The sequence below is a fragment of the Hyperolius riggenbachi genome, chromosome 12 (genome assembly GCF_040937935.1).
Source record: "Hyperolius riggenbachi isolate aHypRig1 chromosome 12, aHypRig1.pri, whole genome shotgun sequence".
In the NCBI taxonomy this organism is placed as follows: domain Eukaryota; kingdom Metazoa; phylum Chordata; class Amphibia; order Anura; family Hyperoliidae; genus Hyperolius; species Hyperolius riggenbachi.
Window position 1 is genome coordinate 181,536,465 of NC_090657.1, and position 144,179 is coordinate 181,680,643.

Below are 144,179 nucleotides of genomic sequence, written 5' to 3' on the forward strand. Positions count from 1 at the left end.
ATGCCTAACCCTAAGACCTCCCTCTACTGATGCCTAACCCAAAGACCTCCCTTTACCAATGCCTAACCCTAAGACCTCCCTCTACTGATGCCTAACTCAAAGACCTCCCTTTACCAATGCCTAACCCTAAGACCTCCCTCTACTGATGCCTAACCCTAAGACCTGCCTTTACCAATGCCTAACCCTAAGACCTCCCTCTACTGATGACTAACCCTAAGACCTCCCTCTGCCGATGCCTAACCCTAAGTCCTCCCTCTACTGATGCCTAACCCTAAGACCTCCCTCTGCCGATGCCTAACCCTAAGACCTCCCTCTGCTGATGCCTAACCCTAACTCCTCCCTCTACCGATGCCTAACCCTAAGATTTCCTTCTACCGATGCCTAACCCTAAGACCTCCCTCTGCCGATGCCTAACCCTAAGTGCTCCCTCTGCCGATGCCTAACCCTAAGACCTCCCTCTGCCGATGCCTAACCCTAAGACCGCCCTCTGCTGATGCCTAACCCTAATTCCTCTCTCTACCAATGCCTAATCCTAAGACCTCCCTCTACCGATGCCTAATCCTAAGACCTCCTTACCAATGCCTAACCCGAAGATCTCTCCCTACTGATGCCGAACCCTTAACCCCCCCCCCCCGAGGGGGTGCTTAACACTTAACACCCCCTCTCCGGCGTCAAACTCTTAACCTACCCCCCTGTCGCTAAGCTGCAGCGGTAAAGAAAGTAAGCCGTGTTTTGCAGCAAAGAAGGTCAATTTGGGCACCTGGAGGCGTCTGATAAAATCGCAGGCACCGAGGCATGAGCGCCTGCTATGTAATGCCACAATTAGCATATCGGCACAACAAATTTCCCTTCTTTGCCACAAATTTTATAATGGGCGCATGTGGCGGTGGCCTTTTTTCTGTTTGAACTCCTGCGCCCCCTTTTTTCCTGTTTCGGTCCAGGCAACCTAATTGTTGCTAATTGTCTTCCAGGTCTTCCTCATCACGCTCCTCTTATCCCAAGCTTTCTGGATGTTTCACTGAGCATCGAAGAGCGATTCTGAACTGAGCATGTGCAATTTCCTGACCACACATGCGCAGTGAAAGAAACAAGTGCTTCCTTTTGCTGTGCACACGGGGTTCGGAACTCACACATGTACAGATCATCTGGATTACTCTTCACTGCTAGGAGGGAACTTGTAGGAGGATATTCAACAGAGGGATCCAGTCTAACAAGAGCATAGCAATCACCCCTGTGATTGCAGGGGGACCCAGTGGCTTTGGGGGCCCCTCCTCCTCCCTCTAGTGCTGCCAATTAGCAAAAAACCCTCCATATTCGCTCACAAAAACTGTGCGCAGGAGTGTGTGTAATTTTTTCCTGCTTACAGACGCTGCTTAATAGCAAAACACTCTCTGCTGCCATTCGCCGCCTCCCGATCACGTGACCCGCAGGAGGTTCAAAGACCAATGGGGCCCCATGCTATCATTTTTGCAGGGGGACCCTATTAAGTCTAGTAACGCTCTTGCAGTCTAACACGTTTCTTACTGTGTACAGCACCGCTGAATATATTGGTGCTTTATAAATTAATAATAATATAAATACGAAGAGGACCAGGAACGGGGAATGGGGAGGACCCCGAAGACAACAAGCCGCATCAGGAGGCTAAGGATTAGGTAATCTAGCCCACCATAGGCTCCATTCAATTTGTTAAAATTGTGAATAATCTTTGCTGGCTGCCAATTGATATAATCGAATTATTAATGTCATGGGATTACGATAAGACCTTTGCAGCACAGCTTCATGTTTATGGCATTTTTTTTTACTGGGTTTCTCTTTAAACCTGACCCACGGCTCAGTTCCGCTAAAACTGCTCTCTTTGCCAAAACTGCTTCCTTTTTTCTCAACATCCTCAGTGCACTCCAGACGCACACTGACACAAATCATCCTCTTTATAGTGCTGTTGTCTTCCTGTAGTTAGTAGATCCTGTTCACACTTACATTTCACCATATAGTTTCCCCCTGCATCAGATCCCGTTCACCCTTCCCCAGGCAGCTTTCCTGTCATTCAGAAAGCACTAAGGCACTGGTGTCAAACACAAGACCCATGGGACAAAGGACAAATGCGGCCCTCCTGGCCATTTCATGTGGTCCATGAGAACATCTAATGTCTATCATTGTAAGCAGCAAAACAAAGACAATACACTTCCAGTCCAAAGCACTCGGGTGACTTTGTTTCTGACCGAAAAATTGTCAGTTTTAAACATGGTGCAGGTCGCAGGAATTATACATGAGACACCCTCAGCAAATTTAGCATGGTTCCGCCTACTTGGATCTAAGCCAGTCAATCTACGCCGATCTACTGCGCACAGCTCTCCCTCCCCCAGGTAGCAAAATCCGCGACCTTGCAAAGTCATGGAATTTGCAGGTCTATTTCTGGGCCATAATAACTCGTTCTGCCGCGGGGATTCGGCAAATCAGCTTAGAATTTAATGCTAAAGAGGACTGGATAAGAAAATAACGTAAAAAAAAGAGACTTCAGTGTCTCTTTAAATTATGTTTTCGATTTTGGCCCCTTCCATGATTGAGTTTGACACTCCCGCACTAAGGTGAACCTAAATGTATGCAATGTAACTGCTCTGATAGAAATGAGTGCAGACCTGTAACCCAACGTACATTTGAGCAATTCCCCTCTGTGATTGGATATAGTAATGTACACACCGCAGACAGTATATTACAACACAAAAAGCGGGAGAAGGCAGAGATAGATATTTGCTCCTACCGATAGGTGTCCTGATTTACCAAGGAAGGGTTCACACTAGTCTGTTCAGATAAAGTGCACGGTTTTTAGCATGCGTCTTCTTGGACACTATGCGCTATTGCGCTTTCATCTGCTTTATAACGTGCGTTTCACCAAAGTAGCTGCAAGAATTAATGACAAAATGAACACGGTGTTGCGAAATGATGCTGCAGTGTTGTGTGTTTTGTCCGCTTATGAAAAATGCATTAAATGTGACTGAGCCCATTGGCCACATCCGTGATTACCTACACATAGGCGGCTACTGCAGAGGCCAGATGGCAGCCCGCCTAGTAGTGTCGGGTAGTGCCATATCTGGCAGTCAGTTTTGGCAGCACTGAACCTGTGAGTGTGTGCAGTGTGCCAAAAGTGGGACTTAGGTCTCTTTTCCTTGGGCGGCTGAAGGTGGTAAATTCACCACCTGTTAGCTGCTCCCGTGACCATTCACTGGTCATAAATCATGACATGGGGCTCTATTCATAAAACTTCTGAGTTGGAGAAAATCCTGGAGGTAAAATACCGCAGCGGTATTTTACACTCCTGGGAGGTCATTCATAGAAATCTTGCCAGCTGCGATAGCAGAGCGGAGATCTCCCGCTAAAAGCTGGCGGTAAGCTGTCGGAAGACATGCGGAAACACTTCAGCCGGCAGAGTCCCTCCGTGCACTGCTCTCTCTGGGAGGTCTGTCCCATTCACTTGTATGTAATCCGCAAAATCAGAGGAAGCGGTATTTCCCGTCCACATACCGCTTCCTCTAAACTTTATGAATGGCCATTTTGTTACTTTTTTCTAGATAAATCTAGAAAAACACTGGAGAAGGCGGAAATTTCTCGCTCTGCTGGGGGATCGTAGATTTTCATGCGGGAACAGCTTTTATGAATGCCCACTTTGCTAAATGGACGGGAAAATCCGCTGTTTTGAGCGGAAAACTTGCGGTAAGGTTTTATGAATAGAGCCCAAGGACTGTTTAGTGTACTCCTTGTAAAGCACTGCAGAAAATGAGTGCTTTTTGATATAAATACTTAAATATATGAAATATATAGATATTAATTTAGTTCAATCACATATTGGTCCAGAATGAGCAAAACTTCACAGCCATATACTTTCACACTGGCAAGCAAGGATTATTAGAAATTGGAACCGGTTTCATAGCAGAGCTCCGGTCTCTGACAATGAGAGAGGGTGTCTCCGATAAAATGGCTGCTGCTGTGGAGACAGGTGATGTGGGAGTGCTGTGCGCTCTAGCGGAGGCGGCCATGTCACGTGATCGGTCAGCTGATGAGGCGGCTGTCACCATGGCCGTGCGCTGCACACTGGCTCCTATGCCGGATTCCGTGACTGCGGACCTGCAGAACATGAGGCAGCTGTCCGGGGAGGTGAGGAGGGAGGGATAGGTATATAATGAGTGGGGTGGGAGAGTTGCGGTCAGTCAGTGGCAGCAGGAGAGGAATTATAGTGATGATTACCGTTTACCAATGAATGTAGAATGTGCATGAGATGGATGGGAGGCACTGACAATGGCTTGAGGACTACTTATGGGAATATTGGAGCTGTAAAGTGAGTCTGAAATATACCTGAACAAAATGCACTAAAGCTGGCACTAGTCTGCTTTAGGGGACCTAACGCTGAGCATTCCCATAGACAAATGGCCGCTACCATTAGTAATTAATAGAGGAGCCAGCAGGAGTCAATACCCACAGCATCAACCAAATAAGTTTAGTAAAGCTGTGCAGGCAGTAGCCAAAGAGAGCACCGTGCCCGAAGGGCGAGGGTCCTGGTGTGGGGTGCACACTTCCCTACTTAAATAAATGGTCGCGACCAAATGTAAGTTTGCTGCTAATAGGAAGTAGTTGTATGTCTATAGAGATTCCTGTTGGCTCCCCTTAAGACCGCGGGCTTTACCCAGGCACTTGGCACTTTTTTTCCATTCAGACCACTGCAGCTTTCACGGTTTATTGCTCGCTCATACAGCCTACCACCTAAATGAATTTTGGTTCCTTTTCTTGTCACTAATAAAGCTTTCTTTTGGTGCTATTTGATTGCTGCTGCGATTTTTACTTTTTATTATATTCATCAAAAAAGACATGAATTTTGGCAAAAAAATGATTTTTTTAACTTTCTGTGCTGACATTTTTCAAATAAAGTAAAATTTCTGTATACATGCAGCGCGAAAAATGGGGACAAACATGTTTTTGATAAAAAAAAAAAAAAACCATTCCGTGTATATTTATTGGTTTGGGTAAAAGTTATAGCGTTTACAAACTATGGTGCAAAAAGTGAGTTTTCCCATTTTCAAGCATCTATGACTTTTCTGACCCCCTGTCATGTTTCATGAGGGGCTAGAGTTCCAGGATAGTATAAATACCCCCCAAATGACCCCATTTTGGAAAGAAGACATCCCAAAGTATTCACTGAGAGGCATAGTGAGTTCATAGAAGAAATTATTTTTTTGTCACAAGTAAGCGGAAAATGACACTTTGTGACAAAAAAAAAAAAAAAAAAGTTTCCATTTCTTCTAACTTGCGAGAAAAAAAAAAAATGAAATCTGCCACGGACTCACCATGCCCCTCTCTGAATACCTTGAAGTGTCTTCTTTCCAAAATGGGGTCATTTGTGGGGTGTGTTTACTGTCCTCGCATTTTGGGGGGTGCTAATTTGTAAGCACCCCTGTAAAGCCTAAAGGTGCTCATTGGACTTTGGGCCCCTTAGCGCAGTTAGGCTGCAAAAAAGTGCCACACATGTGGTATTGCCGTACTCAGTAGAAGTAGTATAATGTGTTTTGGGGTGTATTTTTACACATACCGATGCTGGGTGGGAGAAATATCTCTGTAAATGACAATTATTTGATTTTTTTTTTACACACAATTGTCCATTTACAGAGGTCTTTCTCCCACTCAGCATGGGTATGTGTAAAAATACACCCCAAAACACATTATACTACTTCTCCTGAGTACGGCGATACCACATGTGTGCCACTTTTTGGCACCCTAACTGCGCTAAGGGGCCCAAAGTCCAATGAGTACCTTTAGGATTTCACAGGTCATTTTGAGAAATTTCGTTTCAAGACTACTCCTCACGGTTTAGGGCCCCTAAAATGCTAGGACAGTATAGGAACCCTACAAATGACCCCATTTTAGAAAGAAGACACCCCAAGGTATTCTGTTAGTAGTACGGTGAGTTCATAGAAGATTTTATTTTTTGTCACAAGTTAGCAGAAAATGACACTTTGTGAAAAAAACAATAAAAATCAATTTCCGCTAACTTGTGACAAAAAATAAAATCTTCTATGAACTCACCGTACTACTAACAGAATACCTTGGGGTGTCTTCTTTCTAAAATGGGGTCATTTGTGGGGTTCCTATACTGTCCTGGCATTTTAGGGGCCCTAAACCGTGAGGAGTAGTCTTGAAACAAAATTTCTCAAAATGACCTGTGAAATCCTAAAGGTACTCATTGGACTTTGGGCCCCTTAGCGCAGTTAGGGTGCAAAAAAGTGCCACACGTGTGGTATCGCCGTACTCGGGAGAAGTAGTACAATGTGTTTTAGGGTGTATTTTTACACATACCCATGCTGGGTGGGAGAAATAACTCTGTAAATGGACAATTGTGTGTAAAAAAAAAAATCAAAAGATTGTCATTTACAGAGGTACTTCTCCCACCCAGCATGGGTATGTTTAAAAATACACCCCAAAACACATTATACTACTTCTCCCGAGTATGGCGATACCACATGTGTGGCACTTTTTTGCACCCTAACTGCGCTAAGAGGCCCAAAGTCCAATGAGTACCTTTAGGATTTCACAGGTCATTTTTGTTTCAAGACTACTCCTCACGGTTTAGGGCCCTTAAAATGCCAGGGCAGTATAGGAACCCCACAAGTGACCCCATTTTAGAAAGAAGACACCCCAAGGTATTCCGTTAGGTGTATGGCAAGTTCATAGAAGATTTTATTTTTTGTCACAAGTTAGTGAAAAATGACACTTTGTGAAAAAAAAACAATAAAAATCAATTTCCGCTAACTTTTGACAAAAAATAAAATCTTCTATGAACTCGTTATACACCTAACAGAATACATTGGGGTGTCTTTTTTCTAAAATGGGGTCACTTGTGGGGTTCCTATACCGCCCTGGCATTTTACGGGCCCAAAACAGTGAGTAGTATGGAAACCAAATGTCTCAAAATGACTGTTCAGGAGTATAAGCATCTGCAAATTTTGATGACAGGTGGTGTATGAGGGGGCGAATTTTGTGGAACCGGTCATAAGCAGGGTGGCCTTTTAGATGACAGGTTGTATTGGGCCTGATCTGATGGATAGGAGTGCTAGGGGGGTGACAGGAGGTGATTGATGGGTGTCTCAGGGGGTGGTTAGAGGGGAAAATAGATGCAATCAATGCACTGGGGAGGTGATCGGAAGGGGGTCTGAGGGGGATCTGAGGGTTTGGCCGAGTGATCAGGAGCCCACACGGGGCAAATTAGGGCCTGATCTGATGGGTAGGTGTGCTAGGGGGTGACAGGAGGTGATTGATGGGTGTCTCAAGGTGTGATTAGAGGGGGGAATAGATGCAAGCAATGCACTGGCGAGGTGATCAGGGCTGGGGCCTGAGGGCGTTCTGAGGGTGTGGGCGGGTGATTTAGTGCCCTAGGGACAGATAGGGGTCTAATCTGATGGATAGCAGTGACAGGGGGTGATTGATGGGTAATTAGTGGGTGTTTGGAGGAGAGAACAGATGTAAACAATGCACTTGGGAGGTGATCTGACGTCGGATCTGCGGGCGATCTATTGGTGTGGGTGGGTGATCAGATTGCCCGCAAGGGGCAGGTTAGGGGGTGATTGATGGGTGGCAGTGACAGGGGGTGATTGATGGGTGGCAGTGCCAGGGGGTGATTGATGGGTGGCAGTGACAGGGGGTGATTGATGGGTGATTGACAGGTGATCAGTGGGTTATTACAGGGAAGAACAGATGTAACTAATGCACTGGCGAATTGATAAGGGGGGGGGGGGGGGGGTCTGAGGGCAATCTGATCGTGTAGGCGGGTGATTGGGTGCCCGCAAGGGGCAGATTAGGGTCTGATCTGATGGGTAACAGTGACAGGTGGTGATAGGGGGTGATTGATGGGTAATTAGTGGGTGTTTAGGGTAGAGAACAGATGTAAACACTGCACTTGGGAGGTGATCTGACGTCGGATCTGCGGGCGATCTATTGGTGTGGGTGGGTGATCAGATTGCCCGCAAGGGGCAGGTTAGGGGCTAATTGATGGGTGGCAGTGACAGGGGGTGATTGATGGGTGATTGACAGGTGATCAGGGGGATAGATGCATACAGTACACAGGGGGGGGGGTGTCTGGGGAGAATCTGAGGGGTGGGGGGGTGATCAGGGGGGGGATTAAAAAAAATAGTGTTGACAGATAGTGACAGGGAGTGATTGATGGGTGATTAGGGGGGTGATTGGGTGCAAACAGGGGTCTGGGGGGTGGGCAGGGGGGGGGGATCTGAGGGGTGCTGTGGGCGATCTGGGGCGGGGGGGAGTAAAAATCAGTGTGCTTGGGTGCGACATAGGGTGGCTGCAGCCTGCCCTGGTGGTCCCTCGGACATTGGGACCACCAGGGCAGGAGGCAGCCTGTATAATACACTTTGTAAACATTACAAAGTGTATTATACACTTTGTATGCGGCGATCCGGTGTTTAGTAACCCGCCGACGCTTCCGAACGGCCGGCGGGTTACAGCGCGAGGTGGGCGGAGCCAGTCCTCGGCGGCCGATCGCGTCACGAATGACGCGATCGCGCCGCCCATGCCCCTACAAGGACCGCCGCCATTTGTCAATACGGCGGTCCTTGCGGGGTCCACTTCCCGGCCGCCAATTGTCTATACGATGGTCGGGAAGTGGTTAAAGGGACACTGTAGGGAGGTTGGGGGAAAATTAGTTGAACTTACCCGGGGCTTCTAATGGTCCCCCGCGACATCCTGTGTCCGCGCAGCCACTCACCGATGCTCCGGCCCCGCCTCCGGTTCACTTCTGAAATTTCAGACTTTAAAGTCTGAAAACCACTGAGCCTGCATTGCCGTGTCCTCAATCCCGCTGATGTCACCAGGAGTGTACTGCGCAGGCACAGTATGGTCTGTGCCTGCGCAGTACGCTCCTGGTGGCATCAGCGGGATTGAGGACATGGCAACGCAGGGACAGTGGTTTTCAGACTTTAAAGTCTGAAATTTCAGAAGTGAACCGGAGGCGGGGCCGGAGCATTAGTGAGTGGCTGCGCGGACACAGGATGTCTGCGGGGGACCATTAGAAGCCCCGGGTAAGTTTCCCCCGATTTCCCCCCCCCCCCCCCTACAGTGTCCCTTTAAGTACACTAGTGCCCAACTTACCCTGCCCGTTTGTGATGCAAGAGTGACATCACAAACGGGCAGGGTAAGTTGGGCACTAGTGTACTTGAGGGGACCCAACCCTCCCCCCAGAGTACCAGCAGGGATGCTGTGTGTGTCTCATCCCAAAAGCTGGTGATCTCTGCATGGTGTCATCTGTGAGGGAGGGATCAAACTTGCAGCTGTGGGAATCACAGATAATTCCCCCGCAAGCTTTTTGTTGCACATTTGTTACAGTAGCCATTGATTTAAATGGGGAAAAAAAAATGCATGCGCTCTGCAGGAAATTAGTGCAGGTTTTATAAATTTTTGAACGCTGTGTGGAATTGCATATGCCTGCAGAAAATGCAGCAGCACCAGAGACTAGCATTACATGCGTTTCCGCATGCATTTTTGGTGTCCTGCAAAATGCTGCGAATTTTCTCAAGTGTACCCCTTGCCTGCTACTTTTGGATGCTCATGTGTCTGGGAAGGAAGGAAGGGAGTGGATGAGTAAAGAATGGCTTTAGACTAAAACTTCAACCAAAGCTGTTTTGAGCTGAGTAGAGGTGTATTTACTGTTGTCAGTGTTTCTACTGGGAAGATATTCCCATAGTCCCTGTTATTAGTGATCCAATCCCTGATTCAGGAAGCGAGGGAAAATGCCCCAGAGAGAGGCTTACTGATAACGGGAGAAATTAAAGTGACACTTTAGCAGGAATAAAAACGTAATGAATTGTATGTGTTGTACGGATAATGAATAGAACATTAGTAGTAAAGAAAAGTCTCTTTTTCTCCTATCTATCTATCTATCTATCTATCTATCTATCTATCTATCTATCTATCTATCTATCTATCTATCTATCTATCTATATATATATATATATATATATATATATATATATATTTATTTTTTTTTTTTTTTTTTTCTCTATAACATTGCATCATTCTCTAATATTTGCAGTTTACAAATTACACTCTGTATTTTTTTTAAATGATGAAACAGAGCAGAGCTAAAGACCCTTTGAACTTCCAGGCAGAAAAACCTTAATCAGAGACAGGTTGACATAAGTGCCTCTGAAAATAGCATTGCTCTCTGAGTAAATTAGTCATATAGCTCAGAAAAGCTCTTTTGCATAGATAACAAGTGAAGTTTCTTAACCAATTAAGCCTTTTGGACGTAGCTACGTCCAAAAGGCTGCTGCTGCGCACTCCCGTGGCTGATCGCGCACATGCCGGCATGCTCCTGTGCCACCGCCCGTTAGCCCGGAGATCAATGAATGGGAACACAGTTCCCATGAACGGGGACTTAGATCAATGAACTGTGTTCCCATTCATTGATCTAAGTCCCCGTTAGAAAGACAGATTATTATTATTATTATTATTATTATTTATTGTATTTATAAAGCGCCAACATATTACGCAGCGCTGGACATTAATTTAGGTTACATACAATATTTAGGGGTGAAAAACAGCAATATGACAATACAGGAATACAAGAAAACCAGATCACACAGCACAGTTTGGCCTAGTGCACACCAGAGCGGTTGGGCTGCGTTTTGCGATCCGCTTGCGGCTGCGGATACGCTTGGGTAATGTATTTCAATGGGCTGGTGCACACCAGAGCGGGAGGCGTTTTGCAGAAACGCATACTCCCGGGGTGAGGCATTTTTTGGATTGTGGATGCGTTTCTGCCTCAATGTTAAGTATAGGAAAAACGCAAACCTCTCTGAAAAACGCCTGTTCAGAGCGGTTTTGCCGGCGTTTTTGTTACAGAAGCTGTTCAGTAACAGCTTTACTGTAACAATATATTAAATCTACTACACCAAAACCGCTACACAAAACCGCAAAACGCTAGCTGAAACGCTACAGAAAAAGAAGAAAAAGCGTTTCAAAATCTGCCAGCATTTTGCGGATCTGCTAGCAGTTTTTGGTGTACACCAGGCCTATGAGTACATGGTAATGCTTAGTCAGTCACTGGATGGGAGCATGGAGATTAGGCAAGTTAGGTTCACTCAAATGCATAGCATGGGTGCACAGTAATGGAGGTGCATGATCAGGTAGGACACAAAAGGAGGAAGACCCTGCCCAAAGGCTTACAATCTAGAGGGAGAGGTAGGGACACGAGAGGTAGGGTACCAGAGTTCAGCTGTGGGTTTAGAGCAATTGTGAGGGGTGGTAGGCCAGAGTGAAAAGGTGAATTTTGAGGGCCTTCTTGAAGGTGTTGGAGGGGGGCTGCCCTAATGGGTGGAGGTAGGGAGTTCCATAGTGTTGGAGCGGCTCTTGAGAAGTCTTGGAGGCGTGCATGGGACTGGGTGATGCGGGGAACGGTCAGGCGAAGTTCATTGGAGGAGCGGAGTGAGCGGCTTGGTGTGTATCTCTGAGTAAGATCAGAAATGTAGGTTGGACAGGTTTTGTGGACGGATTTGTAGGTCAGACACAATATCTTGAATCTGATTCTGGACTGGATAGGAAGCCAGTGGAGGGATTCACGGAGGGGAGCCGCCCTGGTGGAGCAAAGGGAGGAGTGGATAATTCTGGCTGCCGCATTCATGATGGACTGCAGTGGGGCTATTCGGGTCATAGGGAGACCAGACAGAAGGGCATTGCAGTAGTCGAGGCGGGAAATTATGAGGGCATAGATGAGGAGTTTGGTGGTGGCAGAGGTCAGGAAAGGGCGAATCTTACAGATGTTACAAAGGTGGAAGTTGCAGGACTTTGTGAGGTTTTGGATGTGGGGAGTGAAGGAGAGTGCGGAGTCCAGGGTGACACCCAGACAGCGGGCTTGAGAGGTAGGGCGAATGGTAGTGTGGTTAACAGTGACCTGCACATCTGGGAGGTCCAGGGATGACCGGGGTGGGAAGATCATAAATTCCGTTTTGTCTAGATTTAGTTTCAGGAACCTAGCGGACATCCAGGAGGAGATGGCAGATAGGCAGGAGGAGACCTTGTCCATGGTAGTGGTGGATATGTCAGGGGTGTGGAGGTAGATTTGGGTGTCATCTGCATAAAGATGATAGTTAAAACCCATGGAGGAGATAACCTTGCCAATAGAGGATGTGTATAGGGTGAACAATAGGGGGCCAAGGACCGAGCCTTGGGGGACTCCTACTGAGAGGTGGTTGGGGGTGGACGAGGACTCATTGAAGGAGGTCGTTAAGGAGCGGTTGGAGAGGTAGGATGAAAGCCAGGTCACGGCGAGATCGTGAATGCCCATGGATTGGAGGGACTGGAGGAGTAGAGGATGATCTACTGTATAAAAAGCTGCTGAAAGGTCAAGGAGGAGGAGAATGGAGTATTTACCTTCAGCTTTAGCTAAGGCAAGGTCATTGACCACTTTGGTGTGAGCCGTTTCGGTTGAGTGGGCAGGACGAAATCCAGATTGCAGTGGGTCTAGTAGTGAGTTGGCATTGAGGTACTGGGTCAGGCGTTTGTGAACCAGACTCTCAAGGAGTTTTGAGGCGAAGGGGAGGAGGGAGATTGGGCGGTAGTTGGAGGGTAGCGAGGGGTCGAGGGAAGGTTTCTTGAGCAGGGGCAGTACTGTGGCCTGCTTGAAGTCTGGCTTTTATGAGAAGCCGCAATCTTTCTGAGGAAAAAAAAATAAAAAAATGTTATGTCCTCCCTTCACTTCCTGTAACCGTGATCGCACACTTACGGGATGAAAAAAATGATCTTGTGGCCAAATAGTAAAACTACTTCTACATTCAATTTTTTTAATAAACACATACAATTACATTTATAAATTAACTGTTCACCTCCCACACTCTCCAAAAAATACCCAAATCAAATTTTTAATAAAAAAAAATAGTACAAAAAAAACAAACAAAAACAAAACCATAAATAGTTACCTGAGGGTCTGAACTTTTTTTTAATATGCATGTCAAGAGGGTATATTACTAATTTTTTGTTTAATTTTTTTTCTTTTTTTTATTATAAGCTTGTAAATAGTGATGGACGCAAAACTGAAAAAATGCACCCTTTATTTCCAAATAAAATATTGGCGCCATCCATTGTGATAGGGACATAATTTAAATGGTGTGATAACTGGAACAAATATGTGAGTTTTAATTATGGTAGCATGTATTATTTTAAAGCTATAATGGCCAAAAACTGAGAAATAAAGAATTTTTTTTCTTAATATTCCTGTTTAAAATGCATTTAGAAAAAATTATTCTTACCAAAATGTACCACCTAAATTAAGCCTAATTGGTGGCAGAAAAAACAAGATATAGATCATTTAATTGTGATAAGTAGTGATAAAGTTATTGGTGAATGAATAGGAGGTGAAAATTGCTCAGATGCATAAGGTGAAAAAAACACTGAAGGCTCAACTGTACTGGAAACAATATGAGAATCATATCTTTGCTACTAATGGTCTATTTCTTAGCTGTACTACACATAATTATATCATAACTTTATTTTCACTTCATATTCCCTTTTAATAGATAGGTCTCCAACCAAGAACTCCCTGCCAACAGAATATGACAGAAGTTTCAAGCCTTCCTGCTGCTTCCAAACCATAATAACAATGTTTTGTCTGGAAAACCATTTTAACCTCCTTGTCAGTATGAATTTTTTTTCTGGATTTTAGTGATTAAAAGCGATTCAATTGTTTTCTGCTTTTAGACCCTAAAATTCAGAAAAAAAATCTGCTAGAAGGATCCCCCAGATTGGACAGCCTTACAGAACTAGCCTCTCTGGGATCCAGACCAGCACAGAATTTCTTACTCCTGTCCTCCAGGGGGCGCTCTATCTCTATGGTGATATTGCATTCTGCTGTCACGTGACATTTGTTTACGTTTACCTAATGCACATTGTCTGGCTGTCCTGCTGATCCTCTACCTCTAAAGGTGCGTACACACCTTTGACTGATGTCCATGACCTGATCCCCTTGGGCGACATCCCTGATTCGGGCTGCATACACGTCAGATGTGTAGTTGACTATGTGCTGTGTTGCTATGCGGGGGAGACAACAGAGAGGTGACGAGCATTGTGTGTGTGATGTCACACGGGGAAGCGGCATGAACAATGGAATAGGCGAGCGTCCAGCGTCGTTGGAGGTGAGTAGATCCGCCCGGCAAATTGCTTTTGGGTTGGGGGTTGCCATACACATGTCTGATTTTCAGCTGAGGCAGTTATTATTGGCTGCCTCTGCTAACTTAAAGTGGACCTGAACTCTTGCACAGGACAGAAGGAAACAGAGAGAAATGCACTCTGTATGTATTTAGAGAGTTTAGCCTGTTTAATTACCCCTCGTTTGTGTATAATCACAAGTTGTAATTTGATCTCCTCCCTGTGTCACATGACTGCCATGGCAGATAAGCACTGGTTGGTAACCGTATGTCTGCTTCTATGAAAGCAGGAAGTAGAAATAGTGCAGATATATGTTAGGCTTTGTATCAGCTGTAACAAATATGGTACATGTTTTTCTTTTAAAGGTTATTATGCTGTTGTGTATCTTTCAGAGCAGAGAAGTTCTGAGTTCAGGTACACTTTAAGTCAGACATGTGTACAAGGCTTAATACTTTTAGCCGTAAACCCTGAAAAGGCATGCCAATGCTTCTGACAGAAGTTTGAAGCAGTTTCGGGTGTGTGATTCAGACACTGCTGCAGCCAAAGGGATCATAAACAAAAGAGAGGGAGCACCGTTTCCAAAAAAAGAGTATGCAGCGTGCCCAAGGTCTCTCCCCAGTGCCTCCTGGGAAGTGCAGTCCAGATAAAACAGAAAGGACCGGCACCGCTGTCTTGTATCAAAGCTCTTTTAATAGCACCAAAGTGGCAGCAGTGACAGACTGCTGTTTCGGTTTACACCTTTATCAAACTGCTCAAAGCCATAAAAATTGTGACAAGACAAACACCTTTAAATACCCCCTTCCTATATGGAAGGGGCCCCAGAGCGGACCTGAGAGGGAACTTCAATGGTAATATGCAAATATGCTCATGTTTCATGCACACTGAAAAAAAGTGTAATACCTGAATTAGCTTGTACACCACACCCCCAAGCTGGGATGGATGAATGATCACTTCCAAAAAAGGGAAACCCTTTCTCCTCCTGTCCCTCCTCCAGCCAGCCACTCACAGCTGTGCAGTGCACAGCTGTGAGTGGCTGGCTGGAGGAGGGACAGGAGGAGAAAGTGTTTCCATTTTTTGGAAGTGATCATTCATCCATCCCAGCTTGGGGGTGTGGTGTACAAGCTAATTCAGGTATTACACTTTTTTTCAGTGTGCATGAAACATGAGCATATTTGCATATTACCATTGAAGTTCCCTCTCAGGTCTGCTCTGGGGCCCCTCCCATACAGGAAGGGGGTATTTAAAGGTGTTTGTCTTGTCACAATTTTTATGGCTTTGAGCAGTTTGATAAAGGTGTAAACCGAAACAGCAGTCTGTCACTGCTGCCACTTTGGTGCTATTAAAAGAGCTTTGATACAAGACAGCGGTGCCGGTCCTTTCTGTTTTATCCAGCAGCCAAAGGGATCAGCAGGCTTGCCAGGCAACTGGTATTGTTTAAAAAGAAATAAATATGGCGGCCACCATATCCCTCTCACTTCAGGTGTACTTGAAGCAGCCGGCAGCACCACCTCTGCTTTTCTGAAAGTCACATGCTAAAAGTACAGTGATATGTGAATAACCTGATTACCTGCACAGCTCCTGGCAAGCGCTCATGTAAAAATCGGAGAAAGGTGGGAGCTGGGCACCCGGCAAAAAATGAGGGTGAGCGACGCCCGCTCTAATATAACATACACAGGTCCTCACTGTCTGGCCGCACCATGTTATGCACAGTGACGTGCTCACAGTTGAAAAAGCAGAAGAAAGTTCCCAGTATTGCAAAAAACATAAAGATGAAGAAACCGGGCACTGTCCTGTTATTGCATTTATTTACCACTTGCAGCCAGATGACATATGGTATAGAGTGTTCAAAACATCAAACCTGTCAGAAGTCTTGCATCATATTCCTAGATACATCCAGTGAGGCTTGCGAGGGGGTGTGGTGACCAGGGGGTGATGGATGTGCACAACAGCCGTTTCGCGCTCTGTAGCGCTTGCTCACGTGCGTATCCGGGCCCGGATACGCACGTGAGCAAGCGTTCATGTAATGAAGGCATTGGGAAATTTGGGCACAGAGTAAAGCCAAAAAATGTCTCCCCCTGCTCCTGCAAGAGTCCTGACGGTGTTAATTACTGTTCCCCCTCCAGGCTGCCATTGACTCCAGGGTAAGAGGTCATTCAGCTGCCAGCTATTGCTGCCTTGTGACAGCGCACAAATTACTGAGTGACGCTATAGCTGTTATTGAAATTAAGGCATATGGTGGCGCCTGGTGCGCCCAAATTTCCAGCACTGTTTTTGACTGACTCACCTGGCAACGCTTCCTCCTGTCTATTCCATTCACAGAAAATGAGGGATATCATGTATATAAGGTACACGTGACATCAGTGCCCTAATCTGCTCTTCTCTTTTTTTACAGCAGGTCTCCCGTCTCTGCAAAGTCATCTTCTCCTTCCTGAAGGAGCAAAAGGAGGTAAATCAAAGGGAACGCTACATCTTTAGCCTTTACATCAGGGACGTAGAAACATACTACTATGGGCATGGCTGGATTTGAGGCAAGGCCTAAGGCATCGGGAAGCAAGGGGCGGGCAGCCGCTGGCACACTCAGTTAAATTGCCAAACATGTAAATGGCAGTGGTCCCAAACCCGGTGCATGGCAGTGAAGTATATTGCAGGACGGGGAGAACAGGAGTGGGTCGGGTGGGTGGTGGGGTTAGTGACAGTGGGCCTTGGGCAGTAAAATGTACATGGACTGTATACTATTAACTTTTCTCTTGAGTTTTCCCCAAGCAGTTATTTTCAAACTTTACCACTGAAATACCTTTATGTTTCAAAATCTCTTTATTTAGCAGATATAAATCCTTATACAAACATTAACTGGTAGCAAAAAAGAATAACAGAGAAAAACAATGAACATATAGAGTAAAATTCACAAATATGAATAATAACAATAGAGGTATTATCCCCGAGGGGATTGAAGATGTACATTGAGTCAGAATCAATGTAAGCGTTATTGGGGTAAAATATTCGGAGTGGATTTCAGGGTAAAATACTCTTAGATGAGTGAAGGCATTACAGCAAGATAGTAGCAATTTTGGTCTAAGGGCCCGTTTCCACTATCACGAATCCGCATGCGTTGCCTGCATGCGGATTCGCACAGTCAGTACAAGTGGATGGGACTGTTTCCACTTGTGCGTTTCCCCGCACGTTTTTCTGTGCAGAAAAAATCTGCAGGGTAGGGGCCTCAGAATTCGCCTGCGTGTGGAATGCAGGCGAATCGCATGCAATGTATTTAATAGGGAAATCGCATGCGTTTCGCATGCGTTTCGCATAGGTACCCATGTTAATTCACACAGGCAGTGACATGGTTAAAATCGCATACAGCCTTACCTATGCGAAATCGCATGCGAAATCGAGGCAAAAACCGCATGCGGAATCGCACCCGCATGCGATTTGCCTGCGGTGATTCGCTGGCGATTTCGTAACGCTATAGTGGAAACGGGCCCTAAGGTGTTAGAGCAGCTGGATTCCGAAAAACTATCCAGGGGTCTCAGATTTTAAGGAAATTGTCTAGTTTATCTGCGATTCTAGCATTGATTTGTTCAGAGAACATTATAGAGTCGATTTGCTTGAGGACCAACGAGAATGAAAGATAGCTAGATCGCCAAGAGGCAGCAATATGTGATTTGGGGACATTAGCAATGTGCTGAGTTAGTTTGTGTTCAGGGTGCTTAACACCTGTTGGCTTGTACCCAAAAAGAACTTTAGGGTCTTTTATGATGGACTTTTGGAATACACGAGTGAGGAGGGTGTTTACTTTTGACCAAAGTCGGGATACCTTGGGGCATGCCCAGAATATGTAAAGTAGGGAGCCCTCGGATTGGCAGCCTATGAAACATAGTTCAGAGGCATTTGGATCTATGAGGTGGTCTCTCGTCGGGGCTAAATAGGTCCTGTGGAATAAGCAGAGCGACACCTCTAAGTCAGCGCTGTAAAGACTGCCTTTGGCAAGATTCTCAAAGGAGTCGCTCCAAGTCTCCAGCTCCCATTCAAATTCCAAATAATTTTCCCACTTCAGGGCAAAAGGATGTTTTACATCTTGATGAGGTTGATTTTGCACAGAATACAAAAGTGAAATCAGTCCTTTCTGTAAGGGGTCATGTAAGCAGGTAATGTCGAAATGTGTTCTCAGGTCATCTATTGCACCTTTGGGGATAGAGTTTATATAGTGTAAGATTTGGAAAAGTCGGAGCTTTCAGCTTGGGGAAAGTTATATCTGGAGACCATCTGATTTTAGAGTTGGAATTTTGTCATCAATTAGGAATTTATTAGTATGTGTAAGTCCTATAGAGGACCACCATCTAAAAGCTGTTGGATTCAGCCCACTTGGAAAATCTGGGTTATGGGTAATCTGTTGCAAGGCAGGCGAAACAGATTGCAAGCGATAGCGGTATCGGGTTTTACTCCAGGGTTGAAGGGTATGATGGGTTACCCGAGATAAATCGCCTATTTTTTTGTGGCCTTCTTTAGAAGCCCAAAGGGAGCATGCGCGCAGTTGGCCACAGACTAAAGGACTTTCCTGGGAGGAAAAAAAATGGATAAGGGCCTATATGTGTTACCTGTATGGATAAGGGCCTATATGTGTTACCTGTGACACTGTTGACAGGAAGTCAGTTGTGCGCAGAACATTCTCTTCCCTCTGTAGTAAAATCCTCAGGGATCACTGGAGAGTAGGCATGGTCAGACAGATGCTAAGAATTCTGAGCTGATGCAGAATTTATGCTAATGTTATGCAAATGTTTGGAGCTTTTAAATGTATACATTTGATGGGTCCATTTTCAAGCCGAATAAATGTGCATAATGTTAGTAGAACATTTTGTATCCGGGTCTCATCGACCACTCCCAGTTGGGGTCATTGTTTTCTGATCCAGGCTGTGTTGATTTCAGCCAATTTTTTTTTTTTTTTTGTACTCTGCAGGCTGAGCAGTTCACGTCTCAGCTAGAAGACTTTGCTAAAGATAATGGCATCAGCCTGGGCCCCCTGAAGAACATCGTGAGGAGTGTACTGCTGGTGCTGAATGGTGAGTAAGGGAAATGCTGGGAGTCAAACTTAAAATTCATGAAAACGCATTAATAAAAAGTACATTTCCCAGACACTCATGTTGCAGACACTTGCAGTAGGTAGTAGAAATCTGACAGAACTGACAGGCTTTGGACTAGCCCATCTCCTCATGAGGGATTCTCTGGGGTTTCTCTATTTACAAAAGCACTTAGTGAATGGCAGTTGTTCAGTCCACCTGCCAGAATAGTGTGTGTGTGTATCTTTGTATCGGTCCTTGCCATGGAGTGTTTTTGTAAAGAATACATTAAATACTGAGAATGCCCCATGAAGAATGGACTAGTCAAAAACCTGTCAGTTCCATCAGATTTCGACCACTGTAAGTGGCAGCAACATAGGAGAAAAGTAATTTATAGCACATTTTACTCTGGAAGAAATGTACTTCCTATTTGTTTGTGTTTACACATATTTAAAATGTTACAATTTCTGGCGATAGTGGTTCTAGCATAGACCTTATTTGAGGAAGTTCTGCACATTTGAAGCTCACGAGAGCCATGAAATGGAGAGGTAGGCTAGATTCAGCCTGTGGGCCTTGAGTTTGACACCTGTGTTCTAAGCAAAGATTTTGATAAGCAAAGTAAGTAAAAGGGGAACTGTAGTGAAAATTACATAATTAGTAACATGGCTTAATTTTTTTTTTTTTTTACAATATTCAACTATTTAGTCAGTGTTTGTCTATTGTATAATCTTTCCTTACCCTGATTTACATTCTGAAATATATTACAGGTGGCATCATCTTTAGTCCTGTCAGGGGATCTCTGCAGAATGTTAGTTTACTGAAAATACCTAAGCCAGTGAAAATAATGCCGGGTATCCCAGAATACTCTGGGAGGAGAATTCTGCATAGCTAATCAGCCTAGGCTAAGCATCACTGGGAGGGTGGGGCAACATACCTATATATAGATATCGGAAGTGGTCCTGATGCTGAAACCAGGAAAATGACTATAAAATTGGGTATCCTGAATAATTTACTGCATTCTAATATGTCACTACAGGGCCTGTTTTAGCTACATATTTCTGTTGCCCAAAACAAAAATCTACTGTTAGAACTGGTGTTGGGCCAAATAGAATAGGCAGAAAGTGTATTTAACCCACTGATATGTACGGTCACTGGGTAAGCTTTGCTAGGATCTTGTTTGTAATAGCTTAAACTGATGCAAGATAGTTTGTATAAAGATTGATTGGGTTGAAAAAAATTCACCACAGTGATTGGCTGTTGTTTAACTCTTCCAGCTGCGCTAAAAAGAAATATGAAGTCTGAAGAGCTGAAGGAGAACTTGCTTGTCTTGGGTGAGAATATCCTCTCCTGAAAATATTTCGGGGCAAATTCATGCGCATGTTAAAGAGAGCCCGAGGTGGGCTCAAAAAATGAAGAAAAAAAAAAAAAGTAGGCTACCTGATCCGGGGAGCTGAGCGGATCAGGTAGCCACAAAAACCGCCACTCCTGTGGGCCACACTGGTCCACTTTCAGTTTCGTGACTTATAAGTCAGGACGCTGCACTGAGAGAGTGTCTCACAGCGTGCATGGAGGCGGGGGAGCGGTAGGGAGCGTGGCCAGGGACAGAGCTGCCCAATGGCAGATCAGGAAACCCTGCAGGAATGCCCCAGGCGGGGGGCTATAGCGCGGCATATGGGGGGGGTGGGCAGAGAGTGGCGGTTGGGGGACACAGAGCCATGCAGACAACATGCCTCTGTGTCCCATCTGACCCCCGGGTTCTCTTTAACACTTTTTGTGGCAATTCAATGTAGTAAGCTCATCCCCCTCACGTACATAATACTTACAGACAATTAGAATAGAGGTTTACCTGGAGCAAAAAAAGTCCTATTTAGTTAATTTCTATTAGATTTCTTCCGGCTTCATACAACAATGACTTGTAGCTCCAAGTGCAGAGTTTACTGACGGCTCAACATTTGTTTCACAGCCAAAAGCTGCTTCTTCAGAGGCATGTGAAAATTATACATATGTATGTGTATTTTGACACATTGGGGATCATTCATAAAGAGGCTGTCGGTAAGGGGAATCGATGCGGAAAAACACCGCTGGCGGTGTTTTAGACTTCTGGGTGGGCATTCATAAAGAAGTATCCATGTGCGGAAGCAGTGCGGAGATTCCCCGAACTAGGCTGGCGGTAGGCAGGCGGTAGGCTTGCGGAGACACGGAAGCTGCCGAGTTGATACATTTCTCCGTGTTCTGCTCTGCTGCAGCTGCCTGGGAGGTCTGTGTGTCTCCATTCACTTGCATTGGTATCGCCACATCAGAGGGAGCGGGACTTTCCGACGTTGCACCGCTGGCGGTATACTTTATGAATTAACATTTTGCTACATTTGTTCCGATAATCACCGCACAAGGTGGTAATTTATCACTCTGCTCGGTAGTGTCATTTTTTCATGCGGAAAGAGCCTTTATGAATGCTGACTTTGCCGAGTGGTCGGTAAAGTCAGCTGTTTTTAGCATTTCCGCATGCGGAAAGGCTTTATGAATGATAGCCATTGTGTATGATTTGGCTGCACCTCTGAAGAACTCTAGAGTGCTAGGCTAGCTACATGATTAAAAAAAAAAAATTAAGTTTAAAAAACCATGCGCAGCCGTGCGGCTGCGCATTATCAGAACGCCAGGGAGGTTAAGATGCCTGAGACAGTTCTGCATGGATTTCTAAAAACCTACCAATATTTTCTCAGACACTCTTGATAAATGTCCCCTATTGTTGTTTGAGGCTGGAAGAAATATGTGAATTTAAAAGTGATGCAATTGTTTGACTAAATAGGACCTTGTTTTGCTCCATGTAAACCCCTATTCAAATTGTATGTGTTATGTACATGAGGGGGAGAATCTTACTATAAAAGTGCCTTTTCGCTGCCAAATGCTTTGGAAACACCAGCAGTTAGCAGCAGTTTGTAACATCTGTGAAAAAAAATTATTATTTTTTATAAAGCGCCAACATATTCCCTGGTGTAAAAAACAAACAAGGTACTTATCCGTTAGCCGGGCGCATCCGGCAGGTGGCGCTGTTGTAGCGAATTTCATTCATGCTTAGTTAACGTAGTGCTGTGTGAATGGAAGCGCCGCAGGTGGCGCTAATTACATTGATACGGCACATAACAATAACAGTGTTAATGGGAACTAATATGTATTTCAAGTGGCCGGAACTGTTACTTAATGCAATTAAAATGAAGGCGGCGGCAATTTAACAGATGAAGCCGCCGCCTTCGTCTGTTCTTCGTCTTCTTCTCCCACTTTGCCCTCCTCTGGCTTCTATACAATGCTGGCAGCCTGCGGGGACATGCGTCTCCCCCCAGAGTCGTTCGTCGCGGAAGGGAATCCTGTTTGTTTTCTTGCGACGAACGACTCTGGGGGGAGACGCATGTCCCCCCCAGCTGCCAGCATTGTATAAAAGCCAGAGGAGGGCAAAGGGGGAGAAGAAGACGAAGAACAGACGAAGGCGGCGGCTTCATCTGTTACATTGCCGCCGCCTTCATTTTAATTGCATTAAGTAACAGTTCCGGCCACTTGAAATACATATTAGTTCCCATTAACACTGTTATTGTTATGTGCCGTATCAATGTAATTAGCGCCACCTGCGGCGCTTCCATTCACACAGCACTACGTTAACTAAGCATGAATGAAATTCGCTACAACAGCGCCACCTGCCGGATGCGCCCGGCTAACGGATAAGTACCACAAACAAACATGGGGCACCAAATATAGACAATGATACATAAATACAGACTTGGTAGACAGTAATTACAGTGATAAATGTAACATTGTGAATAAAATGTACTGGTATAGCAAATTCCAAGACACACAAAAGGGTGAGAGAGTCCTGCCTTTGCGAGCTTACAATCTAAGCAGGGCTTTTCAACCCTGTCTTCAAGTACCACCAACACTACATGTTTTGCAGAAAACCACAAACATGCACAGGTGAGGTAATTAGTGTCTCAGCAGAGCTGACTAACTACCTCTGAGGATTTCCACAAAACATGCACTGTTGTTGGGCCCTGAGGACAGGGTTGAAAAGCCCTGATCTAAAGGACAAAACATTATACTCACCTCCCCTGCAAGTGTCCATGTGATTCAGTGTGTCAGAGCTGCATTGTGATATCTGTCCTGTCCTGTGTAGGGCTTGATGAAGAAAAGGCTGGATATTTTGCGGATGAGGTGAGTAGACATTTCTGCTTTCATTAGCTGATGTACTCCATCTGAAATGTATTTAATGTTGTTAAATGACCTTTCCATCTCAGTAGCTAACTAGGGTTTTACTAAAAGTTCCAAAAGAAATTATAATTGTAACTTGCGACCATGACAACAGTCCATTGTTTAGAGGAGGAAGTCGAGTCAGGTGAAAAGCACGGCACGCGGCTGCTGAGGTTTAGCCGCCACCATAGGCTGTAATGTAACTTACCGCTATAGCGGCGTTCAGCGACGAATTTGGGCGCTGGCAAAAGACAGAGCCTAAATTACAAAAAAAAACAACACAGCAATTCTTCCACCAGCAATAGCTGGAAGCTGAAATGCGTCTTACCCCCGCTGTACTCTGCTTTGGAGGGGGAATAGTAATTAACGCCACTGGGAAATTTGCCACAGCTGGGTAAGACCTTTTTCAGCTTCACCCTGCGCCCACATTTTCTGGTGCCCTTTTTACTTGTATGCGAGAAAGCGTCCCCTGGTTGTTTCCCTGCTTGTGTGAATGGCTGAAAATGCAGGCAGAAATTGTTTATGGTCAAACTTTTTTTTTTTTCTTTCCTCCTGCAATAAATGCTTAAAGTGACACTGAAGCGAAAAAAACAGGATATAATGAATTGTATGTGTAGTACAGATAATTGATAGAACATTAGTAGCAAAGAAAAGATATTCTCATATTTTTATTTTCAGTTTTATATAGCTGTTTTTCTATAACATTGCATCATTCTCTAATATTTGCAGTTTACAAACTACACTCTGTATTTGAAACTATGACACAGAGCAGAGCTAATGACCCTTTGAACTTCCCTGCAGTATATCCTTACCTGAAGTCTTCACCCAAGTTGGTTTGGCGAGCTCAGAGAAGCTCAATTGCTTAAATAACTGAAATGTCTTAATTCTTCCTGTACTGGAAGCAATATGAGACTCATATCTTTGCTACTCTTGTGCAGATGCTCCCAGCAGCCACTTTCTCTCACTTGTTTACAATTATAGCTCCCTCTTCCTCTAACCTGTGCAGACTCTCCCAGCTGCCGCTTCCTCTCACCTGTTTACACTCATAGCTCCCTCTTCCTCTAACCTGTGCAGATGCTCCTAGTAGCCACTTCCTCTCACCTGTTTACAATTATAGCTTCCTCTAACCTGTGCAGCCTCTCCCAGCTGCCACTTCCTCTCACCTGTTCACACTCATAGCTCCCTCTTCCTCTAACCTGTGCAGCCTCTCCCAGCTGCCACTTCCTCTCACCTGTTTACACTCATAGCTCCCTCTTCCTCTAACCTGTGCAGACTCTCCCAGCTGCCACTTCCCCTCACCTGTTTACACCCATAGCTCCCTCTTCCTCTAACCTGTGCAGCCTCTGCCAGCTGCCACTTCCTCTCACCTGTTTACACTCATAGCTCCCTCTTCCTCTAACCTGTGCAGCCTCTCCCAGCTGCCACTTCCTCTCACCTGTTTACACTCATAGCTCCCTCTTCCTCTAACCTGTGCAGCCTCTCCCAGCTGCCACTTCCTCTCACCTGTTTACACTCATAGCTCCCTCTTCCTCTAACCTGTGCAGCCTCTCCCAGCTGCCACTTCCTCTCACCTGTTTACACTCATAGCTCCCTCTTCCTCTAACCTGTGCAGCCTCTCCCAGCTGCCACTTCCCCTCACCTGTTTACACCCATAGCTCCCTCTTCCTCTAACCTGTGCAGCCTCTGCCAGCTGCCACTTCCTCTCACCTGTTTACACTCATAGCTCCCTCTTCCTCTAACCTGTGCAGCCTCTCCCAGCTGACACTTCCTCTTACCTGATTAGACATTCGGATACCTCTTCCTGTAACCTGTGCAGCCTCTCCCAGCTGCCACTTCCTCTCACCTGTTTAGGAACCAACAGCTGGGATAGAGGGCTGTGGAGTCAGTTGAGGAGTCAGAGCAATTTTTGGGTACCTGAAGTTGGTGGCTTCATAAACTGAGGAGCCGGATTATTTCTGTACCGACTCCACAGCCCTGCTGGGATACCTTAGTACACTTTGACCCATATCCTATTAACATTTTCTTTTGCGTTTTCTCCTAGGGGATATTTTTAAACCTCATCAATAAAATATCTTTAAATCTCCCACCATGCCAGAAAATATTCAAGATACAGTATGTATGATATTCCTTTTTTTTTTTTTTACCTACTTTTCTGCACTTTTTCAATTGTAAAGTGCTGAAAAGTATTATTTATTTTATTTATTTTTCTTTTTAAGACCAGATTATAAATTATCTACTGGCAGGAACAGTTAATTGGATAAGGACTGTCTTTTGTATACTTCACTTTTAACTCATTGTCATTTGTTATGCACCATGGCATTTTTTGTGCAATTATAACACACCATGGGCCTCAGTTTTGCGTTTCTACGGTTGCAGTGGAGTCGTGATGCTGCGGCACTGACGCGATGGGCGGTTGGACGGACTCTCAGTATTAACCAGCTAGTAGACATGGAGTGGAAGTTTGGAGGTGAGTACTACAAGCCCTCGGACTTTTATGTGTTTAGTAAGTCGCACTCATGAGATCTGATTTCCTCTTGCAGTAACTGCAGCCAGCAGTGAGCTGGAGAAAGCTGGGAGTATCTTCCTGCAGGTATGTGTCACACTCCCTGCTGCCTGGAAATTGTGCTTCTGATCGACTGTGTTTTTATCTGTCTGTTCATCTGCATATAGTGAGGTCTGATTCGCAGCCCATACGGATCTGTAGCTTTTCTAACTTATTGATGTCTCGGGATCACTGGAGAGGTTTAACTGCAGAGCTGACATTTCTGTAGTTTGACATTCGCCCGTAATGTAAAAAAAAAACCTCTGAGGAGTACTTACCTTGGAGGGGGAAGCCTCTGGATCCTAACGAGGCTTCCCCCGTCCTCCAGTGTCCCGGCAATCCAGCGCGGCAACAACTCGAACATCAGCAAAGTAAATATTTTACCTACCGCAATCCTGTGCAGGAAATGGCTGAACCCGATCAGATCTGCTCTACTGCGCTGGTGCGAGTCCTTTGCGCCTGCGCAGTTGAGTGGATACGATCGAGTTCTGCTATTTATGCCTTACCCGAATGAAGAGCAGCTAGTGCGCCCGCGCAGGATCTCAGAGAGGTAAATATATCACCGCTTGTTGGGGGAGGATTTACAGAAGTCAGCTTTGGATTCCCCGCAGCTACGGGGGACGGGGAAGCCTCATCGGGACCCTGAGGCTTCCCCCTACCAAGGTAAGTATCCCCCAGAGGTTTTTTTCTTAGTACAGGTTCTCTTTAATGACTAAAGGGTTATCGCTGACTCAAGGTGGCCACACACTATCCAATAAAATGATTCGATTTTACAGCAATTCAATGAACGATCAGATTTCCCGAAAGATCAAAAGCTTTTTTTTTTTATTTGAGCAAGAAATCCGATAGCATTTTTATTCGATAAAAGTTGAACGGGAAGGGTGGATTTTTCTGATTTATTTTTATGAAAATTATATGGTATTTTATGAAAATTATTTATCTATCTATCTATCCCCCAGAAGGTTTTTTACATTGGTCTCTTTTAAATTGAGCAGCGTGCGTTAAAATTCTGTACGCACCCTACCGTGCTGTAGTGTGCGCTGCTCACGTGACAGGCATCCTATTGGGCCAATAAAATTGCAGGGATCGCATCCTACAAAGACACTGGACCCGACAGGACTCAGGATGGGATTAAAGGAATGGCCAGTACTTATAAAGGAGCGGACGTAAGTTAGCAGCACATGCTGCGTAGCACTACAGTGCGTAGCGTGCGCACAGTAATTTTAACTCGAGCTGTTGAGTTTAAGTTGTGCGGCTGTAGCAGCACAGCTTGTTAAATCAGGGCCTATGGCCTCAATTCACTAAGCTTTTCTCCTGTCTTTAATAACTCTTCTAGAGTTGTTACCATGGTGATAAGGCATGTAGTATTCAGGAAACATTTTACCTCAGGCAAACCTAAAGTTAACTCTTCTGTCTTTAAGTTAACTCTTCAATCCTTAAAAAAACTCCAGAGTTAGACAGGCTGTTTATTAACTGCATGTGAAAATAACTACAGAGGAGGTAAAATAACTACAGAGGAGGTAACTTAAGGAGCGAAGAGATAAGATAACTCTCTCTTATGTGGAGGTAAGTTTTCTCTTGCCTTATTATCTCCAGCATGATCTTAGTGAATTGAGGCCATTGTCTCTTCAGAATTTACAATGATTTGGTAATATTCATGGGAGTTTAGTATGTGCTGTGGTTGTATTGCTTGTTTGTATACATACATACTATTTGTGTGTGTGTGTGTGTGTGTGTGTGTGTGTGTGTGTGCGCTGGAGGGGATCCGGAATTATTTTGTGTGTGCTGGAGGGGATCCAGAATTATTTTGTGTGTGCTGGAGGGGATCCAGAATTATTTTGTGTGCTGGAGGCCCAGCATTCTTTCCTGATTATGCCAATTCTGTGTTTCCCGTTAGCTGAAGATGATTGTGAAGAGAGGCAACCAGCTGGAGCCGGTATATGTAGGTGAGTGTATAAGCTGACTGCTGTTGGGGCGACACTGCATGGGAAGTATGTTTAGGGCAAGCTGTGGTCTTTTGCTGGTCACACACTTTTCATTGTTGTTTTATATCTAAACACAACCTGACAAGCTGAGTATAATTTACAACATGTACCGTATTTTTCACCGTATAAGACGCACCCAGGTTCAGAGGGCAAAAAACAGGAGAAAAAAATTATACTAAATCTGAAGCGTCCATTTTCCAGGAGCGTCTTGTAGATGTTCTCCCCCAATTGGTATCCTTCTGTCCCCTTCCGTCCTCCCAAGTGTCCCCCCTTCTTTTAGGGTTGCAAACAATACATAGATGCACCCATGTGGTGGACTGCTAGATGTCACATTGATAAGATTTTATGGTATAGCGGTCTGTTGGCTGTCACACACGAGTGCCCATGTGTGGGTTTGCAAAGCTGTGTTCCTGAGCCTATGTCAGATACTGTTAAGAGAAATCAGCAAGTCTGAGCAGTCCATACTCCTTGCTCCATCCAACCATTAGCCACTTCAGGTAATGATAATAAATAATAATTCTCAGGCTAGATTCACAGTGGGACGTTGCGTTTTGATGCCACGTTTAAAGTCGCACCGCAAGCTTACAATGCAACGCGCCCAAAAATTGGCAACACAGCGTTACCGTCGCATACAGCAGATACAGTAAAAAAAAATACAGGCAATGAAAAGTATGCTTCCAAGTCATTACTGAGCATGTGCAAACAGTCCAACGCGGTAACGTGTATAACGCACTGCATGCAGTACTTTTACTTATCGTGCAGCGTTAGACACCAACGCAAAGTGTGCGCTGTGAACAGGGCATTGATTTTTCATTGCAGTGAGTTATTCTGCGTTAAATGCTGTTTTAACACGCAACTTTAACGTCCCACTGTGAACTTAGCCTAACAGTTGTATAGCGCTCTTCTCTTGATGGACTCAAAGCGCTTGAGAGCTTCAGCTACTAAAGGCATGCTCAACAGCCCACCCTGCAGTTTGAGATTCTTGCCCAAGGACTCCTTACTGAATAGGAACAGCCAAGATTCATGAGAACTCTTACTGAGAAACTTGTCATTTATAGTCCTGGATTATTAAGTTCTTGTGGAGAAAAAAGAATCACAGGCTAGTATTGAGACTGTACATGCAGTGTTGCCCATAATTATTCATACCCCTGGCAAAATTTGACTTGGGCCCCATTCACACTTACAAAACGCTAGCGATTTTGCTAGCATTTTGCTCTGCCGATTTTTGGCAATTAATGTCAAAAATCGCCATTCACACTTGGGGCGATTTTTTGCGATTAGCGGTTCTGTAGCAATAAACGCGATCGCTGGAAAATCGCTGGAAAATGTTGCAGGATACAATTTGTTTTGAGAGATTAGCGTCGATCGCAGGCGATTGAGAACGGGCCCATAGGTTTCTATTGCACTAGCACTTTCAAAAGCGCTAGCACTTGAGCGTTTTGCCGAAAAGCTGGCAAAACGCTCAGGTGTGAATGGGGCCTAAGGCTCCCTGCACACTGCATGCGATTCCGATTCCGCTTTTTAATCGGTTTTTACACCCGATTCCAATTTTTAATCTTTACTGCATGCTGCATTTTTTGATCCGTTTTTCTGTTTAATGTATTCAGGGAAAATCGGAAACGGAATCGGAAAACGGATTTGCAGTGTGCAGGGAGTCTCAGTTAGGCCCAGTGCACACCGAGCAGTTTTTGGAGCGATCCGCCGGCCGCATCCGCCTGGAAAAATGCTTGGCTAATGTATTACAATGGGATGGTGCACACTGGCGGTTTGAGGTTTTTGCCAAGCCGCAAACGCGCCTCCTGCTGCGCATTTGTGGTTTGCTAAAAAACCTCAAACCGCCGGTGTGCACCACACATTGAAATACAATAGCCAAGCGTTTTCACTGGCTGATGCGGCTAGTGGATCGCATACAAAATCCGCTTGGTGTGCACCCGGCCAAATATCTGCTCTCTGCTCCCAAAACCGCTAGCGTTTTGACGATCTGCTAGCGGTTTTGGTGTGCACTGGGCCTTATTTTTATTCAACCAGCAAGTCATTTTTTGACAGGAAATGACATGGGTGTCTGACAAAAGATAAGACGATATACAAGAGGCATTATTGTGTGGGGGGAGGGAACATCTCTCAGCTTTTATTTACATTTGAGCAAAAAGTGTCCAGTCCAAAATTATTCATACCCTTCACAAACTGTCACAGTCTGTGAGAAAATCCAAAGTTCTATACCATTCCAAATAGTCCAAGCTGTTTCTAAAGCATCCTAATTACCCTGATTAATTGGGAACAGCTGTTTTAATCACTTCAACAGGTGAAAAACAGCAGCTCTCTGCAGTTTGGTTTGTGGACAGTCATGGCTAAGACAAAGGAGCTCAGTGAGGACCTGTGGCTGCTCACAAGTCAGGAAAGGGCTACAAGGCCATTTCTCAATGTTTTCAAGTTTCATTAGATACAGTGCAAAGTATTAAAAAATACAAGATGTTCCGCACTGTGGAAAATCTCAGAGGACGTAATCGGAAGCCAAAAGTGACACCTGTTCTGGCCAGGAGGATAGTGAGAGTGGTGAAAAAGAATCCAAGGATCACCACCAAGGCCATCCTGATGAATCTGGGCTCTGCTGGTGGCAATTTCTCAAGGCAGACAATCCAACGGACACTGCACACTGCTGGGTTCCATGGATGCAGACGAAGAAGGACACAGTTTCTCCAGATAAGGCACACAAAAGCTCGCTTGGCCTTTGCAAAAACTCATCTGGACAAAGAAGAAGACTTCTGGTCTTCTATGTTATGGTCAGATCAGATGAAACAAAAATTGAATTGTTTGGTCACAATGATGCTTCCTTCTTTTGGCGTAAAAAAAGAGAATCCTTCAACCCAAAGAACACCATCCCCACTGTCAAACATGGTGCTGGGAACCTAATGCTTTGGGGGTGTTTTTCAGCCTATGAACCAGGGAACCTAATCGCAGTAAACGGCACCATGAAAAAGGAGCATTACATGAGGTTTCTCAACAAAAACATCAGGCAGTCTGCAGAGAAACTTGGCCTTGGGCAACAGTGGAAATTTCAGCATGACCATGACCCAAAACACACGGCAAAAGTGGTGAAGAAATGGTTAGCAGACATCAACATTAACGTTTTTGGAGTGGCCCTGCCAGAGTCCTGACTTGAATCCAATTGAGAATCTGTGGAGAGAGCTAAAGATCAGGGTGATGGCAAGAAGACCCTCCAACCTGAAAGATCTGGAGCTCATTGCTAAAGATGAATGGACAAAAATACCTGTGGAGACATGCAAAAAGCTGGTCTGCAATTGTAGGAAGCGTTTGATTGCTGTAATAGCCAATAAAGCCTTTTCTGTTGATTATTGAGAAGGGTATGAATAATTTTGGACTGGACACTTTTTGCTCAAATGTAAATAAAAGCTGAGAAAAGGTTGTTTTGGTTTTTTTTTTCTCCACAATAATGCCTCTTGTAAATAATCTTATTATCTTTTGGGAGACACCTACGGTATATAATTTCCCGTCAAAAAATTACTTGCTGGTTGAATAAAAGTAACTTTAAAGTGGACCCAAATTAAAAATACAAGATTTCAGAAATAAAATCTATTTTCTAAATTATAATAATAGCAGCCTTTTTTCAGCTGCATGATGACAAATATAAAATATTTTACATTTATTGGAGGAACCCATCCCTTCCTTTTAAATTGCCAGGATTTTTCCGGCAAACTGGTGGAGTAGATGGTGTCCGGCAATGGAGGAATTGCTAATGGCTGCCCCCAGTATAACCCTAGTTATGAAAAGAGAAGGGTGAAAAGCATGCACTGAAATGATCATAGGTTTGAAGGAGTGTTTATCTTTGTATGTGTCAGAGTGGTGCAACTAAATATTTTTAATTAAAAAAATGTTTGGTTTGGGTCCGCTTTAAGTCAAAATTTGCCAGGGGTATGAATAATTATGGGTAGCACAGTACACATTCATCTCATGTTAGTTCAGGGTCCCTTTTATTGCAAGACTTTAATGTTAGACCAGAATGTTGATTTACCCCCTGTGTTTCCTCCTCAGAGCTGACCCTGCCGCAGTTCTACAGCTTCCTGCATGAGATGGAGCGCGCCAAGAGCAGCCTGGAATGTTTCACGTGATGAACCACGGGAGGGATCTCTAGAAAACCACACCCCTATAACCGCTTCAACCCAAATTTCTGCCAGCTCAGACCCTCTGTGAGATGCTTTCACCTGGTAACCTGAGGACAGAGACCCTGACATTTGGTGGGGGGAGGGGGGGGATTTATATGACAACTAGAGCAAGGATGGCTATTCCTCCTAGCAACCAATCAGATTGTAGCTGGCCTTCTGCACACTATGATAGGACAGTGCCAGTTAGAATTTGGTTGCTATTGGTAACTTGTACTCTGTAACACCTGCCAGTGTGCTGATCTCCCGACTCAGAAATGTTACACCTCAAATAAACCTTTTATACGCCTTGAATTGTCCACATTCCTCTGTCAATGTGCGTCAAACACTTTGCAAGAACATGCGGCCTCAGAGGACCTTTAGGGCAGTTCAGGACACGAGTGAGTCTTCACAGCTTTTGAAGGCCCGGTTCAGGCAGGCATACTTTCATCTGTCTATATTGGAGCATTATTTTAAATTAATATTGAAGAAAACTGCTTTGATTTAAAATTCTGCAGCTTTTGCAAGAATTAAAAGAATAGAACTGCGTCACTACTTTATAGATACTTCAGTACCTGCTCACTACTTTCCCTTTCAGGCAGCCTAAAGACACGCCTCCCTAATTAACAGCTATGATTGGCTGTGAGTCCTTAGGAAGGCATGGCTTCCTTCCATGGAGCAATCGCTCTTACCCTTGCATGCGATTTAAAGTGGACCTGAACTCAGAACTCCTCTCTGCTCTAAAAGATACACAACAGCATCATAACCTTTAAACAAAAAAACATTTCTTTGTTATGGCTAATACAAATCATACAATAAATGTACACAGTTTCTACTTCCTGATTCATGGAAGCAGACATATCGTTAAGCCCAATTGAAAGCACCGAAGGATATCTACCATAGGCAGTCACGTGACTCGGGAGGATCAAATTACAGTTTGTTATTAGACACAAATGAGGGGGAATTAAACAGGCTAAACTCTCTAAATAAATTCAGAGTGCATTTCTCTGTTTTCCTTCTGTCCTGTGCAAGAATTTCAGGTCATTTTTTTTAAAGTGTACCCGAAATGGGGCAGGAGAGAAAATGTATACATACCCGGGGCTTCCTCCAGCCTGATCATTCCATCGCCGTCCTCCACTGCCTCCTCGTTCATCCACAATCAGCCCCGGTAAGTTGTCTGTGCAGTTTGGCCTTGCACGCTCCCCCATCGCGCTCCTGTAGCCGGGAGCACCCAGCAATGGGGCACGGCCGGTCTGCACATGGCTCTATGATAGTAGTACAGAGGTGCCAACAGGGTAAAAACAATATTTCTTTAAAATTGATAAAATGAAGTAGGTAGCGGTGGACTTACCCCCTCCAAAACAGACACACAAAATTGCGGTTTTTTTTAAAGCAAAAATCTGTTTTATTTACATACTCCGTAGAAGGTGCAACTCGTTTCGTGGGTATATCCCACTTCTTCTGGCAGTAAATAGGCGCCAGGCTATGTACCGGACCGCATTGGTGATATGCTCCCATTTATTGCCTGAGGAAGTGGGATAGTGTGAAACGCGTTGCACCTTGTACGTAATATGTAAGGCTAATTTCACACCAGGACGTTGCGTTAGAGGGGGCGTTAAGGTCGCATAACGTCCCCCTAACTCAACGCCTGGTGGTGCTGGATCTGGACGTCAGAGTGAGCCGCGTTGTGCAGCTCACTCTGGCGTCAGTGATGCCGTGATGCGCACTCTTGTGCGCATGCGGCATCACGTGGTCCCGCCGGCCAATCGGCGCACAGAGCGGCTGCTCCAGGAAGTAAACACTGCACGTCATAACGTGCAGTGCATATTAATTAGCCATGTGCCTGACCGCTCTTCGCTCCTCCCCAACATTACTGAGCATGTGCAAGCAGTCTAACGCGGCTCAGCCGCTTACAAAGTACTGCATGCAGTACGTTGTCTTGTGACGCAGCGTTACAATGTAACGCAACGTCCGCACTGTGAACAGCCCCATTGATTTTTCATTACTGTGCGGTGGGCTGCGTTACAGGCTGCTCTAACGTGCGCCTGTAACGTCTAACTGTGAAACCAGCCTAAATAGATTTTTGCTTAAAACTGCAATTTTTTGTGTCTATTTTGGAGGGGTAAGTCCACCGCTACCGACTTCATTTTATCCATTTTAAAGAAATATTGTTTTTACCCTGTTGGCGCCTCTGTACTACTTTTGCAGTTTTTTCCACCCCTGGTGGAGGGGAATTCTTCCTTTTTCCCGATCTACAGAGAACGACTTCTTAATCCTGAGTGGGGACAGGTCTTATCTCCTCACCTGCCTTCATAGTGGTTACCTGGACGGTAACCCTTGTTTTTGAGTATAACATACCTATCCTTACCTTCCATACCCAATTTACAGTACATACTACACTATAATGGGCTCTCGGCATCTTCCCTTATAATGTGGCTCTATGAAGTAGTGCAACAGTTTTTGGAAAAATTTAAAAAAAGATCCCAACTTTGAGGCTACTTACACACCAGGACGTTGCATTTAGGCGACGTTATAGGGCACATAACGTGCCCCTAACGCAACGCCTGGTGGTGTTGGAGCAGGATGCTACCAAGAGCCGCGGCGGAGACCACGTGAGCGGAGCTCTCAGCATCACGTGGTCCCGCCAGCCAATCAGCGGCCGCTCCAAAGAGTAAACACTGCAAGTGCAGTGAATGCCAAGTAGCCATGTGCCTGGCTACGTAGCGGCCTCTCCCCGCCTCCTCTCTGCCCCTAAAATAAAAACACCCGTACTGAACATGTGCTAACAGTCTAACGTGGCTTAGCCGCGTATAAAGTACTGCATGCAGTATGTTGTCTTGATGTGAAGCGTTACTGTGTAACGTAACGTGGGCACTGGGAACAGCCCATTGATTTTTCATTGCTGTGCGGTGGGGGTGCGTTACAGGCTGCTCTAACGTGCGCCTGTAACATCTAACTGTGAAAGCAGCCTAATTCTTATGCATGAAGGACCACGATCATAAGAATCATGCAATATACAATTTAAAATTCATATGTATTAGATGTACATTTTTCCCATAGTAAAATGCATTATAAATTGTATTTTTTTCCTGTGACTGTCACTTACAGTAGCTAGCTTAATCTGGTTTTGGACTAGTCCATCTCCTTCTGTGGGATTCTCGGGATTTTCCTCATTTTCAAAATGCTTACTGAACAGCAGTCCAACTACCAGGAAAGTGTGCAAACAAGTAGGCTGGCCAGCAATCCTATCCAGGTAGAGCATTTTTAAATCATAAAGGAAATGCTGATGATTATCAGCACGACGAGATGGATTTGTCAGAAATATTGCATTCTTAATTTTATTATGAATTTTGCTTATTATTTTTCTTTTTTTGGGGGGGGGGGGGCAAAGTTTTCTAATTACTTAAGTGAGGGGTTACTGTTACAAATATATGTTGTGGCTAACGGCAGTCTAGTGACCCATATACTGTAACTCTGGGAGAAATAACGCTTTGAGTTAAGCCACCTATATAGGTTGGTTATGCTATATGTATAGGAGCTAACAATTCACACCCCTAGCTCAAAACCTTTCAGATTACTACCTACTGCAAGTGACTGCTACATAGGCAAAAAGTCATTTATAGTGCGTATAACTCTTGGAAAAATGTATGTCTTCAATATATGTGTATTTTAAGGTCTGTTTCACACTTGCACGTTTGGTCGCCCCACGTTATGCTTCCCCGTCACAAGGGAGACTTGCACATTTCACATGATGCGGTGCGCCGGAAGTATCAAAGTCACCGCATTCTCAACACAAAGGCTGCAGTGCATTACAGCATGATCCATGCCTACCGCACAGATTATGCAGCAATGTAAGTCAACAGGCGACGCAGCAAGTGTACACGACAAGAGCGCGGCGCAGACCGTTGGGAATCCCATTGACGTACTTCCTGGTAGTATTTCACTAGCTGGGGGGGCCGCTATGCCTATGACCCTGTCACCGCACCATGGCGCAGGGTCTTAAGGAGGAACTCCAGTGAAAATAATGTAATGGGAAAAAAAAGTGCGAAGAGTAGAGATCAGCAGCACCACGGAGATGTATTTAAGCTCTTTATTGCAGAAAAGGGATCAACCCCAAGGACAGTGACAGACGCCTTTTCGGAGGTGAACTCCTTCCTCACGCTGTATTGGCTCGCTCGATGTGTCCTGACATCACACTAAGGGAGGAGTTTCACCACAATATCAGCCATACAGAGCCCCCTGGTGATCAGTTTGTGAAAAGCAGTAATTTCTCATGGGAAAGGGGATATCCACTACTGATTGGGATGAAGTTTCAATTCTTGGTTACGGTTTCTCTTTAAGGAAGGCTGGTTTCTGCAGTGCTTATATTGCTTTGCAAAGCTCAAGTGTAAAACTGGCCTTGATGTTACCATTTTTCGTGCTTGTGGTCTGTTGATTCGTTATGTTTTGTTAAATGCATATAGAAAAGGGTGACTAATTTGGATCTTTAAACTGAACTGGTCTTCAGAGAGATTGCCTGGCACACGATACCATTTTTATTTTATTTATTTTTTATAATGTTTTATTTTTTTTGATCATTTTTATACCAAAAATTGGAAAATCGAACACTTTATTGTATCGTGTGGCCACCTTTAATGCTGATCTCTGTCACCTGGGGCCAGCTTCAGGCTGCATATTGGCGGCAGCGATGCGGTGCCGTACCCGCACCGCCAAAGACCATAGACTTGCATGGCTTCCGGCCCTCCGCAGACTGCTGCAAGCCACCGCAGGCGCCACACGGTAATGTAAGTATTTACTAGTGTTAAATGGGTCACTTCCAGCGTACCGCACTGCTCTGCAGGCAATGTGATTTAACCTACAGATTTACATTACCCTGCAGTAGCAGTGCGGTAAAATGCCGTAACACTTCAGTGTGAAAGGGGCCTAAAAGTGTTCCCGAGACGAAGAGACTAAAAGCATTGATACTTACCTTGGGATTCCTCCACCCCCCCCCCCCTACCTTGCCAACCCCCAGGGCTGCTCGGAATATCCGCTAGCCGGCCTGGTAACTTTGCTCATCCACATTCCCCCCCCCCCCGAGTGACCCGGGGGGACGGCGAGGGAGGCCTGAAGGGGGCTGGAGGAAGCCACAAGTAAGTATCAATGCTTCTGGTCTCTTTGTCTCGGGTTTCCCTTAATGCTGGTCTGAACAGTTATTCTGACTTAGTAGGACGATGCTTGCTTCGGGTGGAGGATTTAGAAATGTTTATCACTAGTGGAGTTCTTATCAGCATAAAGGTGGGCACACATGCTGCAGTAAAATCAAACCTTTATATTGCAATTGGATAAAAATGATCAGTTGTGCAAACAAAATCTAAAGTTTTTTTTTTGTTTTTTTTTGTTGTTTGTTTTTTTTTGTTTTCTTCCAATTCAAGCTAGAAATCCGAATGGCTTTTCAGTTTTTATTGATGTCGATTGGGAGTGGCAAATTTTTTTTAATCAATATATATCACATATCAATAAATGTTTTGTTTCAACTCCTGCTGCTGCTGTAACTTCTTTAGGAAACTTGCTGTAAACCATGGTAACGCTATACAGCTTGGTGGAAAAGATTCCCAGAATTCTCCTGTCTGTTCGCATCATTGGTTCACACGTCTGGGAAGCAGGAAGTAAAGCTTATTGTATGCCATTGCACCATGACTATTTTACTGCGTTTACAACAATGATAGAGGGGCTATCCTACAAATGTGTAGGAATGATGGGTATGTGAATAAGATAAACAGATCCAGTGAGTTAAATCTGGTGTATTGTTTGTGATAGTGTAACAGATTAGGTATAGGATAACTGATACAATTTTGGGTTGTCCCATTCTTTAAAATATTTGGGGGAACTGTACTTGCATTGCTTACCACCTATGGTATGTTCAGGTTGCTCCCTTTCAAGAGTGGGTCCTTATGTCCATGCTAACGCTATACACTATTTAGAGGTGCCCTTTATAATGCGAAGATTAGCTTTATTTCTCAAAGATGACTACTCATTTTATTGGAAATATTTACGCGTTTCGCTAGGCACAGTCAGTCTTCCGGGTGATTACTTTATAGTGTACCTGAGCCGAAGCACAGATAGATCCTACAGATCCTTCCCTGTCCACTCTGTGTCCCGGTTCCAGTGTGGCCCCAAATTTAAAATTTCTGCCTCTGGGAGTCCTCGCAAGGCTTTGAGAGCACTACTGTCCTCAAGTGCTCCCAGAGATGGTTGTCTTTGTACTGCGCAAGCATGCGCTCAAATGTGCTGTACAGACCCGCCCATCTTCAGGAGCACTCGGGGATACTAGTGCCCTCTAAGCCTTTCAAGAGCTGCTGAAGGAGTTGTGACCAGTTGGTCGAATACATGTAACATGGGTGACAGTGCTGAATCAAGGAGATAGTAAGAAAACTGGGAACGCTCTAGGATCCAGAGCCTTCCCTCTCCATAGGTAAGTATTATCTGGTTTTCTGCTACCCCCCCCCCCCCCCCCCCAACTTCAGTTTTACTGTAAGTAAAAATAATTGTGAGGCAAGCGCCTCTTTAAAATATAGACACAGTAGTTGTGCAATAAACTTCTATACACCATCATGTACATCTATCTGTTATTATATACATGTATAATGTAAATCTGTACATCTATCTGTAAATCCATACATGTATAGTGTAAATCTGTAATGTAAAAAAACCCTATGGGGGTACTTACCTCGGGAGATGGGGAAGCCTCTGGATCCTAACGAGGCTTCCCCATCCTCTGGTGTCCTGGCAATCCAGCACTGCAGCCCCCTGAACAGTGTTAAGGTAAATATTTACCTACCTCAATCCTGCGCAGGTGCACTAGCGACTCTCTGGGTTAAGGCGGAAATAGTTGAACCCAATCGGATTCACTCTACTGCGCAGGCGCGAGTTCTTTGCACCTGAACAGTAGAGCAGATACGTTCGGGTTTGGCTATTTCTGCCTTACCCGAACGAAGAGCGGCTAGTGCGCCTGCGCAGGATCGCAGAGAGATAAATAAATCAGCTTGTCGGGGGAGGTTTCGGGGGAGACAGTGCTGGATTCCCCGCAGCTCCAGGAGACAGAGAAGCCTCATTGGGACTCTGAGGCTTCCCCCTCCCCAGGTAGATTTTCATCATAGGGCTTTTTTTATAAGTACAGAGTCCCTTTAAGAATATCGAGTCATAATGATTACAATAAAACTTTCCGGAGAAGTAAGCCAACCATACCGCTCCGTTTTAAACTTCCGGAGAAGTAAGCCAACCATACCTTTTTTTTTTTTTTAAATATTTTATATATTTTGGGCACCTCCACCCTTAAAGGACAACTGTAGTGATAAGAGTTGGGGCTGTCCTATTTATTTCCTTTTAAACAATACTAGTTACCTGACAGCCCTGCTGACCTATTTGGTTGCAGTAGTGTCTGAATCACACCAGAAACAAGCATGCAGGTAATCTTGTCAGATCTGACCATGTCAGAACCACCTGATCTGCTGCATGCTTGTTCAGGGTCTACGGCTAAAAGTATGAGGCAGAGGATCAGCAGGACAGCCAGGCAACCACTTCAGGTTCCAATGAGCCAATGTAAAACTTGCACTGGGGCCCAAAGGTCCTTAGCTATGCCGCTGCTTCAAGTGCATCCTTATTTTGCACCTTTAAACCTCTTTTCTGTTGAAAAGCCTGCATGTCAGCTGAAGTTCTTTACATTCCTAAAAACTCTCCTGGCAGCTCTGGCTGACGTTTTTGTTGTTCTATCTCACCGTGGCTTGGTGTTAAAGGAACCCCTCAACTTCCTTATGAGGGTTTGAGCACTTCTGATTGACATTCTCAACTCTTTGTATAGCTTTTTTTTTTTTAATCATTTTTCATGTTTTTAAGTTGGACAACCTTCTCTCTCGGGTCCTATGACAGTTCTTTTGCTTTCCCCATGGCTGAAACGAGCAAATTACTGTCAAGAATCTCACTTTTTTGGTTTTTTATTTATACTCAGACTTCTGTAATTACCAGCAAACAAGTCATAGGTGTGAACAGTCACCCTTTATATACAATTAACGCACGTGTGTTTAATATGTGTGTTTATTATCAGGCCAAAACTTCAAGGGTATATAAAATATAAACCTTCATTCAAGGTCATTTGGGTTCTTCCACTTGTCATTCTGATATTTAAAAACAAACAAACAAACCGTTGTGTGAAATTAAATGGCTTTGCCCAACCACTAGCTATGAATGGAAGACATTTTAGACACGGTCAATCATATTTAAATAAGAAAAAAGTAATCTTAAACAAATTCTTCCAGGGTGTGTAAGTCTTTTATGAGCACAATTGTATGTTGTATGTATATGCACAGATTGGGATGTGTGGTATAAGGGATATTTGGTAAGGGTATGTACAGTATGGAGTGGTGTAGTTGGATGTACAGTGTGGGATATGTGATATAGAGGGTGTGTAATGTTATATGGGTGATGTATAGAGTGGGATGTATATTATGGGGTGTATGGTATGAGGGATGTACAGATGTATAAAGTGCTGTATGAGGCGCATGGTATGGGGGATTTATAGTGTGCTGTATGGTATGGGGGATGTATAGTGTGCAGTATGGGGTGTATGGTATGGTGGATGTATAGTGTGCTGTATAGGGTGTTGGGGATGGGGGGATGTATAGTGTGCTGTATGGTGTGTATGTTATGGGGGATGTATAGTGTTGTATGTGGTATATGGTATGGGGGTGTATAGTGTGCTGTACAGGGTGTGGTATGGGGTTTGAATAGTGTGCTGTATGGAGTGTATGGAATGGAGGGTGTATAGTGTGCTGATGGTATGGGGGGGTGTATAGTGTGCTGTATGGAGTGTATGGGAGGGGGGGAGGGTATAGTGTGCTGTATGGAGTGGAGGGTGTATAGTGTGCTGTATGGAGTGTATGGTATGGGGGGTGTATAGTGCGCTGTTTGGTATGGGGGGGGTGTATAGTGTGTTGTATGGAGTGTATGGTATGGGGGGGGGGTGTATAGTGTGCTGTATGGAGTGTATGGTATGGGGGGTGTATAGTGCGCTGTTTGGTATGGGGGGGTGTATAGTGTGTTGTATGGAGTGTATGGTATGGGGGGGGGTGTATAGTGTGCTGTATGGAGTGTATGGTATGGGGGGGGGGGGGTGTATAGTGTGCTGTATGGAGTGTATGGTATGGGGGGTGTATAGTGCGCTGTTTGGTATGGGGGGGGGTGTATAGTGTGTTGTATGGAGTGTATGGTATGGGGGGGGGGGGGGGTATAGTGTGCTGTATGGAGTGTACGGGAGGGGGGGAGGGTATAGTGTGCTGTATGGAGTGTACAGTATGTGGGGTGTATGGTGTGCTGTATGGTAGGGACAAGCAGTGTGCAGCTTAGAGGGTTTATTGTAAGGTTTAGGAATGAATTGAACACAGTGAGCTGCTGTACTCTGTAAAATAAAATATTGGAACACGCTGGCTCCGCCTCTCCTCCCGGGTACGGTGGCCGGGGTGGGACAGGGTGGGAGGTGACGTCACGCAGTCCCTGCCCAGCCGCAGCTGTCACACGGCGCCCGAACACCCGGATCCGGGCTGAGGTGGGAGCGGGATAGGGGGTGAGGGTCAGTGCTGCTGGGGTTGGGGGAGGGAGGAAACTGCGGGGAATCCTTCATTACCACCTGACACCCGGCCGTCCCCGTACAATGGCTGCTCTAGTGCTCCTCCTATCATTCTACCTGCTCTATGTCCCCCTCCTATCTGTATATCCCCCATACCCCTATTACTGCTCCTCCTATCATTCTACCTGCTCTATGTCCCCCTCCTATCTGTATATCCCCCATACCCCTATTACTGCTCCTCCTATCATTCTACCTGCTCTATGTCCCCCTCCTATCTGTATATCCCCCATACCCCTATTACTGCTCCTCCTATCATTCTACCTGCTCTATGTCCCCCTCCTATCTGTATATCCCCCATACCCCTATTACTGCTCCTCCTATCATTCTACCTGCTCTCTATCCCCCTCCTCTCTGTATATCCCCCATACAACTATTACTGCTCCTCCTATCATTCTACCTGCTCTCTATCCCCCTCCTATCTGTATATCCCCCATACAACTATTACTGCTCCTCCTATCATTCTACCTGCTCTCTATCCCCCTCCTATCTTTATATCCCCCATACCCCAATTACTGCTCCTCCTATCATTCTACCTGCTCTCTATCCCCCTCCTATCTGTATAACCCCCATACCCCTATTACTGCTCCTCCTATCATTCTACCTGCGCTCTATCCCCCTCCTATCTGTATATCCCCCATACCCCTATTACTGCTCTTCCTATCCGTCTACCTGCTCTATATCCCCCTCCTATCTGTATATCCCCCATACCCCTATTACTGCTCCTCCTATCATTCTACCTGCTCTCTATCCCCCTCCTATCTGTGTATCCCCCATACCCCTATTACTGCTTCTCCTATCATTCTACCTGCTCTCTATCCCCCTCCTATCTGTATATACCCCATACCCCTATTACTGCTCCTCCTATATCCTCCATATCCCTATTACGGCTCATCTTATTATTCTACCTGCTCTATATTCCCTATATCCCTATTACTGCTCATTCTATTATTCTACCTGCTCTATATTCCCCATACCCCTATTACTGCTCCCCCTATTTCTATATCCCCCATATCCCTATTAGTGCACCTCCTCTCATTCTACCCTATCTATATCTCCCATATCCCTATTACTGCTTCCCCTATCATTCTACCTGCTTTACATCCACCATATCCATATTACTGCTCCTCCTATCATTCTACCTGCTCTCTATCCCCCTCCTATCCGTATATCCACCATACCCCTATTACTGCTCCTCCTATCATTCTACCTGCTCTCTATCCCCCTCCTATCCGTATATCCACCATACCCCTATTACTGCTCCTCCTATCATTCTACCTGCTCTATATCCCCCTCCTATCCGTATATCCACCATACCCCTATTACTGCTCCTCCTATCATTCTACCTGCTCTATATCCCCCTCCTATCTGTATATACCCCATACCCCTATTACTGCTCCTCCTATCATTCTACCTGCTCTCTATCCCCCTCCTATCTGTGTATCCCCTATACCCCTATTACTGCTCTTCCTATCATTCTACCTACTCTCTATCCCCCTCCTATCTGTATATCCCCCATACCCCTATTACTGCTCCTCCTATATCCTCCATATCCCTATTACGGCTCATCTTATTATTCTACCTGCTCTATATTCCCTATATCCCTATTACTGCTCATCCTATTATTCTACCTGCTCTATATTCCCCATACCCCTATTACTGCTCCCCCTATTTCTATATCCCCCATATCCCTATTAGTGCACCTCCTCTCATTCTACCCTATCTATATCTCCCATATCCCTATTACTGCTTCCCCTATCATTCTACCTGCTCTACATCCACCATATCCATATTACTGCTCCTCCTATCATTCTACCTACTCCATATTCTCCATATCCCCATTACTGCTCTTTCTATCATTCTACCTACTCTATATCCCTATAAAGGCTCCTCTTTCTATTATTCTACCTGCTCTACCCATACCCCTATTACTGCACCTCCTCTCATTCTACCTGCTTTATATCCCCCTCCTATCTATATCCCCCTTACCCCATTACTGCTCATCTATTTACCTGCTGTATACCCCCCACCCCCCAATCTATACATCTGCTGTATATACTTCTATATCTCCTGCCCCATTCAATTTCTGATAAGTTGTACAGAAGGTTCCACCGCTCCTAAACAAGTTTTAATATAATGGCATTTTCAATTTTTGTTGCGGTTTGCTTAAATAGGACAAAAAAAAAAAAAAAGCTTTATATTTTTCTGTACAGCAAGTCGTTCTTATTGAATTGCTGTAAAATTGGATTTTTTTATTGTATTGTGTTTGGCAATTTTCATAGCGTATAGAGTAACTTATTTTATTTAGTATGGATGGGAAAGAAAGGCGTCAGAACTCACATTTCAGCTTGCGGGATACAATGCCACGCAGCTGCAGGTCAGTGCCGTGCTGAACCATGCTTAGCGATTGCAAATGCGATGCTTAGGGGGCATACAGACATTAAATTTTTATTTGCCAATCTTACCACTTTTATGTAGTACTAGTGGACCTAAGCCCGCATGCGCACGCACGCACCCGAGCCACGCCGCGCGCACACGCCTGCCCCTTGACCGTGAGGCTCACGTCACTCCCCCTCACTGTCTCTGCGTCCCTGCACATGCGCAGAGAGCCTATAGGGACACAGGGACACGGGACGCAGAGACAGTAGGGTTTTATTATATAGGATATGCGCTTATCTACACAATCTGTTCATAGTATTCAAAGTCTGTTAGCCCACATACTACACGGAAGTGGGGAGAAATTGGCCATTCACCTAAGGGCCTGAGCAAACAAACGGGCTTCTTGCCACTTTTCAAGAATCCACCCTGGCGTGGGCCAGCCTTCCGCAGAGCCCCTGTGCGCATGACCACCATGCGCATGCGCACACCCCCTCCCCTTTCCTTCACTGCGGCCAGTGGGCGGCGGCTTATGCTTTGCACAGCATGGACTTGTCCCGGCTGTGCACTACAGCTGACTATTAGCTATACAGATTGATGTGTTGCTGAGAAGCAGACTGAAGTGCATTAGTGTGCTCAGGCACTATAAGGGTGTGTTTTTATTGTGGCCTTTACAACTCATGCTTTTTTTTTTTCCCCTTAAGATACCTTGATCATGTACTAACCTTACGCACTCTGTAGCTCCTGTATGGGCTGTACAAATTCAGTGTCTGCATCCAGCAATGGCTGGATAGTGTAATGGTTAAAGGAAATCTGAAGTGATCGTAAACTTATGACATAATGATTTGTATGTGTAGTACAGCTCAGAAATAAAACATTAGTAGCAAAGAAAAGAGTCTCATTGTTTTCAGTGCAGGAAGAGTTAAACTCCAGTTGTTATCTATGCAAAAGAGCTTATCTGAGCTCCACAACTTTCAAAGTAGCAGAGAGCTCTGTCTTCTGAAGCTTATTGTCTGTCACTATATTTCGTCTTTTCTGCAGAGAAAAGTTCAAAAGGTCAGTAATCTGCTCTGTGAAATCATTTAGAATGCTGTGTAGTGTGTAAATTGCAAATATTAGAGAATGATACAATGTTGTAAAAAAAAAAGACTATTTTCTTTGCTACTAATGTTCTATTAATTGTAAGTACTAAAAGACAAAAAGACAAACACTTTTATAGCGCTTTTCTCCTGGCGGACTCAAAGCGCCAGAGCTACAGCCACTAGGACGCGCTCTGTAGGCAGTAGCAGTGTTAGGAAGACTTGCCTAAGGTCTCCTGCTGAATAGCTGCTGGCTTACAGAACTACTATTCATTGTATCATTTTGTTTTTTGCACTTCAGTGTCACTTTTTAGTGCTCTGCCTCTGACACAGGAGACAAGGGTTTGAATCTCTGCTCTTCCTGTTCAGTAAGCTGTGCTGGCTTATTCAGCAAGGAGTCCTTGGGCAAGACTCCCTAACGCTGCACTGCTACTGCCTATAGAACCCACCCCTAGTGGCTGCAGCTCAAGCACTTGGAGTCCATCAGGAGAAAAGCGTAATATAAATGTTATTTGTCTTGTTTGTGTTGATTCTATAGATCTTGTCTACTCTACACCTAAAGGAAGTTTTTGGCCTTTTCTAAAAATAAAAAGTTTCACTTTACTGGGGCTTCTACCAGCCCCCTGCAGATGTCCTGTCCCACGCCGGTCTTCAAGGATCCTCTGGTTCCTCACCGCGGCTCACTTCTATACACGGCCACGCAGGCGCAGTGACGTTCGTCTCGTTAGAAGAAAAAGCGAGAAGTGAGCCGTGGCGGGGAACCGGAGGATCCTGGAGGACCAGCGTGGGACAGGACGTCTGCTGGGGACCCGTAGAAGCCACAGAAAAAAGGTTAAAGACTCCCTACACCTAAGTGCTCTGTACCTTCATCATATCGTAACCTTGCGCTGTAACTAGCTGTATACAAACAGTACATGCCATCATATACAGAAGCAGCAAATCCTTTCAAGGGGAGGGGCGATGTGGTGACATCATCACACTCTTTGCTTCAGATCAGAGGGTGTTTCTAAGGCCCGGTTCTCATTGGCCTTAAAAACTGTCTGTTTAGGTGAGCTAAACGGACCGGATCCTAAGGCTGGTTTCACAGTGGGACGTTACAGGCGCACGTTAGAGCAGCCTGTAACACAGCCCACCGCACAGCAATGAAAAAATCAATGGGCTGTTCACAGTGCCCACGTTGCGTTACACAGTAACATTACACAACGTACTGCATGCAGTACTTTGTAAGCGGCAGAGCCGCGTTAGACTGCTTGGACATGCGCAGTAATGTTGGGGAGGAGCGGAGAGCGGCCAAGCACATGGCTAATTAATATTCACTGCACTCAGTGACGTGCAGTGTTTACTTCCTGGAGCGGCCGCTCTGTGCGGCAATTGGCCGGGCGGGACCACGTGATGCCGCATGCGTCCAAGAGTGCGCATCACGGACGCCAGAGTGAGCTACACAACGCGGCTCACTCTGACGTCCACCTTAGAGAGCACCAGGCGTTGCGTTAGGGGCACGTTATGTGACCATAACGTCCCCTAAAACGCAACGTCTTGGTGTGAAACCAGCCTAACAGAGGTGAACGGATCCTATGTTAATCAATAGGATCCGTTTACATTGCTCTGTTAGAATGGACCACAAGTTCCACAGATCAGTTTTTCATCAATGTGAGTGTGAACTGGGCCTAAGGCCAGGGTGGGGGTTGAGATCATACAGAAAGAGCAGTCTTTTAGCTCACAGGTCACAGTGTTGTCAAGCAAGCTTAGCACTACCCTCTTCATCCTGTTATGCTAACCTGCAGTTAGGCTTGGAACCCACTACCAGTGCTTTTCTAAGCCTTTTTCTAAACTCTTGGGATCTGCAGCCCTGTTTGAAAAGCTCTTGCTAATCCTCCATTTCAATAGCAAGAGCTTTTCATGTTCAAGCTGCATACATTTGCATACAAAATTCTTTACACAGTGGTTTGCAAAAGTATTCGGCCCCCTTGACGGTTTTCACATTTTGTCATATTACTGCCACAAACATGAATCCATTTTTATTGGAATTCTACATGAAAGACCAATACAAAGTGGTGTACACGTGAGAAGTGGAACGAAAATCATACATCATTCCAAACATTTTTTACAAATAAATAACTGCAAAGTGGGGTGTGCGTAATTATTCAGCCCCCTGAGTCAGTACTTGGTAGAACCACTTTTTGCTGCAATTACAGCTGCTAGTCTTTTAGGGTATGTCTCTACCAGCTTTGCACATCTAGAGACTGAAATCCTTGCCCATTCTGCTTTGCAAAACCGCTCCAGCTCAGTCAGATTAGATGGACAGCGTTTGTGAACAGCAGTTTTCAGATCTTGCCACAAATTCTCGATTGGTTTAAGATCTGGACTGGGCCATTCTAACACATGGATATGTTTTGTTTTAAACCATTCCATTGTTGCCCTGCCTTTATGTTTAGGGTCGTTGTCCTGCTGGAAGGTGAACCTCCGCCCCAGTCTCAAGTCTTTTGCAGACTCCAAGAGGTTTTCTTGCAAGATTGCCCTGTATTTGGCCCCATCCATCTTCCTATCAACTCTGACCAGCTTCCCTGTCCCTGCTGAAGAGAAGCACCCGCAGAGCATGATGCTGCCACCACCATATTATGTCTGTTGGCAACTGACTGCACACAGACCAAAGGGGGCTGAATAATTACGAACACCCCACTTTGCAGTTATTGATTTGTAAAAAATGTTTGGAATCGTGTATGATTTTCGCTCCGCATCTCACATGTACACCACTTTGTATTGGTCTTTCACGTGGAATTCCAATAAAATTGATTCATGTTTGTGGCAGTAATATGACAAAATGTGAAAAACTTCAAGGGGGCTGAATACTTTTGCAAACCACTGTATAGCATTACAGAACATGGCCCCTTCCTCAGGCATGCAGCTAAATGATCTCTGTCATATTTCCTCAGTCACACTGATATACACAATCTCCAGCCGGACTTACCTCCTCCAAGCAGATACCAAAAATTGTTGGTTTTAAATATACAACCAACGATTTTTGGTGTCTGCTTGGAGGAGGTAAGTCCACCTCTACCTCCTCTTTTTGAATGGATTTTAATTGCTTTTTATACTACTGTGGCGCCTCTGGTAAACTCTTCAGTCTATAGTCTAGTCCACCCTTGGTGGAGGGGTGTTGCCCCATCTTTACGATGTATAGAGAGAGATTTCTTAAGCTGAGTGGGGTCAGGTCTAATCTCCCCACCTGCCATTGCAGTGGTTGCCTTTGCGGTAACCCTGCTTTGTGAGTATAATCTTCTATTAATATTGTCCTTATCCTGGTTGTTCGACTTACACTATATTGGGCTCTCTGTGTCTCTATTTTTTTTCCTGGGTCCTATAGAGCCTTCCCTCTCCTCTCCTGTTCCAGCGCTGGCTCCCCGGGAGCAGTATTCAACCAATTTGGTCAAATACTTCTCTCTGCCGCTTCGGAAGTCTTGGGATCCTGAGTGCTCCTGAAGATGGGCCGCTCCATAATGCACACGTGCGAGCACCCTCTCTGGTGCACTTGCCTGGGGGATTCAAACGGGGGAGCTAGCGACTAATGGAAGGGACCAGGAGAGGAGCGGAAAGGCTCTCTAAGACCCAGAGCCTTCCCTCACATTAGGTAAGTATCTGTATTTTTTTATTATATTTTTTTAGTACGATTCCCATTCACTTTAAAGGACCACCATCACAGAAAGATGTAACATTTAAAGATACATGTTTATGAATACATATAAATCGTACATTTTTTTCAGAGTAAAATGAGCTGTATGCTACTTTTCTAGTATGTTACTGTCACTTACAGTAGGTAGTAAATATCTGACAGAACTGACATGGGGGATTTCTCAGGGTCGTCTTTATTTTCAAAAGCACTTACTGAACAGCAGTTGCTCAGTTCAACTGCCAAAATAGTGTAGTAGACAGGCTGCTTTTGAAAAGAATAAAGAAAATACTGAGACTCCCCCATGGCGAGATGGACTAGTTCAAAACATGTCAAATATTTATTAGCTACAGTAAATTGCAGCAACATAGGAGAAAAGTAATGTATAATTAATACTATGGAAGAAATGTACTTTTTAATGTATATGTGTTAACATGGTTAAAATTTTTAGTGATAGTGGCTCTTTATCTGTCCCTCAGAGGGGCTCACAATCTAGTCCTTAGTCTGTGTTTATAAATTGATTGTGTAGTAGTGTATGTATTGTAGTCTAGGGCCAATTTAGGGGGAAGGCAATTAACTTATCTGTATGTTTTTGTAATGTGGGAGGAAACTGGAGTGCCCAGAGGAAACCTACACAGACCCAGGGAGAACATACAAACTCCATGCAGATCCTGTTTGGCTGCCTATTCAGACCACAGCAACGGGGTAGATGGAGAACTGATCTGTAAATCATCGTTCCACAATCCCCCTAGCTTTACGGAGGCCGCATCACAGATATGAGGGTCTTAAAAAGCACTCCCCATTATTATCCCAGCAGCTCCATCTCCGGCACATCACAGGGATATAACCACAGGACGACATGCTCTTAGGGGCTGTTTCTGCCACATCTGGCGTTTTCTTTGTGTTTTTCCATGCCTAGGAACACATTAGACACGACAGCCGTATTAATCAATGGGCCAGTTCATTTCTAATGCTTTTTCCATTTGATTCGAGGTAATACATAGAATAATGCAGAACATCCCTTGTAGGACATGCAGAATTGAGAGAGAAGTTTAAAGCGGACCTGAACTGTGTAGCTGAGAAAAACCTGTAACCTGTCCAGTAGTTCAAGATCTGTCTGTATGGGAGCTGCAGAGCAAAGCTATGAATCTGCTGCCGGGAGATTTGTGCGCAGGGTAAAGCTGATATATGGCTTACCCTGCTCCTGCACAAGTCCCAGCAGCGCTAATTACTATTCCCCCTCCAGGCTGCCATGAATAGTGCGGGAATTATGTAATTCAGCTTCCAGCTATTGCTGGCAGACAAATTACAGTGTTTTTGTAGTAATTTGTGCTCCGTCTTTTGACGGCGCTCAAATTACTCACTGAGCACCGCTATAGCCGTTATTCCTATTATGGCCTATGGTGGCGCCAGCTGCGCTCAAATCTCCTGCGCTGTTTTAAAGAGACACTGAAGCAAAAATAAAAATATGATATAGTGAATTGGTTGTGTACTATGAATAATTACTAGAAGATTAGCAGCAAAGAAAATATTCTCATACTTTTATTTTCAGGTATATAGTGTTTTTTCTAACATTGCATCATTCTATAATATGTGCAGATGACACAACACTCAGCATTCAAAATGAGTCTTTCAGAGCAGTCTGTGAAGTAATGACCTCTCCTCTAGCAGAGGAAAAGTAAATAGTCCAGGAACAGTTGAGATAATAAAAGTCAGATAACAGCCCTCTCCACTAACTTAGTCGGAGAGCTTAATGGCTTGTTTGCATAGAGATAACAACTGGAGTTTCTCAACTCTTCCTGTACTGGAAACAATTACACTGATGTATCTGATCTTAATGTTTTATTTCTTAGCTGTGCTACACATACAAATCATAATATCATCATTTTTTTTTTCGCTTCAGTTTCTCTTTAACACCGTTCGGCTGCAAAATATTTTTGAACAACAAACTACCCTCAGGGTAGTAATACACTAGGCCAGTGGTCCTCAAGCTAAGGCCCGCGGGCCGAATGCGGCCCCCTGAGGCTTTTTTACCAGCCCTCCACACACAAAATGTATTACTTCTAGATGCGGCGCAGTGCTGGCAGCACGTTTCCACATGGAAGCCAAAAAGAAGTAATTCCCTGGCTTCCAATCCAATACCACTTTAGGTGGCACTGCTGTCCAATTGTATGGCAGGTTGTCACCTGGGTATGCTTCACTGCCTGGTGCGCAAAACCATTGTGGTAGTGGTGTGGTGGTGGTGGGGGGTGGTGGTGGTGGTTAGAGGTAATATAAAAGCAGTGTGTGTGTGTGCGCGTGTGTAGTGGTGGATACTTTACAGTCCTTGCAATTACTGGGGAAAGGGGGTTGTTTTGGGGGGACTTTTGAAAATACGTATTTTGAACATTCATTGGTTTGCGTGTGGGGGATTGTGTTTCAGGCACTGTTTACACTACCTAGGTTCAATGTAATGTTTTTCTACATCATTTTATGTACATTCCGGCCCCCCAGCAGTCTAAAGTATTTTGACCCGGCCCTTGACTAAAAAAGTTTGGGGACCCAGTGCGGGAAAGGTAGCGTTTTGATGCATATGCGTTTGTGTGTTTTCTTTGCGTTTTGCATTTTTGTTCCGCATATGCGGTTTTTTTGTTTTAATGCGTTTGTGGTTCGCAAATATAAATCGCATATTCAATTTGTATGCCTTTTGCATGCGTTTTTTTTTTAAAGTATTTTATGCAAATCGCTAAGAAGTCAACAGGAAGTGGAAATACGTCAAACTTGTTTTGTTTTGTTTTTTTTATTAAAAAAAAAAAAAAAAGAGCATAAAAAAATGTACCAAAACACAATACCTCTGCGTCCCCATTGAATAATGTGAGACTGACAAATGTAGATTATAATGCTTTAAATACAAATGATGACTGTAGGAATGTCGTGTATGATTAGGTGGTTAGATACACTCATGGGTTTATCTTTACTTCAAGTTGTCTTTAAAGCACACCAGAAGGGTGCCAAACGTTTAAAGCAAGAATAGTGGAGTGCAAGATGGCTTACCCCCGACACCCTTCATTCTGCTAGCGATCTTCAGGGGTCCCTCCTCTTTCCAGATCCACACAAGCCCAGTGAAAGGAATTGTTCTATTATAGCACTGACCTCTTCTGCAGCACTTTACAGATTACACAGTCATGTCACTGACTGTCCTCAGAGGAGCCCACAGTCTAATCCTACCATAGTCAATCTAATGCCCTACCATATTATTATTAGGTATTTATATAGCACTGACATCTTCTGCAGCACTTTACAGAGTACATAGCCATGTCAATGACTATCCTCAGAGGAGCTCACAATCTAATCCTGCCATATTCTAATGCCCTACCATATTATTATTATTATGTATTTATATAGCACTGACATCTTCTGCAGCACTTTACAGAGTACATAGTCATGTCATTGACTGGCCTCAGAGGAGCTCACAGTCTAATCCTACCATAATAGTCTAATGTCCTGCCACGTTCTGCATCTCAAAGAGGTCCTTCTTAGCCGCCAACCCCCAAAACTGTAGAGGGTCACAGGGGCTATTACACCCCTGTTTTAAAGCATCAACCCAAAACCGTGAGGTATCCAGGGCGCCGACATCAGATGGAAGATCATCAGATATCATATAGAGACATCTTGTTATAGGATAAGACAGGCTACCAATCAACACTTTTATCTGATTGTAACGTTTATAATGTTACTAATATTCAATTAAAGCAAACTGCTAGGAGGCATTAATTATTGCAGATGAAACAATTGCAATTACAGGCGAGCCAATTATCTGCCCGCACCGCGATGCCTGCCAGCCTCTGCATGGCAGGGTAATTAATTAGTTATCAGTTCAGAAACTCACGCAGAGACTTTGTCAGGGAATCTATAGTCTTTTCTACAGCCCAGCTGCCGACAGCATTTCATTCAATTACGTATTCATTTAAAGAATTGTGTGTGTATAGCAAATATGAATACCATATTATTCAGAAAACTCTGCTATCAGGCCTGTCGGGTGTATAAAACTTGAATGGCGGTGCGAAATCTTTCTGGGAGTCACCCTCTCCCCAACCGGTGATTTGGTGAGCGCTTTTCTCTGCACTTTTGTGGAGCGATGATTGTTTTACACTACCTGACGTCAGTCAGGAAGTGAACTCTTTGACCCAGAAATTAATAAATACAAAGACCCCACAGGAGACACAAAAACACGATGGTAAGTGACCCTGAATGCCGCATGAGTTGCCTGGAACAACGGTGAAAATCGGGAATCGGAACGCTGCATTTGCGCAAATGCCGGTAATTGATCCACGCCGCCCGATACAAACACTCTCATTCACTTGAATGGGAGCGTTTGACGACAGGTTCCAAGCAAGGAACCGGCCCTAAACTTGCAATTTAAAGTGAGTCTGAAGCGATTGAAAAAAAAGATATGGTACTTACCTAATGAGAGGGAAGGCTCTGGGTCCTAGAGGCTTCCTGCTCATCTCACAGTCCCGTCGTTCCACGCTGTCACCTCTGTTTGAATCCCCCGCCGCAGGAGGCTTCGGCAGTCTTTGGGCACGGGCGGCTCTGTACTGCACGTGTGCGGGAATGCAAGCTCGCGTATGCGCAGTACAGAGCGGCCCGTCTTTGGGAGCACTTGTCTCCAGACCATTGGTCAGAGACTGCCAACGGGAGAGCCAGCAGTGGAGCGCTGGGACTTTACGAGGAATGGGAAGGCTCTATCTATAGGACCCAGAGCCTCCTCTGCCCTGGTTTTTTTTTTTTTATTGCTTCAGACTCCTTTAATAGTGTAGATCGCTCCTTCTTCAGGTGTTCCGTTACAGTGAACCCGAGGTGTGAGCGATATGGAGGCTGCCACATTTTATTTCCTAATAAGCAATACCAGTTACCTGGCAGTCCTGTTGATCTTCCAGCATCAGTAAACAAGCATGCAGATAATCCTGCCAGACTTGAAGTCAGAGCACCTGATCTGCATATGCTTGTCCAGGGTCTTTGGTTAAAAGCATTAGAGACACAGGATCAGGGGGACAGTTAAGCAAATCATATTGTTTAAAAGGAATTAAATATTTTGGCCTCCATATCCCTGTCACCTAAGGTTCTCTTTAAGAATGGGGTCTCCGGGCCTCAACATGGGAGTCCCACCAATGCTCTCTGCTCTTTAAAGGGAGGTGAGAGGGATATGGAGGCTGACATATTTATTTCCTTTTTAAACAATGCACATTGCCTGGCTGTCCTGCTAAACCTCTGCCGCTAATACCTTTAGCCATAGACCCTATACAAGCATGCAGCAGATCAGATGTTTCTGAGAAGATTAGCCACATGCTTGTTTCAGGTGTGTGATTCAGACACTACTGCCAGGCAACTGATATGGCTTAAAAGGAAATAAATATGCCAGCCTCCATATATCTCTCACCTGGGGTTCCTTATTACGCAGGGTACCTGCACTCACCTTAGAAGCCTAATCCTAAACTTATCTCAAATCCTAACCAGGGCACTATCTGCATGGAGTTTGTATGTTCGCCCTGTCACTGTGTGGGTTTCCTCTGGGCACTCAGTTTTTCTCCCACATCCCAAAAACATAAAGAGAAGTTGTCTGTTCTATAATTTGGCCCTCAACGATATACTGTACATATGACTATGGTAGGGATTAGATTGTGACTATATACTTTTTAAAGATATGTGGATGTTGGTGCTATATAAACACTAAATAATAACACACACACGTACGTTATCTGTACAGGGTGTTGCACAGTGTTGTTGAAGCAGCAGTCTAGTCTGTTTTCTGAAAAGTCACAGCGATAAAGTAAACGCCGCACCCTTGGTTTAGGCCAAGTATTGGTGAGTGGAGTTGTCTAGTGAGGTTTTTCAGGTTGATTGACAAGACCCCTTTATTAATCCATAAGCAATGCAAAGAGACTGGCACTTCTGCAAGTGGTAACTTTATTCAAGCAGACGCAGGCTGAAGTTTGGGACACAACTGTCCCTTCTTAAGGGCCAATGAGTCAGTCTACAGGACAACTAGCGTGAAAAATTGCAAAATTCAAGATACATGTGTACACATACTTAGAAAAAAGTAAATTTCTCTAAATGCACTATAAACTAATTTTCTCCTTTGCAGCTGTCGCTTACAGTAAGCAGTAACACAATTTGACAGATCTTGAAAGGTTTGGAGTAGACTATCACCTGACCGGAGAGGGCTCTCAGTATTGTTTGATGCAACGTTAAAGTCGCACAACGTGCCCCTAACGCAGCGCATATAGGTTATCAAATTGGACGTTATTTTGCACTGCGTTGTCTCTTGGTGCGCCGTTTTCGTCGCATACTGATGGAACGAAAATGGCACATGCGGTACATTTAAAAAATAAACATTACTGAGCATGTGCAACACACAACGCAGCAAATTTATTGCTAAACGCACAGCATGCAGCACTTTCTAAATATTGCTACACGTTACAGACAACGCAACGTGTGCACTGCGAATGTGGCACAGACTTAGTATTGCTGTGCGTTAGTCCACGTTAAACATTTTCTAACGTGCAACTTTAACGTTGCACTGTGAAAGAGGCCTAAATGTTACAGTTTTTTTTTTTGCAATAGTTGTCCTTTAAATGAATCTAAGCAAGATCAGGCATCACTGCCAATCCACTCGCCAGCAAGCACTGGGGTCCATCTGGTGGCCGCAGCAAACTGTTTTCTGAAAAGGCCTCAAATAATAAGTGTGTGCGTGTGTGTCAGCTTTAAAGGACACCCGATGTGGCATGATGAGATAGTCATGTGTATATACAGTGCATAGCGCACAAATAACTACGCTGCGTTCCTTTTTTTTCGATCTCTGCCTGACAGAGTTAAACATCAGGTATGTAAGTGGCAGTTCCTGTCTGTCCCAGTCAGGACTGGTTCAGACTACAGTGCGACCCTCACTGATAAGTAATTACAAACATGAAGCACTTTCCTAGCGGAAAATGACTTCTGAGAGCAGGAAAGAGATAAAAAGGGTCAATAGTTAAAAGATTTTAGCTCTGGCATACTTCAATGAATGTGTCATTGAGCAAAAACAATAACACAGTAAAAACTTAAAAAGTAGATTTAAATATAAAATAAAACTGTGGAATATCTTAAAGTCATTTTAGGAGAAGGAGGATAGATACAATTGTTTATTTCATTAGTTTATTTTCACCTCGGGTGTCCTTTAAAACAGGCACATTAGACAAAAGAACTGGTGCTGTTTGCAGTTCAGTCGGCCTTCCTGTTGCTAAAAAGCATTGCAGCCCTGGAATGATCAGGCAGGCACATCCACACCCCTGCTGCTTATTTAGTAACAGGCCTTGCCTCTTTAATACATAATTCCAGGGAGCCAGCACACAAAGCTTGACCTTTAAACCCACTAAACTCTCCTCCACCTGTCCCAATCCGAGGTGATGTGGGTGCAGCGCGCTCCGCTCTGTCGCCGCTTCCTCCGAGCAGATAAGCTGCATTTCAGGAATAGTCCTTCTGCTCTGGAAACTGAGGCTTTATCTGCTCAGCTTTCCACGTCTCTTGTTTGTCTGCTGGTATGTGCAGCCATATCGCTGGAAGTCATGCATTGCCTCCTATGTGTTTCTGTACAAGTGGCTGAAATATTAAAGAGGAACTTTAGCGAAGAGGGGGGGGAAAAAAATCAATACACTGCAAAAAAAATAGAGAGATCAAGAAATGATTGATATTTGCCATGTAATTCATGTTGTTTGTTCCACAATCAGCCTGCAGGTCATTAGCTTTACTACTGGCATACATGAAAAAACTAGACAGCATTGCCATTATTAAAGAGAGATTGAAGCGAGTTAAAATCCATGTTTTCAACTTTAATTTATTTTAAAGACTATAGCTAGTGCTAAAACGCCACATCCCTGTGGCAAAATGAGTTTTTTATACCTCCCAAATCCCCTGGGCTAATTGCGGGGAGCGCTTCCTGCTTGAGGCAGAGCTCTGGGCTGTAGCTCTGCCTCTCGTCGCATCAATTCCCGCTGATCGCCGCCTCTTCCCGCCCCTCTCAATCTTCCTTCACTGAGAGGGGCGGGGAGAGGCTGATGCTACGTACACACATGCGACAACGATCGTTCGTTGAGAACGATGAACGAACTTTTAATTGATGAAAGAACGACCTAAGTAAAGATAGTTTTAAAAGGCGTGTAATGATCTGATCGTTAGAACGAACGTTACATCACGTAAAGCAACAATTGCGCCTGCGCATAAAAATGAGAAGTTTCACAGACAAATAGTGAAATGCGCATGTCAAGCCTAGTACGAACGACCGTTTCCAACGATGTACTACTTTTGCAAACGATCGTCGTTGGTTAAAATCCGCCGAGACAGAACTTTCTTTTGTAGCGATTTGACTCGTTCGTCGTTTGCCTTAATAGTCGGTGGTTCGTTTTTTGTAGCGATCGTCGTTGGTAAAGATCGGGGAACGATCGTTACAAACGACTATAGTCGCATGTGTGTACGCACCTTGAGATCTGCAGTGGATTGACTCGCATGGAGCCAGAGCTGAAGCTCAACGCTCTGCCTCCCGGGAAGCAAAATTCACAACCAAGAAAGTCGTGGATTTTTTTGCTCTGTGATTAGGGGGTATAAACCCCTCGTTTTGCCACAGGGATGTGGCGTTTTAGCACTAGCTATAGTGCTTAACATAAATAAGTTAAAAACATGGGCAGAGTTTCTTTAAATACTACACCCCCTAACAATGCAATTGGCTAAAAGGTTGTTGGTTTTTTTCTATAGATACTGTATACATATGCAAAAGGAGATACTGGTTGCTTGGCAGTTGGAAACAGATGTTATTTACCACAATTCAACAACGCTCACAGACAGTAAAATCACACTGTAAGAGGGGTTTCACCATAATATCAGCCATACAGACCCCCTCTGATGATCTATTTAAGAAAAAGTAAATATTTCTTGTGGCAAAGGGGGTATCAGCTACAGATTGGGAGGAAGTTCATTCCTTGGTTACAGTTCCTCTTTAAAGGACAACTGTAGTGAGAGGAATATTAAGGCTGCCATATTCACATCCTTTTAAGCAATATCAGTTGCCTGGCAGCCTTGCTGATCCTCTGTCTCTAATGCTATATACGGTACTCCATATACGGTAATTTTGTGTTAGATAGATGGTTCAGTAGATAATTTCCAACATGTCTGATCTTATTGTCGATCGAATTTTCTGATCGATTTTGTGAATGGAAATAGATTAGAAAAGATAAGAGAATCGAATCGGAAATCGATCGGACGGGAAATTGACGGGGGAAAAAAACGCATCGTGTGTACCCAGCATACTACTTTTAGCCATGGACCCTGAACAAGCATGCAGCAGATCAGGTGCTTCTGAAATTTATTGTCAGATCTGACAAGATTAGCTGCATGCTTGTTTCTAGTGTAATTCAGACACTACAGCAGCCAAAGAGTCTGCAGGACTGCCAGGCAACTGGTGTTGTTTAAAAGCAAATAAATATGGCAGCCTCCATATCCCTCTCACTACAGTTTTCCTTTAAGAAGAAAAGTACACAAGTATAGCCCTATCTCCAAACTGCCCAATTTATTTTTTTTGTCTATATAAAGTTGACATTTAAAAAAAAAATGTACCTCAGTGTGTATGGCTTACGCCATTCACGGAACAGCGCGCAAAGGATGACAGACACGCAGGGAAGGTTTTGTGATCCTATAAGCACAAGGCTTTATGGGTACAGCAAGTGGTTTTGCGTAGCTAAATGGCTGTAAATTTGCTTTATACAGCATTGAAAAGTGATTTTGCAGTGACCATGTACTTTGTATTGAAGCACAAACGCTCCAAAAATGCTGCCAGCTACTCAATTGCAATTTCGGGGAATCGCAGCAAGCCAGTCGCCCTGCTCTCCTGTAGCTGCAGCCTACTCGCTCGGCTTTTGGAATGACAGCAGAGTTCCATGAGTCAGTCAGGATCCGATTTCATTGGCTCCTGACTCCATGATCGCTGTGATTGGCTGAGAGTGATCACAGGGTCAGGAGCCAATGAAATCTGCTCCTGATCGGCTCACGAAGCTCTGAGAGCGAGTAGGCTGCAGTGCCGATAGAGCGACGCAAATGGCGAGAGAGAGACGGGTCCGTGTGATGTGATGTCGGGAGCCCTCGGTCCTTAAGGGGCCAGAGACTTCTGGTGTAGAAATGAGTAATCTAACACTTTTGGAATCCCTGGTGATTCTAAAACGCTGCTGAAAGTGCACTAGTTGGCCCAGGCCTAGCCGCTTATACTGTGCAGATCTTTGCCACCTGACTTGCCCTCTAGTGCAGTGCGGAGCTTCCTGCATCTCCGCCCTTTCTCTTTCCATAGGACAGTGCATGCTACTCAGGTTAGCAGGATACTGTACTTTCACAGGCTACAGAGCTGGAAGCATTCACAAGTGACCCTTTTGGCTTCCATATACCAGTATAGCCAGAGTTTGTAGCTTCTGATAACAGTGGGTGGGGCAACGATATTGCAAGCTCCTCCCTGCCAAGCGGAATACCTACCCCTGGTCATGGAATTCCCGCCTCGTTTATTTCTTAGTATCTTTTGGAATAGAGGGCCACCAGGCTGCAGTGCCCTGATCTGTACTTCGACATGCTAAGGCCTCTTCTAGACAGGCAACTGACTGGCGGTGAATTCACTGCCTGTCATCTGCTCTCCTACACTGGCTGGTTGCTTGTTCGCGCTCGGTACCGGCAGCCCCCCGTTTAGTTACATCTGAGCTCTGCCGCAGCCGTGCCCAGACACGACATGTGGCGCATGATGTCACAACCGCTCCTGTTTGGCTGCATTTTAATTGCACCCGAATGGCGCTCATAAGCGGCAGACGGAATGCTGAACTGCTCAGCAAGCGCGCAGTTTAGTTGTCCGTCATAAAGAGGCCTAAAGCCTTGTACACACATTCAATTTTGATTGTCCCATCGTTGGCCAATTTTACCACCTCCATGTAGCGTGAACGCTTATCTGCACAATCTCTTCAGAGTATTCGGTATCATGCTGTAGAGTGTGCTGTGATTGGATAACAGTTCCCTGTGATGTTAGCAAAGCTATTAGCATGTGGTCATAATAATGTGACTCAATTGGGTATATCTGTAAAGCAGCAGGGTCAGCCATACTATCCCAGTAAAGAAAAAAAAATACACATATAAGTAGATAAACACTTGTTCCACTTACATAACAGATGTATTGTACTGTGTACATTTTGATTTCAGTGAATTTTATTTGTAAAGAGGAAACTGTTTCAGGCATTTTCCATCTTTGCTGCCTCTGACTGAAGCCAATCCTGATGTAATTTCCTCCCTTACTCTTTTTTCTTCCTAGAAACTGCATTGTCATATCTAGCTTGCTTTATGAACACATGTGAGCACAGCATAGATCGTATTTCAGCAGCTTCTGCAGAGGGGTGAGGTGTATTTCCCTTCTTAAGGCTCATACACACATCAGACTATAGTCTTTGGAAAGTGAAAGATCACAGACCAATCTTACCACCCTTCATGTAGTATGAGAGCCATACTCTACACAGTCTTTTCTATGGAGCTGAACTCCCCATCAGACAGAAATCTTTTCAAGATGCTGCACTCACAGATGCTGTACAGACACAAAAGATCAGTATCTGCAAAAGATCTGTTCCTGCCAAAAATCCGTTCCCGCAAATTGCAATGATAGTCTATGAGATCTGCAGATCATCATACACACATGATTTAACTGACATTCATCTGCAGATCAAGCAATCATCTGCAGATCTGAAAATCCATCCTGGTGGATCTGATCTGCAGATAAATGTCAGTTAAATCATGTGTGTATGATGATCTGCAGATCACATAGACTATCATTGCAATTTTCAGGAACGGATCTTTGGCAGGAACAGATCTTTTGCAGATACTGATCTTTTGTGTCTGTACAGCATCTGTGTGTGCAGCATCTTGCAAAGATTTCTGTCTGATGGGGAGTTCAGCTCCATAGAATAGACTGTGAAGGTATGGCTCTCATACTACATGAAGGGTGGTAAGATTGGTCTGTGATCTTTCATTTTCCAAAGACTATGGTCTGATGTGTGTATGTGGCCTTAGGCTCATGTCACAATGAACTGCCCTCAGCCATTCAGTGAGGAGCAGGAATGTGGGAGGGAATATAATAAGCTTGCTTCTCCTTGGCAATGTACCAAATACAGCCAGGCTGACTGAGATTCGTTACAGCAGAAACATTTATGGTTATGTTGGAATGCAGGGTCAAGATGTAGACTGCATAATAAACACAGAGCATTGGGTAAATGGAATTTGATTTTATGGCTGACATTCCTGCTTTAATCACAGACTGAGTTGTGATTGGCCAACTTTGTAAGAGTCTTCAGTGTTCTCCCCAGAATTTGTTTCCAGCCGGGTGGCATGAAAAAGTAGCCGGGTGGGTCAAGATGAAAATGCAGGGCAACTCTGCTTACAGCATAGGAGGAGGTGAAGAGGTGAGCCGATGACAGCCGGTGGTCACCAAATCTATCTGGGTGGAGCACCCGGCTAAAAGAGCCTGGGGAGAACACTGGTCTTATTATGTGTCACACATGTTATGTTACTGAGCACTGAGTGCTTTAAAAGTGTAACTCTGGTAACATTAATGGGACACTTGCTTTCCATGTGGCTAAGGGTAAATTCAGTAATCATCCAGGCAGCTGGAGTTTTACGTGGAATCTATAATTTGGTGCCGCAGGTACCGGTATTTTCTTTTTTCATATTCCCAAATCTGAAGAAATTTTTACAAATTATTGTGCATACCAGTAATTAGTTAGCAATAATGTTTTATTGAATGCCTATAAAAACTGTCTGAACGTATGCCTGAGGGCTCGTTTCCACTAGTGCGTTGCGGAATCACGGCGAATCACCGCAGGCGAAATCGCATGCGGGTGCGATTCCGCATGCGTTTTTTGCCGCGATTTCGCATAGGTTAGGGTAATGCGATTTTAACCATGTCACTGCCTGTGTGAATTAACATGGGTACCTATGCGAAATCGCGGCAAAAAACGCATGGGGAAAACGCATGCGATTTCCCTATTTAATACATTGCGTGCGATTCGCCTGCATTCCACACGCAGGCGAATTCTGAGGGCTCTGCCGTGCAGATTTTCCCCGCACACAAAAATGCTCTGCACAACGCACAAGTGGAAACCGGCCCATCCACTTGTATTGGCTGTGCGAATCCGCATGCGGACAACGCATGCGGTTTCGCTATAGTGGAAACGAGCCCTTAACCCCCCTGACTGTATGAAAAATTCCGCCAGGGGGCAACGCAGCAGTTTTTTTTTATTTATTTATTTTTTTTTAAATCATGTAGCGAGCCCAGGGCTCGCTACATGATAGCCGCTGCTCAGCGGCATCCGCCCGCTTCGATCGCCTTCGGCGATCTCCGATCAGGAAATCCCGTTCAAAGAACGGGATTTCCTGGAGGGCTTCCCCCGTCGCCATGGCGTCAGCGACGTCGGGACGTCATTGGGAGTCCCGATCCACCCCTCGGCGCTGCATGGCACTGATTGGCCAGGCAGCGCACGGGGTCTGGGGGGGGGGCGCGCGCCGCAACGGATAGCGGCGATCGGGCGCGGGGCGGCGGCGATCGGTGTGCTGGCGCAGCTAGCAAAGTGCTAGCTGCGTCCAGCAAAAAAAAAAAAATTATGTAAATCGGCCCAGCAGGGCCTGAGCGGCACCCTCTGGCGGCTTACCCCGTGTCACACACGGGGTTACCGCCAAGGAGGTTAATGATAACCTGAGGTGGTTTTTTGGGGGGAAGATGGGACAGAGAGGCATGTTCTCTGCCTCATGACATGCCTCTGTGTCCCCCCACCGGCGCTCTCTGCCCCTTGCCCCCACACTATAGCCCCCCAAGACTAGTGACATTATTTGCTGCTGTCTCGAGGGTAAACACATGGAGAGGGATTCCCTGGTCAAAATGCCCAACAGAGGCATTCCTGCAGGGTTTCCAGAGCTGCCATTGGGCAGCTCTCTCTCCCTGGCTGCGCCCCCTGCTGCTTCCCCCCCCCCCCCCGCCTCCGAGCAGGCTGTGAATGAGAGAATGAATCTGTTTCCAGCATTGTGACCCAGGGGTCATGAAAGTGGGCCATTGCGGCCCACAGGAGTGGCGGTTTTGGCGGCTACCTGATCCCCACAGCCCCCCGTATCCGGTAGCCTATTTTTTTTTTAATTTCATGAGCTCACCTTGGGCTCTCTTTATAAGGTACCTGAAGCAAAAAAGAAAAAAAAATATTTACTTCAGTAGTGGGAAGCTTCTGAATAGTACAGAGGTCCCCCCATCTTCCTCTACCCCTCCGATCCAGTGTTGGGACCTTCTGAATAGATTCCACAAGTGCTTGTTGAATAGGTTTGTGTACAAGCACAGGCGCATGTATGGCCCACTCCTGCTCTCGCATGGCTTTCTCTTGCCTTTACCCCGGACTGAAGAAGGAGGTCCCGGCGAGCAGCGGTGGGGTACAGGAGGATTGGAGAAGGATTTTTACCCCACAGGTTTGCTTTAACCACTTAAGGACCACAGTGGTAAACCCCCCTAAAGACCAGGCCAATTTTAGCTAAAATGGCCACTGCAGCTTTAAGGCCAAGCTGCAGGGCCGCACAACACAGCACACGAGTGACCCCTCCCCTTTTCCCCCCACCAACAGAGCTATCTGTTGGTGGGGTCTGATCGCCCCCCAGTTGTTTATTTTTTTGTAAATAAATATTTATGTTGCTATTTTATATAAAGAAAAAAAACCCTTTCCTCTGCCTCCCCCAGCCAGCTTCCCTCCCTCTCCCAGCCAGCCTATCACAGCGATCGCTCTTTTGTGCCCCAGGGGGACAGCCGTGTCACAGGGCTGTCCCCAGTACAGCGCTGCTGCTGATCGCAGCGCTGCACCATGTAAACAGATGCCGATCACGCCGTCCAACAGTCTCCCGAGCGGCAATCGCCCCCCCCCCCCCCCCCCCGAGCAGGAGATGCGTGTGATCTCTTGCAAATCAGAGCCCCAGGACTTGGCACCAATTAGCGTTAGGCGGTCCTGGGGCTGCCACCGCGTCCACGCACATTGGCGTGGGGCGGTCTTTAGTTAGTTAAAGAACATCTGAGCTGGTGAGTGGAAAGGAAATTAGATTTACTAACCTGGGGCTTCTTCCATCCCCTCGCTGCCTATCCGGTCCCTCACTGTAATTCCACTGGACTCCAGCGTGCCACAGTCCCCTCAGAAAGATCCCCTGCCACAGCTGTGGTCACAGGCTACTGTGCATGTGCGGGCGCGTCCGTGCGCCTCCTTGATCTCGCTCCTATGGGCGGGAGCATTCTGGGCTTGCACAGTTTAAGGGCTTGTTCACACTATGAGCGTTTGTGGATTATTTTTTAAGCGCTGGCGATTTTATAAATTACCCTGAAAGCGCTTGTGCAAGGATTTCCTATGAGTGTTCACATATGTGTGTTTCGATTGCTTTCCAATTGTAAAAGCGATGCCTGTACCATTTTCTGAGCGCTTTGGCTCAATGGAAGGTATAGGGAAATCGCAAAAGCGATTTCCCAAGAGCTTTTAAGAATAAAGACATTGTATGTATTATTTTCCGGGTCAAAGAGTTCGGAAGTGAAAATCTCAATCGCTCAGCAAAAGTGCTTACATAAGCTCAAAGCGCAAGGAAAAACGCTTTGAAAAAAGCTCAATAAATCGCTCAGCGCTTGTGATGGCGATTAATAATGTGAACAAGGCCTTAGTCATTGTGAACTGCGCAAGCACAGAACATTCCCGAGCACAGAACATTCCCGAGCACAGGCTCACGATCAAGAGAGGGATGCAGACGCACCTGCAACCACAGCTGTGGCCAGGGATCTTTCTGAGGGGACTTCAGCACCCTGGAGGGCATTGGAACTACAGAAAGTGACCTGGTAGACTGCAAGGGGCTGGAAGAGGTCTCAGGTAAGTAAATCGAACCCCCGGCCACCTCGGATGTCTTTTACTGTAAACCTTGTATTAAAACGTGAGGAAGAGAAAAACACTCATCAGGTTTTGTTTTTTCCTTACATTATTTCCTGTCCCATAGACCAGCGGGCTTCATATAAAAGCAGGGGTAGTCCAAGAGACAAGAAGTAATAGAATATGGCTTCATTGAGGACGCAGACAGATTATAAGCGCTTTTCTACACTATAATTCAGAGTATAAGATTATTTGTTGTCATATTTATATATTTTTTGATAATTGTCCATCCCTTCTACAAACCAGGAAAGGTGAGCAGAGATCTGATTGGTTAGTGTAGGAAGCGCATGTTCATTGTACTGTGTGTGGTGAGAGAAGGGCCCGTCTCGGGGCACAGGATTCTGGGATGCCTTCAGCCTGCACCAAACTTCCTTGTTTAACTTTTATTGCACGTGGGAGAGGTGGCCAAAGTCTGAGCTGTGTGAGTGAGGAGAGGACATGCCGTGTCTCGTCCCGGTGCTGCTGGTGGAGAGGTCACGGGTGTCCTGTGCGCTGTCTGACATGTTTAGAATGAGGGGATCACAGATATGCTCTTAGGGCCGGTGTCACTGTCTCCCCTGGAGTCACAGAATCCCCTCCTTTGTGTTTCAGGATGAGATCTCGGTGAGAAGAGTCGTGTCGGATATGAATGACCCCACATGGGCAGATAAGTCGGGGAGCCCCAGCGAGGAGGAGAAGATGAGGAGCCCCCAGAACGTGCCAGGCCCTGGAGAGGACGGTGAGTCTGGTTTGGGGAGGGAAGGGTTACGCTGGCAGTGTGGAATGTGCAGAGAGAACAGGTCAGGGTGACAGAGGGGTGTGTGCAGCACCTGGATGAGCTGCATTGTGAAAGGTGTATATGGGCAGATCACGTGATCAGGGCACAGAGCCTCTCCTGGGAGTGCAATCCGAGACCACTCTGTTACTACTGAGTGCAATCACAGACCACCCTGTGTTACTACTGAGTGCAATCACAGACCACCCTGTGCTCCTGCTGTGTAATCACAGACCACCCTGTACTACTGAGTGCAATCACAGACCACCCTGTGCTCCTGCTGAGTGCAATCACAGACCACTCTGTTACTACTGAGTGCAATCAGAGACCACCCTGTGCTCCTGCTGAGTGCAATCACAGACCACTCTATGTTACTACTGAGTGCAATCACAGACCACCCTGTGCTCCTGCTGAGTGCAATCACAGACCACCCTGTGCTCCTGCTGAGTGCAATCACAGACCACCCTGTGCTCCTGCTGAGTGCAATCACAGACCACCCTGTGCTACTACTGAGTGCAATCAGAGACCACCCTGTGCTCCTGCTGAGTGCAATCACAGACCACTCTATGTTACTACTGAGTGCAATCACAGACCACCCTGTGCTCCTGCTGAGTGCAATCACAGACCACCCTGTGCTACTACTGAGTGCAATCACAGACCACCCTGTGCTAATGCTGAGTGCAATCCGACACCACCATTTGCTACTACTGAGTGTTTACAGGCAGTGCAATCTGAGACCACCCTGTACCACTACTGAGTGTTTATGAGTAGTGCAATCTGAGACCACCCTGTGCTACTACTGAGTGTTTACAGGCAGTGCAATCTGAGACCACACTATACTACTACAAAAGGCTTGTACACGCGTGCAACTTTTCCGCCCAACTACCATCCAAATGTGTTCTGTCAGACAATAGTTGGGCGTGTGTATGTACTAGACGAGCGACTGATAATAGGCGGTTTGCCCGACTCTTGGGCTGATAACGTGCAGTTGGCCACGTTTGTACAAGTTGCTTGAACGACTTGTGTTTTGAATGAGGCCATGTTGTGCAGTCCACTGTTCCGCTTGCTTGCGCAGTATGCAAATGAGTTGGTCATGCAGTTGCTTGGTGCACAGAAAATACAAGTCGTGAGGTTGGTCATGTCGTTGGGTTGGTCATGCACTTTTGTTGGACGTGTGTACAAGCCTTAGAGAGACACTGAAGCGAAAAAAAAATGATGATATTATGATTTGTATGTGTAGCACAGCTAAGAAATAAAACATTAAGATCAGATACATCAGTGTAATTGTTTCCAGTACAGGAAGAGTTGAGAAACTCCAGTTGTTATCTCTATGCAAACAAGCCATTAAGCTCTCCGACTAAGTTAAGGTGGCCATACACTGGCCCGATTCGCTGCCGTTTCAACAGCAGATTCGATCACTGGGATCGAATCTGCTGCCAATCGTTTGCGCTACACGCCGAATTTTGATCCTTTTCGTCCGATCCCGTTGATCGCTCCGTGCGGAAAATTAGCGTCGATCGCCCGCGGGTAGGGAGCGCGTCGCTAGCGGCGTTCGAGTACCCGACGACCGACGCAATAGAGCCGCATACATTACCTGCTCCGCTGGCACGACTACCCCCGGTCACCGCTGCTCCGTGTCCGCGCTGGTCTCCGGCATGCTTCAGTTCCTCCTGTCCGGCAGGAAGTTTAAACAGTAGAGGGCGCTCTACTGTTTAAACTTCCTGCCGGGCAGGAAGAAGTAAAGCATGCCGGGGCCGGAGACCAGAGCAGAGACAGAGCAGCGGTGACCGGGGGACTAGAGTCGCGCCGGCGGAGCAGGTAAACATGCGGGCGGGCGCGGCGGCAGCACCACCACCACCACAACAGATTGTGAACGGTTTCAGGCTGAAATCGGTTCACAATCTGTTTGCAGTGAAGGTAGCCATACGATCCCTCTCTGATCAGATTTGATCAGATAGGGATCTGTCAGTTGGTCGAATCTGATGGCAAATCGACCAGTGTATGGCTACCTTTAGTGGTGGAGAGGGCTGTTATCTGACTTTTATTATCTCAGCTGTTCCTGGACTATTTACTTTTCCTCTGCTAGAGGAGAGGTCATTACTTCACAGACTGCTCTGAAAGACTCATTTTGAATGCTGAGTGTTGTGTAATCTGCACATATTATAGAATGATGCAATGTTAGAAAAAACACTATATACCTGAAAATAAAAGTATGAGAATATTTTCTTTGCTGCTAATCTTCCAGTAATTATTCATAGTACACAACCAATTCACTATATCATATATTTTTTTTCGCTTCAGTGTCTCTTTAAGTGCTTAGAGGTTGTGCAGTCCATGCTGTCTCGCTAAGTGATCACAAGTGATGCCTTCAGATACCCCCCCTCTGTAATGCTGACTGTCCTATATCACTACTGAGTGTTTACAGGTAGCACAATCACACCATCCTGTGTAGCTGCTTGTGTTTTTAGCTGGTGCAGACAGAGATCATCCTGTGTCATTGCTGGAATGTACTTCATGTGCAATCAGAGGTTTTTATTATTATTTAGTATTTACTAGCTGAAGACCTGGCTCCGGTATGCATTTGGTTGTTGTGGGTTCGGCCACTTTTTGTAACCTTGATACACAGTCAATCTGTGACCAAGCTTGTGAGCTTTGGGGTCCTTTGCATCAATACGGTAATTCATTTTCTGAATTTGAACCCCAGTCACCCAGTGACCAACTGTAGCAGGTTTGATGCCTCTGCTATTAACAGTGTAAAAATGGCAGCAATTTAAATATTCCCCTTGAAAATCAATGGGAAATTTTGATTGGCTATTGTAGGCTCCACCCACTTAACTGAATATTAATCCCAGTCACCCAGTGACCAAGTGTGAAAACTTTGAGAACCCTGCCATTAACAGTCTAAGAATGGCTGCAGTTTACATTTTCCCATTTGAGATGAATGGCTGAAATGTGATTGGCAGTTTTGTGCTCTGCCCACTTTCACTGAAATTTACTACAGGTGGGTGTTGCTACTGTTTTTTAATACAAGAATAAGCTGTATAGTGCATATATAGTGGATGTACAGTGAGGAGCAGTGTGGTAGCGGATGTACAGTGAGGAGCAGAGTGGTAGTGGATGTACGGTGAGGAGCAGTGTGGTAGCGGATGTACAGTGGGTAGCAGTAGGGTAGCGGATGTACAATGAGGAGCAGAGTGGTAGTGGATGTACAGTGAGGAGCAGTGTGGTAGCGGATGTGCAGTGAGGAGCAGAGTGGTAGCGGATGTACAGTGAGGAGCAGTGTGGTAGCGGATGTACAGTGAGGAGCAGTGGGGTAGTGGATGTACAGTGAGGAGCAGAGTTGTAGTGGATGTACAGTGAGGAGCAGTGTGGTAGTGGATGTACAGTGGGTAGCAGTGTGGTAGCGGATGTACAGCGAGGAGCAGAGTGGTAGCGGATGTACAGTGAGGAGCAGTGTGGTAGCGGATGTACAGTGAGGAGCAGTGGGGTAGTGGATGTACAGTGAGGAGCAGAGTTGTAGTGGATGTACAGTGAGGAGCAGTGTGGTAGCGGATGTACAGTGGGTAGCAGTGTGGTAGCGGATGTACAGCGAGGAGCAGAGTGGTAGCGGATGTACAGTGAGGAGCAGTGTGGTAGCGGATGTACAGCGAGGAGCAGAGTGGTAGCAGATATACAGTGATCAGCAGTGTGGTAGTGGATGTACAGTGATCAGCAGTGTGGCAGCGGATATACAGTGAGGAGCAGTGTGGTAGCGGATGTACGGTGAGGAGCAGTGTGGTAGCGGATGTACGGTGAGGAGCAGTGTGGTAGCGGATGTACAGTGAGGAGCAGTGGGGTAGCGGATGTACAGTGAGGAGCAGTGGGGTAGCGGATGTACGGTGAGGAGCAGTGTGGTAGCGGATGTACGGTGAGGAGAAGTGTGGTAGCGGATGTACAGTGAGGAGCAGTGGGGTAGCGGATGTACAGTGAGGAGCAGTGTGGTAGCGGATGTACAGTGAGGAGCAGTGTGGTAGCGGATGTACAGTGAGGAGCAGTGTGGTAGCGGATGTACAGTGAGGAGCAGTGGGGTAGTGAATGTACAGTGAGGAGCAGAGTTGTAGTGGATGTACAGTGAGGAGCAGTGTGGTAGTGGATGTACAGTGAGGAGCAGAGTTGTAGTGGATGTACAGTGAGGAGCAGTGTGGTAGCGGATGTACAGTGGGTAGCAGTGGGGTAGCGGATGTACAATGAGGAGCAGAGTGGTAGCGGATGTACAGTGAGGAGCAGTGTGGTAGCGGATGTACAGCGAGGAGCAGAGTGGTAGCGGATATACAGTGATCAGCAGTGTGGTAGTGGATGTACAGTGATCAGCAGTGTGGCAGCGGATATACAGTGAGGAGCAGTGTGGTAGCGGATGTACAGTGGGGAGTAGTGTGGCAGCGGATGTACAGTGAGGAGCAGTGGGGTAGTGAATGTACAGTGAGGAGCAGAGTTGTAGTGGATGTACAGTGAGGAGCAGTGTGGTAGTGGATGTACAGTGAGGAGCAGTGTGGTAGTGGATGTACAGTGAGGAGAAGTGTTGTAGTGGATGTACAGTGAGGAGCAGTGTGGTAGCGGATGTACAGTGAGGAGCAGAGTTGTAGTGGATGTACAGTGAGGAGCAGTGTGGTAGTGGATGTACAGTGAGGAGCAGTGTGGTAGCGGATGTACAGTGAGGAGCAGTGTGGTAGCGGATGTACAGTGAGGAGCAGTGGGGTAGTGGATGTACAGTGAGGAGCAGAGTTGTAGTGGATGTACAGTGAGGAGCAGTGTGGTAGCGGATGTACAATGAGGAGCAGTGTGGTAGCGGATGTACAGTGGGTAGCAGTGTGGTAGCGGATGTACAATGAGGAGCAGTGTGGTAGCAGATGTACAGTGAGGAGCAGTGTGGTAGCGGATGTACAGTGAGGAGCAGTGTTGTAGTGGATGTACAGTGAGGAGCAGTGTGGTAGTGGATGTACAGTGAGGAGCAGAGTTGTAGTGGATGTACAGTGAGGAGCAGTGTGGTAGCGGATGTACAGTGGGTAGCAGTGGGGTAGCGGATGTACAATGAGGAGCAGAGTGGTAGCGGATGTACAGTGAGGAGCAGTGTGGTAGCGGATGTACAGTGAGGAGCAGTGTGGTAGCGGATGTACAGTGAGGAGCAGTGTGGTAGCGGATGTACAGCGAGGAGCAGAGTGGTAGCGGATATACAGTGATCAGCAGTGTGGTAGTGGATGTACAGTGATCAGCAGTGTGGCAGCGGATGTACAGTGGGGAGTAGTGTGGCAGCCGATGTACAGTGAGGAGCAGTGGGGTAGTGAATGTACAGTGAGGAGCAGTGTGGTAGAGGATGTACAGTGAGGAGCAGTGTGGTAGCGGATGTACAGTGAGGAGCAGTGGGGTAGTGGATGTACAGTGAGGAGCAGAGTTGTAGTGGATGTACAGTGAGGAGCAGTGTGGTAGCGGATGTACAGTGAGGAGCAGTGTGGTAGCGGATGTACAATGAGGAGCAGTGTGGTAGCGGATGTACAGTGAGGAGCAGTGTGGTAGCGGATGTACAGTGAGGAGCAGTGTGGTAGCGGATGTACAGTGAGGAGCAGTGGGGTAGTGGATGTACAGTGAGGAGCAGAGTTGTAGTGGATGTACAGTGAGGAGCAGTGTGGTAGCGGATGTACAATGGGTAGCAGTGTGGTAGCGGATGTACAATGAGGAGCAGAGTGTTAGCGGATTTTCAGTGAGGAGCAGAGTGGTAGTGGATGTACAGTGAGGAGCAGTGTGGTAGCGCATGTACAGTGAGGAGCAGTGTGGTAGCGGATGTACAGTGGGTAGCAGAGTGGTAGCGGATGTACAATGAGGAGCAGTGTGGTAGTGGATGTACAGTGAGGAGCAGTGTGGTAGCAGATGTGCAGTGAGGAGCAGAGTGGTAGTGGATGTACAGTGAGGAGCAGAGTGGTAGTGGATGTACAGTGAGGAGCAGTGTGGTAGCGGATGTACAGTGAGGAGCAGAGTGGTAGTGGATGTACAGTGAGGAGCAATGGGGTAGCGGATGTACAGTGAGGAGCAGAGTGGTAGTGGATGTACAGTGGGTAGCAGTGGGGTAGCGGATGTACAATGAGGAGCAGAGTGTTAGCGGATTTTCAGTGAGGAGCAGAGTGGTAGTGGATGTACAGTGAGGAGCAGAGTGGTAGCGGATGTACAGTGGGTAGCAGTGTGGCAGCAGATGTACAGTGATCAGCAGTGTGGCAGTATACGTTTCCAGTCCGTTTAAACGTATGTCCTTTCTTCTTGTGTGTTTCTATTGGATAGGAGATGATGTTGAGGGGAGGAGCAGGCAGTAGGCAATCCGTTTTTGCCTCTGTTTTGTGTGCAAATGTTCTCTGTGTAGAGGGAAATCTGTTTTTGTGTAGCCTTTCACTACCCCTCTGTATATCCGGGGTCCGTGAAAAACCTGCAAATCCGGACTCTCCGTTCAGTTTTTCGAACCCGTTTTTTAAAGTGTGTGAAGACGGCCGCTATTTTAAACATTGGTATCCGTGGCTCCGGTTTTGATCCAGGCCAAAAAGCAAACCGGAGCCACGGATACATTTTTTTTTTTTGTTTTAAACAAGTGTGAACCAACCGTGTGTATGTGACATCCTGCAGTTGCTGAGCATAGGCACACTGTCATTTTGGTGTCACCTCAGTGTGTGACATCCTCCAGTTGCTAAGCATAGGCACACTGTCATTTTAGTGTCACCTCACAGGGTTGGGCTGGGAGGATGTACAGTGTGGGACTGGCAGGGATAATGCAGCTTAATCTTTGTAAAATCAATTGAGATTCTGTGAAAGAAGAAAATGGGGGAGGGGAGCGTCTCCTGCCTCAGCCCCCCTCCTCCCGGCCTGCGCAGTATGGCAGACCCCCATCCTCCCTTCCCTCTCCCTGGAAGACAGACACTCTCCCTCTCTCTGAAATTCATTTTCACTGAGCAGAGAGTAATCTCAGCCTAGCCATAGCCAGGGAAAAGTTGTGACAGGAGTGGGTGGTTATTAGGAATGCATGGAGAAGGGTGAATGGACATTATTTTGGAGTGAGTCTGTGTCAGTTCCGGTTCCTCTCAGGGTGAGGGTATTTTCCCCACGGATTCCTCCTCTCCTCACAGAAGGTCCCCTCTTCTTTGTGTGAGGAGACTCTGGAAACAAGCGTCTGTGGTAGCTCTGCGCCTCGGCATCCAGCAGGATGGTTGTCTTTGGACTGACAGGGAGTGTCCATATAGTGAAGTGCCGAGTCTCTTCAGGACAGCCAGGCTGTTGGGGATAGTGGTAGGAGGCCTCCACAAATAAAAAACCCTCATTAAAGAGACTCTGTAAGATCAAAAAATTCCCCTGGGGGTACTCACCTCGGGAGGGGGAAGCCTCAGGATCCTAATGAGGCGTCCTCTGTCCCACGGGGGTCTCGCTGCAGCCCTCTGAACAGCGGCCCAACAGACCCAACAGCCTGTTCAATATTTACCTTTCCAGGCTCCAGCGCTGTTGCGGCTTTCGGCTCTGAAGTAGGCGGAAATACCTGATCTCAGTCAGGTCCGCTCTACTGCGCAGGCGCCGGAGACTTGCGCCTGCGCAGTAGAGCAGACCCGACGGCGATCAGGTATTTCCGCCTACTTCGGAGTCGCCAGAGCGCCTGTGCAGGAGCCGGGAAGGTAAATATTTACATCCCTGCTGTTTGGAGGGCTGCAGTGAGACCCCCGAGGGACGGAGAACGGTGTGGGAAGCCTCATTGAGACCCTGAGGCCTACCCCTCCCGAGGTGAGTACCCCCCAGGGGACTTTTTTTGACGTTACAGGTTTTCTTTAATGGGTCACTATCGTGGAAAAAATGGTAAGCAGTTAAAATCAGAACTTGACAGGTTGTGGGTCAGTCCATATCCTCATGGGGGTTCCTCAGGGTTTTTTTTGTTTTCAGCAGCATTTCCTGAACATCAGCTGCAAAGTCTAACTGACAAAATCATGTGCAAGTGATTAGGGAGGCTGGCTGGTATCTTACTATTTTGGCAGTTAAACTGCTGTTCAGGAAATGCTGTTGAAAACAAAGAAAATCCTGAGAATCCTCCGTGAGGAGATGGACTGGCCCAAAAGCAATCGGTTCTGTCAGATTTTAACTGCCTACTTTTTTTCACGATAGTGGTCCCTTAAAGAAGAACTCCAGTGAAAATAATGTAATATGCTTAATTTTTACAATAATTACTGAATGTATAAATGATTGTCAGTGTGTGCCCATTGTAAAATCTTTCCTTTTCCTGATTTACATTCTGACATTTATCACATGGTGACATTTTTACTGCTGGCAGGTGATGTCACTGGATGGAGATGCTGCTTGCTTTTTCGGCAGTTGGAAACAGCTTTTTAAACAGCTGTTTTCTTTCTTATGTATATTTGTTCCCCATTATTTGTTTTGTATGGAAACGCTACGGAAGATGTTAGCGCTATATAAATAAAAAATAATAATAGCTGTTATTTCCCACAATGCAAGAAGGCTCCCACAGTGTTATGACAGGACCTCAGAGCTGCGAGGCACTGACATCACACTGTGGGAGGGGTTTCACCACAATATCAGCCATACAGAGCCCCCTGATGATCCGTTTGAGAAAAGGAATAGATTTCTCATGTAAAAGGGGGTATCAGCTACTGATTGGGATGTAGTTCAATTCTTGGTTCTCTGTAAGCTGACCATGTGTCACCAGTTTGGTGATCGATAGTTAAAGCACAGCTGAGGTGAGAGGGATATGGAGGCAGACATATTTTCCTGCTTTTAAACAATACCAGTTGCCTGGCAGTCCTGCTGATTGACTGGCTCTAATGCGTGAAGGCTCTGTTTCCACCTGCAGCTGGGACCATGTGCGGCCAGCGGGTGCGGAAAGTGTATTGACCGCTTCGTTGGTCCGCCATAGTCCTGCTTGAGCCAGGAGCGGATGCTCTTCCCCATAGGCAATGTGGAGGAACGCATCCGCCTGGCCCAGGATCATCGCAGACTGAATGTTAGGGCATCGATTTCTAGCAGATTGCACAGAAACAACAATAATAATTGTATGACCACCAACCTAGATAAAACAAATATGTGATAGACACACAGTGCTGTTGCCCTGTTACTGATAGAGGAGACAGAATGCACGAGAAGGAAAAGATTATAAAACGCTGGCAGGGAAAACGCTCGATTATGTGATTGTTTGTGGTCGATTGACAACAATGAACACCTTCTACGTTCAACCAATCCCTCTGTTATTATTGGATCAGTATGCTTTTTGCATAAGAAAATTGTGGCGTTTATGGGCACCTTTGAAAAGACCATAAAGGACTAACAGACATATTGGCGGATCCTATGTTATGGGATCTGTCCAGATCCGTTGTAATGAGAAAAGGCACCGCCCCAACCTCAGGGCCAGATTCTCCATAAGGCACAGTAGGTACGTGCCTACAGGCGCCTTATGTAAGAGAGAGGCGGCCCCTCCTCAGATCACTGACCTCAGGAGCTTACAGTTTAATTCTTGCCTCATATCACTGACCTCAGGCACTTACACCCTTATCCTTGTCTCATGTCACCAAGGATGACATGAGACAGTGATTAGAGTGTAAGATTCTAAGGAAAGATAGTGACATAAGGCAGAGGTTAGAGCTTATAATATTTTTACTTGTAGCATGTGTGTACGCGCGGTCGGCAGACTGATAAGGGTGTTTCTGAATGATCCGCTCAAAAACAACCTCATCAGTCTGCCGACAGCGCGTACACACGTGCTATTGTCGGCTGAACGTCTGCGGGAGGGTCTGACGGACCCGTCGTTGCCGGCGGTATGGCGTGTGTACGCGCCTTTAGGATGTGGCTGTGCTTGGATAACAGCCTGTAGTAGCGTTTGTCCCACTTAGTAGCCAGGGACCAGGCTCTCAGGCTGCAGTGGTGGAGGTGCACGTGCTTCCTTCTGGCAGCGGTGGTGATGGTATCCTCAGCATGTATTCCAGGCTTGCAAGGCTGCCGCAATGGGGAGCAGTACGCTCTACTCAGTGGTTGCTAGCTCACAGAGTGTGGAAGTTGTAAAACCTCAGGGAGCGATAGCTGCTGAATAAGAACGTTGCACTGCCGCTAGGTTGCTTGCAGCATATGCTGTGGACAGCACAGATGCTGTGGACAGCGCAGAATCATAGGTAAAGTAAATCGCTTTTATTCACAGACGCTTCACAGAGGTCCTCCCTTTGTTTCATCAGGTCCCGAGGACCTCTGTGAAACGTCTGTGTGCTAGTGACCACTACGTACAGCGTACTGCTCCCCATTGCGGCCGCCTTGCAAGTCAGGAAGACATGCTGGGGATACCATCACCGCCGCTGCCAGAGGGAAGCACGTGCACCTCCACCACTGCAGCCTGAGAGCCTGGTCCCCGGCTACCAAGTGGGACAAACGCTACTACAGGCTGTTATCCAAGCACAGCCACATCCTAAGGAGGTGAGACCTGTCCTGGATAGGGCCCTACACCATATTTACACAATAGCTGAGAGCGCTGTTTTCTGTTCTTATCTTTGTACTACAGTGGATACAGAGCTGCCCAGCTTAACATCACGCCTGATCGCTGCACCTAGGGAGACTATCCATCTCCTGCCATACAATGTTTTTTTGTTCAGGGGCAGAGTTTAGAGCTCTGGAACGCCTGAGCCTACAGGCCTCTGAGTTGTAAATCCAGCCTTGCCCAACCTGCTAGACTTTACCCCCTGAAATTAGGGTTATATTACAAAATGATCTTTGCAGCTCCTCCTCCTTTGGGTGCTCCATCCGGCTAATTTTGGTCAGCACCCGGCTGTCATCAGCTCTCCTCCTCATCCTCCTCCAATGCTGTAAGCAAAGTTGCGCCAGCTCTGAATTCCCCGTGCCACACCCGGCTACTTTTTATTTAAAGAAAACCTGTACTGATTTTAAAAAAAAGTTTCACTTACCTGGAGCTTCTGTCAGCCCCCTGCAGCCGCCCTGTGCCCGTGTCGGTACTCAACGATCCTCCGGTCCCCCGCCGTGGCTTAGTTTCTCTATCTTCAGTTGCCGACCACTGTGCCTGCACGGCCCTGGCCACATGCGTCCTTGTCTGCGCTCCCGTAATCGTGCGAGAAAATCTATACTGCGCAGGACGCTCCCGGCGGCAGGAGTGTGAACGAGGACGAGCATGACCAGGGCCGCCCAGGCACAGTGGCCGTCGACTTGCACGTCAGCGAAAGTGAAAATGAGCTGCGGCGGGGGACCGGAGGATTGTTGAGTACCGGCGCAGGCACAGGGTGGTGGCAGGGGCCTGGCAGAAGCCCCAGGTAAGTGAAATCCATCTACTTTTTGATTCCACCTGGCGGTAAAAAAATTCTGGGGAGGACACAGAGCACCCATCTATATTTCTGTCAGTATTATAAAGGTAGCCATATATCTAGCGACAATGGGCAGATTTGGCCAAGAGACAAATCTCTCTCTAATCAAACCTGATCGGAGAGACATCGCTAGGCTGTCCATACACCGTAAGCCGATCCGCAATTCATTTCAGCATGAAATCTCTCAGGAATTGGCCTGGGCGTCACACAGGCACCTCGTGCTATACGAAGACGGAGGGGCACCAGCGCGGTGGGTGACAAAGGACAGGTATTGTATAAATGTACACAAGGGGGCACATTTATACAATAAAAGGGGTTTTGCGCTCATCCTTATAACGCTCGCAGTTACCGCTGTGCACCTGATCGACCATGATTGCCCGACATCTTGCAGCATGTCCGATTAGTGCATGCAACCAATTTCAGCCTGCTTCGATAATAATTATCAAATCGACCACCAATCGAGAGATGTATGGCCACCTTAAAGTATACCAGAGCTGATAACATATAAGAGTTTTATACATACCTGGGGCTTCCTCCAGCCCTATCCCGCACGGATTGCTCCCACTCCACTGTCCTCAGTCTTCTCCCTCTTGGTACCGGGTCCCATAACTTCAGCCAATCTGCGTAAAAGAAGTGCGCCCTCTGCATATCTCTCTGACAGCTGATGGAGAGATATGCAAAGAACGCATTTCTCAGACTGGCCGCGACTGGCTGAAGTTATGGGACCCGGTACCGAGAGGGAGAAGACTGAGGACAGCGGCGTGGGAGCGATCTGAGTGCATGGGGCTGGAGGTAGCCCCAAGTATGTATAAAACTTTTATATGTGATCAGCTCTGGTTTCCTTTAATGAAAGCAGAATTTTCCTCTAAAAATGGAAGACATGTCCATTAGAAACAGCAGTGGTGTTCTTCTATAATGTCGCTAGAGAGGAAGTCTTCCGTGCGCTGGGAAAGGTCACCCCCCCTTCCAGCTTTTAATGTTCAGTTTGGGTTAAATATTCCTCCCTGAATGCTAGTTGGAGAGCCTGTCCTATAGAGCAGCCAGTAATGTAGGTTTATCGGCCTCTCCTATGTGTATGTCCGGGGGTCCGACTCGCTCTACCACTGAGATGACAGTTAGAGGACAGCGTTCCCGTCCCTGTTCTGGATTCCCCTGGATTTCCCCTCCCCCTCTTTTCCTTCCCTCTCCCTCCTTGGATCCTGGACATTCACAGCCTCTAGGAATTAATCCTTTGCAGTCCGTCTATTCCAGAATTAGCCAAATCCCCTCCGGAGCACAAATGAGTGCTCTGTATGTGTGTGTGAGGCGAGTGCTGGCCCTAATCTCATCAGAGCCGTGTCTCATCCTGCAATCTGTGAAGATGATTCATGTTACCAAACACAGATCTCTTCTCTGACCTGGATGGCAGCGGATCCGCGTTTAGTACCTTGCCACACACCCCTGGCGGGCTCGCCACCTCTCTCCTGCGCTCAGCACACCGCGAGGCAACCCGCCCATGTGTGAACGAACGGCGGCCCTTAAAGCAAATCTGAACTGAAAATGAAAAGTCAAAATGAACATATCATACTTTCTCCTCTTCCCCCTCCTATTTGCCCACTGTGATCAATGGAATTCTCTGTCCTCCATTTTGAAAATGGCCATTACCTCATAACAGCTTCCTGGTCAGCACTCTGTTAAATTGTAATATCGCTTACGTGAGCCATAGGGAAACATGGACAGTACCTTGCACATCAGTTTTCCTTTCAGTTATAACTGACAGCAACTGATATATAACTGATAGCAACTGAGGTATTTTATTTCTGACAAAATCTTGTCAGAACTGGAAGGAATCGTTGTTAGAAGAAACATGGTGAGCTTCTGAGAGGAACAGATGGCAAGGTAAGTATGTAATATTAATTTGCAGGCGCATCATGTGTTTATTTTAAATAATTTTAATTGGTTCAGGTTCACTTTAAAGACCCACTCCGGGCCCAGAAATTATCACTGAACCCAGTCACCTATTCATTTTAGAAAATCTTCAGATTCCTGATTTGTTGTGCGTGAACCGCTATGGTCAGTACTCAATTATAAAGTGCTTATCTGCTTTAGGGGACCCAGCAGGACACCTCATAGGGAATAGTTCTCCAATCACAGCAACCTGTTATTGCACAAAGCATTGTGATTGGCCAAATAGTGTGGGCGTATTTACTACAACCTATTGGAAAGCTAGCAGTTCAAGAGGGTGCCATCCACCCAATCACGTTTGCTGAATTTCCCTATGAGGTTTCTTGCTGGGTCCCCTAAAGTAGATTAGCGCCAATTTATAAACACTCTCTGACTTGAATATGTCAGTGGCGCGCCCCTCTGGCTTTCCCGCTTTTAGTTTGTTTACATTGATCCCTTGTGAGTAAGGGCTTAATAAAAAGGCAGTGATCCTTGTGGGTGGGAAGGGTTCTAAAGTATTGAGGAGTAGGGATGATGAGAGGCAAAAAATTCTGAGTTGTAGCAGGATTATGCACATTTTGTATGCTAATTTATTTAGCTTGAAAATGGACAAATAAAACTTGGCACAAGTTTAGTAGCGGGACACACTGCCGCTTCCTGCTTGTGGCAATACGGTTGCGACCATTAATTTGAGGAAAAGAAGGGGACACAACAGGAAACACTATCCATGCCACCAACCTAATTAGGTTTAGTAAAGTTGTGGAAGTGGAGGCGGTAGCCAAATTGAATGCTGTGTCCGAAGCCAGGGGGCAGGGTGCTGGTGTGCAATTTTAGCGTTAGTGTTTCCCCGTGGCATGAGCGGCCGTTGGTTTATGAGGTTTCCCACTGGGTCCCCTCAACTACACTAGCTCCTTGCATCTGACCTTAGCAGGATTCAGTTTGTTCATTTTCAAGCTGTATAACTTTGCATGCAAGATTTGCTTAATCCTGCATCAACTCAGAATTATTTGTTTCTCATTGACCATCCCTACTGAGGAGCATGCCAAATACTCCAGAAACACGATATGCTTATTTTGTTAGAGATCTGGCTGCTGCGGCCTGCTGCCCCTACAGTCCACATTGGCAGTTGTAAACAGCAGGGATGTCATGACTACCAAGAAAAACTAGGAAGTAAATGGGGGGCGGAGCATTTCAGAGTAAGGGACATAGTGATTGTAGCCTGTTATGTGATATGCCCTCCCTCTGGCTAGCAGAAGCCCCTGCCTCCAGTCATCAGAATTCCTGTCTTCTGACTACACCTACCTACTTTGGGGAGAAAGAAGATGATATCGTGATTACATGCCCCCTAGCATTATTTTATGAGAGTTCGGCTCAAGGAGACTAGACTACAGAGCCAAGGTTCCAGCTGAAAAGGAAGGGCAGGTGCCTGGAAAGAAAGGGGGGGGGGGGGGGGGGGAATTGCAAACTTCACTATGCTTTGCAAATCGAAGGAAGGCAATGATCATAATTTGCAGAGCAGTGCTAAACCAGTGAGCGCTAGCCCGGCTGTGTGTTAATTTGTGCAATTTTTAAATTCTTTTACCTTAGTAGGGTTTGATGCCTGGTACACACTACGAAATTTTTGGACAGATTTACTGTCAGATCGTTTATTTCTAACATGTCCGATCTGATTTCCGAATGATTTTCCTTTCACTTCTATGGAGAATCGATCGGAAATCAGATCAGACATGTTGAAGTGGTCAATGACCTAGCATTCGCTAAAGCTGAAGGTAAATACTCCATTCTCCTCCTCCTTGACCTTTCAGCAGCTTTTGACACAGTAGATCATCCCCTACTCCTCCAGTCCCTCCAGTCCATGGGCATTCACGATCTCGCCCTGTCCTGGCTTTCATCCTACCTCTCCAACCGCTCCTTCACGACCGCCTTCAATGAGTCCTCGTCCACCCCCAACCACCTCTCGGTGGGAGTCCCCCACGGTTCGGTCCTTGGCCCCCTACTGTTCACCCTATACACATCCTCCATTGGCAAGGTTATCTCCTCCATGGGTTTTAACTATCATCTGTATGCAGATGATACCCAGATCTACCTCCACACCCCTGACAGATCCACCACTACCATGGACAAGGTCTCCTCCTGCCTATCAGCCATCTCCTCCTGGATGTCCGCCAGGTTCCTGAAAATAAATCTAGACAAAACAGAATTTATGATCTTCCCACCCCAGCCATCCATGAACCTCCCGGATGTGCATGTCACTGTTAACCACACTACCATTCACCCTACCTCTCAAGCCCGCTGTCTGGGTGTCACCCTGGACTCCGCACTCTCCTTCACTCCCCACATCCAAAACCTCACAAAGTCCTGCAACTTCCACCTTCGTAACATCTGTAAGATTCGCCCTTTCCTAACCTCTGCCACCACCAAACTCCTCATCCATGCCCTCATAATTTCCCGCCTTGACTACTGCAATGCCCTGCTGTCTGGTCTCCCTATGACCCGAATAGCCCCATTGCAGTCCATCATGAATGCGGCAGCCAGAATTATCCACTGCTCCCATCGCTCCACCACGGCAGATCCCCTCCTAGAATACCTCCACTGGCTTCCTATCCAGTCCAGAATCAGATTCAAGATACTGTGTCTGACCTACAAATCTGTCCACAAAACCTGTCCAACCTACATTTCCGATCTTACTCAGAGGTACACACCTAGCCACTCACTCCGCTTTTCCAATGAACTTCGCCTAACTCCCCCCCCCCCCCCCGCATCACCCAGTCCCATGCACGCCTCCAGGACTTCTCAACAGCTGCTCCAACACTATGGAACTCCCTACCTCCACCCATTAGGGCAGTCCCCTCCTTCAACATCTTCAAGAAAGTCCTCAAAACTCACCTTTTCACTCTGGCCTACTATCCCTCTCAAGTGCTCTAAACCCACAGCTGAACTCTGGACCCCTACCTTTCGTGTCCTTACCTCTCCCTCAAGATTGTAAGCCTTTGGGCAGGATCCTCCTCCTTTTGTGTCCTACCTGATCATGCACCTCCATTACTTTAAACCCATGCTAGGCATCTGAGTGAACCTAACTTGCCTAATCTCCATGCTCCCCTCCAGCGACTAAGCATTACCTCATACTCATACTGTGGTCTTTCTTGTATTCCTTTATTGTCATTTTGCTGTATGTCACCCCTAAATATTATCTGTAACCTAAACTAATATGTTGGCGCTTTATAAATACAATAAATAAATAAATGTTGGAAATAATCGATCTGACAGTAAATCTTCCAGAAAATCTCATTGTGTGTACCTAGCCTGAAGGGAACCTGAAGTAAAAGGGATATGAAGGCTGCTGTATTTATTTGCTTTTTAACAATATATGTTGCCTGGCTGTCCTGCTGATCCCCTGCCTCTAATACTTTTAGCCATAGACCCTGAATAAGCATGCAGGTCAGGAGATTCTGACTGAAACCTGACAAGATTAGCTGCATGCTTGTTTCTGGTGTGATTCAGACACTACTGCAGCCTAACAGATCAATAGGGCTTGCAGGCAACTGGTATTGCTTAAAAGGAAATAAATATGGCAGCCTCCATATGTCTACCACCTCTGGTTCCTTTTAAGGCTATATAAGGAGCGCTGGGATCTGATTGGCTGCTGGAACATCTCTGGCCCTTATACACGGGGTGATTTAAGGAACTGGAGTAGAGCAGTCAGGTTTCATTCTTCAAGTGAACGAAGGAGATGTGATGGGCTGCTGAGAGGACTGGCCTACTTTATCTCCGACCTGCATAAATCAGAGTGGAGGGTGCAGATTTCACCTTGCAGTCCTCCTCCTCTAATGTCTGCTGCAGCTGGGGAGCATCCCTGGGGCTTGCGCTGATGACAGTTGTAACAGTCAGCAGGATATGGAGCCAGAGTGCTGGGTATTTTCTAACTGGCACTCACTCTTCCAGCTCAGCCTTCCAGTCTTCCAGCTCATTCCCGGCTTTGTATGTTTCTCCTGGACTCTAGAGGTGAGATCTCCACACTGAGCTCCCATCTCCACCCATCTGTCACAGCCATCCTGAGGTAGGGGGGAGGGTTTCCCAATCCTACTGCAGGCTTGTCCATTCATTTAACGTTGTGTTTTAGCCTGCCAGAGATCTGTCACTACCGGTAGCCAAACCCAACCTATGGCTCATCCCGTCAGCATCCACCCTTGAATAAAATATCAGATGTGGATGAAGTCCATCTATTGACCAACTTCATTTAGAGAGAGGGTCCAGACAGGAAAGGCACCAATAAAAAGGCTTGTTGAGGAACTACAAGTCCCAGAAAACCTCAGCCATGTTCTGTAGAGCTGAACTGAGAAGGAACTCTGACTTCATGAAAAGCCTCCCATGCAGAATCCTGACCGTCCTCTGATAAGTGACCCTTTAAAACGTATTGACAATCTTAACTTTTATATTGTGCTTTTCTCCTGGTGGACTCAAAGTGCCAGAGCTGCAGCCACTAGGAGAGCTCTATAGACAGCAGCAATGTTAGTGAGGCAGTGCCCTTACCCTGTACACTATCCAGCAACTGGAAGTGTTGGATGCTGTCTTCTTTACTAACTGTTGGAAACAGGACTACATTTCCCATGATCCCCTGTGTTGACTGGCAGTTTCAGCTGATCACTGAAGGAGACGCATCACAGGAACTCCCCTTACTGTGTATATGGGAAATGCTGAGACAACCCATTTTCTGGGTACCACACCTCCTCTCTGTCGCCTGGCGTAAAGAGGAATTTTAACCCCGGATTGAGCTTCATCTCAGTCAGTAGCTGATAACCCCTTTCCCACAAGAAATCTTTCCCTTTTCTATAATAGATCTATTGGGGGGGGGGGGGGGTGGGGGGGGGGGGGTCTGTATGGCTGATATTGTGGTGAAACCCCTCCCACAGTGTGATGTCATGACCATGTGATCCTCGTTGCATTATGGGAAATTACGGCTGTATCTGACTCCCAAGCAACAGAAATGGATTAAGGTGTAATAGGGCTCTAGGCAAGGCAGTATATTTGGGGCCCCCTTGTGGTGGTAAGCTGAAGTGGAAAGGTGTCAAAGAAGATGGCATGGGGCCCCTGACACCCACTAGGCCCCAAGCACCTGTCTAGGTCGCCTGGTGGATAATCCTGCTCTACCAAGCAAGCAGTATCCCCGGCTGTGCATAGAACTGTCACTAAACAAACATTCCGCTGAGATTTCCTAAGAGGAAAAACGTTACAGGGGGGCAAACACTAAATAATAATTAAAAAAAATGAATATTGTAAAAAAAAAAAAAAAAGAATTAATTTTATTCACTATGTTATTTTTACTACAGTTCCTGTTTAATGGACCTGAACTCAGAACGTCCTCTCTGCTCTAAAAGATAACAGCATACTAATCTTAATCCAACAACAAATTCTAACAAATCCTGCAATAAATCTGCAGTGTGCCTACTTCCTGCTTTCATGGAAGCAGACATAGGTAACATCCTGTGTTTACAAATTCGCTCCTCTGCCGTAGCAGTCAGCTGACTCAGCTGCAAGATCAAATTACACTTGTGCTTAGGCACAGATGAGGGGAAATTAGACAGGCTAAACTCTCTAAATACATACAGGGTGCATTTCTCTATGCTTTCCTTCTGTTTTGTCAAGAGTTCAGGTGCACTTTAAGTCCACTTGAATAGCTATGTTATCCGAGTTTTGTGTTGTGGGTCCTCTCGTCAGCTTGTAGAGCATTAGTTGTCAGGTATGGTTGATGATGATGTGTTGGAGAAACATGACTGACTCTCAGTGTTTCTTTCAGATGAGTCGTCCTCGGAGAGCTGTAACGGGAACGTATATTCTGTAGCCAACCCGTCCACTGCCCCCGCCAGCTCCACCCTGAACTGCTCGCTACCTGACATGAATGGCAACACTCCTGGTCCTGCCCTGGAACTGGCCGCTACATCCGATGAACAACCCATGAACCTCAGCGACAAGGTCCAGCCTTCTCTCGGGGTCCCACCATATCCCTCCGACGCCGAGGCACTGCGGAACCGTGGCAAATACGCCATCAAAGCTACATCTGAGGTAGGTGCCGTTCAGCCCTCTTGTGAAGGATGCAGAACGCACATTTAAAGGACAACCAAAGTGAGAAGAATATGGAGGCTGCCATATTTATTTCCTTTTAAACAATACTAGCTGCCTGGCAGCCCTGCTGGTCTATTTGGCTGCAGTGGTGTCTGAAGTATGCCAGAAACAAGCACGCAGCTAATCTTGTCAGACTGTATAATAATATATAATAAAACATCTAATCTGCTGAATGCTTGTTCAGGGTCTATGGCTAAAAGTATTAGAGGCAGAGGATCAGCAGGGCTGCCGGGCAACTGGTATTGCTTAATTATAAATAAATATGGCAGCCTCAGTATCTCTCTCATTTTAGTTGTCCTTGAAGCCCTAGTCCAGGCAGGAACAGCACTCCATCTGCTGCTGTAAACTTTAAGTGTGTCTTCTGGTCTCTAAAGTTCTAAATAGTTTAATCCACTGCTGCCCAATCCACACCTCCAGATTTCTGACACCATTAATCAATAGCTGCTGAATTTACTTCAGGTGCCATGCTTGCTGTTGTTACATTGCAAAGCATGATGGGAGCTGGGTATCTAGAGAGCAGTGGATGGTCCTTTGCAAGCCAAAGCTCACCGACTCCACCCAGAAACCAGTCTTGTGACTGCGGGAATGCAGAAAACGGCACACTTTACCGACCACACAGCAAGATCTGTATTCATAAAGGCTTTTCCGCATGAAAAGCCGACATTCGCGAGCAAAGTGATAAATCACCGCCTTGCGCGGTGATTATCACAGCAAAAGTAACAAGTGGTCAATTCATAAAAATTAGAGGTAGCGGTATGCGGACGGGTATTACCGCTACCTCTGATGTGGCGAGAAGCGTGCGGAATCCGTTGCAGTGAATGGGACAGACCTCCCAAGCAGCTGCAGAGAGAACACCGCACGGAGGGATTCCGCCTGCTTCTCCGGCTTCCGCATGTCTCCCGACAGCCTAACGCCTGCCTACAGCGGAGTATCTCCGCACGCCTGTCACAACAGGCAACATTTTTATGAATTACCACCCTGAAGGCGGAAATACCGACAGCGGTGTTTCCCCGCTCGACTTTCCCCGCTCGCAGGCACTTTTATGAATCGAGGCCAATATGTAGCTACCTGAAAACCCCTCCCTATTCCCAGCCTGTAGCCTATCTGACGGCTGTATGCAGAGTGTGGATATCTAGATGCTAAGATTTGTAAACGTGATCACATGACCAGGTTAATATAAGTCTCTGGTTGTTGTATAGACATGTCTTCCCCTCCTTTTTACAGGTTTAGCCCACCTCCCTCCTTATAACAAGCACAGCCATCCATATCCCACCTTAATAGCATGGAATGGCAATACCTGTCTCCTCAATAACAAGAATATCCTTTCCATTTAACACCAATGCCAACAATAGCCCTGGCCTCTCCCCAAGTCCAGTAACTCCAATAGCGGTTATATCACCCCCCCCCATTCACATACCATATATACTTGCAAGCAAGCCGACCCGCATATAAGCCGACCCCCCAACTTTTACCTGAAAAACCAGGAAAAAATGATTGACCCTCATATAAGCCGGGGGTAGGAAATGCTGTCCGTGTGATCCCCCCAGTGTGTCCCGGTATAGCTAGTATAGTGCCCAGTATGGGTAGTAAAGTGCCCAGTATAGCTAGTATAGTGCCCAGTATGGGTAGGTAGTGCCCCAGTATAGCTAGTATAGTGCCCCAACATAGCTAGTCTGGTGCCCAGTATAGTTAGTATAGTGCCCCAGCATAGCTAGTATAGTGCCCAGTATAGCTAGTATAGTGCCCAGTATAGCTAGTATAGTGCCCAGTATAGTTAGTATAGTGCCCCAGCATAGCTAGTATAGTGCCCAGTATAGCTAGTATAGTGTCCCAGCATAGCTAGTATAGTGCCCAGTATAGTTAGTATAGTGCCCCAGCATAGCTAGTATAGTGCCCAGTATAGCTAGTATAGTGCCTAGTATAGCTAGTATAGTGCCCAGTATAGCTAGTATAGTGCCCCAACATAGCTAGTATAGTGCCCAGTATAGTTAGTATAGTGCCTCAGCATAGCTAGTATAGTGCCCCAGCATAGCTAGTATAGTGCCCCAGCATAGCTAGTATAGTGTCCCAGCATAGCTAGTATAGTGCCCCAGCATAGCTAGTATAGTGTCCCAGCATAGTTAGTATAGTGCCCAGCATAGTTAGTATAGTGCCTAGTATAGCTAGTATAGTGCCCGAGTATAGCTAGTATAGTGCCCAGTATAGCTAGTATAGTGCCCCAGCATAGCTAATATAGTGCCCCTCCCCCCGCGGCCGCCGCTGCTATTACCTTAGTTTGGCGCCGCTTCTATTCCCCTGTCCTGCTTGTATACGGTAATCCATTCCACAGCAGCGCGCCCCACGCCGGCTGCTGTGATGACGGAGGAAACCATAGAGAGCGGTTCCCATAGTAACGGCGATACACATCGCCGTTACAGGAAGCCGCTCTCTATGGTTTCCTCCGTCATCACAGCAGCCGCCGTGGGGCGCGCTGCTGTGGAATGGATTACCGTATATGAGCAGGACAGGGGAATAGAAGCGGCGCCAAACTAAGGTAATAGCAGCGGCGGCCGCGGGGGGAGTGGGGGCTTTATCACATGACTCGCAAGCAAGCCGACCCCCCAACTTTTTACCCCCCTTTTGGGGGTCAAAAATTCGGCTTGCTTGCGAGTATATACGGTAACTAGTATAGTGTTTACATCTTTTTACAGTGGCAGCAGCTATTGCCTCATACTCACACTATGTGGTCAGAGCCACCTCTGCCAGAAATGTAGCATGTATATGGTAGCCGCTGACACTCCCTAATGCGTTGGCAAGAGATTTCTGCCGGATCATCTCACCCAAGCACTGACTCAGGGTGTTGATCTTTTCCTTACCCTTCCCACTCAGTTGTGCACCACACCATCTCCTACTTCTATCCCTCCCCATAACAACAGAACCCGTCGCTAGCCTCTAGACTAGCAATGCATCTGTACAGAACTTAAAGAGAAACTCTGACCAAGAATTGAACTTTATCCCAATCAGTAGCTAATACCCCCTTTTACATGAGAAATCTATTCCTTGGCAGTTTCCTGTCTGTGAACCTTGCTGCATTGTGGGAAATAGCTGTTTACAGCTGTTTCCAACATGCCGCAGCTACATCACCTGCCCAGAGTAAAAATGTCACCATGTTATGTCAGAATGTAAATCAGGGATTTAAAACATTTTACAATGGGCAAACACTGACTAAATCATTTATACATAATTATTGTAAAAATAAAGCACTTTTTTATTACATTATTTTCACTGGAGTTCCTCTTTAAAGAGGAACTCCAGTGTAGATAATGTAATAAAAAAAGTGCTTCATTTTTACAATAATTATGTATAAATGATTTAGTCAGTGTTTGCCCATTGTAAAATGTTTTAAATCCCTGATTTACATTATGACATTTATCACATGGTGACATTTTTACTGCTGGCAGGTGATGTCAGTAGAAGGAGATGCTGCTTGCTTTTTAGGCAGTTGGAAACAGCTGTAAACAGCTGTTATTTCCCACAATGCAACAAGCCTCCCACAGTGTGATGTCAGCATGGTCCTGACATCACACTGTGGGAGGGGTTTCACCACAATATCAGTCATACAGACCCCCCTGATGATCCGTTTGTGAAAAGGTAAAGATTTCTCATGGGGAAAGGGGGTGTCAGATACTGATTGGGATGAAGTTCAATTCTTGGTCACGGTTTCTCTGTCTCTTTAAAGCGGTATCGTCACCATAAAAATCAAATTTCAACAACAACTGGTCTGAGTGTATTAAGTGATAAAGATGCTAATCCTGCATTCAAAACTTTCAAAACGTTTTCTGCTGTTATGATTTGGAGTTATCACATACCTTAGGAGCACTGGCTCTTTAGTAGTCGGTGCCAAAGAATTGCATGCTGGGGGTTCTTTTTATCTATAATCTATTCCTCCTCTTCCCTTTATTTCCCTGTCTGCTGCTTATCTGAAACCTGATCCCCCTACTCACATGTGTTTACAAGCAAGGCTGAGGCGACTCAGGGATTGGAGGAGACAAGAAAAAAAGTAAAGGGCAGAAATGACATCACGAGTTAGCCTTTACTGTGGGCAAAAGACATGGCCCCCACCAGGAACAGAATTCTCGTCATTTACTATATAACATTCACTGAAATCAAAACGTGGACAGTACAATACATGTGTTATGTAAGTAGATCAAGTATTTATCTACTTATATATGTTTTTTTTCCCTGGAATAGTATGGCTGATCCTACTGCTTTAACACCAAACTGTTGCAGAAGGTAATTAGACCCGATCTCAGTGGGAGACAGTATTTATGTCTTTATGCTTCTTAAAGAGGCCCTGTAGTGATATATAGAAGAATGCAGTGAATTATGCAGGACACTGGTAATGTTTCTGGTTTCAGCTCCAGAAACACTACACTGGTATGTAGCTCCACCCTCCCAGTGATGCTTACCCTAGGATGATTGATTAGATATGCAGAATCCCCCCCCCCCCTCCCCCACAAACATTCTGGCATACCAGGTATAATTTCTACTGGCTTTAGAACTCTCAGTAATTGAACATTCAGCACCTGACGGGACTAAAGATTGCCACCACCTTTGATACATTTTGGAATGTACGGTAAATCAGTGAGACGGCAGATGTTACAATGGGCAAATACTGACTAAATAATTTATAAATGAATATTGAAAAAAAATTAATTTGACTCATTAAGCTATTTTCACTACAGTTCCTCTTTAATCAGCTGCGTGTGTAAAGTAGGCCTGCTGTGTCTTCAGTCAGAGTGGTATTTGGGGACCTGGGAATCCCTGTATTGACAGGTGCAGCTTGACCCCAGAGTGGCGCATTCCTTCTTTCTGCCAGTAGGGAGAGAGGAGTTCACACCTTTGTTTCTGACTCTTGTGTCTTGTCTTGCCACAGTCCCCTCCCTACAGCTCAGGAAGTTACGACTCCATAAAGACAGAAGTGACAGAAGTAAGCAACTGCGCAGAGGACCTGTCGGTGGGCAGAGCAGCAGCTGTGGATGACGATGATGATGACGACCACGAAGATAACGACCGCATCACAGACACAGAAGGGCTGGACCCTGAACGTCTAAAAGCTTTTAACGTGAGTGGCGAGCCTGAGAGCTGTACGGACACGCTCTTCATAAAACCGTTATAGTTGTAGGAGTGCTGGATCCATGCTGAACAAAAACTAAAGTGACAATCCTTACTTTCTGCCACCTTGTTTATCATTATTATTATTCCTTTAGTGGCAACAGAATTTCAACACATTTACATTAGTGTACAGTTTGCATGAATTTTACATGCAAGCTGGAAGTAGCATTATGTTGTCTCTGATCATCATATGTCCAATCGCCATGTTATACTTTATCTCTGTCTAGTGTAGCTCAGTTAATTTAACTTGAAACCGAGCCCAAGGTGGGCTCAAAAAAAAAAAAAAAGTAAGCTACCTGATCCGGGGGGCTGAGCAGATCAGGTAGCCGCAAAACCCGCTGCTACCCCCGCCGCTCCTGTTGGCTGCACTGGCCCACTTTCGTGGCCTGTAGGTCACAACGCTGCAAGGAGAGACTGTGTGTCTCTTGCTGCGTGCAGGGAGGCGTGGGAGCAGCAGGGGGCGCGGCCAGGGAGAGAGCTGCCCAATGGCAGCTCTGAAAACCCTGGAGGAACGCCCCTGTCGGGCATCCCTCTCACTGTGTTTACCTCCGAGATAGCGACAAATAATATTGTCACTAATCTCGGGGGGCTATAGCGCTGCGGTGGGGGGGACACAGAGGCATGACATGAGGCAGATAACCTGCCTCTGCGTCCCATCTCCCCACCTCGGGTTCTCTATGTTTTTTAACACCTTAGATCAGGAGTGTCAAACTCAATCACGTAGGGGGCCTACATGTTAGACACAGTCTAAGTCATGAGCCAAAATTACTTAATAAGATTTAACATTTATTAATCAGTTTCAAACAGAGTGGCGTAACCATAGCGACTGTGTGGGGGCCCAAGGGCTATGGGGACCCGCTTCTCCTCTCCCTTCTGCAGATTAGGGAAGCAGTGTAATATATACCCGCTCCTGCGCTGCATTGGGTCTCTTCAGTTCTTGCTGAGCGCCACATGTTCTATGCTGCATACCTTTACCTCCTGAGACAGGTCACGTGATCTTGAGCTGGAGGTATGCAAACACAAAGCATGCACTTTCACACAGGAAGTGGTGCAGACATGCCACTACCCATGCTGGAGTATGGACCAGCACAGCCCTATTCCATACAAGTGAATGGAGCCACCTGTCTCCACCCCTAGGAAAAGCACTTGGACGCATTATTATTACATAGTATTTAAGTAGCGCTGACATCTTCTGCAGCACTGTACAGAGTATAAAGCCTTGTCACTTAACTGTCCCTCAGAGAGGCTTACAATCTAGTCATTCTCTACTTGGTGATGAGGGATGAGTGAGATCGATTTAGCAAAAAGTCAAATAGTCCTGGGGGATTGGGCTGTGTAAGCGGGGGTTAAAGAGGAACAATAATTATGATTTACATTGACAATGATTTACATTCTGACATTTATCACATGGTGACATTTTTACTGCTGGCAGGTGATGTCAGTGGAAGGAGATGCTGCTTTTTTGGCAGTTGTAAACAGCTGTTATTTCCCACAATGCAACAAGGCTCCCACAGTGTGATGTCAATACCTCAGTGCTGTGAGGCGCTGACATCACACTGTGGGAGGGGTTTCACCTCAAAATTAGCCATACAGAGCACCCTGGTGATCCGTTTGAGAAAATGAATAGATTTCTCATGGGAAAGGGGGTATCAGCTACTGATTGGGATGAAGTTCAATTCTTGGTTACAGTTTCTCTTTCATTCACCTAGGCTGCTGCCTCCTTACCGATGTACTCCACACCGCTTTTTCATCTTCTGACACTTCTGGCTTCTAAACTGAAACTTCCCTTGTGAAGGCAGAAGTGTCAAGATGGAGACTGGCATGGAGAGAATTGGAAAGGAGGAAGTGGCCTAAGTAAGTTAACCCCTGCTTACACAACCGGAACCCTGCACACACCCAGGGATTTAACTTTTCTCTTTGGTGTGAATATGCTTTAAAAGGGAAAAATAAAGACCTGATAGTGGAAGGTGTTCTGGCATAGGTGAAGTTGTTAACAGGGCTGTGGAGTCGGTACAAAAATCCACCGACTCCGACTCCTCAGTTTAGGATTCCTCCGACTCCGACTCCTCTAATTTGCATATTACAATCTTGTTGAATGAAAGTATGGAACATGAAATTCTTCTCTTAACTGCCAATGCTTATGAATTTTAAAAGACAACTGAAGTGAGAAGGATATGTAGACATACATATGCCATATTTATTCCCTTTAGTCATAGACTAAAACTAGTCCTTAGTAAAGGTGCCCATACACTCGTCAGATTGGCAGCAGATAGATAGGAAATGCATCTGATGATCTATCTGATGCGTTTTTAGAACATTTTTTACCAGGATAGAATTCCAATAGATTTCAGTTTGACATCTGTTGGAATTCTATCTGATGGCATTTTTTTGCCATCAGATTTCCATTAAGGCCAATGCAAACTGATAAGCAATCTCATCAGATCGACCTAAATTTTCCATCCTGCCTGGTCGACGGAAATCCATCGAAATCGATCGAAATCGGCCATCGATCGGTCAATTGGCCAACCGATTTGCAAACGATCGATCGATCGGGATCGATCGGTCGGCCAGAAAATCGGCTGAGTGTATGGGCCCCTTAAGAGTACTTGTAAAAGGTACAGGCCGGAACAAAGAACATCTATCAGGCCCTAGGCAATGTAACTGTGGGTACATGTAAGAGTGATGTGCAGGTACTCTGCAGGGGAATAAGGAGATACTTCCTCTATTACATACAGTATTCTTCATGCACAATCTGAACCAGGTTTATGGGTGATAGACAACACCTCTGTGTTTAATGTGCACAACATTCTCAGTGGATTCCCTGCAGCTCTGTGGAGAGTGCATATGTAGAGTATAGTACTACTGTGTAACAAAGTAAACCTGAGACAGATGAAATTAAAGTTTTATACATACCTGGGGCTTCCTCCAGCCCCCTTCAGGCTAATCAGTCCCTCGCTGCCCTCCTCCGCCACCTGGATCTTCTGCTATGAGTCCCGGTACTTGAGCCAGTCTGGCGTAGTGCGCATGCACACACTCCGCCGCCAGGAGCATACTACACCTGCGCAGCACTGTTGCACAGGTGCAGAACGCTCCTGGCTGTGGAAGCGGCATGCGGCCGGACTGCGCTGACTGGCTGAATTACCAGGCCTTATAGCAGAAGATCCAGGTGGTGGAGGTGGACAGCGAGGGACTGATTGGCCTGAAGGGGGCTGGAAGAAGCCCCAGGTATGTATAAAACTTTTCTTTTCATCCTTCTCAGGTACCATTTAAATCGTAGTCACCAAACCAAATTTTAACAACATATCAAATTATTTGATTTCATGAGCAAAGAGAGTGCGTACATTTGCATAAATCAGAATCAACGCAGAATTATTTCCATCTCATTGACCATCTCTATTAGTGACACATCTACACATCAGGCTTTATACTTACAGCATAGATGTTATTTCGTATCTATAAGAGATTCCTGTATACACATCATATATACAGTCACAATCAGATGTGTATATCTGACTTTAAAAATACGGGGACTGCTTTATTGAAGCAGCAGAAGTTACTAATTTTGATTGGTTTATTTCATTTTTGTGGACTAAGCACAACTATTACTGTATGTATAAATTATTTATGATGGCTATTATCTGAGAAATAAAACATTTTATCATATTTTCTATTTTAATTACAGTTTAAATTCATTAGGAGTCGGAGTCTGTGCTTTTTGTTTCCCGACTCCGACTCCAGGCACCCAAAATTACTCCGACTCCACAGCCCTGGTTGTTAATACCATTAGTTGAAGTTCACAGCTTTATTGTACAAAGCCTTATTTTACAGCATGTAAACATTTACTAACTGTTTGACTGCTGAGTGTGTCCTTCTGTCAGCTGTCCTGATAAATTGCGTCTATATGATGTTTCTTTTTCTCTGCCGTCAGATGTTTGTGCGCCTGTTTGTGGATGAAAATTTAGACCGCATGGTGCCCATTTCCAAGCAGCCCAAGGAGAAGATCCAGGCCATCATCGAGTCCTGCAGCCGCCAATTCCCAGAATTCCAAGAACGCGCCAGAAAACGCATCCGCACTTACCTGAAGTCCTGCCGGCGTATGAAGAAGAACGGGCTGGAGATGGTGAGGCCCGGGCTGGAGGTGTGCAGGGTGTGTGTATAGGTGACACAATGCAAAATGCTGACTCCATCTTCACAGGAATCATAAGTCTCTATGTCATGCTCAGAAGTCTGCCCAAAGCAAGAAGTCAAATTTCAGGCGTCTGGGCGCCTCCAGGCCTGCAGCAATGGCCTATTTTTTACACGTCTGAGGGGATGCCGAGGAAGCCATACTTTACCGTTTACTTTGATTAGGGAAAGGTGAGACCTTCCTGCAGTGTAGTTGTGTATAGGGGGGTTAACTCACCTAGCCACCGCCTGCATTCCGATGCGTTCCGTGCTGCGTTCCATCTTCTTACACTTCTGCCTTCAGAGTGGGAGTTCCAGCTTAAAACGCACAAGTGTAAAAAGATGGATCTCAGGATTATTATTATTGATTGATAAAGCGCCAACATATTCAGTGGCGCTGGCATACAACACATCGGAATGCAGATGGGGACTAGGTGATGGCCTCCTCATACCTCACTCTTTCTTCCCACACACTGCAGGACGATCTCGCTTTTCACAAGAACATTCTCGCTCACGCCTAACACTGATCACTCCTGCTTGTAAGTAAGGAAGTTATTGTGTATTTCATGGATAGCAGGTAGGCCTTGCCATGCAGCTGATCTGGTGAGCTTGAGACAGCTGATTTCAATGCCTGCTTAGGGTTCCCAGAGTTTTAGGCAGGCGCTGCATAAGTAAGTTAAACAAAAAGTAATTTGGCTGCCGACACTAGCTGTTGTCTGAATAACGTGTGTAATCAGCGTGGGCCTGGGGGTTGTGCAGGAACAGGGTGAGAAATTTTTTTGGTTTCACCCTGTGCTGCCTGAAATGGCTCACACTGATAATGAATGGACTCGGTGAGCTCCAATTTTTTTCCCGTTAGACTGGATTACATTAAAGGACAACTGAAAGGAGAAGAATATGGGGGCTGCCATATTTATTTCCTGTTAAACAATACCAGTTGCCTGGCAGCCCAGCTGATCTATTTGGCAGCAGTAGTTTCTGAATCACACCAGAAACAAGCTTGAAGCTAGTCTTGTCAGATCTGACAATAATGTCAGAAACCTCTGATCTGCTGCATGCTTGTTCAGGGTCTATGCCTAAAAGTATTAGAGGCAGAGGATCAGCAGGGCAGCCAGGCAACTGGTATTGTTTAAAAGGAAATAAATATGGCAGCCTCCATATCTGTGTCACTTCAGTTGTCCTTTAAGCTGCCAATACTGTGACAGATTTTGATTTGATCATTTTAACAATCGATCTGAATAGTTTTATGGATCGGTATCCTTTGTGTTACTGTCTGCTGCAGGACGGTAATGCAAACAAGGATACGTGTGGCCAGGGCTGCGCAGGCGCAGTTGTTGTCGACTTGCAAGTCGAAGGTAGAAAAGACTATGGAGAGCGTCTACTAGCAAATATCACAAAAGTTTATTGAATCAAAATGCAGTCACATAAAACTCCCTTATCCCCCCCCCAAAAATACACGGCCGTGTATAGCTAGATGTCAGCTGACCATACACACTGAACCACACATAGCAGCAAAGCAGTCATACTCAAACTATCTAGACAAACTTAGTGGATACTCCACAATGCAAATCTGACTTGAGTAACTGAATGCTTCAAATCCACAGCCCAGATGCTGCAATATACATCCTCTGTGTGATTTTTAATCTGCTGTAAGGCTGACTCAGTAAACTGACACTGTCCGCTTCTTTTCTGTCTTTATGTCTTATCATATGGAAAGCGGCTCCCCTGATAAGGGTATCAGATACCTCTATATTTTCTTGCGCTCCTCAATTAATGTTTAAATTTGCAAGTCGAAGGTAACAAAACTTTTAAGGAATCTTCAGTTTTAAAGCAGAACTTCCCAACCCTGTCCTCAAGGCCCACCAACAGTACATGTTTTGCAGAAAACCACAAACATGCACAGGTGAGGTAATTAGTGTCTCAGCAGAGCTGATCAATTACCTGTGTGGATTTCCACAAAACATGCACTGCTGGTGGGCCTTGAGGACAGGGTTGGGGAACACTGCTTTAAAGGACAACTGAGATGAGTGTTATGGAGGCTGCCATATTTATTTCCTTTTTAGCAATACCAGTTGCCTGGCTGTCCTGCTGATCCTCTGCTTCCAATTCACTTCATGTGTCCTTTAAGACATGTATGTTGTGAATACACTTATCCTATAGCAGAGAGACAGCCCCACCCCTATGCGGGGAGAGACTGATAGCTGGTGCACAGCAAAGCGGTTCTAGAGCGTTTTTTAAAATGCTTGCAGGGGGAAAACCGCTTGGCTAATGAAAGTGAATGGGATGGTGCACACCAGAGCGGGTTGTTTTTTCCACAAACGCAAACTCGGGGGCTGCAGCATTTTTTAAATTTCTGAGACGTTTCTGACTCAATGTTAAAGTATAGGAAAGTGGAAAACCGCTCTGAAAAACACTAGATCAGAGCGGTTTTCCAGGCGTTTTTGTTGCCATAGCTGTTCAATAACAGCTTTACTGTAACAATATATGACATCTGCTACACAAAAACGCTCCAAAAACCGCTAAGCATGTTTAGAAAACATCTCTAAACATGCCTAGAATCGCTCTAAAGTCTGCTTCAAAAACCTCTAGCGTTTTGTGGATCTGCTAGAGGTTTTTGGTGTGCACTAGGCCTGAGACTTGTACATTTGAAGCAGAACAGGGCGAGATATTGCAAGCCTCCCCTTTCATGTATGTAACACAATGCATATCACCTGGGATTTTGCCAGTTCCGTAGAGATATATAATGGGTATAATACTGTTGTGTCCGCCATAGTTTATGAAGATATTAGACCAGGTTTTTGTCATCCACAGTCCAAACTTGGGTTACACTTTCCCCACTTTGTAAACCGGACATGGTGATGTCACCAGATGCTGGTTATACAGATACCACTTAAAACGTCATAATATATGTATATCAATAACATAATAATACCCCTTGTACAGTAGTTTATTACAGGAGAAACAGAAGCTATTTACAGCTCATAGCTTCCAAAAAGCAACTCCCATAATTCTTCCCAGGACAGTGAGCAGAGCCATACAATTATTTCTGTATGTTTTTGTAAGCTTGCCTGCTCTGCCCGTGACACCAAATCAGATCCAAGGCCTTTAATCCATTAATAACTTCAATAGAGTTATCCCATTTGAGATGGTGTACTGCTTTTGACCGCAGTCGACAGAACTCTTCATGCTGTAAATATCTTGAAATGCATTGATGTCTCTCTGCTAGCAGAGAATGTAGAAACTGAAAACAGAAGTCCTCTGTTATTGTCTCACACTGCCCCCTAGTGACAAGCGGCCATAAATACACATTACAGCAGCACTAATTAGAAGCAGGGAAATGTAAGAAGTAAAAAAAAATGTGCTAAAATAAATTGGCCTGGAGCACTTGCAAACCTCTAAATAAATTGGCTGCTAAAGGGTTATAGTAGACCTGATCTGAGACGTAGCTGCCTAAGGTTTTTCATGCTAGATCCACATACATCGTCATTTTCAGACAGGAAGAGGCAGAATTGCTGCTATGTTCCCACTTTATTCCCACATTTATATACAGCACTGCGACATTTCCACTGCACTATATCAGGGTTATTGACCAGATTATGCCACTAAACGTGCCCATACATCTAGCGATGTATGGGCAGAACGACTAAGAGACAGACCACCCTCTGATCGAAGAGAGATCTATTGGCTGCCCATACACGGCAGGCTGATTCCTGATAGATTTCAGCAGGAAAACTCCTCGAATCGGCCTGGTGACGCCGCCTGGTTGCTTCTTTCTCCGAGCGCCGCTGTCACACACCTGCCACCATGTGGTGGTGCATATAGCATGTGTGTGATGCCACACACGCACCTGGCAGGACTCGGGGGAGACCAGGAGTCACCGCAGCTGGAGCAGGTGAGATTTACAAGGCACGGGGGGACATTTACATTTGGGGGTACAGTAGGCTGGGGTCCGTCAGTTGACACAACATCACACGCTGTTACCGCTGTGCACTCGGGCGACTATATTGGCCTGAGATTTCCCAGCATGCTTGATCAATACATTCGATTGATTTCGGCCCAAAATTGGTTGAATCAATGATCGGGCATTCTTGTTGCGTCACCAATTTTTATGTGATTCAATAAAATTACTGAATTGGATGGTCGATTGGGCTGTAACATCGCTAGTTTTATGGCGCCTAACTGTCCCTCTGTTGAATTCATATTGTAATTTGGGGTATGAGAGGTAATCGGACTGCCTGGAGGAAACCCAGGCAAACATTAGGTGGAATCAGGGGCGTCTCTAGCCATTTTGTCACTCCAGGCGAGAAATCCTGTGGCACCCCCCCCCCCCCCCCATGATTGCCCCCAGTCCCATACCCCGCACCCCTCATGGTGAACACCACTCCTGTGGTGAACCCCACCCCCAAGACCCCCGAAAATCATAATGCAGCAGCGTTTCACCAGAAAATGTACTTATTGCGGCATGGGTTCACCAGAAAATAGTTGTTATGCAGCAGAGCGTTTCACCATAAAATATACTTATTGCGGCATGCACTCACACACACCACACACAGTACACACACACACACTATACACACACACAGTGTACACACACACACACACACACACACAGTACACACACTGCACACAACATACACAGTACACACACACACACACTAGACATGCACAGCACAGTACACACACTATACACACACACACACACACACACACAGTACACACACTGCACACAACATACACACACACACACACACACAGTACACACACTGCACACAACATACACACTATACACAGTACACACACACACACACACACTTTAGACACGCACAGCACAGTACACACACACACACACACACACACAGTACACACACTGCACACAACATACACACACACACACAGTACACACACTGCACACAACATACACACACACACACAGTACACACACTGCACACAACACACACACACACACACACACACACACAGAGCACACTGTACACAGCACACAGTAGACATACACTATACACATACAGAGATAGGAGGAGTGGAGTGAGACTGAGAATAGCCTGAGGTGGAGCAGTTTATCTGTATTGCAGTCCCACATTACACAGAGACTAGTTGCTGGTAATAGGACTGCTGTCCCTGCCAATCTCTTACACAAGTCAGCAAGCAGCCCTCCTGGAGTCTAGGGACTGTCAAAACTTTTCAACCTGTTTAAGACCTTATCTGCACATGCAGTCATTATAACAATGGAGAGAGACCAGACAGATTTTTTCCCACTGACCCTCCAGACGAGTTCTACATCATGCTGTGTATATTTACCAGCTAGCCTGCCCTCTAATTGCACTTTTATCAGCTAGCCTAGTATTTTACATTGCCTTACATCAACAAACCTGAATACAGCAGACACAGGACCAACCCTAAATCATTGAATGAAAGGCGGCCTGGGGGGAAGTCAATGCCTGGCTGCTACACAGTCTCTACATCCAAGCAGTTAGCAGTAGCAGAGAGAGAGGGACTGAATTCTCAGGAGTTGGACTCAGGAGCCGATGATGCTGTACTCCTCGGATCCCTGACTAGGATGAGTGCCTTCTCTCACTGACTCATTCATTACTGTGGTTCTTTGAATCATTGAGCTGAAGTCCAGTCAGCCCCGCTGCTGCTGTGTAAACTGACACCTGAGTCAGCTGAGAGGCATTTCTTCTCTCACTACTCAGTGCAGAAGCGCCCTTGCCTCTTCCTGTCGCCTTAGGCGAAAATGTATAGCTGCCTAATGGCTCGGACGCCTGTGAGGTGGATATACGCTGACAGTGTTCTGGCCAGGAATGGAATCCAGATCTGTAGTGCTGCAAGGCGAGAGTCTTCACCCCTCTGTCCCTGCTCTGCCCAGTAGAGTCTGTTATACCCGTTACACCTTCTGTTCTTGTTTCCAGGCCAGGCCTACGCCTCCTCACCTCACCTCAGCCATGGCGGAGAACATCCTGGCAGCTGCCTGCGAGAGCGAGTCCAGAAAAGCCGCCAAGAGGATGCGACTAGAGATTTACCAAACCGCTCAGGTAAGGCAGCGCCTGCTGCTTGCGGGACTGTGTAACCTTAACCTCCCTGGCGGTAATCCCAAGGTAAGCTCGGGCTAGCCGCTGGAGGCTCAATGAAGGTCAGTGGAGCGCAGCGGGGGATGCAGTCAGTAGCTGTTCTCCTTCCTGTCCTCTAAGGCTCTGAATCACTCTAGTGAGATCGCCATCAGTGATCTCACTACAGAGTTACAGCGCCACCCGGAGGCCGGAGGGAAAATCGCAGCGAGACCCTAAAATTCTGAAATAATCATACCGTCAGGGAGGTTAAGGGTGCTTTCACACTGGGGCGATGCAGTGTGGTGAGGTTATGCGGTATTTTTACCGCACACCACGGCAGCCCAATGATGGTCTATTGGGCCGTTCAAACTGACACAGTGTGGCACGATACGACAGAAGTGACGTTTTCGCCGCATCACCTACACAACGACAGATCTACATTACTGCGTGGTTTTGCCGCGGATCGTAAGTCATGTAAGTCTATGGCAATGCAGGGAGTTTAAAAAATGCATGCGGTGGCATTGTGGCGCGCGTGCACAGAAGCGTATTTTTACAACTTCCATGCACTTCTGTATTTCTGACACAGGAAGTGAGCTCAAGTGAGTGTAACTTCCTGTTTGACCATCAGCCAGAAGGGGATTACTGCTTATTAATGTGGTAATCCCTAAAGGCCCATTTTTGGTGGTGCAGCCCGGGCCCCACCGCACTGCTGCCGCCAATTCACAGTCTAAAGTGACTCTGACAGAAGTTCGGGCAACATAACCCAAAGTATAGGATGATGAACTGAATTAGAGGCCCTGTTGCGACATACAGTGGAATGCAGTAAATTATGCAGGATTCTCCCTCCTTCCCTAAACATTCTGGGAAACCAGCTACATTTTTTTACTGGCTTCAGAACCCTTAGTTAACAAATATTCCACAGAGATGCTCCCCTGGCCAGCAGCAATAATATCACCTGTCCACTGGCGCGAGTCCCCAGGTCTGTGCTGTCCCTTCTTCAGGCTGGCCTTCTTCTCTGTCTCCTCGTCACTTCCTGTCCTGTGACAAGCGGAAGATCAAACTGTAGAGGGCCCTCTACTGTTTGAACTTCGCCTTCTAACACAACGGGACAGGAAGTGAAGAGGAGACCGAGAAGAAGGCCAGCCTGAAGAAGAGACAGCACGGACCTGGGGACTTGCGCAGGCAAACAGGTGAGATTATTGCTGCGTCGGTCGTCGCCCCCGAATCAAACGTCGCTGACGCCCTTTCTGACCCGCTGGCGGTCGAGCAAAATTTTCCACCTGGAAATCGGTCGATCGGTCAACATTTGCTTTAACGATTTCACAGCAGATTCAATAACAGTGATCGAATCTGCTGTATAGCGACAGGAAATCGACGTAGTGTATGGGTACCTTAAGTATTCATATATTCATTACATTATTTTCACTACAGTTCCTCTTTAATTCTCGCCTTCAGTGAAAGCTTAATATGTAATCTTCAGAAGTTTTAAGACTGGAGCAGATGTAACCAGAGGTAGTAAAGTAGAGCTGATCTTTCCTGTTGGTCTGTGAATACACACATCATACTCCAGGCTAGGCCTGAACAATTTTAGGAAAATATTGAATTGCATGATTTCTGACAAATTGCGACTTCGATTCAATCCACAATTTTCAATACAAAACGATGGATCAGCACACCGATGGTGAGTATGAGTTCCCCCAGTGTAGTTAGCCATTTACAGGTGCCCCCAGTATAGTTTAGTCAGCTATAGGTGCCCCAGTATAGGTTAGCTAACTACAGGGAGTGCAGAATTATAAGGGCAAGTTGTATTTTTGAGGAATAATTTTATTATTGAACAACAACCATGTTCTCAATGAACCCAAAAAACTCATCAATATCAAAGCTGAATATTTTTGAAAGTAGTTTTTAGTTTGTTTTTAGTTTTAGCTATTTTAGGGGGATATCTGTGTGTGCAGGTGACTATTACTGTGCATAATTATTAGGCAACTTAACAAAAAACAAATATATACCCATTTCAATTTTTTTTTCCAGTGAAACCAATATAACACCTCAACATTCACAAATATACATTTCTGACATTCAAAAGCAAAACAAAAACAAATCAGTGACCAAGGTGGCTACCTTTCATTGCAAGGAAACTCAAAAGCCTGCCATCCATGGATTCTGTCAGTGTTTTGATCTGTTCACCATCAACATTGCGTGCAGCAGCAACCACAGCCTCCCAGACACTGTTCAGAGAGGTGTACTGTTTTCTCTCCTTGTAAATCTCACATTTTATGATGGACCACAGGTTCTCAATGGGGTTCAGATCTGGTGAACAAGGAGGCCATATCATTAGTTTTTCTTCTTTTATACCCTTTCTTGCCAGCCACGCTGTGGAGTACTTGGACGCGTGTGATGGAGCATTGTCCTGCATTAAAATCATGTTTTTCTTGAAGGATGCAGACTTCTTCCTGTACCACTGCTTGAAGAAGGTGTCTTTCAGAAACTGGCAGTAGGACTGGGAGTTGAGCTTGACTCCATCCTCAACCCGAAAAGGCCCCACAAGCTCATCTTTGATGATACCAGCCTAAACCAGTACTCCACCTCCACCTTGCTGGCGTCTGAGTCGGACTGGAGCTCTCTGCCCTTTACCAATCCAGCCACGGGCCCATCCATCTGGCCCATCAAGACTCACTCTCATTTCATCAGTCCATAAAACCTTAGAAAAATCAGTCTTGAGATTTTTCTTGGCCCAGTCTTGACGTTTCAGCTTGTGTGTCTTGTTCAGTGGTGGTTGTCTTTCAGCCTTTCTTACCTTGGCCATGTCTCTGAGTATTTTGGGCACTTCAGTGATGTTGCAGCTCTGAAATATGGCCAAACTGGTGGCAAGTGGCATCTTGGCAGCTGCATGCTTGACTTTTCTCAGTTCATGGGCAGTTATTTTGCGCCTTGGTTTTTCCACACGCTTCTTGCGACCCTGTTGACTATTTTGAATTAAACGCTTGATTGTTCGATGATCACGTTTCAGAAGCTTTGCAATTTTAAGAGTTCTGCATCCCTCTGCAAGATATCGCACTATTTTTGACTTTTCTGAGCCTGTCAAGTCCTTCTTTTGACCCATTTTGCCAAGGAAAGGAAGTTGCCTAATAATTATGCACACCTGATATAGGGTGTTGATGTCATTAGACCACACCCCTTCTCATTACAGAGATGCACATCACCTAATATGCTTAATTGGTAGTAGGCTTTCGAGCCTATACAGCTTGGAGTAAGACAACATGCATAAAGAGGATGATGTGGTCAAAATACTAATTTGCCTAATAATTCTGCACTCCCTGTATAGGTGCCTCAGTATAGGTAAGCCAGCTATACAGTGGGTTGCAAAAGTATTCGGCCCCCTTGAAGTTTTCCACATTTTGTCATATTACTGCCACAAACATGAATCAATTTTATTGAAATTCCACATGAATGACCAATACAAAGTGGTGTACACATGAGAAGTGGAACGAAAATCATACATGATTCCAAACATTTTTACAAATAAATAACTGCAAAGTGGTGTGTGCATAATTATTCGGCCCCCTTTGATCTGAGTGCAGTCATTTGCCTATAGACATTGCCTGATGAGTGCTAATGACTAAATAGAGTGCACCTGTGTGTAATCTAATGTCAGTACAAATACAGCTGTTCTGTGAGGGCCTCAGAGCTTGTCTAAGAGAATATTGGGAGCAACAACACCGTGAAGTCCAAAGCACACATAAGACAGGTCCAAGACAGGTCAGGGATCAAGTTATTGAGAAATTTAAAGCAGGCTTAGGCTACAAAAAGATTTCCAAAGCCTTGAACATCCCAAGGAGCACTGTTCAAGTGATCATTCAGATATGGAAGGAGTATGACACAACTGTAGACCTACCAAGACAAGGCCATCCATCTAAACTCACAGGCCGAACAAGGAGAGCGCTGATCAGAAATGCAGTCAAGAGGCCCATGGTGACTCTGGACGAGCTGCAGAGATCTACAGCTCAGGTGGGAGACTCTGTCCATAGGACAACTATTAGTCATGCACTGTACAAAGTTGGCCTTTATGGAAGAGTGGCAAGAAGAAAGGCATTGTTAACAGAAAAGCATAAGAAGTCCCGTTTGCAGTTTGCCACAAGCCATGTGGGAGACACAGCAACCATGTGGAAGAAGGTGCTCTGGTCAGATGAGACCAAAATGGAACTTTTTGGCCAAAATGCAAAACGATATGTGGCAGAAAACTAACACTGCACATCACTCTGAACACACCGTCCCCACTGTCAAATATGGTGGTGGCAGCATCATGCTCGGGGGAGGGGGGGTTCATCTCTTCAGCAGGGACAGGGAAGCTGGTCAGAGTTGATGGGAAGATGGATGGAGCCAAATACCGGGCAAACTTGGAAGAAAACCTCTTGCAGACTGCAAAAGACTTGAGACTGGGGCGGAGGTTCACCTTCCAGCAGGACAATGACCCTAAACATAAAGCCAGGGCAACAATGGAATGGTTTAAAACAAAACATATCCATGTGTTAGACTGGCCCAGTCAAAGTTCAGATCTAAATCCAATCGAGAATCTGTGGCAAGATCTGAAAACTGCTGTTCACAAACGCTGTCCATCTAATCTGACTGAGCTGGAGCTGTTTTGCAAAGAAGAATGGGCAAGGATTTCAGTCTCTAGATGTGCAAAGCTGGTAGAGACATACCCTAAAAGACTTGCAGCTGTAATTGCAGCAAAAGGTGGTTCTACAAAGTATTGACTCAGGGGGCCGAGTAATTACGCACACCCCACTTTGCAGTTATTTATTTGTAAAAAAAATGTTTGGAATCATGTAGGATTTTCGTTCCACTTCTCACGTGTACACCACTTTGTATTGGTCTTTCACGTGGAATTCCAATAAAATTGATGCATGTTTGTGGGAGTAATGTGACAAAATGTGGAAAACTTCAAGGGGGCCGAATACTTTTGCAACCCACTGTAGGTGTTGCAGTTAGCCTGTTTAGGTACCACAGTACAGGTTAGCCAGTGGCCTCAATTCACGGAGCTTTATCAAACACTTTATCAAACGTTTGATAATTTTCCTCATGGGTAAAATATAATTTTGAATTCACTAAGGTGTTATAGATTTATCAAATGTTTTATCGATGAAATGATCAATAAATCTATAACACCTTAGTGAATTCAAAATTAGATTTTACCCATGAGGAAAATTATCAAACGTTTGATAAATTGTTTGATAAAGCTCTGTGAATTGAGGCCAATGTGTAGGACACACACACACACACACACACACACACACCAACCATGAACAGGTGCAGTGACAATGCGTGCACTCACGTAGGTAGGTATATGCAGTGATGGGTATTACAAATGTGCAACACACACACACACACACACACACCTTTAGTGTATATAGGCAGCTCCCTCTTTAGTGTATATTGCCAGATACCCCCTTTAGTGTATAAAGCTAGATCCCCCCTTTGGCTATATACATTAAGTGGGGGGGGGGCTGCCTATATACACTAAAGGGGGGATCTAGCTTTATACACTAAAGGGGGTATCTGGCAATATACACTAAAGAGGGATCTGCCTATATACACTAAAGGGGCATGTGGCTATACACACTAAAGGGAAGGGGGGGAGTGTATCTGCCTATGCTAAAGGGGGGATCTGCCTATACTAAAGGGGGGATCTGGCTATATACATTAAGTGGGGGAGGGACTGCCTATATACACTAGATCCCCCCTTTAGTATATGCAGATCCCCCCTTTAGTATAGGCAGATTCACTCCCCCCCCCCCCTTCCCTTTAGTGTGTATAGGCACATGCCCCTTTAGCGTGTATAGCCAGATCCCCCTTTAGTATAGGCAGATCCCCCCTTTAGCATAGGCAGATACACTCCCTCCCTTCCCTTTAGTGTGTATAGCCACATGCCCCTTTAGTGTATATAGGCAGTTCCCCCCCTTAATGTATATAGCCGATATACTTCCCTCCCTCCCTTTAGTGTATATAGGCAGAGCCCCTTCAGCTCTGGTAATTGTGTCTCTCCCGGCCTCCTCCTCCTCTCCTGGCCCCCTCTCCAGCAAGTTCTGATCCCATTCGGCTTTAACGCATTAGATTGCCGCGCGGTGAGCCGTGGTGAACAGGCAGCGAGTGTTGTATGGTAACGCCAGAAAGTGATGTCACACTTCCTGGTTCAGGCCCCGTGATTCTGGGCAACACTCGCTGCCTGTTCACCACGTCTCACCGCGTGGCAATCTAATGCGGAGAAGCCGAATGGGGTCAGAACTTGCTGGAGGAGGGGGCCGGGAGATGAGTAGGTACCAGCGGCGGCAAAAATCTGAAGATCATCAAGCCCCTGATCACGATTTTGAGTTTTAAACCAAAAATTGTTCAGCCCTACTCATGGCCCAGTTGGAAGGCTGGAAAGCTCAAAGGGGAGAGATTACCTTCTGATACTGGAGAACATCCTCCTGACATGCTTAGCAATGGAACTAATTTGCATATTATTCTCCTGGATATATCTCTGAAGAGATAGTGCTGTAATCTATCTTATGTTTATATTGCCGACATTTAATTCTGAGGACCTTTTAAATATAGGAAGATGTCTCCACAGTAAAAGTGGTTTATCCGCAGAATGCTTTACTGGATGGAGAGGTTACCGGAAAGCTCTGCACTATGTTGTGTTGGTTAGGGATAATCACTGATATGCAAATTGTTCTGAATTTATGCAAATGTATGCAAATTCTTATGCTAATGTATGCAGCTTGAAAATGGACCAATCCATATTAAGAGAATCTGTATTAAAAAAAAATATGCCCCTGGGGGGTACTCACCTCGGGAGGAGGAAGCCTCTGGATCCTAGCAAGGCTTCCCCCGTCCTCCTCTGTCCCACGGTGGTCTCACTGCGGGTCATGGAACGGTGAGCATGTAAATATTTACCTTTCTGGCTCCAGCACAGGTGCAGTTGCCGCTCTGGTCTCGGAAATATATGGACCCAACTGGAATCGGCTATATCCTTCTATTTCCGTGCTGAGAGCCGCAACAGCGCCACCCGCTGAAGCCAGGGAAGGTAAATATATCAAGCCTTGTCAGGCTTGTCGAGGAAGGATTGCGGGAGACTTCGGGGAGCCAGCGCTGGACTGCCTGCAGCTACAAGGATGGGGAAGCCTTATTGGGACCCTGAGGCTTCCCCCTACCGAAGTAAGTATCCCCCAGGGGACTTTTGTTTTAGACAGGATCTGGGTTTAAATTGATTGGTCCATTTTCAAACTGCATACATTTGCATAATTTCAGAACAATGTCATTGATGATCCCTAGTGTTCGTGCATGTTTCAGTGCTAGATGGCTGCACCCAGATATGCAGGGAGAAATGATCTGTCAGTCCTCTAATGCCTGGAGAAGCTCCACCCCTTCACTCTCAGCAGTCCCTGTGGCTGATAACGTGACTCTCTGCGGGACTATACATAAGAGTCGCTGCTCTATCAGAGTCTTAGGCTGCGTGCACAATTGAGTCGAAAAAGGACTCTTTCTGTCCATTTTACGGATCAGCCGACAGACATGTGCACCTGCATGATTTTTCCCGAACAAGTGGATGCATTTCCTATTGGAAACACATCTGCCTCTAGACTCCAATGGGCCACTGGATTTCGAGAGATCCGGCCCAAGTGTGAACCCAGCCATATTCCGGCTCATGTGAATCTAAGCCATTATCTGCAGTGTTCTCAGGGTCACCTGACACCCCCAAGCCTTCCCACTCCTGCTTATTCTGTATTATTGTTATTGTGTCTGCTCAGCTTGTCCAATCATATCTTCTGCAGGAAGAGAACGTCAGTTCAGACAAAACCTCTAGCCTCTCGCAGTCCACCTATACTCAGCCGACCGCCACCTACAACCAGGATCCCGTCTACGTGAATGGCAGCCTCCACTACACTTATCGTGGTTACGGGTCCATCGGGGGCAACCTGGCACCGCCCACTTCACTGCAAACTGGAAACCACTGCAATGGTAAGAGAAGTGCTGACCAGAGTGTGGCTGCATAACCTGGGGTTGTCCAGTCTCCGCTCCACACCAGTAAGCCCACTTTCACACTTTTCTCTCCATTTTTCTGCTTGCATTACCTATTCTCTACAGAATCCCAGTTTTCTACTAACAGTTCTTCACAGAGGCAAGTAATCCGCAAGGCAACTCAGGCAGAGACCCTAGCCTGGAAAAAGACCAGAGGCCTGGTTGACCAAACCTAACCAGAAAAAAAGCCAAGTTGCCACCAGAACCAATGTTGCTATTTTTGCAAAGGGTTCCATTTCACCTTAATCCATCTTTAGTCTTGCACCAGTATTTATTTTTACATTGCAAGAGTTCTAAAAAAAAAATTGTGTTTTTTTTTTATCCATGTAATTGAGACAGTGGAACAGCCCCGACTCTCCTGAAGAGTAAACAGAAGCCTAAATACTTCTATCTGGCTGAAAAAACAGTGCTGATAACAGGACAAGGCTGTGAAGTTCAAGCAGCTATTACTTCTGTGTTTTGCAGCAGAATAAAGCAGATTTTACATCAGACTGACATGGCTGCTGTTTAGTATTCAGTCTACATACTCGCCTAAGAAGAGGGAAGGCTCAAGTTCCTTTAGACCTTCCCGATCCTCTCTGTGTCCGCTTGTTCTGCAGCCGAGCCCCTGTTCCAGTGTCCGACTTTAATGTTTAAAGAAGCCTTTGTGTCTCCTTGTTAGGTTATGGAAGTATTTGGGCCATCTCGTACCCTTGCTGCAGCCTCAGTCCTTCTCGGTGTGTCCGCTGGCCGGCCATAATGATCGCGACCCACCGGCGGGGTCGGCTCTTCTGTGCCTGCGCAGGCGCAGTATGCACCAGATGATGTGAATGCTCAGGGTGCCTGCGCAGAAGAGCCGACCCCACCGGCGGGTCCCGATCATTATGGCCGGCCAGTGGGGACACCGAGAAGGACTGAGGCTGCAGCGAGGGACTGAGACAGCTGCTAGGGGCTGGAAGAAGCCCAAGGTAAGTAAAAATAGATGATATATTTTGCCTCGGAAGTTCTTGAAGTTGGTTGGCTCCACACTGCGCACGCTCGTCCTTGGGGAGGACAGGAAACGATGCTGAAGGAACATTTGAACAGAGGCCTGGCGGAGGAACGAGGGGACACACAGAGGACCGGGAAGGCTTTAAGGTATCCAGGGTTCAAATCCTAGCTTTTCCTGTTTACTAAGACAGTACTTATTCAATGAGGAGACCTTGGGAAAGACTCCTTAACACTGCTACTACCTATATAGCGCCCCTATGAGTCTGCCAGGAGAAAAGCGCAATATAAATGTTCTGTGTCTTGTCTTCTTAGGTGAGTATGTAACTCCCTCCTCCCAGCAACCTAGTTACAGATATTTAAAGGACAACTGGAATGAGAGGTATATGGAGGCTACCATATTTATTTCCTTTTAAACAATATCAGTTGCCTGGCAGTCCTGCTGGTCTATTTGGCTGCAGTAGTGTCTGAATCACACCAGAAACAAGCATGCAGCTAATCTTGTCAGATCTGACAATAATGTCACAAACATCTGATCTGCTGCATGCTTGTTCGGGGTCTATGGCTAAAAGTATTAGAGGCAGAGGATCAGCAGGATAGCCAAGGCAACTGGTATTGATTATAATGAAATAAATATGGCAGCCTCCATATCCCTCTCGCTTCCATGGTCCTTCAAGAAGCATCAGCTTGCATAAAAATATAGTATAATTCTGTACCAACTTAGAATTATTTGCATCTCCTTGATGACCATCCCTAACCAGCGCCTGTGATTTGATGCTGCAGGTCTTACAAATTGTATTTATTGCAGACATTATCATTTTTTTTAATGTGTTGTTGGAACAGGTCCCACTGATCTCAGCATGAAAACATTGGCTACTGGCAGCACCCATAACAACTCCACCAACCGGGCAATGCCGTGTGCCCAGCTCAGCCCTACCGAGATCGGAGCAGTGCGACAGCTGATCGCCGGGTACCGAGAGTCGGCCGCCTTCCTCCTGCGCTCAGCTGATGAACTGGAGAACTTGATATTGCAGCAGAATTGACCTTCGGCCTCCGACTCCATGCTTCACAGACTGAGAGAAGACCAAGAGGTCTCTCTACCTCTCTGACAGTCGTAGACACTGAACTTGCTCGCCAAGCAAGAGCCATATTCTATGCCGCAAGGAAATCGGACGGATAACCGCCCTCCGAGCTTAACGGTTTCCTCCCGCCCTCTTCTGAAACCAAGAACTTTGTCCAGCGGCGGGACAGGCATCAATCATATTTATTGAGATAAGAATTTCTTCTTTTTGTTAATTTATTTTTCTGAATTTTTCGTTTGTATAATATACGTGTTTGTATATGTTTAAGTGGACCCATCAACTTAGCCAGAGAGAAGCCATTTTGTTGGCTGACGAGTGACATCACTGAGGAATGTAATCTCTTTTCTTTCCCCCAAAAGAACCTCAGCTCACAAAATAGCCTCTACTCTGTGAAGGTGACAGGTACACCTTGAAGAACTGTAGCATCGAACGGTCATTCCATCCCTGTCCAGCATTTGGCGCTATTTTTTTTTGGCCTAAGCTGGATCCATTCCACTTTGTCATTCTCTCTTAGTCCACTTTTTCATTCCACAGGCATTCTGAGCACTCCTCTCGGAGCAAGGGTATTTTTACTGTTCTGTCCACCCCCTGGCTCCGAGCCTATCCACAGACTCTTGGACCATACCATTCCACACACAGGTAGCTTCATACTAAATCGGGCTAAGCATCAACCTAAATACCTCCATCATACTTCCTTTAATCTTTCATTCACGAAGACACTCATCCATAATAACACACTAATAACTGCTTACTGCTGCTATAATTCACCTTTTTTTCAGGTAAACTCAGCCGTCTCCTTCTTCTTGACCTCCAGACCTCCTAAACTTGCTGACGTTCCTACAGGCTTTATTGCACAGAACGTAGCAAACGGATACCTATCTTGCTTCACACAACTCAGGCAGACAACCGGCTCAATCCTCAGTCTAAACTTCCACTTCTGACCTCACTTGTGCTCCCATCGGCGCATACGTTTCACCGTCTCTACCATAAGATCCATTGTTGGTCCAGCTCATTTCAGAACATTCCATTTTTTAGTTCTTATTTTCTAAATTTACTCTTGACGTTGTCCTGTCTACAGCTCATGTTTTTGTTTTTTTTACGAGTCAGCATAATCATTCGTCCTTTCTTCCATGTTCACGTCAAGTCAAGCACTTTCCAACTAATGGAGTTTTTGTTTTTCTTTATTGGGTGATTCAGGGACTTTTTTTTGAAAAAAAAGTCTATTTAGGTGATTAGTCCTTAGCTGCAAGCTGAATCTTGTGCGGTAAGTGTGCATTCATGGCTTTCAGCAGAGTTGCTTCTGTTGCTCAAGTAGTGTTTACCCTGTGCAGCAAATGGCTGCCACGCAAGTTGCGTGAGGCGGCAGTGTGTTCAGGGCGTGGCTCTCCACCAAGCACTTTGTGGCTAATTGAAATCAAATTGTCTTTCGAACTGACCTCATTTTCAACATTGCCACTGTCTCACTTAGGACTTTTTCGTCTTTTCATTGTGTATTTTTCTTTAAGGTGGGGGGTCAATGCACTGACAACAGAACAAGAATTTGCAGCCTGTTTTTATGTGTATGATTTATTTTTTCGTGGTGCTTTTAATTCATTTGTGTTAATGTTCTTTTTATCTTGGCTAAACACTTTTCCTTCTGACAGCTTTACTTCACGGCCAACGTGTACATTTTACTTTTGTATGAGTTGATTCTGATTTTGGACTCCCGAGTGTCCTGTTTACATGTTCAGATCTCCCAACTCCTACAAGATCTTCAGGCAGAGGAGACCACCAGGGGAACTCCTCTGCTTACTGAAGCCACACGTACACGATGGCAAACAGTGGCATCTTTGAAAAGACACATGGCCGACAGTCGCGCGTCACTTTATTCCTGCTAACTCAGGTAGAAACGCATGCACAGTTTATGACTACTGGCTTCCAGACGTTGGTTTGGGCTAGTCCTCTATAAAGGATGGTGGTTAGATGGGCCATGGCCAGGAGAGCTTTTAGTACTTAGAACGCATTGCCCAAAAATGATTATTAATGGACCATTTACTCTGAGGGAACAATTGTCTACTGTCTTACAAAGTAGGAAGATCAGACCTTGATATTCAGGCATTACGATGTGCAAATGATTGTAGCAGATGATGTCACCCACCAGAATCTTGCGGCAGTGCTAATTTTGATAACGTGCTTTGTTGAATTAAAAATCGTGTGCCCACAAACGAACGTCCATCAGGTGAAAGCACATATTTAAAAATGCAAAAGCCAAGACTGCCCAGCAGTGGTCATAGTAGGGAGATTAAACCTTACGTGATTTGACTCTCTATGGTCTGATGATCGTTGGGTCTTTATCACAAATGGTTGCACTCGATCCCATTTTGTTGACCACCGATGGTATCAGTTTTCTACTCCATTGCAAATTGGCAATCTGATGAGCGCTGTTGACAATATTTCCCTTTGACTTTTCTAAATCCCAAATCCATTTTTGGGGGTTTGTATAGACAACGCATGACACTAGAGACTAAGCTACGCAGGTGGTTTTGAGGTAGCTGGACTTCATTCAGCCAGTGATTTCTTGACTTTGGTCAAGTTTTCACTTTGTAGTGGGAAAATACCCCTTATGCTTTCACCTCAGCAATGACTGCAGACAGTGGTCCCAGTCTACCAGATTGCACAACATGAAAATAACAAATTTCTCTGTTTATTCTTGCGGAAAATCTACTAGGAGATAGATGAGACTACTGAAGTGTGAATAAAAAGTCACTATTGTCCTCTTACATTGAAAGGAAGGAAGATCTCCTTGGCCTTGCATGGCAAGGTAAACATGGTGGCGAGAGCCTTCACTGCCCAACGCCAACCAATGATAAGTGTCCATTTTAGGTGCCCACATATACTATAAAAGTATCTCCTTTGGCCAAGTAACCTCAAATTCAGATTTTGTTCCATCTTTTAAGTGTGACTTTGAGAGGTTTGTCATATCCAACTTCCACTGAGAAATCCCATAATGCACTGAGCTGTGATGGATATTACATGTGGCAGTGTATACAGTAGTACTCGTCCTCTTCTACACTTCAGGATTCAAGCACTTTATTGAATTCATGTAACAAAACGAAATTACTTTTTATGACAACCCCATGGTGCATATAGGGAACATAGTGATAGTAACAAGGGTAGAAATTATACAAGTATGCCAGGTATTTCAAATATTTAAACAATTTGTACACAGTGTTAATTATTTCAGGGAGGATTCAGAGTTTATCAAGTTTATGGTAGGTGAGAAAAAGCTGTTTTTCAGTTCGTTTGTATGCGGATTGATCTACAACGTGAACCTGATGGAAGGAGCTCAAACAAGGCGTTTCCAGGGTGAGTGTTATCCTTAATAATGTTTTTGGCCCTTCTTATGCAAGATGTCCTGAAGTGACCCAGAAATAACTTAGCAAAACAGACAGAGCCTATAAGTATAAACATCATAGCCAGGAAATCTACATTATTTCTGTTCCTAGAGGAGTGAGGGGACTTCACCCATACTCCGGTCAAGGCAGAACCTCAGGATGCAAGTGGCACCCCTCGTTTCACTGCATCTGCCAATCAGCAGGACAGGAAGTGTGGCGTCTCTGATGTAATAATCCTATTCCTATCCCATTAAAGAATCGCTATAGCACTTAAACAAGCTCATCAGTGTAACACATTAAAGTGGACCCAAATTAAAAATACAAGATTTCAGAAATAAAATCTATTTTCTAAATTATAATAATAAGTAGCAGCCTTTTTTCAGCTGCATGATGACAAATATAAAATATTTTACATTTATTGGACGAACCCCTCCCTTCCTTTCAAATTGCCGGGATTTTTCCGGCAAACTTGTGGAGTAGATGGTGTCCGGCAATGGAGGAATTGCTAATGGCTGCCCCCAGTATAACCCTAGTTATGAAAAGAGAAGGGTGAAAAGCATGCACTGAAATGATCATAGGTTTGAGGGAGTGTTTATTTATCTTTGTATGTGTCAGAGTGGTGCAACTAAATATTTTTAATTAAAAAAAATGTTTAGTTTGGGTCCACTTTAAAGATAGAATACATTGCAAGGTCAGAAGTTAAAAAAAATAGAAGTTAAATCAAGAAATGATTTATATTCGACGTATTTTGTTCACGTTGTTCGATCCACCATGAGTCTGCCAGTCATCTTCTTTACTGCTGGCAGACTATAAAAAAAAACAAGACTGCACCATCTGCCATTAACTGTAAACACACCCACTAACAATGTCATAGGGGTTTATACTGCTTGCTTGGCAGATGGAAACTGCTGTTATTTCCCACAATGCAATGAGGTTCACAGACATCAAACTGTCAGGACCATGGTCATGACATCACTGCCCCTTTCTAAGAAACAGACATGTCCTCCAGAATTGTATTTTAAAACAGAAACAATGTCTGTAATATATTTAAATGGCATTACTTTGTACAGCGCCATGGAATATGTTGGCACTTTATAAATCAATAATAATAATTGGAAGTCATTTCAGTACACTGACACCTGAAGTACAATGGATTAGACATTGTGATAGTGCTGTATACACAGATAACCGTGCAAGAGCAGGGCATGATGGGATTGCTCCAAGCAGGAACCTGACAGGAAACATTGACCAGAAGTGGGCCATCTTTGGATTTGATGGTTCCTCAGGGGCCAAACAAGACCTTTTCATTATATGAGCATTTGTGTGCGTTGTGCGTCTGATGCCAAGTGAAATAGCAAAGTTTAATAGTTTGTATAAAGGTGTACAGAGTTTTCATAGGACCAAAGTCTCCGACAAGCCCCCCAAACCATATCCAGGGTCCATCCAGCACTGATGGGGTAGATCGTCATTGCAGCACAAATGATTGGTCAAATTTCACCTGACCAAAGTGTCCCCTCTGCTTACTGCTTAAGGAGAAACTCAGATTAGGACTGCGCAGCGCTCTAGTGGAACTGGAAGTATTTCTGGATTGATGCATTACCGGGCACCCCGGCATGCCGGCTCTGAGATTAGCAGGAGACCCGCTTTCTGGGTTGTGGCTGTCTTGGCTGACACAGGTCAAGCCTGGGCTACAACTGCCACCTTATCACATGAGATTCAGAAATATTTGTGGGCACTTGCGTCATCTGCAATTTTTTATTTGTGGCCCCACCACCCTCACAAGTTAAATGATCACATTTACTGAAATAACTAATACACAAGTATCCTTTTGCAGACCCTAAAGTTCCAGTCACATGACCTGTGCGCACATTTTCAAAATCTCTTTCGGATCAGCTTACTGGAAGGGACATGACTCCTCCCACCCACTGCCTTGTGGGTAATTCTTTTATTATGAAGATGAAGACAGATAAAGCTTATTCAAGCTGCTCCCTCTGCAAAGAAAATCACACTAAGGGGGAGGGGTTTTTGACCTGTAGTTTGGTGTCAGACACCATAGTATAGAGTATTTTTACAGCACTTTCCGGACAACAATTATATTATTTAGTACATTCAGAGCAAGATGTTAAACTATTAGTATAATATTGAGTTCAAAACCACCTCCGTAGCTCAGTTTAGCAGCACTCCAGAAGGCCTTGACCCCTTGCACTACCGAAACCACTCCCTGCCTGCTCACTCGCTGCACTCCATTGCCCCTCCCCATTTCTTTGCACTTCTCCAGAGCTCTGCCCCCCCCCCCCCAGATCTTTTACACACAGCTGCACTTGGCTCTTTCAAGCAGATGAGACAAATTCAAAAAATAAAATCTTATATATAATATATTAAAGAATGATATTTATTGTTACCTACCATATTTTCTTTATCAGTAAATGTGTTTTTTAATTATAATTTGTAGAATGTTTTGTTTTTTTTAGTCCTATGAGATGTGATGTGTTTAGCAGACAACCGACCCCCCCACTTATACAGACACTATTGAGCGCTCTAAGACACGATAATCCCTTCCTCGCCCCCAATGGTGTTATAATGAAATGCGAAAGTGCACTGACTTGCCACAAAGTGGATTCCCCCCCCCTTTTAATATGTATGTCATGTATGAGGCTAACTAATAAACAACCACTGCATAATAAAAGTATCCCACCTTTCACATGTGGTGTCCTGTCTTCTTCAGAGGCGGGAGAGGAGTGCATGCTCATCTGTAGGGGCGGAGAAAGAAGATGCCTTAGCTCTGGCGCTTGAAATGTTGGGCCTGGCACTCTCTGTGGGATACGGGGCCAGCTGTTGGCAATCATTTTTTCCAAGACATTTCCTGATTGGTAGACTGAGGGCGGTGTGAAACCAACATGCTCGGGAGTGTTGCCTCTACTGCCCGGTTTTATATGCCCAGAAAATTATGTGGGTTTCTACCTATATCATTGGTTCATTTGCTCAAACGTGCACCATGTTAACTTCAGGACCGCTATTGAATGGCGGAGAAACTGATTGGTTCACAGTCATTTCTGATTGGTCAGTAGTCAAATGTATTCATGATCAGCAGTCTATGCTATCATTTGTAAATATTGCCTTAAGCCTGGTACATACTGTACATCCAATTTTTAATGTGCAATGACAGGCCAATTTTACCTCTTCAGTGTAATATGAGAGCTTACCTACAGTACAAATTTGTTCATACTACTCAAAATCTGTAGTCCCTCATGCTACATACTACTTGCACTAAATTGGATGTACGAACCAGGCTTTAAGGTGGCCACTACTGATACAATTTACTGAATGATCATTTGGAAATGATCGTTTGGGATCACTAATGGACACACATCTCCTAGCCAATCCAATCAAATTGACAGGATTGATACGAAAATCGGATCGATTTCATTCATCTGATCGTATTGGTTAGATTTTTTTTTTCCATTAGTGGTCACAAACAGTTGTTTGTAAAAGATCATTCAGCAAATTGTACTGTTAGTGGCCACTTTAAAGAGAACCTGAGATGGAGGGAAATAAAAGTTTTATACATACCTGGGGCTGCCTCCAGCCTCTGAACGCAGATCGCTCCCTCACCATCGTCCATCGCCACCTGGATCTTCTCAAATTGGCCAAGGAAAGTCCTATGGTCCGTGGTGCACTGCGCATGTGCGGCCCGGCTGTGCGTGTGCCTCCGTAGGGGGGCATATAGCCGGGAGCGTTCTGCACCTGCCCAAACTACTGCGCAGGCGAAGAACGCTCCTGTCCACGGGAGGACGTGGGAGCACAAGCGGCCAGACTGAGCACACGTCGACTGGAGAACTTTTCTGGGAAAGTTTTACAGAATCCAGGAGTCGGTGGAGGGCGACAAGCCTGGAGGGGGCTGGAGGAAGCCCCAGGTATGTATAACTTTTCCCTCTACCCCGTCTCAGGTACATCAAGTCAAAAAGTGGGATGAGTGCATGATAAAGAGATTGCAACGGAGCATTGGTGTAAGCGAGCCGCAAGAAGGGGGTTACCTCAGTCTGGTCACCTCCTCTGGCCATCTCACTCTATGTTGCGCTCCATCCTCGGATACTTCCTCCTTCACAGCCAGCAGGAGGCAGTGTCAGGAGGATGTAGAGGCGTGTGGAACACAACGGCTAGAGGAGGTGACCAGGGTAAGGTAAACCCCTCCTTGCAGCTCGCTTACACCAATGCTCTGTTTCAGAATTTTGCTAGCACACACTCATCCTTACTCATGATGGCCATTGAGAAACAAAAAAAAATTGTTTTAAATGCATATGTCATGCAGCTTCAAATTGGGCCAATCAGATTCACTTCCTGCTTAAAGGAAGCCTAAAGTCAAATAGTGTATCTCGTAGTATGGATACAGAGGCGCCAGAAGGATAAAAAGATCTAAAACGTTTAAAAATTAGGAGGTAGAGGTGGACTTGCCTCCTCCAGGCAGAAACAAGAAAATGCAGTTTTCAGCAAACCATTTATTTACATACTCCAGTAAAATATAATGCGTGTCGCGGGAGTGACCCACTTCCTCAGGCAATAAGATGGAGCATATACAAAAACAGGTCTGGTGCTATGCCAAGCATCTCTGTGCGCACAGAGGCGCTTGGCTTAGTACCAGACCTGTTTTTTGTATATGCTCCATCTTATTGCCGCAGGAAGCTGGTCACTCCCGCAAAACGCATTGTATTTTACTGGAGTATGTAAAATAGTTTGCTGAAAATTGATCAGCAAGTTCTTGTGTCTGCCCGGAGGAGGTAAGTCCACCGCTACCTCCTCATTTTCTGGCGCCTCTGTATCCATACCCTGTTATACATATCCACGCTTGGTATTGTTTTTTCTTTGATCTACAGAGAACAACTTCTTAATCCTGAGTGGGGACAGGTCTAATCTCCCCACCTGCCTACAAAGTGGTTGCCTAAGCAGTAACCCTGAGTTGTGAGTATATTGCACATACTCTTTCCACACATCTTCATTTACCAGTTTATACTACACTAGATTGGGCTGTCGGTGTCCCTCTTTTTGTTTCTTTTGCCTATAGTGCATCTGTTCCACAATACAACGCATCTTTTGCAGCCAGTGGTGTGCCGCCTCTTCCTTGTTGCTGGTATTCACTGAGTAATCCGACCGTGGACAGGCACCGGCATCATTCCTGGTAAAAGTACGGTACCTGGGTCACCATCTCCTTGGAACTCAATAAGCAGCTTAAAGGAAACCTAAAGTCAAATAAAGCTGCCAATGGTAACTTTCCTGGTGCTTCTTCCAGCCTCCTGTAGTCCTCCTGGCCCCTCGCTGTCTTTCTGCATTTCTTCCAATCAGCATCTTTCGCTCAGAAATCTGCATGCGTGACCCCAGGGCCTGTCCCTCCGGATCATGTTCCCATGGATGGGAGCTCTCTGCACTTGCACTGTGTGTAAAAATTGCAACTGCACATGCGTTGAACACTTCCCATAAAGGGAGAGCAATTGAGGCGGCACTCGACCAGGGTTGCTACGCAGTAGCCCGTGGCTGACTCAGTCGGCCAGCTTTCGGAGGTGCACAGCAGCTGTATAGAACAGAGAGGGACGATGGCGAGGGACCAGGTAAGCCCCTGGTAAGTTAAAGTGCCCATTTTATTTCACTTTAGGTTGCTTTTACAGGACAACTGTAGTGACAGGGATATGGAGGCTGCCATATTTATTTCGTTTTAAGCACTACCAGTTACCTGGCTATCCTGCCGATCCTCTGCCTTTAATACTTTTAGCCATAGGCCCTGAACAAGCATGCAGCAGATCAGGTGTTTCTGACATTATTGTCAGATCTGACTAGATTGTCTGCATGCTTGTTTCTGGTGTGATTTAGACACTACTGCAGCCAAAAACACCAGCAAGACTGCCAGGCAACTGGTATTGTTTAAAAGGAAATACATATGGCAGCCTCTGTAGTATACCTCTCACTTCAGTTGTCCTTTAATGTGTACCAGAGTTCACATAACTAAAAAGATTTATATATCCTGGGGCTTCCTCCAGCCCCATCCGCCTGGATCGCTCCCACGCCACCGTCCTCCGATGTCTGCAGCTCTGGTCCTGGGTACCGCACTTCCATCAGTCGACTCCAGTCTACACAGGAGAAGTGCGCTCTTTGTGTGTCTCACCAGCAACTGCTGGAGAGATACATAGAGGGCGCACTTCCTTTACGCCAGACTGTCTGTGACTGACGGCAGTGACGGTACCCGGTACCGGAGCTGCAGGCAGCGGAGGACGGAGGCATGGGAGCGATCCGAGCGGCTGGTGGAAGCCCCAGGTATGTATAAATCTTTTTAGTTATGTGAGCTCTGGTTTCCTTTAAGCTTATAATAAGTCTGCCACCTTGACCACACCTTCTTAAAGCAAACCTATGAGGCTTCTCTGATCCTCTTGTACCCCATTGCTGGTTACCAGGGCCCTCTTTTCTTTTGCAGCCTCACTTCCATCCCTCAATGACTGTGACCGCATTGCGCTGGTGCACACAGATAGCCCGTGCCTGCGCAGTAGCGTGGAGATGCTTGTGCACAGTGAAAGAAAGCCATGCACAAGCAGCTCCATGCTACTGCACAGGCACCGGTCATCTTGCACTTGTGCAGTACAGACGCGCTCTTTCACGGACGGGAGTGCGGTCGTGTGAGGGAACCCACTGACACCAATGATAGTGAAGGTGAGGGAGCAAGAGGGAACTCACTGACACCAACGTTAGTGCAGTAGAGGGGAGGAGCAAGAGGGAACCCACTGACACCAACCATCGTGAGGGAGGGGGGAGGAAGAGGGAACCCACTGATACCAACAATAGTGATGGAGAGGGTGCAAGAGGGAACCCACTGACACCAACGTTAGTGCAGTAGAGGGGAGGAGCAAGAGGGAACCCACTGACACCAACCATCGTGAGGGAGGGGGGAGGAAGAGGGAACCCACTGATACCAACAATAGTGATGGAGAGGGTGCAAGAGGGAACCCACTGACACCAACGTTAGTGCAGTAGAGGGGAGGAGCAAGAGGGAACCCACTGACACCAACCATCGTGAGGGAGGGGGGAGGAAGAGGGAACCCACTGACACCAATGATAGTGAAGGTGAGGGAGCAAGAGGGAACTCACTGACACCAACGTTAGTGCAGTAGAGGGGAGGAGCAAGAGGGAACCCACTGACACCAACCATCGTGAGGGAGGGGGGAGGAAGAGGGAACCCACTGATACCAACAATAGTGATGGAGAGGGTGCAAGAGGGAACCCACTGACACCAACGTTAGTGCAGTAGAGGGGAGGAGCAAGAGGGAACCCACTGACACCAACCATCGTGAGGGAGGGGGGAGGAAGAGGGAACCCACTGATACCAACAATAGTGATGGAGAGGGTGCAAGAGGGAACCCACTGACACCAACGTTAGTGCAGTAGAGGGGAGGAGCAAGAGGGAACCCACTGACACCAACCATCGTGAGGGAGGGGGGAGGAAGAGGGAACCCACTGATACCAACAATAGTGATGGAGAGGGTGCAAGAGGGAACCCACTGACACCAACGATCGTACGTGAAGGAGAGGGGGGGGGAGGAAGAGAGAACACACTGACACCAACCATTGTGAGGGGGGGGGGGAAGAGGAAACCCACTGACAGCAGAGAGTGGGATGGGGAAGAGGACAGAAGCCCACTGGCAACAATTGTATATGTAGGTTGGGAACACAATCATTGTTAAAGCATTTTAACCTGTCCATGTGGCGCGATTTGTAATATATAATTGCATAACTATGCAAGGGTTCACTGATATCCAAAAAATGTTGCAGGGGTTCCTCGACTCTAAAAAGTTTTGGTAAAGTCTGCTGTATAGGGCCTTACCTCTTCTTAGGCAAGTGTCAAACTAATTTTTTTTACCACTTCACATTTGCTTTAACGACTTTCGAACCGAGCTAATTGAAATCTACATTTTGGTGGGCTCCTGGCTGGCAGGGCATAGATTTCAATTAGCCACAGCTGCGTGCACAGGGGCGTAGCAATAGGGGTTGCAGAGGTAGCGACCGCATCGGGGCCCTTGGGCCAGAGGGGCCCCATGGGGCCCTTACTAAACCAAAGTATAAGCTGTTTATTGGTCCTGAGGTGGAAATAATCACTTCTATAGATGCTTTGAATGGTAGTAATCATTAACAAACTGTTCCCCATCCCCTTCTTGCACCTCTAATACTGTAGATGACCTTGGCAGGTTTTGGTGCGCCGTATCAATTGTTACGTATAGAGTGCTTGGGGGGGCCCAATGTAAAACTCGCACCGGGGCCCCGAGCTCCATAGCTACGCCACTGTGCGCGCACCCGCCATTTCTGTCGCTCCCCGCCGATCGCGCCGCTCAAACCTGACGTCTCTCACCGCATCTCACTGGCTCTGCCTGTCTCTAAGACGGCAGAGCCCTGTGAGCGGGTCAGGAGCCGATTTCATTGGCTACTGGCCCTGTCTGTCAATGTAAGCAGCTCCCATTGGCTTACATTGATAGGCAGGATCAGGAGCCAATAAAAGCAGCTTCTGACCGTTTCACAAGAACTCTGCCATCAAAGAGACGGCAGAGTGGGTGGCCCAGGCTCCCGACTTGCGGCGATTCATCGGGTTTGCCCCGTTGCTGGTACCAGCGGTCTCTGGTCCTTAAGGGGGCAGAGACCGCTGGTACTTAAGTGGTTAGAGAACTGAAGTGAGAGGTATATGGAGGCTGCCATATTTATTCCCTTTTAAGCAATACCGGTTGCCTGGCAGCTCTGCTGATCTATTTGGCTGCAGTAGTGTCTGAATAACACCAGAAGCAAGCATGCAGCTAATCTTGTCAGATCTGACAATGTCAGAAACACTTGATCTGCTGCATGCTTGTTCAGGATCTATAGCTAATGGTATTAGAGGCAGAGGATCAGCAGGGCTGCCAGGCAACTGGTATTTCTTAAAAGGAAATAAATATGGCAGCCTCCATATCATTCTCGCTTCAGCTGTCCTTTAACTGCAATTCAAAGAGTCTAATGTGTGTCCTCCAGACGGCTTCATACCTGCAGCGAGGGAGCATGGACTTCTGTGGCCTGTGGGAACACAGGTCACAGAAATCCTGCCCAGTGCCCACCACACAGTACAGAATGAGAAGACTTTCTATGTAAAGTCTCCATTGGTATTAATGTAGTTTAGCAACTCCATCCAGATGTCTAAACAGTCTTCTCTTCATTTGCACATTCTTTCCTAAGAGAGTATTAGGTTGGAGTCTGAGCATTTGCTGAGGCTCCAGTGAGCTGCGGTCTAATCCCGAAGTCGTTTCCTGGGCTGCCGTCACAGTTTCCTATGGCTTGGAGAGTTTTAATGCTCTCCGTAGCCATTCAAATCGTTTCTTAAGTCTTTCAAAGTGTGTGAATCCTTTTCACTGAGATTGGGAGGGAGGCAACACTCTGGGAACGCTTGAGCGTTTAGGGAGCGCTTTAAATCGCTAGTGATTTCCCTAAACTCTCTGCCAATGTAAATGGAAGGGACTGATTCCACTACAGCGATTGCGATTAAGCAAATCGCAGGACATGTAGCATTATGGGAGCATTTCCATTCTAATGACTTGTATGGGAGCAGGGAAGTCGTTCCCAAAATAGCTTGCAAAACACTATCACAAATCTCTAGCGATTGCGACAGCACTTTGCGCCTTCTAGTGGTTTCCAGGACTCAGATGTCAGACCTGTCTTGAGTTTGTTCATCATATTTAAATTTCTAGAATGCATGTAGAATAAGTGAACATATATTTCATGGCTTTGGTAGTTAACGGACTTGCCTACGAACAATACTAACAATTCTGGGTCACATCCCATGAGTAGGTGTAAGTACTGCTGGGGATCCTGAGAGTGTTTGTGTGTTGGAGCATTCTTCGTGGGCTGGCAAACTGCTTGAAAATGTAATCTATGATGGGCGGAGTTTTAGATGTATAGCTACCTTTACACTTGACATACAACGATTCTGATTCAATCGACAAAGCGATCGACTTTATTCATTGGAATTGATTTCAGTATGGTCAATCAACTAGTGACCCACACACTACAAGCAATATCTTGCGTGATTCACCTTCACTAACTGATCTGACCAATGTTGTGTCTCCATGCTCTGAATGCAAAAATCGATTCAGAGTCGATCGGATGATGCGTAAACGGTAGCAGATTCCTGTGTGTGATCGACAGATATCTTGCTCGATCGACTAAGCTGGTCGATTCAACCAGCCACTTTTCATTGATTGGGCATAATGGAACACACTTGATTCTCTCTCGATTCAATAAAATGATCGAATTGAATAATCGATCGTACAGCAAAATTGCTAGATGTAGGGGCACTTTTAGTAACAAGTCCACCAGCCTCAGTGATATGTAATTGTAGTTCACGGGAGTCCTAATAGGGCAAGAGGTCCATCAAGCCTCTCATTCAATAGTCCATGGCATGCAAATATTCCCATACAGGATTCAACCCAATACGGATTTATAGCCAATTTCTCTTTATTCCATCAATGTGGTGATGCAACATACAAACCAGCAGTTTGGGGCCTGTTGTGCTGCTTTGTATGTTGCATCACCACATTGGTGGAATAAAGAGAAATTGGATATAAATCTGTTTAGGGTCAAATACTATATGGGAATATTTGCATGCCATGGAGTCATGTATGTGTTAGCTGAGCAAATGGCTTAGAGGATTGGAGTTCTGATCTGCTGCCTCAGGTCAAACCTTCTGAGAGTCCTTGTGGTGTAGGTGAACTGCTCTTACCTAGAATAGGAGAGAATCCTGATAGTGCCTGTCACAAGCCCCCTCGTGGCCGGGACCGCACAATGCCTTCCAATCGGTTTCAGCACACAGACCATGCAATCTGTGGTCGCAATCGGTGTGCAGAAACCGCTGGGATTTTGGCAGCAGACCGACTAGAAGGGAGCCTGTGAGTTACGGTAATACAAATTACACACTACTTTCAGGGTATAACTGCAACCACCTCTGTTACCATGGGACAGAGGAACACACTGACTGGCTGACTCTTGACCTGCAAATAGAAAATGGTTAAACACCCTCTATTTTATCTAGCTATGCACAATAGTAGCGACTCTTCAGAAGCGAGGGTTCAGTTTTGTGTTGCTGAATAATAGGTGTAGCCAAACAAATAAATGACGTTAGCGTCGTTTATTATAAAAGCAATATAAATAATTAATATATACAGAAAATCGTTAAAATCAACAATTATAGAGACAAATAATAGCACAGTATGGAAAATAAAAATAAGGGAAGAAACTACTTACGTTTGTGGAAATATGTCCTTCCAGAAAAATAAATGCAAAGTCCTTGGTTTCAGAATCATAGGCCTTTAGGCATAAAGCAGATGTTACAGTTCCAAGATGGCAGCTGGGTGTTCCTCTGCCCAGCAGCAGGTCCAGTTGTAATCCAGATGATGTTAAGTTGGAGGACTGAAGTTTGTCTGCTGGCAATGTGCTTTTGATGAAACTGGTTTGGGGGTGTGACAGCGCATGCCCCCTCTGAATTACCCACCAATGACAGCCCACCTCCTCCTAGGGGAATTTTGAGCTTAAATTGTAAAACACTGTAACTTATAAACGATAAATGTCATATTTAGGCGGACAGTGGATTCATAATTGTCAGAAAATACAGATTAATATTGTAACATCCACTGTAATGGCGGCTGCGGGCACGCAAGGTGTCTCCGCAGCCGCCTTGCCTTCCTGTTCAGGGACTTCGCCCGTGCCTCTGGCGTCTAGTACGCCGAGGACGGGTCTGTCTATTGCACATAGGGTTGCCGTATCGCGCAGGCGCACGCGGAGACATGATCTTTATGCGGGGAGGAGGCGCGTTAGCTGACCGGCCGGTCGGCTGACGCCAGAGGAGACTCACGGCGCTCTGGATTGGCTGATTGTTGTGGGCGCGGCCGTGGGATCTCCTCTGCTTCAAATAGCCTCAGTGTTCACTCGCAACTTGTCTGCTGTTGCGAATACTCACGTTTTAGCGCTCAGACCTTAGATAGTATCTGGTGTGCTTTGATCTGGGAGGAAACCAGGGATTTCACACAAGACTAGGATTATTGTATTACTGTATTTTGATATTCTGTGTATGACTCTGGCTACCCTCTGACTCTGCTCTTGCTTATCGTTTCTGTACTTCTGCCCATCTGACTCTGTTGCTGAACCCTGCCTGATGATATCTCACTACTCTCATTGCCTGCCGATTCTGTACTGCACCTGCCCGCCTGTCACTGATCCTTGCCGGTCTGACCTCTCTACTCACCAGTGAGCCCTTGTCACTGGTGAGGTGTTCTAATAGTACCCACCAGCTCCTCTGGTGAGGTTTAGCCAAACTATTCAGTTACTGTGTACCTATAGAGCCCACCAGCTCCTCTGGTGAGGTCTAGTTACTACTCTGTTATTGTTGCACCAAGCACTATATACCTTGTATTCTGTCAGCTATACTTGTATTATTGGTGATACTGCAGATCACCACATAATCAGGTATAGCATCTGTATTATTGGTGATTCTGCAGATCACACATAATCAGACGTCTGTTGCTACACCAATCGTTACAAATATGACATCTTGCATGAGTGTGTTAGGCTGTCCTGTCCCCGAGAAGGGTCGTGCACCAATAACCGGACGGGTTATTGTTATGAATTTTATATCAGCACATTGGGCAGATTTTAACGAATAAGACTATATGAATTTCATAGCTGTGCTCTGCACGGTTTTCCTTTAACAGACAGAAATCATAAACCACATGCATTTGTAATGATTGGTGTAGCAACACAGATGTCTGATTATTGTGTGATCTGCAGAATCACCAATAATACAGACTCTATACCTGATTATGTGGTGATCTGCAGTATCACCAATAATGCAAGTATAGAAAGCTGAGGTACTGAGGTAATAGTAACCACAGAGGAGTACAAGGAAAGAGAGCTGGCACTCGATGATGGCTAACTGCAAGGTGATCCGGAAAGGCTCAGCAGTAATGTGCTCTCAGCTGTAGTGATTCGTATGCAGTAGAAAGAAAACAGCGCTGGGCACCAAAACTAATGCTTGCTAGTTTATTCCAGGATCATACAGACATTCAAAGTATGGGGGTAACAAAGGCCTAACAGCCGTTTCGCGGGATAAAAGTTGCCCGCTTCCTCAGAGACCAAAAGAACAGAACTGGTCTCTGAGGAAGCGGGCAACTTTTATCCCGCGAAACGGCTGTTAGGCCTTTGTTACCCCCCATACTTTGAATGTCTGTATGATCCTGGAATAAACTAGCAAGCATTAGTTTTGGTGCCCAGCGCTGTTTTCTTTCTACTGCATACGAATCACTACAGCTGAGAGCACATTACTGCTGAGCCTTTCCGGATCACCTTGCAGTTAGCCATCATCGAGTGCCAGCTCTCTTTCCTTGTACTCCTCTGTGGTTGGTATATACCTGTTTTGCTTGAGCACCGATGCAGAACCCCAGCACCAGCAGTGGAGTGACACTGGAGACACCCACGACTGGTGTGAATCTAGGACCCACTGCTGTTTCGGCCGGACGAACGGATTGGCTAACGTTCCTAACAGATACAGCGCAAGGTACAGACGCCAGCAAAGCATTGGGGGTAAAAGTCGTCGAACAGAAACTAAATCGTATATCAGAGCATGAGGTCAAATTGTTTTGGACCGTAGCAACGCTCAAGAAGTACGACGACAAGTTTATTGCAGCGAGAGGTTTTCGTAACTACAGCGAGGCAGCCGAGTATCAATCAGATGCAGACTTTATGAAGTTGTGGAAGGAGCAACAATTAGATAACGCACTGAAGCTCCAAAAGATTGTTCTCAATCGTACCGAGGTGGAATACAATAAAACTGTGACTGAGTTGGATACCTGCAAAAAGGAACTTTCCAAACTCACCTCTCCCCAGCAATATCAGGAAATTACGCAGAAAATTGATAACCGAATTGCATCTATACAAAACAGCATCAAGGAACGAAAACTTAGAAAGTTCAGAAGGGACCAAGAGGACTTTGCGAAAGGCCATATCTTCGATTGGGGTCAATCGAATACGAGAAGTCGGTCCAGAGGCAGGAAACGTGGCAGACAGAATAGAGGCTACTGGACTACCGACTCTGGGTCAGACTCTAGCCCGGACGAGCAACAACAAAGAAGGGGGACTCCAGGCACCCCAGGAAAATCGGCCCTGAAACATCCAGAAGGTGGGAAAACATGTGTGGAACTCCCTTTAGGCGGAGAATCCGGAGGGGAGGGAGAAACCGCAGGAAGACAGAAAGAGAAACGGGTGACCTGGAGGAGGAGCTACACCCGTGGAAGGAAATTTCAGAGGAGACAATAATGGAGTTGGGACGATCGGATGATCTCCAGATCATCAACTTATCGGGAGAAATCCTTCCATTAGGGTGTTCAAATCTCCTATCTAAGGGACTTAACTTTGCCCTCAGTACACCCTTTGATCCCTTCAGCTTTGAGCTAGATTGCTATCGGGCAGTGAGAAGACTTAATATAACAGTGCAGCAAGCAACATGGAAACAGACTACATTGACTTCGGTGGAGCCAACCGGGGCCCTAGGATTCTTCCCAAATACAGATCTGACGACACAAGACCTGGGAAATTTGGAGAATCTAATATCCTTGTTAAAAGAGGGGGAGACGTCAGAAATGGAGATGACAACATCTTCAGAAGAATCAAGACAACCTTTTAGACCGTGTAAATCGGTAAGGGATTTCCCGAGTACACCAGGCTCTGCAATAGACAAATTTGATCTTAAAGTTCAGGAAGAGCTAAAAGCCCTGATATATCCCAAGGTGAACTCTAACCTATCTGTTGAGGAATTGAGAGCACTAGATTGGTTGAAGGAGAACCCCAAAATTGTCGTGAAAAAAGCTGACAAAGGGGGAAATCTAGTAATTATGTCACGTGAGTATTATGTGAGTGAGGCATTGAGGCAATTGGAAGGGGAAGATGGCTTCTATGAAAGACTCCGTAGAGACCCTACTTTCCAGTATCAGAAATTGCTACAGTCTTTACTGCGGAGGGGTGTGGAACAAGGATGGATATCCAAGAAATTGGGAGATGACCTTCTTCCCTCCTTCCCTAAAAAACCGGTGTGGTACTTTTTACCTAAAGTTCACAAAAATGTAGAGAAACCTCCAGGTCGCCCCATCGTGTCAGCCAGGGGTTCCCTAACCGAACCCCTTTCCAAATACATGGATTATTTACTCCGCCCCTTTTTGAAGGTGATACCTTCTTATCTTGCTGACACTGTGGATGTGTTACAAAAACTGCCATATTTTGAGTGGAGGGACGATTTCAACCTAGTATCTATTGATGTAGAAAGTCTCTATACCCGTATCCCACAGAAACTGGGGGTTCAGACTATTTGCAACTTTTTGATTGATGAGGGCAAGGATGTATGTTGGTCTACCTATGTGGAGGACTGCCTCTTTTTCATTCTGTCTCATAATGCTTTTCTCTTCCTCGACAGGTGGTATAGACAGGCCTCTGGCGTGGCAATGGGGACATCGGTAGCCCCCACGTTCGCTAATATCTTTCTGGCGATGTGGGAGAAGCACAAAATTTATAGTCCCAATAATCCGTATCGCCACGCTATGGGTACCTGGCTAAGATACATGGACGATGTCTTGTTAATTTGGAAGGGTACTAGAGAACTCTTTGAGAGGTTCATTGAATGGATCAATTGTAACAATTTCCATATGAGATTTACTGGTGTATGGGGTGGAAAGAGTCTGGAATTCTTGGATTTAACGATTTTTGCGGAAAAAGGCAAACTCCTGACCAAGGGGTACCGCAAGCCAACAGCTACGAATAGTTTGCTGTTATATTCAAGCTTCCACCCGAGACATGTTGTAGATTCCATCCCATACAGTCAGTTTGTACGGTTAAAACGGAATAACAGCAAGGAGGATGATTTTTTAAGCCAAAGCTTTGAATTAGGAGTTCGTTTCTTGATGAGAGGCTATCCCCTGCATCTAATTGTACAAGCCTTTAAGAAAGCAAAAATGCGTAGCAGGGATGAGTTGATAGAGAGAGGGGGTAGGAGAGAGAGGAGGGTAGACCACAGAGAGGGATCAGGAGAACATAACACCAAAATCCCGTTTGTATTCGATTTCTCCCCCATGGCAAAGCAGATCGTCACATCAATCCACAAAAACTGGGGGGACTTAAAAGGAACCCCAGATTTGAGCCCATTGATCCAGGAAAAACCCCTGGTAACATTTCGTAGGGCTCGGACAATTGGCGATCTGCTAATTAATAGTGAATTGCGGGAGCAGAGGCAGGTTGATTGGCTCACAGGATCTCGACCCACAGGCAATTTTAAGTGTGGGAATTGTAACCACTGCACCAATTTTATACCAGGCAAAGAGGTAGTCCTGGGAGGTGAAAGATTCAAAATCAAGGATTTTATCCATTGCCGGTCAATCTTTGTGGTATATGCCATCCTCTGCCCTTGCAATCGTTTTTATGTGGGGATGACAACGAGACAACTTTGTACTAGATTCCAGGAACATGTAAATTCGTTAAAAACTAAAAAGGGGGCCGCACGACTGATTGCCCACATGTGGGAGGATCATGGGGGTGTAAGTGGTCGTTTGAGGTTCCTGGGTCTAAAGGTAGTGGAATTGCCACATAGGGGTGGAGATCGTGAGAAGTTGCTAAGGCAGGAGGAAGCCAAATTGATCTCTAGATCAAAAGCCTGTGGCAGATTGGGCCTGAATGAAAGAAACGAATTATACTGCTTTCTGGAGAAGTATTAACCACAGCTTCATGTGATGTCTGTAACTGTATTGACGAGAAGTGCCCCTTTAAGCTGGTTTTAAAAATTTTACTCTATAAGTAACGATTTGATCTCAATGTTATACTTGTCATTGATTTTGACATTGCTTTTAATATTTATGAATGTTTATACGTGTTTTCTGTTTCTTTCTTTTGCAGAGAGTCCCCTGTTTTAAATAGGATTGGAGATGACAGCTCGGCAAACCCCCGATGCTGTACGCTGGACACTTCAGGATTTCTGTGTTTATCAACACAGAGGAGTATCCAGGCGACCGTCTCCGCCTCCTGTTACATCACCTCCCATCCGCAGATGGACCCATGTGACCCAGATTGCGCAGGATGATTGGGCGAAAGCCCTGGCCTCTGATTGGCTCAGTGAGCCCTGTGAAGCTCCCGGAAGGGGCGTGGCCATGTACCCGCGCGCTGGGCGCCCGGACTGACGGTGTACTGCGGTTTGGTGAGTGAATACGTACTTTTTTGTGTATTTAAGGGGACAATCTGCACTGTTCTTTTGGTCTCTGAGGAAGCGGGCAACTTTTATCCCGCGAAACGGCTGTTAGGCCTTTGTTACCCCCATACTTTGAATGTCTGTATGATCCTAGAATAAACTAGCAAGCATTAGTTTTGGTGCCCAGCGCTGTTTTCTTTCTACTGCATACTGAGGTAATAGTGTTTGGTGCAACAGTAAAGAAAAGGTAGATCTCACCAGAGGAGCTGGTGAGAGCTAACAGCGACAATGACAGATTAGTTTGACAAAACCTCACCAGAGGATAAGCATAAAGGTCCTGTCTCCGCGCGCCCGCGCGAGAGAGCGACCCTATGAGCAACAGACAGTCCCGTCCCCGGCATGCTAGACGCCGGCGGAACGGATGAGGCCTCAGAACAGGGAACAAAGGCGGCTGCAGAGACATCCTGTGTACCCACAGCCGCCATCACAGGGGATGTTATAGCAATTAAATCTGCCCCCCAGCAGTGCCACTGTGTCTACTGGATACAAGTGTTCCAGCAGCCCCCTGTGGAGCTAGCTTTCTTGCTACCCTTTGATGAAAGCAACCTTTTGGTGTGTTAATTATCATCTAAGCCTGACCAGCTAGAACAACCTTTGAGTATTACACCAGGATTCTAGCTAGGGTTTCACACCTCTGGCTAAGTCCAGCCTCTACTTTCATTGATCACTTTTCAGCATGGCTTCTCCAGTTCCTCTCCACTGATATACCCTCTATCATTGGAGATTTTAATATACTCATCGATACTAACTGCCCTACTGCCACCAAACTGCTCTCACTCACCTCCTCGTTTGACTTCGCACAATGGTCCTCCACTTCCACCCACAAAGACGGCCACACTCTTGACCTTGTCTTTACCCGCCTCTGTTCTATTTCAAGCTTTCATAACACTCTGCTTCCCCTTTCAGACCACAACCTTCTTACCTTCTCAATCAATTCTTCTCTACCGTCAACTCCTCCAACACTACACCATACAGTCACGCGCAGGAATTACCGCAACCTGGATGTAAATTCCCTGACTGAGGCCTTGCAACCTCTAAGTACTCTGTCTTTCTACACTGACCCTGAGGCAGCATCCAGTTACTTATTTAGTGTAGTCTCCTCTGTTACGCTTGGTGGTATATGCTCCACAGTCAGTACATAGCGTATTTCCTGACGAGGAGGAGATACACACACTAGCACAAGGGACCAGGATATCCCCAGTTTAGTGGAGGAGAGGACTGACTCCAACAGGAGATGTAGCGCACAGAGCAGGCGTAGATCTGAATAGCCACAAACAATCCTTCCACTGAAGTGGCTCAGCGCAAGGTAGCGCAAGGTAGCGCTGAGCGCATAAACCACAACACAGAAGGTCAGGACAGGTAACAGAATGAACGTTTGCTTACTAGTCACTGTTTAAGTGACAGCAAACGTCCAAGACAAGACAGACTGGAATGAGGCAGCCAATGCGAATGCAGCGGTGGCGTGCCTAACACGGACAGGACAGAATAGTCAGGAAATAGGATCAAAGAAGACAGACATAATACACACAAATATACAATAGGTATGACTTCCTAGCGTATTACGATTACAGCTATCAATGAACTACCAACGACTAACTGACATATGTATATATCGGCAATAAACAGTTATATATGACATAAGCAAGGAACACTGACTAAGAACTAGAGCAGGACTAGGAGCAGGACTGAACTAGCTAGCACGGCTGATCACGATACGCGCAACCTACCAAAACGTGCTGAAAACTAACTGACTGAACACAGGATATCACAGTTCGTGTACGTATATATCAGTGACACTGATGTATTAACGTAACACGAATACAAGGAAAATAACAAACGTGCAAGTATGCGTATATATTGGCGATGAACCAATATATGACACAAGACAAGCAAAGTAACAACTTCTGATAACAAGAGCAGGACTAGGAGGACTCGCTGACCCCTTCGCAGGAGTCAGCGCAGTCCACACGGACTAGGAACGAGGTGGGGCACGAGCAGAGTAACAGACAGAATCTGAGACTATGGTAGCCCATGGAGCACTGCAGGAAGCAGTTCTTTATACTGAGGTCATCCAATGGGAGCAGACATGCAGATTCCCACACAAGTGAATGGTAATTAATCACAGGCTGACAGCAGGAATAGGCAGACAATGATATGCAGCCTGCAGGAAAGGGATTGCCACTCCATTGCAGCAGACAATGTTTGTTTTCACAGAAGCATATTAAACTGTCATTAACTTCAGAGCGACTGCAGATGGAATCAGCAACTAGTTTGAGTGCAAACCAAACTATGCAAGCAAATGCATGTAATGACATCAGAACTGCTTAGGTTGCAATACCACTGCAGCCAGCAGTAAACGCTGCAGAAGCGATCGTAACATCCTCTGCCATGAATTCAGCTGTTCCACTCACCACCACCTGCCCCCGCCAAACTAACCGGCAGCCCTGGCTCACTGAACAAATCAAACAGCTGAAAAGGCGCTCCAGGGTGGCAGAAAGGTGCTGGAGAAAAAGCACTGCTGTAGAGGACTTCAATCACTATAAACAAACTATGCAGGAGCTCAGGGATGCCCTCACCTCTGCTAAGCAGTCTTATTTCTCCTCACTCATTTCCTCACAGTCCCACAACCCAAAACAATTGTTCAACACCTTTAACTCCCTACTTCGTCCCCCACCTCCTCCCCCTACCACATGTCTGTCAGCCGACGACTTTGCATCATACTTTACAAGCAAGATTGATGCAATACGTAATAGCTTCAACACACAACCATTTTTACCAGCTCAACCGTCACCTATAAATTCCTTCTGTCCGCCTGCACCCTCACCCACCACTAACTGCCTTCCCCCCGCTCCACACGACCACTCTCCTACTCTAACATCTTTCACCACACTAACTGAACAGTGTCTTTCCTCACTAATCCCCAAAGCGCATCTCACTACCTGTGCCCTGGACCCCATTCCCTCTCATCTAATCCCCCAGCTTTCCTCCTCCTTTAATCCCGCTCTAACAACTCTATTCAACCTGTCTATCTCCACTGGCACTTTTCCTTCCTTATTCAAACAAGCTATCATCACACCACTTATCAAAAAACCCTCTCTTGATCCAACTTCTCTATCCAACTACCGTCCTGTCTCTCTCCTCCCCTTTGCTTCTAAACTGCTGGAACGTCACATCCACTCAGAATTGTCTGCCTTTCTCTCTACCAACTCCTTTTTTGACCCCTTTCAATCTGGATTCCGCACACACCATTCCACTGAAACTGTCCTCACGAAAGTTTCTAATGACCTACTGGTAGCTAAATCCAAAGGCCAGTTGTAACGAACGGTGGAGCACAGAGAGGATCAGATTACCGGTGATCTGCAGTATCACTGGGAATACAGATTATATAGCAGATTATAAGTGATCTGCAGTATCACCGATAATCCGATATACCAGCTAACCTCTGTACACCCGGGTAGAGTGTAGTGTTTGGTGCAACAGTAACACTTAGAGGACTAAGCCTCAGAGCAGTAAGGAGTACTGCACGGATTCCTTCCGAAGACCTGAACTCCCCAAAGCGGAGGAGTCAGGCTGAGAGTAGGAAGGATTATCTGCGAGTGACACTCTGGAGGAAGTGTCACTAACAGGACGGGGAACCGCCTCTAATAGTAAGGTCGGTTCTCGAGGTCGGACAAGCCAGGTCGTAACACACGGACAGATAAAGTACAGATTCAGAAGGCAGAGGCGGAGTCTAAGGTACAGGCAGGGTTCGGCATCAGGGTATCAGATATATCGAGGTACAAAGTCAGGAGGCAGAAACAGAGTCTAAGGACGAGCCGGGGTTCGGCAACAGAGTATTAGAATGGCAAGGTACAAGATCAGAGTTCAGGAGGATAGTCAGGCAGGCAAAGGGTCATAACAGATCATCACAATCAAACTAGTACTTTATGCTATCAATAGAATCTAGCTAAGTGTAGGATTACAGCTCCAGCTGGTCCCGGCACACTTGAGGATCTGACTAAGGGTCTGAGTGCTCCCACGTTGAGTTTGCAACGCCAGACAACCAGCAACTGAATAGTCGGCAGTATATATACACAGTAATCTCTCCAGCACCTCCCCAATTGCTGGACCAATGAGGAGTGGAGCCAGAGTCAGCTTACCAGCCTGGTCAGGTGACTCACTTCTGGCTGCCATATTTTCCCTGCCTCTTACCCCAGAGGGACTATGCGTCCCAGCCACACCAGCAGCGTCTCCGCTATCCGCCGCGGGAGCCGTCGCACTGCATGCGGCGGCTTCTTCGTTTCCTCTGCTGCCCATGCAGCCTGCGGCGGTTTCTCCACGCTGCGCCGCCATGCTGGACACGGAAGCAGCCGCCCTGCTCTGAGAGCAAGTGGCTGCTTTTCCGTGTTTCCTCACAGTACCCCCCCCCCCTGAGGAGTGGACTCCGGACAGCTCCTACCAGGCTTCTCGGGATGTAAGGCGTGAAACTCCTTCCTTAACTCGTCCGCATGCATGCGAGTCCCAGGTACCCATTGTCTCTCCTCAATGCCATACCCTTTCCAATGCACCAGATACTGTACTGAGTTCTGTACAATGCGTGAATCTAAAATTTTCTCTACCTCGTATTCAGGTTGTTCATCTACCATCACAGGAGGAGGAGGAGTGGGGCCCACATGGACCGCTGGTTTAAGTAAGGAGACGTGAAAGGGCCTTACCCCACGCATGCTGGTGGGAAGATCAATGGAATAAGTAACGTTGTTGATCTTCTTGGCTATCGCAAACGGACCCACAAACCTGGGCCCCAGTTTATCTGAGGGCTGCTTCAGGGTCAAGTGACGCGTGGACACCCAGACCAAATCTCCTGGCTGGAACCTCCACTCTAACGAGCGTCTTTTGTCAGCCTGACCCTTTTGACTCTGGAATGCCCTTTCCAAATTACTCTTCACCATCCCCCAGATGTCTTTAAATGCCCTCTGCCAGGCTTCCAGGGTTGGAAACGTAGAAGAGGCAACTGGCAAGGGGGAGAATTTGGGCGACCTCCCTGTCACAATCTGGAACGGAGAAAAACCAGAAGAAGAACTCTTCAAATTGTTCTGTGCGAATTCTGCGAAGGCCAGAAATCTTACCCAGTCATTCTGTGCCTCCGCAACGTAACATCTCAAGAATTGTTCTAAAGACTAATGAATCCGTTCAGTCTGCCCATTGGTCTGTGGGTGGTAGCCAGACGAGAAAGACAGCTTCATGCCCATTTGATGGCAAAATGCCCTCCAGAATCTAGAGTTGAATTGGACTCCCCTATCAGACACTATGTCTTCCGGAATGCCATGCAGCCGGAAAATGTGGATGATGAATAGGTCGGCCAATTCCTGGGCCGACGGGAGTCCTTTCAAGGGCACGAAATGGGCCATCTTGCTGAAGCGGTCGACTACCACCCAAATGACCGACATGCCTTCAGACCTGGGGAGCTCACCCACAAAATCCATGGACAAGTGGGTCCATGGTTCACTCGGGGCGGGCAAAGGCTGTAAAGTACCGACAGGTGCCAGCCGGAAGGGGTTACTTTTTGCACATATTGCACATTCCCTAACAAATTCCTTGCAATCAACTGACAGGGAGGGCCACCAGGCACACCTGGCTACAAGATCTTGTGTTCTGGCTGCTCCGGGATGTCCAGCATTTTTATGCGCATGGAACATCTCTAGGATCTGGAGACGGAAGGGCAGGGGAATAAACATGACCCCTTCAGGCTTCCCTTCCGGGATGTCCTGCTGGAAGGGGCTTAACGTCTTCTTCCAGTCTTCCCAAGTATCGGTTGCAGCCAGCACCAATTTCTGGGGAACAATAGTCTCAGGGACGGAGGGCTGTGCTGTCTCTGGCTCAAAGCACCTGGATAAAGCGTCTGCCTTAACGTTTTTGCTGCCTGGAGTGTAAGTAATTATGAATCTGAATCTTGTAAAGAGTAAAGACCATCGGGCCTGACGGGGACTTAATCTCTTCGCTCCCTCGATGTATTCTAAATTCTTGTGGTCCGTGAAAACCGTGATTGTGTGCCCCGCTCCTTCTAGCCAGTAACGCCACTCTTCAAAGGCCAATTGAATGGCCAGGAGCTCTCTGTTGCCTATATCGTAGTTCCTCTCTGCCGGAGAGAACCTACGAGAAAAGTAAGCACAGGCCAGGGGTGTAGTCTTCCCTGTAACCCTGACCGCTGAGACAGCACAGCCCCCACCCCGACCTCCGAGGCATCAACCTCAACAATGAAAGGATAAGAGGTGTCAACATGTCTCAGGATCGGTGCGGAACAAAACAATTCCTTCAAAGTAAAAAATGCACTCTGAGCCTCAGGAGACCAGTGGGTAGTATCTGCCCCCTTTTTTGTGAGACTGGTAAGGGGTGCAATGATCGTGGAGTACCCTTTTATAAACCTCCTATAGTAATTAGCAAAGCCCAGGAATCTCTGGAGGGCTTTCAGGCCCACAGGTTGCGGCCATTCCAGGACGGCTGTGACTTTAGCAGTATCCATTGACAGACCTGAGGTAGAAATCACATACCCCAGGAACGTGACGGATGTCACCTCAAAAATACACTTTTCCAACTTGGCGTACAGCATATTTTGTCTCAGTTTGTTCAGCACAAATTTGACATGGACCCTGTGTTCAGAAAGGTTGTCGGAGTAGATCAGGATATCGTCGAAGTACACCAGAACGAATCTGCCCAACACCTCTCTGAATACCTCATTAATTAATTCTTGGAAGACGGCCGGCGCATTACACAACCCGAAGGGCATCACTAGATACTCGTAGTGCCCATCGGGTGTGTTGAAGGCCGTCTTCCATTCATCGCCCTTTCTGATGCGGACCAGGTTGTATGCACCCCTTAGATCCAACTTCGAGAAAATCTTAGCTCTCGTGACCTGTGTGAATAAATCATCTATCAAAGGTAACGGATAGCGATTCTTCACAGTGATCTTATTCAGGCCTCGGTAGTCAATACAGGGTCGCAAGCCTCCGTCTTTTTTTTTAACAAAAAAGAACCCTGCCCCGGCAGGCGACCGGGACGGGCGGACGAAGCCCTTGGCCAAATTCTCACGGATATATTCTTGCATAGCCAATTTTTCGGGCCCAGATAAATTGTACAAATGCCCCCGGGGGGGCATACAACCTGAACGGAGATCGATGGGACAATCGAAAGGGCGATGTGGGGGTAACTTGTCTGCTGCCTTGGGACAAAATACGTCAGAATAATCTAAATACTGCTCAGGAATCCCCTCCACCAGTATCTTGGTTTGGCCCAAAGTCACCTTTCCTAAACATTGTTGAAAACAATGATCTGACCAGGAAATTAATTGCCCGGTCGCCCAATCGATATGTGGGAAATGAAGGCGCAGCCATGGCATACCAAGTATAATGGTGGACGTAGACATGTGTAACACAAAAAACTGTAATTTCTCCCAATGTAAAACCCCCACCGTGAGCCCTATCTCTGGTGTCTGGGACAGCGGATGATTCCTCTGCAGAGGAGAATCGTCCACTGCCGTAACCTGGATGAGTGGTTCCACCGCTGTGAGTGGAATACCCAATCTCTTAGCAAAGTTGACATTCATAAAATTAGCCGCGGAGCCTGAATCAATGAAGGCTTCCGTGGCCTCGGTCTTATCCTCCCATGTAACCGTACAGGGAAAAAGCAACCGTTTTTCTTCTAGGGGTATGAATCGGGCGCCTAGGGTGTTACCCCTTACAACTCCTAGGAGGAAGCGTTTCCCGGCTTGTTCGGCTTAATAGGGCAGTCTCGTACTCTATGCCCACCTTCACCACAGTACAAACATAATTGTTCAGACATTCTCCGTCTTCTCTCCACTTGGGTCAATTTTGACCGTCCGATCTGCATCGGCTCAGGTGGAGGCAAGACCGGAGAAGATGAGACAGAAGGAGATGGAGTTACTAAGGGTGCAGCGGGAGGCGCCGCGTAAGATGTCAACCTGACACGATGACTGCCCCTAGTCTGTCTCTGATGGCGTAGTCTACGGTCGATTCGAATGGCCGATGAGATGGCCTCATCGACTGTTTTGGGCTCGGGCTGACTTAACATTAAGTCGGAGACCTCATCCGACAACCCAGACAGGAAGCAATCCAACAGGGCATAGGTGTCCCACCTGGCCGTAACTGACCACCTTCGAAATTCGGCCGCATAATCTTTGACTGGACCCTTGCCTTGCCGTAAAAGCTTGAGCTTCCGCTCAGAGGTCGCAGCAAGGTCTGGGTCGTCGTAAATTACTGCCATGGTGAAAGGTTTTATTAATGTGCGACTTAAATCACCCCGATATTAAAATATATACAGCACATCACAATTTCTCAATATGACATCATTGCTTCAACTAGTCAGCAGCACATTCCTCCAGACAGTGCTTTACGGATACATTAATAATTAACACTCTAGAAGTTCCAGGCACCTTTGAGAGACAGAATACAATACCTGTATTTCAATACCCAGTTGGTATATTACCATACAAGCCACTGTGACAGAGATCTGAAGACTCAGACCTATTCACGCATTGTTGTTAAAAAACCTGGTCCATTGAGAAATTAACACATGCACAAATTCTACCTCTGCCAGTGTTTACAGAACAACACATGTTATTGTTTTTTACTGTCTCTACCATGTCTGTTCTATTGTCTCCACTACTTCACATGGGCACACCGGTTTAACCTGGTTCTTTCCCCTACATCAGGGTGTATATAAGACTGACCTGTAAATAAAGATTTCAGATGCATTGTCACCAACTTGAGTGTCGTGTCAGTGCATTTCCCAGCTGGAGAGGGACTTTTCACTAAGAACCAGGGAGTTGAATCCATAGGTCTGACTGCTGCTAAAGTGATCGTGCAGCCACCTCGGAAGGAATCAAGCTAACACATGGCTTTAAAGAATTCCTCTACCGAGGTCAGAGCTGTGTCTCTGGGGGGCAGGCTATATGCCCAGGTCTGGGAGTCACCGACCAATAAAGTCTTGATAAACGTGACTCTCTGGGCCTCAGTACCAGAGGATCGGGGTCTCAATTCAAAATAAGATAACACTCTACTCCTAAAATTGCGAAAGTCAGATCTGTGGCCTGAGAACCGTTCAGGAACGGGCATACGTATGTCCACACTAGGAGGGGATCGCACCTCATCCACTGACGTCTGGAGGGTTTGTACCGACCCTGACAGAGCCTCAATCAATGCTTTGTGTTCACCCAGCACTCGATTGACATTCTCCACCGAAGTGGTAAGTTCCCCCAGAGGACCAGTGCGTGCGTCCATTTTGTTTTGGGTCTGGCGTTCTGTAACGAACGGTGGAGCACAGACAGGATAAGATTACCGGTGATCTGCAGTATCACTGGGAATACAGATTATATACCAGATTATAAGTGATCTGCAGTATCACTGATAATCCGATATACCAGCTAACCTCTGTACACCCGGGTAGAGTGTAGTGTTTGGTGCAACAGTAACACTTAGAGGACTAAGCCTCAGAGCAGTAAGGATTACTGCACGGATTCCTTCCGAAGACCTGAACTCCCCAAAGCGGGAGGAGTCAGGCTGAGAGTAGGAAGGATTATCTGCGAGTGACACTCTGGAGGAAGTGTCACTAACAGGACGGGGAACCGCCTCTAATAGTAAGGTCGGTTCTCGAGGTCGGACAAGCCAGGTCGTAACACACGGACAGATAAAGTACAGATTCAGAAGGCAGAGGCGGAGTCTAAGGTACAGGCAGGGTTCGGCAACAGGGTATCAGATATATCGAGGTACAAAGTCAGGAGGCAGAAACAGAGTCTAAGGACGAGCTGGGGTTCGGCAACAGAGTATCAGAATGGCAAGGTACAAGATCAGAGTTCAGGAGGATAGTCAGGCAGGCAAAGGGTCATAACAGATAATCACAATCAAACTAGTACTTTATGCTATCAACAGAATCTAGCTAAGTTTAGGATTACAGCTCCAGCTGGTCCCGGCACACTTAAGGATCTGACTAAGGGTCTGAGTGCTCCCACGTTGTGTTCGCAACGCCAGACAACCAGCAACTGAACAGTCGACAGTATATAAACACAGTAATCTCTCCAGCACCTCCCCAATTGCTGGACCAATGAGGAGTGGAGCCAGAGTCAGCTGACCAGCCTGGTCAGGTGACTCACTTCTGGCTGCCATATTTTCCCTGCCTCAGCGCACGCGCGTGTCACTCTTACCCCAGAGGGACTATGCGTCCCAGCCCCACCAGCAGCGTCTCCGATATCCGCCGCGGGAGCCGTCGCACTGCATGCGGCGGCTTCTTCGCGTCCTCTGCTGCCCACGCGGCCTGCGGCAGTTTCTCCATGCCATGCTGGACACGGAAGCAGCCGCCCTGCTCTGAGAACAAGTGGCTGCTTTTCCGTGTTTCCTCACACCAGTTCTCTATTCTAATACTCCTTGACCTTTCCTCTGCCTTTGACACGGTTGATCATGCTCTGCTTCTGCAGACACTGTCATCTTTAGGAGTCAAGGGACAAGCACATTCCTGGATCTCCTCTTATCTCTCTGGACGCTCTTACACTGTCTCCTTCTCTAACACCAATTCCGCTCCACACCCACTGTCTGTTGGTGTACCTCAAGGCTCTGTTCTTGGGCCACTTCTTTTCTCAATCTACACCCGTGGCCTGGGACAACTAATTAACTCTTTTGACACCCAAATCTATCTCTCAGCTCCTGACCTGTCCTCACTACTATCCAGAGTCCCCGACTGTCTACGTGCCGTTTCTGCATTCATGTCCTTCCGCTTCCTCAAACTCAACATGACTAAAACGGAAATTGTGATTTTTCCACCACCGCTATCTACACCCCCACCAATTGCAACCATAACGGTAGACAACACCCCAATAACCTTAACCACTAAGGCCCGCTGCGGCGCTGCTTGGGCTTTATACTTGACTCAGAGCTCTCCTTTAACCCCCCCCCCCCCCCCCGCATCACCCAGCAGGCAGAAGAGATCAGACCCCCCCAGCACATCATCCCCCTAGTGGGGAAAAAAGGGGGGCAATCTGATCTCTCTGCCTGCTACCTGATCTGTGCTGGGGGCTGCAGAGCCCACCCAGCACAGATCAGTAAAAACAGCGCTGGTCCTTAAGGGGGGGTAAAGGGTGGGTCATCAAGTGGTTAAACCTCACATTGCTTCCATTCAAAGAAAGGAAAATATGTGTGGCACATCTCACAACTGCACAGGCTGTCCTTGATGGCTGTTGCAGGCTAATAAAGGTGGACCCACTGCTTGCACTCTATACCTCTATGTCACTGGACATGTGCTCCGCGTAAACAGACATGAAGAAAGTACTACGATTTTCAGCAAAAGAGCAAAGAAGCGTGCACCTTCCGTCCTATGATTTATTTCCACATTGTGACATATTAGGATGTATTGACACTGAGGTACACAAAAAGTATTTCACAGAAACAAAGCCTGCTCGTGACAGAGTGCAAGGGTATCTTACATGTCCTGGAACAAGTGGGTCACATCATTGGAGGTGGGTGGTGGGCATTAGGGTGGCTTGGCGACGGCCGTTTCGCGTCTCCTGACGCTTGGTCACGCTGCGTACCACTAACAATGGAGGATGTGCGCTTCCGGGATTAAGACGGGGCACCAGGCTCCGCCCCTTCCGGTCGCGTCACATCCTCCGTGCTGAAACTGGTTGCGTAAGTCACGGGGACGCTGTACAGAGGCCTGAATGCGGAAATCTAACTCCGCATTACCATTGGATCTGCCACCAAGTGGGGAAACACCCCCATCACCATGGTTACTAGACAAAACATAAACGCAACTTACACACAGTGCTCACATGTTACTGGGCACTTGTGTTTACGGACAGAAACATTTATTTGATCCGTCTTACTGTATAGACGGATCAAATAAATGTTTCTGTCCGTAAACACAAGTGCCCAGTAACATGTGAGCACTGTGTGTAAGTTGCGTTTATGTTTTGTCTAGTAACCATGGTGATGGGGGTGTTTCCCCACTTGGTGGCAGATCCAATGGTAATGCGGAGTTAGATTTCCGCATTCAGGCCTCTGTACAGCGTCCCCGTGACTTACGCAACCAGTTTCAGCACGGAGGATGTGACGCGACCGGAAGGGGCGGAGCCTGGTGCCCCGTCTTAATCCCGGAAGCGCACATCCTCCATTGTTAGTGGTACGCAGCGTGACCAAGCGTCAGGAGACGCGAAACGGCCGTCGCCAAGCCACCCTAATGCCCACCACCCACCTCCAATGATGTGACCCACTTGTTCCAGGACATGTAAGATACCCTTGCACTCTGTCACGAGCAGGCTTTGTTTCTGTGAAATACTTTTTGTGTACCTCAGTGTCAATACATCCTAATATGTCACAATGTGGAAATAAATCATAGGACGGAAGGTGCACGCTTCTTTGCTCTTTTTCTGTAAACCTCACATTGCCTCATTAACCACCACCTGCTATTTCCAGCTCAAAAATATATTCCGTATCCGTCCCTTCCTCACACAAGAAGCCACCAAAATGCTTGTTCATGCCTTAATCGTCTCCCGCCTAGACTACTGCAACACCCTGCTCTGTGGCCTACCAAAAAAAACAGGCTAGCACCTCTCCAATCCCTTCTAAATTCAGCGGCCCGCCTCATTCACCTTTCCACACGCTCTTCCGATGCAGCCCCACTGTGCCATTCTCACCACTGGTTACCCATTACCCAGAGGATCCAGTTCAAACTCCTGACTCTAACATACAAAGCCCTCCACGAGTTGTCTCCTCCATACATCTCCTCAGGGCCGGATTACCAACCAGGCAACAAAAGCAGTCGCATGGGGCCCCATTCAGAGTCAAAGGGGCCCCATCAGCAAATAAACCAGCCCTCGCCATCCTGTCAGCGGTGGCTGGAAGGTATAAT

The 144,179-nt window shown here is 46.1% G+C and overlaps 2 protein-coding genes across 6 annotated transcripts; both read left to right on the forward strand.

The window, feature by feature from the left end:
- The first annotated feature begins 4,031 nt into the window (after nucleotides 1-4,031).
- On the forward strand, nucleotides 4,032-32,473 carry COMMD7 (COMM domain containing 7). Its single transcript, XM_068264158.1, has 9 exons — nucleotides 4,032-4,149; nucleotides 16,583-16,636; nucleotides 19,142-19,244; nucleotides 20,516-20,572; nucleotides 23,401-23,438; nucleotides 25,851-25,941; nucleotides 26,015-26,064; nucleotides 27,914-27,962; nucleotides 32,052-32,473. Exons 1-9 carry the CDS (start codon nucleotides 4,069-4,071, stop codon nucleotides 32,126-32,128), a joined length of 600 nt encoding a protein of 199 aa, XP_068120259.1. The 5' UTR covers nucleotides 4,032-4,068; the 3' UTR covers nucleotides 32,129-32,473.
- A 9,189-nt stretch (nucleotides 32,474-41,662) lies between these two features.
- NOL4L (nucleolar protein 4 like) lies at nucleotides 41,663-116,672 on the forward strand. 5 transcript variants are annotated; one of them, XM_068263934.1, is made up of 8 exons: nucleotides 41,663-41,738; nucleotides 65,537-65,663; nucleotides 84,777-85,042; nucleotides 90,018-90,206; nucleotides 94,185-94,403; nucleotides 100,348-100,470; nucleotides 108,303-108,489; nucleotides 110,359-116,672. In XM_068263934.1, exons 2-8 carry the CDS (start codon nucleotides 65,570-65,572, stop codon nucleotides 110,556-110,558), a joined length of 1,278 nt encoding a protein of 425 aa, XP_068120035.1. In that variant the 5' UTR covers nucleotides 41,663-41,738; nucleotides 65,537-65,569; the 3' UTR covers nucleotides 110,559-116,672. The 5 variants fall into 5 exon arrangements, with proteins under 5 accessions (XP_068120035.1, XP_068120036.1, XP_068120038.1 ...); XM_068263935.1 differs by having other exon boundaries at nucleotides 94,185-94,376; XM_068263937.1 differs by lacking the exons at nucleotides 41,663-41,738; nucleotides 65,537-65,663 and adding an exon at nucleotides 80,195-80,404.
- The last annotated feature ends 27,507 nt before the right edge of the window (nucleotides 116,673-144,179 follow it).

Bases quoted from the DNA above. Each gene is read 5' to 3' on its own strand.
- COMMD7 (XM_068264158.1), top strand. From the start codon at position 4,069: ATGGCCGTGCGCTGCACACTGGCTCCTATGCCGGATTCCGTGACTGCG. The intron at 4,150-16,582 runs GTGAGGAGGGAG...CTTTTTTTACAG, and splicing joins TGAGGCAGCTGTCCGGGGAG to CAGGTCTCCCGTCTCTGCAA. The intron at 20,573-23,400 runs GTGAGAATATCC...TGTCCTGTGTAG, and splicing joins GGAGAACTTGCTTGTCTTGG to GGCTTGATGAAGAAAAGGCT.
- NOL4L (XM_068263934.1), top strand. From the start codon at position 65,570: ATGAATGACCCCACATGGGCAGATAAGTCGGGGAGCCCCAGCGAGGAG. The intron at 85,043-90,017 runs GTAGGTGCCGTT...GTCTTGCCACAG, and splicing joins CCATCAAAGCTACATCTGAG to TCCCCTCCCTACAGCTCAGG. The intron at 100,471-108,302 runs GTAAGGCAGCGC...TATCTTCTGCAG, and splicing joins AGATTTACCAAACCGCTCAG to GAAGAGAACGTCAGTTCAGA.